Source organism: Delphinapterus leucas, chromosome 1 (assembly GCF_059928025.1).
Source record: "Delphinapterus leucas isolate spDelLeu-1000000601 "Yukka" chromosome 1, BTC_Dleu_Yukka2, whole genome shotgun sequence".
Taxonomy (NCBI): domain Eukaryota; kingdom Metazoa; phylum Chordata; class Mammalia; order Artiodactyla; family Monodontidae; genus Delphinapterus; species Delphinapterus leucas.
Genome location: NC_143129.1, coordinates 17,860,209 through 18,004,387, shown reverse-complemented (window position 1 = coordinate 18,004,387; position 144,179 = coordinate 17,860,209). Strand labels below are relative to the sequence as shown.

Below are 144,179 nucleotides of genomic sequence, written 5' to 3'. Positions count from 1 at the left end.
CAGGTAGAGTTATCTGTGCTATACAGTATGTTCCCATCAGTTGTCTGTTTTATACATAATATCAATAATGTATATGTGTCAATCCCAGTCTCCCAATTCCTCCCACGGGATTTTGACTATCGTGTTCACTTTGTAATCTACACCTGTAATCAGTGCCTGGCATTGCAACAAAGGTAGATTATTTTGAAATTTTCTTTTAAAACTGTTCTTTGGATTAAAAGAGCTGCAAGATTCATCTCAATGAAAGGGTCTATGACGACTTTAAAAGACACATTCATAATAAGATACCCTCTTGGGCGCTTACAGTGATTTTTAATATAAAATTTTTTTTTTAATTCTGTTGGAATAGATCCTTGATTTCTTTCATAGACTACCTAATGACAAATGGAAAATCTCAGTTTGGGAATTGATGAGGTTTTTGGTTTATTTTTTTATTCTTAAAGGACATTACAGCATTAAAAAGTCCTCATAAACTTTACCTACAAAATATATACTTAACTGGGTAAATAGCCAAGAAGTATCTGCTCTAAAACCTAGAGGCATTTTTAGAAATCTTTATATTTTGGGGACTTCCCTGGTGGCAGAGTGGTTGGGAGTCCGCCTGCCAATGCAGGGGACACGGGTTCAAGCCCCAGTCCAGGAAGATCCCACATGCCGCAGAGCAGCTAAGCCTGTGCAGTACAACTACTGAGCCTGCGCTCTAGAGTCCGTGAGCTACAGCTGCTGAGCCTGTGTGCCACAACTACTGAAGCTTGCGTGCCTGGACCCCGTGCTCCATAACAAGGGAAGCCACCGCAATGGGAAGCCCGCACACCGCAACAAAGAGTAGCACCTCTTGCTGCAACTAGAGAAAGCCCTCATGCAGCAACGAAGACCCAATAAAGTCAAAAATAAATAAACAAAATAAAAAGTTAAAAAAAAGAAATCTTTATATTTTGATATAACTTATTTGCAATTCCTTAGGACTATCCAAAAACCTTGAAGAATATTATACACAGGTTTGTAGAATAAGCACTGATTCACAATAAACCTGAAGCATCTAGAGATCCTGCATGAGCCTACACACGGAAAACCACTTGTCATAACCACATCTACTAATCAGTGAGTATTAATATAAATAGTCCATGAAATCTGCTGCTGGTTAATGTACTGACTGAAAGCACCTTGGCAGATAAATCCAGTTAAAACATAATCAAGGAAGCTAGTGTCTTCTCTGGGATGCTAGTGGAAAAGAAATATGAGAATAACCTCAGGAGAAACATGACCCAGGAGAAAAGGGACTCGGCCAGGATTTTGAGTGTTTATTTTATAAAGCGGTCTACAACAGCAATAGCAAAGGAACTTAGGGATGGCACATTGATTGGAAGATAAGCCAGAGAAACTTTCATTGAACCCATTTCTAATGACATTGTATATTATATGTTGCTTTTTACAAGAATAATGGAGATTATGTCAAATGGACTAAGAATGTTCTCTCTGTCTCAGGCTACCTTTGTCACCATTGTTACAATCAGTACAGTGAATTAGATGTTGTGTTAAACACATTACAGCCATAGTACTTAATCTGCATTTTAAATTTGTGGTGTATGCTTTATTATCAAGATTAATAGGAGGTAAACAACTTAGAGTAAGGGATGGTTTTGGGATTCCATCACTAGCTTACCACATTCCTAAGCCCTCTTGATCAACATTACATATTCTTCACCTGAGAGGCCAGGGAAAGCCTGGAAAAGGGGAATAGGGAATCAGAAAAAGACATTTTGGAGGGAAGACCTATCAAAATGGTACTTTAGTATAAATTGCTGCATGATTGTATGTTATGAAATCTCTTCACATCATGAAACTTTCAGCAAAATGTCACATCTCAGTTTTACTTTAAAGCGTTCTTTTGAATATTGAAGAGAAGTATTAAGATTTACTCCAGGGATAAACAGAGATTCCATGGAAATACAATTTATTAAGAAAGACTATTACCTTTTAGTATAAATCAAGTCATTGAAATGAATAAGCATTCTGTCCAGTAAAGAGTTTTTATTGTTCCATATGTTTAAGCCTTTGACTTGTAGAATCTACCACCTAGTATTAATTATAGTGTATGTTTAGTAATAATTCTGGTAATTGTCATTCTGTGTAAATAAAATCTATCTTGTTGCAATATATGTTAGTTTCTTAATGTTTGATCTTCTACAAAGTTAAAATATCATCATATAATGAATAAACTCCCATCAAGCACAGAAAATCTGGTCCAATAGTGATACCTTGACAATAGCCAGTCAGCTATCATCTGAAAAATGCTTCCTACAACAGAGGTGAATTCAAACAAATATTTATTAAGCATACCCTACTTGTCATGGTAGTCACTGGATATAGAATCAGTTATAAGGTAGATAAGACAGTTAATATATAATAGATGAAATAAAATATTGTCCCTGACTTCGAGGGCTATAAAATCCATTGGTAGAGACAGATACCTATCTGCAAACACAGAAGGAAGACTCTAATCCAGCCTTGGGACAGAGAGATTAGGAAATTCTACTTTGGTTCAAAGTATGAGGAGCTATTGGTCTGTTTAAGAATAAAGAGTGAATTACAATAAAAAGAAATGGCATGAAGTGAGGCAAGGAGTTGTAAAATATTATAGAATGCATTGAAACACATTTCTTTGCAAGAAACAGAAGGAAATAGTATGTATGCATGGGGGAGAAACCCAAGGAGAAATATCATCAGATTCAACATGATTTGTGCCACGTGCCAAGAGGCATTACCAGTGCAACAACTTGAGGAGAAATAATTCAATGAAGTGGAAAGTGTGTTCAAATTTGTAAAGATCATGGATAAGGACAAATCATATCAGCATATATTGATTAAACACTCTGATAGGTATCAGGACTTCTCATAAGTATTTGTTTTTCTACTTCCAAGTTCATGATATGATTTCTCTTCCCTGCCCCCATTTGATTAGTTACTCCTCTGTGTGATTTGCTTTATCCTATATAATGTGTTTTGCTACATTTTACCATTAGGTAGAAGTTTGAGAGGTAATATAATTTGCTGCATTTTTAACTCCAGACTGGAGAGAGTGGAAACCTAAGTAAGTACAACTCCTCCATCATCATGGTGACTAAATGGGTATAAAAGTGAATAATATGAATGAGAAATAAACTGGTTTTTTTGGTGTTTGGAATTTTTTCAGCTCATCATAATCTAGTCTGAGTCCCTGAGAGCAGTAAACAAACTTTTAGAAATCTTTTAAGCATGAGATATCATGCTATCACTGAAATCACAAAGAAATTTAAATCCTGACATAGCACTGATTATAATCTGATGGAGAGATCGATATTCAAGAGTTGGGTAGAAATACTTAAGCTTTGCTTTATTTCCCAATTCTTACTGGTTTTATTCTCTTTACCCAGAATATGGAATGGAGGCAAGAAATTATAAAGGAAAGAAAGTGGGGGTGGAGCAGGGAGAGAGAGAGAAATTTAATAATATCATATAAAATATTTGGGATGAGCAAAAGTGAATAAAGAGAGAGATTGTTTTTCATTTACGTTGTTTAGCCAACCTCTATTCTACTCTCTTTCAGCAAAGGATAAGAGACTAATGGTCAATAATTATAGCTTAGAGGCCTCAGTATTCAATAAACAGAAGTTTGAAAGAAAAAATATGTGTCTTATTGAGGTGGTAGATTCTTCTTTTTTTTTTGAACATACTTTATTATACTTATGCATTATAACTATGAGATAAATTCCTGGAAATATAATTGCTAGAGGGGTTGGAATTCAATGGTTTTGATGACAGTGGTGATAATTATGAAACCAGTCACTACCTTTTATTGTTCTTCCTCAATGATGAGAGGTATAGCACAGATGGCTTTCATTCAATTCCTCTGACCATTTTTGTTCTGAGGCTTTCGGCAAGTCACCTAAGTGCAGCAAGCCTCAGGTTCTTCATCTATAAAATGGTAAAATAATTGTTTTCACCTTAAAAGATTTTTATTTGGATTAAATGCACAAGTATTTGTGTCTGTTACATAGAAAACGCTCAGTAATTATGAGCTCTTTTTTATTTTTTAAAGATTTTTATTTATTTTAACTTTTTATTTTATATTGGAGTATAGTTGATTAACAATGGTGTGATAGTTTCAGGTGTACAGCAAAGAGATTCAGTTATACATATACATATATTTATTCTTTTTCAAATTCTTTTCCCATTTAGGTTGTTACATAATATTGAGCAGAGTTCCCTGCGCTATACAGTAGGTCCTTGTTGGTTATACATTTTAAATATAGCAATGTGTACATCTCAAGAGATGGTAGATTATTCTAATCATGGAAGTCTCCATATATTCCCTCAATCTTATTTTTTCTTTTACTATTTTTTTATATTATGCTCCTCTGAGCATACAACTCTACAGAACCATTTAGCTGTTTCACTCCCTAACTTAGTAGCACAATTCTTGGGAGAGATAGCTCTGATTTGGTCTGGACTAAGAAAGATTCCTGCTTAGACAATAAATTATATAGTCATTTAAGACATGATCCAAAGGAAGGTAAGAGTAAGGAGAGAGAAAAATCATGTTTTGGTAAACAATAGTCATCCTTGAAAGATAAATGTTTTATTTCTAGGAAATGTTTTATTCTTAGGAAAAGGAAAACTACAGCCCCAGGCAGGATATAATGGTTAATTTTATGTATCAGCTTGGTTAGTGTGTGGTACCCAGTTGTTTAGTCAAACACCAGCTTAAATGTTGATGTGAAGATATTTTTTAGATGGATTAATATTTACTATCAGTAGACTTTAAAGTACTACCATTCATAATGTGGGTGAATGTCATCCAACCAATTGAAGGCCTTAAGAGCAAAGACTGAAATTTCCAGAAGAAAAAATTCTGCCTGAAAATAGCAACATAAAAACCCTGTCTGAATTTTCTACTTACAGGCTGCCCGGCAGATTTCAGACTGGCCAGCTGTCATAACTGTATAAGCCAATTCATTAAAATCTCTCTCTCTCTCTCTCTCTCTCTCATATATCTCAGATAGAGATATATGACATAGACATAGATATATACAAAGAAGGATATAAATATAGAGAGATATCTTCTGTTTCTCAGGAGAACCCTGACTCATACATAGTGTTAAGATGAGAGGCTCAGGTAACTGAGAGAAGAGCAGAACAATGGAATATGTGGTGGGTGGGGTAGAGACAATTTTGTGAGAAGAAGGTAAAAAAAACAAAAGACGATAGATTGGTTCAAGATGGCAGAGTAGAAGGACATGTGCTCACTCCCTCTTGTGAGAGTTCCGGAATCACAACTAACTGCTGAACAATCATTGATAGAAAGACACGGGAACTCACCTAAAAAGATACCCCACAACGAAGACAAAGGAGAAGCCACAATGAGATGGTAGGAAGGGCTCAAGCACAATAAAATCAAATCCCATAACCACTGGGTGGGTGACTCACAAACTGGAGAACACTTATATCACAGAAGTCCAACTACTGGAGTGAAGGTTCTGAGCCCCATGTCAGGCTTCCCAACCTGGGAATGGGAGGTGGAATTCCAAGGGAATCAGGCTTTGAAGACTAGTGGGATTTGATTGCAGAACTTTGACAGGATTGGGGAAACAGAAACTCCATTCTTGGAGGGCACACACAAAGTACTGTGTGCATTAGGACCCAGGGGTGAAGGAGCAGTGACCCTGCAGGAGACTAAACCAGACTGACCTGCTAGTGTTGGAGGGTCTCCTGCAGAGGAGGGGAGCAGCTGTGGCTCACTGTGGGGACAAGGACACTGGCAGCATAAGTTTTGGAAGTAGTCTTTGGCATAAGCCCTCTGCCATTTGCCACATCAAAGAAACTGTAAGCTCCAGTGCTGGGTCGCCTCAGAACAAACAACCAAAAGGGAGGGAACTCAGACCCACCCATCAACAGACAAGTGAATTAAAGTTTTACTGAGCCCTGCCCACCAGGGCAACATCCAGCTCTAAGCACCACAAGTCCCTCCCATTAGGAAATTGCACACACCTCTTAGATAGCCACATCCACCAGAAGGCAGACAACAGAAGCAAGAAGAACTATAATCCTGCAACCTGTGGAATGAAAACCACATTCATAGAAAGAGAGGCAAAATGAAAATTCAGAGGACTATGTACCAGATGAAGGAACAAGATAAAAACCCAGAAAAACAACTAAATGAGGTGGAGATAGGCACCCTTCCAGAAAAAGAATACAGACTAATGATAGTGAAGATAATCCAGGACTTCAGAAAAAGAATGGAGGCAAAGGTAAAGAAGATGCAAGAAATGTTTAACAAAGACCTAGAAGAATTAAAAAACAAACACCTGGAAAAATTAAAGAACAAAGAGAGATGAACAATACAATAGCTGAAATGAAAACTACACTAGAAGGAATCAATAGCAGAATAACTGAAGCAGAAGAACAGATAATTGATCTGGAAGACAGAATAGTGGAAATCACTGCTGCAGAACAGAATAAACAAAAAAGAATGAAAAGAAATGAAGGCAGCCTAAGACACCTCTGGGACAACATTAAACACACCAATATTCGAATAATAGGAGTCCCAGAAGGAGAAGAGAGAGAGGAAGGACACAAGAAAATAATTGAAGAGATTATTGTCGAAAATTTACCTAACATGGGAAAGGAAATAACTAACCAAGTCCAGGAAGCACAGAGAGTCTCAGGCAGGATAAACCCAAGGAGAAACACCCCAAGACACATAGTAATCAAATTGATGAAAATTACAGACAAAGAAAAATTATTGAAAGCAACAAGGGAAAAATGACAAATAACATGCAAGGGAACTCCCATAAAGTTAACAACCGATTTCTCAGCAGAAACTCTACAAGCCGGAAGGGAGGGGCACAATATATTTAAAGTGATGAAAGGGAAGAACCTACAAAAAAATTACTCTACCCAGCAAGGATCTCATTCAGATTTGACGGAGAAATCAAAAGCTTAGAGATAAGCAAAAGCTAAGAGAAGTTAACACCATCAAACCAGCTCTACAACAAATGCTAAAGGAACTTCTATAAGTGGGAACACAAGAGAAGAAAAGGACCTACAAAAACAAACCCAAAACAACTAAGAAAATAGTAATAGGATCATACATATCAATAATTACCTTAATGTGAATGGATTAAATGCACGAACAAAAAGATACAGGCTCACTGAATGGATACAAAAACAAGACCCATATATATGCTATCTACAACAGACCCACTTCAGACCTAGGGACACATACAGACTGAAAGTGAGGGGATGGAAAAAGATATTCCATGCAAATGGAAATCAAAAGAAAGAAGAGTAGCAATACTCATATCAGAAAAAATAAACTTTAAAATAAAGAGTGTTACAAGAGACAAGGAAGGACACTACATAATGATCAAGGGATCAATCCAAGAAGAACATATAACAATTACAAATATATATACACCTAACATAAGACCATCTCAATGTATAAGGCAAATGCTAACAGCTATAAAAGAGGAAATCAACAGTAACACAATAATAGTGGGGGCCTTTAACACCTCACTTACACTGATGGAAAGATCTTCCAGACAGAAAATTAAAAAGGAAACACAAGTTTTAAATGACACAGTAGACCAGATAGATTTAATTCATTCCATCCAAAGGACATTCCATCCAAAAACAGAAGATTATACTTTCTTCTCAAGTGCACATTGAACATTCTCCAGGATAAATCACATCTTGTGTCACAAATCAAGCCTCAGCAAATTTAAGAAAATTGAAATCATATCAAGCATCTTTTCCCACCACAACACTATGAGATTAGAAATCAATTACAGGGAAAAAGCGTAAAAAACACAAACACATGGAGGCTAAACAATACACTACTAAATAACCAAGAGATCCCTGAAAAAATCAAAAAGGAAATAAAAAAATACCTAGAGACAAATGTCAATGAAAACGTGATGATCCAAAACCTATGGGAGGTAGCAAAACCAGTTCTAAGAGGGAAGTTTGTAGCAATACAATCCTACCTCAAGAAACAAGAAAAATCTCAAATAAATAATCTAAACTTACACCTAAAGGGACTAGAGAAAGAAGAACAAAAAAACCCCAAAGTTAGTAGAAGGAAAGAAATCATAAAGATCAGAGCAGAAATAAATGAACTAGAAACAAAGAAAACAATAGCAAAGATCAATAAAACTAAAAGCTGGTTCTTTGAGAAGATAAAGAAAATTGATAAATCTTTAGCCAGGCTCATCAATAAAAAGAGGGAGAGGACTCAAATCAGCAAAATTAGAAACGAAAAAGGAGAAATCACTGCTAACACTGCAGATATACAAAGGATCATAGGAGACTAATACAAACAACTATATGCCAATAAAATGGACAACCATGAAGAAATGGACAAATTCTTGGAAAGATACACTTTTCCAAGACTGAAACAAAGAAAATTAGAAGATATAAACAGATGAATCACAAGTAATGAAATTGAAACTGTGATTAAAAATCTTCCAACAAACAAAAGTCCAGGACCAGATGGCTTCACAGGTTAATTCAATCAAATATTTACAGACGAGCTAACATCCATCCTTCTCAAACTCTTCCAAAAAGTTGCAGAGGAAGGAACACTCCCAGACTCATTCTACGAGGGCACCATCACCCTGACACCAAACCCAGACAAAGATACTCCAATAAAAGAAAATTACAGACCAATATCACTGATGAATATAGATGCAAAAATCCTCAACACAATACTAACAAACAGAATCCAGCAATACATTAAAAGGATCATACATCATGATGAAGCGGGATTTATCGCAGGGATGCAAGGATTCTTCAATATATGCAAATCAATCAATGTGATAAACCATATTAACAAACTGAAGTATAAAAACCATATGATCATCTCAATAGAGGCAGAAAAAGCTTTTGACCAAATGTGACACCAATTTATGATAAAAAGTCTCCAGTAAGTGGGCACAGATGGAACGTAACTCAACATAATAAAGGCTGTATATGACAAACCCACAGCAAACATCATTCTCAATGGTGAAAAACTGAAAGCATTTCCACTAAGATCAGGAGCAAGACAAGGTTGTCCACTCTTGCCACTATTATTCAACATAGTTTTGGAAGTCCTAGCCACAGCAATCAGAGAAGAAAAAAAATAAAAGGAATACAAATTGGAAAAGAAGTAAAAATGTCACTGTTTGCAAATGACACCATTCTACACATAGATAATCTTAAAGATGCCACCAGAAAACTACTAGAGCTAATAAATGAATTTGGTAATGTTGCAGAATACAATATTAATGCCCAGAAATCTCTTGCATTCCTATGAAAGATCTGATCCAACGAAAGATCAGAAAGAGAAATCAAGGAAACAATACTATTCACCATTGCAACAAAAAAGAATAAAATACCTAGGAATAAACCTACCTAAGGAGGTAAAAGGTAAAAGGCCTGTACTCAGAAAACTACAGAAAACTACAAGACATGGATGAAAGAAATCAAAGATGACTCAAAGAGATGAGAGATATACCATGTTTTTGGATCAGAAGAATCAATATTGTGAAAATTACTATACTACCCAAAGCAATCTACAGATTCAGTGCAATCCCTATCAAATTACCAATGGCATTTTTTACAGAACTAGAACGATATTTCTTATTATATATTTAAAGATTGTAAGTAATGTTCATTCAGTATATTGAAACTATGAAAAGAATATGCAGAATGCTCATTGAACTCAGACAACCAGATTAGAGGCTAATATCCAGAGATGAAAAGTAGGAAAAAGGCCATAGAAAAGAACAATTATATACAATATGATATTATTGAGGACTAGAGTGGAAATAAATGATAAGGACCCTTGATAGCCTGTATACTGAGTTTTAAAAAGACAATAATTAAGAAATAATTTCTTTTCTCAGAGGGAAAAGTATAAAATACAAACTAAGAAACATTTAGCTTTAATATTTTATTTCATGAATGAGTTTGTTAGTACTGGACACTATTTGAGTAAGTGACTGGGGATAGTGAAAAATAGACTGTGCAATAACGACCCATGTTCCCAGGAGGGAAGAATCAAGGGAAATAAATTCTGTGTGCTTTACACACTTGCCTAAGGATTTGATATAACCATAAATAAAACAGTTGGCTTTGCAGTAATATGAACAAAGCCAAATGCTTAAAAAAATGTTAAACTGTATCTGCATTGTGTTAAGTAACCAGTGCAAACTGATTCATAAGCCTAAGGAAGAAAATGGCTAACATCTAACACTGGTGTAAAAAAAAAGAAGTTGTAAACTAGCTAACCAAACTTCAAACTTTTCCAAACTTTTCCATGAAGAGACTGGGTCTCTGTCCCATTTATTTGAAGTGAAAGCAGGTATTGGACTAGGTTTTAAAAGAAAGTTGACTGTTTAAAAATTTACTTTTTAAAAAATGGGATCAATAAACTAAATATTTTCAATTAATGCAAAGTGCAAAAAAAAGAACAAAAAGAACCTTTCTCGAATTCCACTCCACACGAACACTGAATTGTCTCCAGAAATCACCTGTAGACCTCATGAAAATCATTCCTTCATTTAGGAAATCCCCCACCTTGTTAACAGTGTGAGAATGTAAATTTAAAGCACTTTTGACTGGGAAAATTTTATCACCATAAAAAGGTTTAATTTCCCTGAGCATGAAATATTCTCCCTCCAAGGAATGTATCTGTTAATGGCATGCTATGATTAATTAATTGGTTCTGGGAACTATTATACCATATTAGTCACTTTCATATTACTGTTCCCAAGAGTGGCAAATAAATAAGACAGTTATTGCATTTCTACATGTCCACCCATTTCCTGCCAAGACGTTTTGCTGAGATGTGGCTTCTGTGCAGTTTCCCGCAGTGCACTTCTAGGCCGACTTAGGTCAAGCTTTGTTGGTTTAATGCTTAAAAATGACTCATGTTCTAGCAGGAAATCTTTCCCTCTCATTACTTTTCTGTGATATTATAGACAACCCATGTCCCTTGGGGACATGACAATTGATCCCAGCAGGGTTATTTACAGTGACACGGTGACACCATTGCAAACGGGGGTTGCCAAAGGGGAGGCTTCTTCAATGTCAATTTTAACCCAGCAGCGATTTCTGCAGTTATAAATAATTCTATTTCATCTCTAGTCAGGTAACTGCTGTCAAATTAAAGAGATGTTGAGAACTCACAGCACAGTTTTGCTTTTTCATTATTACATCTGCAATTTGATTGGTGTGATATATTTTCTTGCATGAATGAGCATCAATTAAAGGAGATGGACATTTATAGGAAATTTATTCAAAACAGAGAGTCTTTTGATATTTTATATGTCAACGATCTGAATTCATATCACAATGATATTTGGAGAATATAAGAATGTAGTTTAAGTAACAGTATCTGAAATGTAATAAAATTATTTTCTTAAAATATTGAAACATGGCTTTCATTGATATCATATGCCCATTAAAATGTTGAATCATGTAAATATAATGGTACTAAGAATAAACATGTCAACCATTTCACTTAAATTATTTAATTCAAACTTCCTAATAACCTATGAATAAAATATAAATGGATAAAATTTTATATTATATAACAATTTTATATATGAACAAAGTTGTTATATAACTGATTCTCAGAGATAGAAGTAATTTCCCCAAATTCACATATTTATGAAGTCTATTATCTGCATTACCTGACACAAAATGTAACATAGTTTTCTCTATGACATGTTGGCTCTTCATATTCACAAGGTATTGAAGGACGCTGAGTGAAGGCCAATGGTCTTTGTCTGCATTTTAAGAACCAAAGTCGGGCTTCCCTGGTGGCTCAGTCGTTGAGAGTCCACCTGCCGATGCAGAGGACACAGGTTCGTGCCCCTGTCCGGGAAGATCCCACATGCCGCGGAGCGCCTGAGCCCCTGAGCCATGGCCGCTGAGCTTGCGTGTCCGGAGGAAGAACCGAAGTGACTGTCACTTTGTTTTCAGACCTATCCTGAGATCAATTGAAATGCTCTAATCAATTTTCAGCATGACAGATATTCAAATCCATGAAGAAAATCATATGACCTCGACATCTCCTCTTTTCCATTTTTAATAGTTATTGCTGAAGTTAGAGTCAGGGCTGAAATTCTCAGTTCCTGACAGTGTGCTTAATCTACTCCAGCTTCTCAGTTGTCTTCTTCATGGGCAGTTCCCAAATTTTAAAAACATAGATTAGGTGTCACCTGATTATTTCTCAAAAATTACTGATTTTTTTAGTGAGGACTTCTATGATTGGGACGTTCATTATTTACCATTCAGTCTGCATTTTTGACTCATTGATTCAGCCAAACCACACAAACCTTCATCTTTTTGATATTTTATATCTCATAATGCATATCTTTCACGTGCAAAAAATAGCAATAATATCTGTTCATAAACTGTAGGTATATGATGAAATTCAGACCATAATTCTCTAAAAATAAGCTTAAAATTTAGGAGTTTTTTAACTAGCATATTCATATTTTAGTGAATAAGTACAAATACAAAATTTTCAAATGCTGATAAAATGTAAATATTTAACATCAATTTGTTTTTGTTTTTCAGTTTATTATGCAATGTTTGCTAGTTGATAAACTTATTTTTCACTTACTAATAAGAAATGAATTGGATCCTAGAAATTAACATACCCTCACCTTTTTGGACAAGATTCTTTAGGCACATACACCACCAGAAATGTACCTATGTGATCATTTTCCACCTTATATGATTGATCTTGTGTATAAATATATTTATAGTAATAAAGAAACATTTTTCTCCTAATGTGTTTTTATTGATTTACTTACCTTGATTTGAGTTGGAAGATGATATTTACGAGTCATATTTTTAAAAATTAAAAGATAAATAAATTTAGGTTGGAATAAAATGCAAACAGTGGCTGTGTTAGGATCTATTTGATTCTTTAAATTTTGTATTAAACAGGGTTTAGTATTACGGGAAATTAAATTTAACTACGTTACCAGTTTAAATGAAAGATTGAATCAATATCAGTTTGGATCTATTTAGCTTCTTTTCAATCCTGCTAGCTACCATCAGCTAAACAAAAAAGGGTAAAAAATATCTTAAATTATTATAAAAAAGGAATTGTAGCTAAAATGTATAATATCTAACTCTTCCAGAGAATCCCATATGGGAAAATTCCAAAGATAATTGGAATATTAATTTATAGTTAATTGAAATAATAAAACCTAGCTCATATGTAAAGGTGCTTTGATTTGAAAGTACTGCCCCCAGGAGAATGAGCTATTAGTAATTAATAACTTGCTTCTATTCATTGTCAACATGTTGCAAATAAATACTGTTCATAGGCACTTTGGATCTATTAATCCAGGGTAAGACATTGTCCTTGCACTAAAGGACATTTAATACACCTAAATATAGGTAAAGTTAAACTGCAATTAAATGAATAGACCTAACAAAGAATATTCTTATTATACATCACTCCTGACCATTAATGTAGACACTAGAGTCTCATCAATTTTGCTGACTTTAATTGCTAGACTGTTCTTGTAGGTTCTGATCAAAATTTCAAAGAGCAAATATTTCGTCACCAATGAAATGAAATGTGGTTAACATAGATAAAGGGGAAAAAAACCCTCAACACCCTAAACAAAACTAAATGTTGTTGATTAATCCATATATCGTGGATTACAATTGCTATTATTCCTATAGACTAATATATTTACTTCTAACTCTTCCTTCCATGTATGGATACTAACTATCACCTGTGTGTCTATGCATTTTTCCATGCAACAAAAGTTATGATTCATGAATAGTGACAAGTGACATTAGTTTTATTATTTAAGAATCTTCTTACATGATGAAAGAAAAAAATTAGATCTATAAATGATGGGTCATAATCCAAGCACAAATAATAAATTATTAAAGAAGTGTCCTATAAAGAATATTTTAAAACCAAACCCATACATGCCTGTATGGCCACAAAGATCTCATTTAGAGTGGAAATCATTTCTTTCACAATCTTATTCAAACACTTTATTCAAAAATCTTTGAAAGATAAAACATATTGGTTGTCACAATTTCACATGAAAAATCAATGCAAAAATTTAAAAAATAGTGGTATCCAGAATATTGTTTTATATTCAAAACGTGAAAAAGCTATCTTTGAGGTGCTTTTTAATCTGGTGAAATTTCCACAGCCTGCATATGATATTAGTTAGTTGTTTAATGAGTTGATAAATCAATAGCACCAAAAAAACTATTTCTGCTTCAATTAAGAATTGAAGTCAGAATTTCCATGGTGTATAAGCAAAATGGAAAGGAAGTTTAGAGAAGTGCTTCTAAATGAACTTTCTAAATGCCTGAGTCCAAAAGATGGCTAGAGTACATATTGCAAAACTACTACATTTTTTGGACCAATCCAAAATTTTTACTTCTGAATAATCACATATATCAAATAGGGATAATGATACCTCCCACACTTAACTCCAGACATTGTCATATGAATGCCATAAGAATATGCAACTAAGAAGCTTTTAAAAATATAATGTTGAAAGTAAAGGCACAGAATTATTTTAAATACAAGATTTTTCCCCTACTATAAAAGCTAAGGGTCTGTACCAAGAAGGTATTCATTTTCTCAAAGAAAAAGATATTCATGTAAAAATGACCACAAAAAGAGCAACTTTAAAGAAAAGTTTGAAAATGACTTACAAAATTTGATAAGCATACTTAGAAAATTTGGGGCCTTTTATTCCCCTGTCTTTAGCTACCATTTTAGTGATCATTTAAATAGAATTTTACTGAAGTCAATTCATTATACTCTCAGAGTTCAGATTTATGTTTTATTAAAGAAGATAACACATGTAAATTATATAGCCCTCTGCCTACCATATGTTAATAATGCAATACAAATTAGCTGAAAACTGTATTTATAGTAGTCATAGTACTATAACCAATTTCTCACACTGAAATTGCTTCCATTTAGAGGCATGAAACAACCTTTCAAATGATTCATTTTTAAGAGAGTCATTTCAAAACACCTCTTCTAATTATCCTATTTGTTTCTTGAGTCTAATTATATTTCACTTGTTCTTCAAAAGTGATTGGGACATTGAAACATCCTGATAAAAAAGTACCTTTGGCTGCACACAAAATGTTTTCTAAAGTTCTGCCTGATATCTTAACTAGAGTCCAGTGCATACATCATTGCCTTGATGTCTGAAAAAAATTGATCTAAGTAATATTAATTACTTGCTGTTGGCAGGGGAAACATGCATAGGTTGGGGTAATAAAACTTACATTTAAGCATTTGAATTAAACAGAACAACCCAACAGGTTCTTTTGCTGCAAATACTGTGCTGTACCTTCCTGCAATATTTATGGTCAAATACATTACTTGCCAATTTTACTGCCTTGAAAAATATCAAATGGTAAACTGCACTCGCTGTTTTTTAATGTAGTTTAAAAAATCTTGTTTGACTTTATTTTTGTTTTGTTTTGTTTTGTTTTTAACATCTTTATTGGAGTATAATTGTTTTACAATGGTGCGTTACTTTCTGCTGTATATCAAAGTGTATCAGCTATACATATACAAATATCCCCATATCCCCTCCCTCTTGCGTCTCCTTCCCACCCTCCATATCCCACCCCTCTAGGTGGTCACAAAGCGCTGAACTGATCTCCCTGGGCTATGCAGCTGCTTCCCACTAGCTATCTATTTTACGTTTGGTAGTGTATATATGTCCATGCTACACTCTCACTTCGTCCCAGCTTACCATTCCCCCTCCCTGTGTCCTCAAGTCCATTCTCTACATCTGCGTCTTTATTCCTGTCCTGCACCTAGGTTCTTCAGAACCATTTGTTTTTTAGATTCCACATATACATGTTAACATACGGTATTTGTTTTTCCCTTTCTGACTTACTTCACTCTGTATGACAGACTCTAAGTCCACACACTTCACTACAAATAACTCAATTTCGTTTCTTTTTATGGCTGAGTAATATTCCATTGTATGAATGTGCCACTTCTTCTTTATCAATTCATCTGTCAATGGACACTTAGGTTGCTTCTATGTCCTGGCTATTGTAAATAGAGCTGCAGTGAACATTGTGGTACATGACTCTTCTTGAATTATGGTTTTCTCAAGGTATATGCGCAGTAGTGGGATTGCTGGGTCGTATGGTAGTTCTATTTTTAGTGTTTTAAGGAACCTCCATACTGTTCTCCATAGTGGCTGTATCAATTTACATTTCCATCAACAGTGAAAGAGGGTTCCCGTTTCTCCACACCGTCACCAGCAGTTATTGTTTGTAGATTTTTTGATGATGGCCATTCTGACTGGTGTGAGGTGATATCTCATTGTAGGTTTCATTTGCATTTCTCTAATGATAACTGATGTTGAGCATCCTTTCATGTGGTGTTGGCAATGTTGGCAATCTGTATATCTTCTATGGAGAAATGTCTATTTAGGTCTTCTGCCCATTTTTGGATTAGGTTGTCTATTTTTTTAATATTGAGCTGCATGAGTCGCTTGTAAATATTGGAGATTAATCCTTTGTCTGTTGCTTCATTTGCAAACACGTTCTCCCATTCTGAGGGTGGTCTTTTCATCTTGTTTATGTTTTCATTTGCTGTGCAAACGCTTTTTAATTTTATTAGGTCTCATTTATTTATTTTTGTTTTTATTTCCATTACTCTAAGAGGTGGGTCAAAAAGGATCTTGCTGTGATTTATGTCATAGAGTGTTATGCCTAAGTTTTCCTCTGAGTTTTATAGTGTCTGGCCTTACATTTAGGTCTTTAATCTATTTTGAGTTTATTTTTGTGTACGGTATTAGGGAGTGTTCTAACTTCATTCTTTTTCATGTAGATGTCCAGTTTTCACAGCACCACTTATTGAAAAGGTTGTCTTTTCTCGATACTATATTCTTGCCTCCTTTATCAAAAATAAGGTGACAGTATGTGCATGGGTTTATCTCTGGGCTTTCTATCCTGTTCCATTGACCTATATGTCTGTTTTTGAGCCAGTATCATACTGTCTTGATTGCTGTAGCTTTGTAGTCTGAAATCCAGGAGCCTGATTCCTCCAGCTCCATTTTTCTTTCTCAAGATTTCTTTGGCTATTCAGGGTCTTTAATGTTTCCATACAACTTTTGAAATATTTTGTTCCAGTTCTGTGAAAAATGCCATTGGTAGTTTGATCAGGATTGCAGTGAATCTGTAGATTGCTTTGGGTAGTATAGTAATATACACAATGTTGATTCTTCCAATCCAAGAACATGGTATATCTCTCTATGTGTTTGTATCATCTTTAATTTTTTTCATAAGTGTCTTACAGTTTTCTGCATACGGGCCTTTTGTCTCCTTAGGTAGGTTTATACCTAGGTATTTTATTCTTTTTGTTGCAACGGTAAATGGGAGTGTTTCCTTAATTTCTCTTTCAGATTTTTCATCATTAGTGTATAGGAATGCAAGAGATTTCTGTTGCATTAATTTTGTATCCTGCTACTTTGCCGAATTCAATGATTAACCCTAGTAGTTTTCTAATAGCATCTTTAGGATTCTCTATGTATAGTATCATGTCATCTGCAAACAGTGACATCTTTACTTCTTCTTTTTGGCTTTGGATTCCTTTTATTTCTTTTTCTTCTCTGATTGCTGTGGCTAAAACGTCCAAAACTATGTTGAATAATAGTGGTGAGAGTGGGCAACCTTGTCTTGTTTCTGATCTTAGAAGAAATGTTTTCAGTTTTTCACCATTGAGAAAGATGTTGGCTGTGGGTTTGTCCTATATGGCCTTTATTATGTTGAGGTAAGTTCCCTCTATGCCTATTTTCTGAAGGATTTTTATCATACATCAGTACTGAACTTTGTTAAAAGCTTTTACTGCATCTACTGAGATGATCATATGGTTTTTATCCTTCAATTTGTTAATATGGTTTATCACACTGATTTGCTTATATTCAATTATATTTGCATTCCTGGGATAAACCCCACTTGATCATGATGTATTATCCTTTAATGTGCTGTTGGATTCTGCGTGCTAGTATTTTGTTGAGGATTTTTGCATCTATGATATTGGCCTGTAGCTTTCTTTCTTTGTGACATCTTTGTCTGGGTTTGGTATCAGGGTGATGGTGGCCTTGTAGAATGAGTTTGGGAGTGTTCTGCCGTCTGCTATATTTTGGAAGAGTTTGAGAAGTATAGGTGTTAACTCTTCTCTAAATGTTTGACAGAATTTTCCTGTGAAGCCAGCTGGTCCTGGGCTTTTGTTCTTGGAAGATTTTAAATCACAGTTTCACTTTCAGTGCTTGTGATTGGTCTGTTTATATTTTCTCTTTCTTCCTGGGTCAGTGTCAGAAGGTTGTGCTTTTCTAAGAATTTGTCCATTTCTGCCAGGTTGTCCATTTTATTGGCATAGAGTTGCTTGTAGTAATCTCTCATGATCCTTTGTATTTCTGCAGTGTCAGTTGTTACTTCTCCTCTTTCATTTCTAATTTTGTTGATCTGAGTTTTCTCCCTTTTTTCATAATGAGTCTGCCTAACAGTTTATCAGTCTTGCTTATCTTCGGAAAGAATGAACTTTTAGTTTTATTGATCCTTGCTACTGTTTCCTGCATTTCTTTTTCATTTATTTCTGATATGATCTTTATGATTTCTTTCCTTCTGCTAACTTTGGGGAATTTTGTTCTTCTTTCTCTAATTGCTTTAGGTGTAAGGTTTGTTTATTTGAGGTGTTTCTTGTTTCTTGAGGTAGGATTTTATTGCTATAAACTTCCCTCTCATAACTGGTTTTGCTGCATCCCATAGGTTTTGGGTCATTGTGTTTTCATTATCATTTGTTTCTAGGTATTTTTTGATTTCCTCTTTGATTTCTTCAGTGATCTCTTAGTTATTTAGTGGTGTATTGTTTAGCCTCCACGTGCTTGTGTTTTTTACAGATATTTTCCTGTAATTGATATCTAGTCTCATAGCGTTGTGGTCAGAAAAAATACCTGATACGATTTCAATTTTCTTAAATTTACCAAGGCTTGATTTGTGACCCACGATATGAATTATCCTGGAGAATGTTCCATGAGCTCTTTAGAAGAATGTGTATTCTGTTGTTTTTGAATGGAACGTCCTATAAATATCAATTAAGTCCATCTTGTTTAATGTATCATTTAAAGCTTATGTTTCCTTATTTATTTTCATTTTGGATGATCTGTCCACTGGTGAAAATGGGGTGTTAAAGTCTCCTACTGTGATTGTGTTACTGTCGATTTCCCCTTTTATGGCTCTTAGCATTTGCCTTCTGTATTGAGGTGCTTCTATGTTGTGTGCATAAATATTTACAATTGTTATATCTTCCTCTTGGATTGATCCCTTAATCTTTATGTGATGTCCTTCTTTGTCTCTTCTAATAGTCTTTATTTTTACATCTATTTTGTCTGATATGAGAATTGCTACTCCAGCTTTCTTTTGATTTCCATTTGCATGGAATATCATTTTCCATCCCTGTAATTTCAGTCTGTATATGTCCCTAGGTCTGAAGCGGGTCTCTTGTAGACAGCATATGTACGGGTCTTGTTTTTGTATCCATTCAGCCAGTCTATGTCTTTTGATTGGAGCATTTAGTCCAGTTACATTTAAGGTAGTTATCAATATGTATGTTCCTATTACCATTTTCTTAATTGTTTTCGGTTTTTTATTTAGGTCTTTTCCTTCTCTGGTGTTTTCTGCCTAGAGAAGTTCCTAGCATTTGTTGTAAAGCTGGTTTGGTGGTGTGAATTCTCTTAGCTTTTCCTTATTTGTAAAGGTTTTAATTTCTCTGTTGAATCTGAATGAGATCCTTGCTGGGTACAGTAATCTTGGTTGTAGTTTTTTCCCTTTCATCACTTTAAATATGTCCTGCCACGCTCTTCAGGGTTGAAGAGTTTCTGCTGAAAGTTCAGCTGTTAACCTTATGCGGATTCCCTTGTATGTTATTTGTTGTTTTTCCATTGATGCTTTTAACAATTTTTCTTTGTGTTTAATTTTTCATAGTTTGATTAATATGTGTCTTGGCATGTTTCTCCTTGGATTTATCCTGTATGGGACTCTCTGTGCTTCCTGCACTTGAATCACTATTTCCTTTCCCATATTAGGGAAGTTTTCAACTATAATCTCTTCAGATATTTTCTCAGTCCCTTTCTTTTTCTCTTCTTCTTCTGGGATCCCTATTATTCAGATGTTGGTGCATTTAATGTTGTCTGAGAGGTCTCTGAGACTGCGTCAGTTCTTTTCATTCTTTTTTCTTTATTCTGCTCTGCGTAGTTATTTCCACTATTTTGTCTTCCAGGTCACTCGTCTGTTTTTCTGTCTCAGTTATTCTATTGATTCCTTCTAGAGAATTTTTAATTTCATTTATTGTTTTGTTCATCATTGTTTGTTTACTGTTTAATTCTTCTAGGTCCTTGTTAAATGTTTCTTGTATTTTCTCCATTCTGTTTCCAAGATTTTGGATCATCTTTACTATCATTATTCTGAATTCATTTTCAGGTAGACTGCCTCTTTCCTCTTCATTTGTTTGGTCTGGTGGGTTTTTATTTTTCTCCTTCACCTGCTGTGTGTTTCTCTGTCTTCTCATTCTGCTTAACAAATCTGTTTAGGGTCTCTTTTTCACAGGCTGCTGGTTTGTAGTTCCTGTTGTTTTTGGTGTCTTCCCCCAGTGGCTAAGGTTGGTTCAGTGAGTTGTGTAAGCTTCCTGGTGGAGGGGACTGGTGCTGGTGCCTGTGTTCTGGTGGATGAGGATGCATATTGTCTTTCTGGTTGGCAGGACTGTATCCGGTGGTGTGTTTTTGGGTGTCTGTGAACTTATTATGATTTTAGGCAGCCTCTCTGCTAATGGGTGAGGCTGTGTTCTTGTTTTGCTAGTTGTTTGGCATGAGGTGTCCAGCACTGTAGCTTGCTGGTCATTGAGTGGAGCTGGGTCTTAGTGCTGAGATGGAGATCTCTGGGAGCGGTTTCTCTGTTTGATATTATGTGGAGCTGGCAGGTCTCTGGTGGACCAATGTCCTGATCTCAGCTCTCCTACCTCATAGGCACAGGCCTGACACCCAGCCAGAGCAATAAAACCCTGCCAGCTACATGGCTGAGAAGAAAAGGGAGAGAAAAAAAAAGATATAAAAATAATAAAATGAAGTAAAGTTATTAAAATTGAAAAAATATATTATTAAAAATAAAAAATTGAAAAGCTTAAAAAAAAGAAAGAAAAAAGAGAGCAACCAAACCAATAAACAAATCCACCATTGATAGCAAGCACTGAAAACTATACTAAAAAAAAAATAAGGAAAAGAAAACAGACAGACAGAACCCTAGGACAAATGGTAAAAGTACAGCTACACAGACAAAATCACAGAAAGAAGCATACACATACACACTTACAAAAAAGGAAAAAGGAAAATATATATATATCTATATAAAAAAGAAGAGGAAGAGAACAACCAAATCACTCAACAAATCTACCAATGATAATAAACTCTAAATACTAAACTAAAATAAATATAAAACCAGAAACAAATTAGAATCAGAAAGCAAACCCTAAGTCTACAGTTGCTCCCAAAGTCCACTGCCTCAATTTTGGGATGATTCGTTGTCTATTCAGGTATTCCAGTGATGCAGGGTACATCAAGTTGATTGTGCAGATTTAATCTGCTGCTCCTGAGGCTGCTGGGAGGAATTTCCCTTTCTCTTCTTTGTTTGCACAGCTCCTGGGGTTCGGCTTTGGATTTGGCCCTGCCTCTGCATGCAGGTCACCCGAGGGCATCTGTTCCCTGACCAGACAGGACAGGATTAAAGTAGCATCTAATTAGGGGCTCGGGCTCAGTCCGGGTGGAGGGAAGGGTAAGGAATGCAGGGCGAGCCTGTGGTGGCAGAGGCTGGCCTGTCGTTGTATCATCCTGAGGCATGCAGTGTGTTCTCCCTGGGAAGTTGTCCCTGGATCACGGGACCCTGGCAGTGGTGGGCTGCACAGGCTCTCAGGAGGAGGGGCATTGTGGATAGTGGCCTGTGCTTGCCCACAGGCTTCTTGGTGGCTGCAGGAGAGGCCTTAGCATTTCATGCCCATCTCTGATGTCCGCACTAATTTCTGCGACTCATGCCAGTCTCTGGAGCTCCTTTAGGCAGTGCTCTGAATCCCCTTTCCTCGTGCACCCTGGAACAATGGTCTCTTGCCTCTTAGGAAGTTCCAGACTTTTTCCCAGACTCCCTCCTGGCTAGCTGTGGCACACTAGCCCCTTCAGGCTGTGTTCACACAGCCAACCCCAGTCCTCTCCCTGGGATCTGACCTCCGAAGCCCGAGCCTCACCTCCCAGCTCCCACCCTCCCCGGTGGGTGAGCAGACAAGCGTCTTAGGCTGGTGAATGCTGGTCAGCACCAATCCTCTGTGCGGGAATCTCTCCTCTTTGTCCTCTGCACCCCTGTTGCTGTGCTCTCCTCTGTGAGAGGAGCTGAAGCTTTCCCCTGCCACCCCTCTCTCTGCCAGTGAAAGGGCTTCCTAGTGTGTGGAAACTTTCCTCCTTCACATCTCCCTCCCAGAGGAGCAAGTCCTGTCCCTATTCTTTTGTCTCTGTTTTTTCTTTTTTCTTTTGCCCTACCCAAGTAAGTGGGGAGTTTCTTGCCTTTTGGGAAGTCCGAGTTCTTCTGCCAGTGTTCAGTAGTTGTTGTGTAAGAGTTGTTCCACATGTAGATGTATTTCTGTGGTATTTGTGGGGAGGAAGGTGATCTCCATGTCTTACTCCTCTGCCATCTTGAAGGTCTCTCCTCGTTTTTTCCTATTTACAAGGGAGAAGTTGGTATTGATGAAGAGTATACATGGTTAATGATCATGTAGCTGACAGGTGCTAGATTTTGAGTTTAGATCCAGGGCATTCAAAATCTATATTTTACTCTCTTTAAATTACTCCATGCTATATATAATGAACATAAGACCCCTAAGACTGTATTTAACTTCGGATGGTGGCCCTCGTCATATTCATATGCAAAAATGTAGATTAGTCAGAAAGCATAGCCCTCAGATCTATATTATTCTTTCAGTTATGCCTGGTTTGAAAACCATTTACTTTACAGAGATTCTAAATTTCTGCTTCCAAATGTACTTTATGACTAGCCAGGGAAACAAAACAAAACAATAGAGAATAAATTGCACAAATTTTCACAAACATAAGACAAGCAGATATGTTGAAAACATAGAATCTTTTGATAAGAATTATCAGTCAAGTTTGAATCAACCAGGCAGAAGCCCTGGATGATGTGTTACAGATATATAGATATGTCAGATTTTTTACATGGATTTTTTTTTCCCAACAAGGGTATAGGATTGAATACAATTTTTGTGAGGCTATTGTTTTAGTGCAGGGCATGCAGTTCATAAGGAAACGTGGGTATAAGTATGGAAAGTGAGGAAAAATGGTAACCCGTAAGAGTGGAACCCACAAGAAGGGATTAAACAGGAATCAATCTCTCATTGCCTCCAAGCCCGCTACTCCAGTGGAAGTATCCTTCAGGACAACATGGTGCCCTTTCTCATGAAGCTGGACCAAGATTCAAGAAATTGAAGTGGGAGATTCTGGAGGAGGTGGAAGACCTGTGATTGTCCCTGCTGCCTACAACAACCAAGTGGGCCAGCAGATAAATGACAACATCATGTGTTAGTTGCAACAGACCCTCACACGCTGCACACACCTTCCAGTACAAACAGAAGACTGCTGCTTTGCTTGTGCCTTAAAATTCTCATACAACATATCTCCTGTGACCCATCTCCCACAATAACCTGGGATCATGAAAGAAGAGAATTCTAGGGAATTTAGTTTTCTGAACTGACACAAAGCAAATCCACATCAAAAGAGATTTTAAACATTGCATAAGTCAAACATTTAGATGCTTTAAAATAAACACCAGAATACAATAACTTCTTTTTCTTAACTGCAATGTCCTTCATTTCCACTCAGTTCATTTTGTAGTCATGAAATTAACTTATGCTTATCATCATCCCAAATTGCTTCTCCTATGAAATCACAAACCACAATATGCTCCCTTTATTTCTTCCAACTCATATAATACATATATCTCCATTACATCTATTATCACTTTTTATTGAATATCTTTAGTTTTAGTGGAATGTCACTTTGAAATATTCTGTTTGTGTTATCACTCTTTCCAGATTTAAAATATAGTAGTGCAAGTCAGAGCAGGATGACAAATACCTGGGCATAGGTATGCAAATGTGTATGTGTTAGAGGTGATGTGTCATGTGTATGTTTGAGAGTGAGAGAAAATTTCATAATGATGCCTGCTACTGTCAGCCGAGATATTATGTTCATATGGTATATAAGTTACACTATAACATAACTTGTGGGTTGTTGTTTGCCATGATTAGAAAAGACAGAAAGTTATTAAATTTTTAATCAAAACTTTCAATAATTTGTATAACTTCTTGTTGAAGAAATAAAAATATTTTTCTTTACACCTAACCAGACCACCTTGCCTCAAAGAAAAATTAGTTCCCCCAACCCATAAACTGAAGTAGATGGGAATCAAAAGAGAAAGAAGAGTGGAGGGGAGAAAATAGGAAGTAACAGTTACATAGAAAGAATATGGAGATTTAAAAAAAAAATTCTAGAGAAGATTTAATCCACTCAGAGAAATTAAAGCTAATATTCTTTGGGGATTTTTTGGGTTTTTTAAATTAATTTTCATTGGAGTATGGTTGCTTTACAATGTTGTGTCAGCCTTCACTGTACAACAAAGTGAATCAGCCATGCACATACAGATAACCCCTCTCTTTTGGACTCCCCTCCCATTTAGGCTACCACAGTGCATCAGGTAGAGTTCCCTGTGCTATATAGTATATATTTTATATCTATTTTATACATAGTATCAATAATGTATATGTGTCAATCCCAGTCTCCCAATTCCTCCCACCCCACCCCTTTCCACCTTGGTATCCATACATTTGTTCTCTATGTCTGTGTCTCTATTTCTGCTTTGCAAATAAGATCATCTATACCATTTTTCTAGATTCCACATATATATGTTATTATACGATATTTGCTTTTCTCTTTCTGACTTACTTCACTCTGTATGACACTCTCTAGGTCCATCCACATGTTTACAAATGATCCAATTTCATTCCTTTCTATGGCTGAGTAATATTCCATTGTATATATGTACCACATCTTCTTTATCCATTCCTCTGTTGATGGACATTTAGGTTGTTCCCGTATCTTGGCTACTGTAAACAGTGGTGCAATGAACACTGGGATGCATATATTTTTTCGAATTATGCTTTTCTTTGAATATATGCCCAGGAGTTTGATTGCTGGATCATATGGTAGCTCTATTTTTTTAAATTTTTTTTTACTTTTTACAAGTCTTTTTAATTCACTTTTTTTTAATTGGAGTATAATTCCTCTAGAGTGTTGTGTTAGTTTCTGCTGTACAATGAAGTGAATCAGCTATATGTATACATTTATCTCCTCCTTCTTGTACCTCCCTCCTCACCACCAGTAGTTTTTCCACTTTAGAGCAAGTCCTCTTCCAAATTAAATATTATAATGTTACAAAACCAAACTTGAGTCCACTCACCTGCATGCAGTAAAGTCAATCTATTGACACCAGGTTGTAGTGAAGGAAAGTGCAGTGTTTATTGTAAGATGTCATACAAGGATTCTGGGACAGGTAACACTTAAAAGGTTTGAACTCCCTGATCAGTTTCAGCAAAGCATTTTTAAAGGCAAGGTGCAGGAGGGGTGTCCCAGAGTAGGTGATCAGTTCATGCACAATTCTCTGATTGTTGATAGTGAAGTAACAGGGCAGTGTCACAGGTGTTAACATTATCAATCCTTAGGCACTGGTAGGTCTGGGGTTACTCCTCGTGGTCATCAACTAGTTAATTTCTTCCATTTGGTTGGGGTTTTAGCATCCGTAAAACAAGTCAGGAAATGTGCATCAGACACTGTTATCTGGGTACTACAAAGAGGAGCTACAGCAGAGGATATGGAGGAGGGGTCTGTCCCAGGAGGGCACCCGAAGTTCCTGCTCAGTTACAATAACACTAAATGTCAAATAGTGGTAAAGCTGCTGCTATAAATATCCATAAAACACTATGAGTTCAGAAAGACCAGTGGGGTTGATCTTAATATGTAAGTTCCTGGAGAAAAAGGAAAACACACACACAAAAGAAACCCAAGCAACAACTAATAGGAAAGTTAATTTATGTTTGAAACTAACCAGTGCTCTAAAAAATCAAGTTGTTCTCAGATTTCTTTAGAGTCTGCTATATTTACGACTTTTCTCAAAACGGTGTTTATTGTTCTGAAAATAAATGAAAGGTGTTGACATCTGGCACTTCTCTAACCATGCCTGCTGTCAGATCAGAGCAGTTATAGTAAATGACTTGGAAGGGCTTGTCGTTTTATTTAAACTTGCTAGTTTCAACAACATGTCAAATTTTGAGACTGTCACTACCCTTTCACAGATTTGAAATAGAATTATTGAAAATATTTAAGAAGTTAGACTTTTTGTAAGTTATAATACAAAGCTTGCTACATTTAAGCAGAAATAATTCTTCAATTACTTGTGACAAATGATAAGGGAGTACTTAGGAAAAACAAATTGATTCCCAGAGGTTAAGATGACTTTGTTAAGAATGAGACATGTAATGTAACATTTCCTTTCTGGGTAAATTTACTCTCAGACTATCACTTAAGAAAATGTGATAATAATTTAACTAAACTTTTCATGATATTCTTTTTAACAAAGTGAAAAAGTATGGACTGAAGCATTATTAAATGTGGTGTATACAGACCTACATGTGTAATTTACACAAACACTATTGATTATTGTTTCTGCCATCGTGGAGAAAAAGCTTACTAGCATGCAGCAGAACCAAATAATTATTTTGCAAAGTCAATCAATATTTATTCCAATAATTTTGATAAATATGTACAAGGAGGTAATTAAGCTTGGGGATAAATAACACTCAGCAATAAAGCTGATATGCTATTTGAAATAAATAATTTTTATAATGTCCCAAATGGGATGGGTTAAAAGAATAAAGTGAATTATCACAGTGGTTACTGTAAATTCTGCAAAGGGCATTATAAAAGAGATACTGGATTAAGTATAATCTCAATGCCAAAAGTGAAGTAGAAGCAAAGTAGATGGAAGGATGGGGCTAAATATTAGTCTAAAATTACAATAAAGATTTAGTCTGGACATACATACATAGGAATAAAAATCAAGAAACACTGAGATAGCCACAGACAAAACCAACAAGTAGAGCAGATTTGACAGGAAGAATTGAACATGGGTAAAATGCAATCCAATTCATATGAATATGTCCAGTTTCCACAATGTTAAATATTTAATCAGAGTTTATATACTTCATGGCTGCTGGTACAAAGCAATGTATCCCAATGTCTAGAATAAGTATGAGAAATTGAAGGATATAATATTGAAGCTTCCACATTAGACATAAATGATAGTGGCTAACTGAATATGGCTTGATTCCTGAGACTACAACCAATGTTTTCTTTATCAGCCCTTTCACACAGTCACAAATTGCCAAGCTCCTATTGTCATATGCAATTAGTGACTTAAACAGACAGTATGGTGCATGGCTGTGATTCTTCAGTGGAGGTCTGTTTATCTATCAAGCAGCAAAATAGAATGCTAACGGAACACTGACTTCAAGGACAAATATATTGGGTCATTCTCTGCTCAGATATTTACTCAAAGACTATGGAAATAATATGGAATAAAATATTACTCAAAGAATCTGGTAAGAAGTAAGCAAAATAAAATGATATTCTCTTAATCTCAAACAAAAATATTTTGTATATAAAATAAGCATTTCCTGGATATTTAAGATAAAGCACATTTAACTTTAAAAAAAATGACAACAACAAGAGCAAACTTCACAGCTGTGATCCCAGACCAGTTGTAGAAAAGGAAGACATATATAATTAGTCTCCTTTGCCACTTGGGGTACTCCAGCAGAAATATTTTAGAAGTATTTCTTCCTGGCTTTCTATGAAATTTACCCTCTTGTTGTAAAATATAAATATAATTGTTGAGAAGAATCATCTTTGAAATTACCTGCAAAATAAAATTCAAACACACACCTTATATAAAAAAATACTCTTCTAGTGTATTTGTTAAACTACTTGTCAACTTTGAATAACCCTGTTAAATGCAGTCTATGATTTTCAGAGGCTAGAATGTGTTCACCTATCAACTTCGCTGTGTCATATACACATGTATGTGTACTTGTGCATATGTGTCTTAATTACTGGATTGCAATCAACTGCAGTGTCTTTAGTATGTGTGTCTTCCAGGATCTCTCCACAAGCCTCACGCTGGGTCAATGCCATGTATTCAGGCGTAATAACTAATTCGAGAATGAATGAATACAAATTCACACGGAATGTAGATTCAAAGCATAGCTTTGTTCAAACTCTCTTAGCCATACATACTTGCCCTTGTAACTAATCAGTTCTTCCAGACAATATTCATATTTCAATTATTTCCAGGACATAAAAGCCATGATACCAGTCTAGGAGGTGATTTGAATGTGTTTGATTTCCCCCAAGTGATATAAATTGTGCAATATTGGCAGGCTTCAAGAAAGGATTTTTACCCTTACATTTTACTCAGATGGGATAAATAAATTCTATTAATAAAGCATTTTATTAACTCTGTTTACAGTGTATACAGTAGTCATATTTGTTTTGTCAATAAACTGCTCACTTTTATTGGTCATGTCATTTTAAGTAGAGCATAAAATGCAGCTACATAATAACCTAAGGCAGAATGGAAAGACTTTTACTGACAATATAAAAAAAATTGGAGAAGGTGATAATGTGACTACTAAAAAAATATTTGGTCAGCACATCAACACCCTAAAGTCATACAATTTTACTATATAGATCAAATTCTGCCTTATTAATGTGCATCATACTAGTATAAAATTATTTATTTTTTGAGTAATAGCTTGATAAATATTATATTTTGAATTAATCCATAGCTAATAAGTATATATCTGGTGATCATTTTTTTATACGTTACACAATCAAGTAGATAGCATAACTCCACTGGGATGCATTTTAACTACTAATTTATATGAGTTTGGGCAGTGAATTAATTTCTCTAGGTCTCACTTTTTATGTTGTAAAAAATAGTGCATACGATGAAATAATTTTTTTCTTCATCAGTTTTATCACAATCCTGTCTATCATTCTTCTTAAAGACCCAATTTTTGGCTTTGATGATCCTCTTATATCTTTGTATTTATATTTATATTTCATTAATTTCTCCTCTTAGGAATTTTAATCTCTTTCCCTTACTTTAGTATGGGTTCTGTCTCTGATTTATTTTGCAAGTATTTAAGTTTGACATTCAATAATTTTATTTTCTATCTTATTCTTTTCCTAATGTGAGAATTTAATACTAAAACTTTCCCTTTATTTAGCATTGTTAGTGTATCATACAACTTTTTTACATGTATTGGTTCCTTTATCCACTATTCCCAAGTAGTTTTTTATTCCCATTATGATTTTTTCCTTGATCCATCAATTTTTGTATGTGTTTTCAATTTCCAAATATAAGGATTGCAATTTTTTAGTATTAATTTCTCCTTTAATTGAATTAAATAGAGAGAAATAGTTCATATAATTACTATGGAGTGTGCTCTATTAATAATTATGGCAAATGATTTGAATATTTTGGAGTATGCTCTATTTATAATTATGGCAGATTTTTATATAGCACATATTACATGTCTGGAACTGTTCCAAATGGCTTACATATAATGTCATTTAATCATCCACAGAACTATGAGAACATGGTCTCCATGTTTATGTCACATTTTACAGTACAGGTTGCTAAAAGTGAAAGAAATTGTGGAGATGAGTGGTTTTAAAATAACCCTCTAACAGTTCCAAGGCTGAATTGTAATAATGTTCCTCAGCCTTCCTTCTGTTTATAAAAATTAAAACAACTCTGCATTATTTTTGTACAAAGATGGAACAAACATGCAAAAGAGGTAACTCATGCTGAGAAAATATCTATCTTGGCTGTGCTAATTTTCTCCATCACTAAGAATGGGAGAATGTACCATCAATCAAAATCAGCATCTTCTCATGTGGGAGGCCATGTACTCCAGTGAAACTGATGTGCTACTGAAAACTTTCTTATAAAGAAAGCAGATCAAGCAGTAAGAAACCTTAAGAAAAAATTGAATACAAAATAAAAGAAAACAAAATAACTGAATGCAGTACTAATATTTACCTTAATATCCACTTACATTCTCCTCCCACACCCAAATCCTGGCTGCTATTTCCTATTGGCTGAACTGAGCTTGAACCACAAGGCAAGGGGAAGTAGGGCTTCAGTCTATAAGGGTCAGCTTCAGAGGGACCAGAGCAGGGTGAGGATGGAGAGTCCATCTCCAGGGGAACATGGAAGATACAAGCACACATGTAAAGACCAAACTTTTCTTACTTAGTTATCATAGAGGTTGTTTGTAGAACATTAGTGTTTCATGCTAGTGAGTAATGAATTTTTAGCAAATGAGGGTATGGGTAAATTATCAAGCATACTTCACAGTCTGAAAAAAAATTACTGGAAAGGAAATAAGACTAGGTTCTAAGTCCAGTAAGGCAATTTGAACTAGAAGTGTCACATTGGAAAGTTAAATACGATTTCATATTTTTAAATTAAATATTGTTTTCTTAATGCTCATTAAAAATATATATTACATCTGATATACGTCTAAAGGTGCATAAGTGGATTAAAATAAACTCACAGTAATCATAATAATGATGATTTCAAATTTAATTTGAAATATAGTATAAATAGTCTATAAATATTTACTATACTCTACTATATTTACTACACTATATATAGCTAAGTATTTATGAGTTTAATAAGATAATTTAAATCAAAATCACTCTCTTGAATCTAGTTATTGAAACAAATACATCTATCTCTTAAGAAAGTATTATTAATTTAAAGTGTACTCCTCATGAATTTATTCCTTGGAAAATTTTTTGTGTTTATAATTATGAAATATTCTTTTTATATCTAAAATTTGCTAATTTCAATATGGAGTTAATATTTATTGAGACATTTTAAATGAAATAACGGTGTCCTAATTACTACATATGGATATTTTCTAAAACTAACTTTAACCCTATGAGAAATATTAGAATTACCTTTTTTAAAAATAAAGAAACAGAGTTTGGGATATTTCAAATAGTTGTCCAAGGTCTTGTACCTGGAAGATATGAAGTTAAAGATTGACCCTATGTCTCTATGATTTATGACCAATGTTTTTTAATCCCTATGTCACTGTAGTGGAAACCAATAAGAAAAAAAAGTTTTTTGGTAGCTCACAAACCTCTTTATGGTACTTATATGAATCATGATCTATTGAAAATTCCATAAAAATAAATGCAAGTATAGGTACAAAATGGATATCTCATTTGCTTAAATGGTAAATTCTTTGAGGGCAGAAATATTTATGTTGTATTTAGTATCAGTCTTAGTTTAATGAATTTCTATCACTGATGAAATTGGTTTCTTATCACAGAATCTACACCAGATTTCCCTTCAGAATACACTTGTTCTAAGTAAAATTTAAAAGAAAATGCTTATAGAGAAGTGATCTCTGGAAGTGGTTTCTAATGTTTAGTAGATGGTGAGCACAGGGACCAAAGAACATTGGATTATTTTGTTCAATTTGTTATATATTCTATTGCCTCCAGTATAATTTAATTTTAATTTAGTACCAAAATATTGATCCAGGCCCTAACTACAATGGTAACATATAAATCTTTAATATCATTCAGTCCCAATTAACTGAGGATCTTTTGTACATTTTTCTCAATGATAATTTATTTCCAGGTGGTACTAATCAAAATCAAATGTTTTATATTTTATATTATGTTTTATATTGTATTGGCACCTAGCCCCATTCTCTTAAGAGGTTACTCATTAAAATTGATTAATCTTTTCTGAAATCGTATAATATAAATTCCCCTTTTCTCACTTGAATATACAGAGCTGTCATCTAAGCAGCTTATATTTTTAATATATAAAAAGGCTTTTAAAAGTTTAGTGTATTTCATTATTGTGCTAAAAACTGCAGAGATGGTTTAGTATGTTTGCACTCTGTTTCCCTATGGAATTTGTTTTGTAATTTTATGTCAGTAAGTCTACTTGAATGTGAAATTGACCTCAAGTTTCAAAATCATAGATGTGTGACATTTATTGAGAGTTGTTGATTTTTCTTTTTTTGTTTCTTAAGCCTTAGTCCAAATATTTATTTAATAAGGTATATAATTGCTCACCAATATTCATTTTAAATTGGTTAAACATGCAGAAATGAAAAAGTTAATTGTTGAGTACCTGTGCTAAAATGATATCTAAAGAGGACCACTATTTTAGGAGTGTCATCTCCACTTTCATATCCCAACCCCCTACTCTACCTAAGCCATCATCAACTGCCCATTTTCTTGTCCTCCATAATTTTTTGTTAACGTCAATTCTCACCAAGTCTGCAATTTATTTTAATCCTATTTCCTCATGTCCAGACTATTACAATAGCTAAGATTTCACTACATCTAATCTATCCCTCTCCTATCCTTCCTGAACTTAACAACCAATCTCATTTTTTCCTAAAACCATTATTTTCCTTACAGCTCTTCCTCTCAAAATCTTCAGTGGATCCTTAGTGTCAAATAAAATGTTAAATACTTCAGTCTTGAATTCAAGGCACTAGAAGATATCATCTCCCAAGCTTAGCTTCCACTATTCTCCTACATAGAAAATGTATTTCAGTGAAACTATGCTACTTTAGACCTAAGATTTTCATTGCATTTTTCACTACTATTCTTTTTGTTATATCATTTACCCTCTAATGTTAAACTGTTTTTCCCCCCCATGTTTCCCTCTCTAAATTCTACCCTACTCTTCAAGCTCTAGCAAGTTAACCTCTTGCTTATTCCGAAAACCCATTTTAAGCACTCTTGGCAAAAGTGTTATTGTTTCTACTCTAAATGCCCATGTAATTCAACATCTGTCTACACTTTTGAATGTATTATTCACTAGTTCATAGAACTGTGAAAAGCTTTTCATATGTTTAATTTCCTAGATTGATTTTCCTAGATTGAGACCTATTTGAATCACCTTGGCTCTTAGAAGGGTGGCTTCCTGACAGCAAATATATATTTGATGAATGAGGATGCTATTTACCTAACAAGAAAAGAAGGAAATAATAGGGAAATTATTCAAGAGAAGGAGTTAATTCATAGCACTGCTAATACTTAGTTTCCTCTGAGATAGGGTTTTTTCTTTATTTCATGTCCTCCTTCAGCGATATTATGGTTTAACATTTATTGAGCATAGAAAATGTGCTTGGCACTGCATACAACTCAATAGATAGGCATGGTTTCTGTTCAATGAGCTTGAAATATTTATCGTAAAAATAGGGCCAGAAAGGATATGAATGATTCAGACTGAAGTGGCATCTTTATTATCAGCCCCTTCCTTTCCATTCTCTCTATTTTTTTCTCTAGTTTTGATCCTCTTTCTCATGTCTGGACAATTCCCATTGCTTCCAAACTAGTTTCCCTACAAGTACCCTTTTTCTCAATGCTTGTATTTTCCAAATTTCATGTATAAAAATATTATTTTTATTCAGGTTTCTCCTCTATTTAAAAACATCAAATAATTTCCAATAGCTATTACATGAGATCATTGTAGATACTTTCTAAATGCATATGTCACTGTCAGTCTAAATCAATCCCCACTCGTGTTTTTTCTAGTACTTTTGGAAATTTTATTCCTATTCCCACCTAAAACTGGACCCAATATTGTAACCTTCATCAGCTATTACTTCCTTGTGTATTCTACTACATTAAGAATCCCATCAATTTTGCCATACATTCAACTTTCCGCTATTTTCTCATTTTCACTTATGCCTAAAGAGTCTCAAATATATCTTACCTTAAAGAAACAAACCAAACTAACTAAACACGACACCCTAGGACACATGTTCCCTCTAACTTCCCAGAGTAGGTCTGCTTGCCATCATAGCCATATCAAAAAAGAATCTTTGTTCCAGGTGACACAATCCTAAATCAAATAGTTTTAAACAAAAAATGAAATATCTTTCTCATGCACCTTATAAAATGATGTAGGTCCCATTTTTGACTTGGCTGGATAGGGAATTTAAATGCCCTTGCTTCAGTTTTTTCCATAAGCCAGCCTCTCACATGATGATAAATTGTTATAGGAACTATAGATGTCATGTCCTCAATGACCATAACTCTGGGAAGACAATATGCATCTCTACCTTTAAAGTTCCAACAGAGATCGGCCACGTGTATTGGCTCTGATTGGTTACTTGAATCAGTTCCCTGGCTATGGGTGTGGGTTATGCTTACTGACTTACTGGCTGGAGACAAGCCCTAGAACTGGAGTGAGATAAACATTGGTGAGGATGTAAGAGATGTTAAGTTCCATGAAGAGAAAACTTTGTACTTTTGATTAAATGATGGATTATATTTGTTGTGGAGGCAAAGAACAAATACCTACTATGCCAGTTAAACATATCGAATGAGTTGCTACCCTGCTCACTTTTCCCTATTATTAAAACAACAAAAAATGGATACAAGTTTTTAACTTTGTCAATTTATTGAAATTCTCTATCCAAATCCATATTTGACTAACACCCACTTTTTTTTAACCATTCATTTATTCAACAAATGTTGAGAGCAACCTGTGTCCCTGTCACTGCTAACATGCATGTTAGATAGATTCATAAAGATGATTGACAAGTGACTTTGCCCTAACGGAGCTTACATCTGGGAGAAGAAGACAACAATAAACGTTAGGCATTCTAAACTAAGAAATGTCTAAAGGATTTAGGATTGCCAGAGTTGGTCCCACTGAGAAAAAGACATTTGAACAAGGGATTGAAAGACTTGATGTAGTTTACCAAAGGGTGAGAGGAGGTACAGCATTCCAGAGAGGCTGATGTCGTTAGACTTAAGTTGCCTCAATAAAGTGTGGAAAAAATTAGGTCAGAGTTCAGGTCCGGGTATATTCAGAACAGAAGGTCATTATAAGGATTATGGATTTTACTCTGAGGGATACAGATGGGCATTTGAGGATTCTGGACAAATGGGTGGTGTAACCTGATTTATATTTTAAAAGGAATTGCATCCATATGTTGAGAACACTGTATGGAATCAAAAGGGGGATCAGTTAAGAGGTTGATTATCCCAGGGTAAGATTATAGGGGTTCTGAACAGAGTGGAGGCTGTGAAGGTGATGTGAGGGGACAGATTTTGAAGGTTAATTCCTTGCCTATTTTTCAAGATGTGACTTTAAAAGCTACCATGCCTGAAATGTAAGCTCTATTCCCTCAATTATTTATTTACTAAACAAGTAATTTTGAGCATCCCAATATGGCAGTCACTCTCCTAGGTGCTAATTCAATGTAAAATAAGCTTATGCAATACATGCACCCAGGCTCTTATACACATTCATCTCTACATAAACTGTCCTCCTTTGCCCAGCCCCCATTCATTGATATATCTGCTCCTCAGCCTTTACAAATTCATTTTAAAGGACATGGAAATCTCAAATTAATTGAATGTTCAGAAACAGAGATGAAATAGCAGGATGATATAATTTTATGCCAGAAAAGTCAATTAAGAATATAAAATAAAGATATGTATAGAAAGGAAATATAATGAAAATTTATTGAAAACCTTATAACCAAGAAGACACATATTGAGTGGGGCATTTAAGAGAATTATGCATATGCAGAGATTTGAGAATGGCTATAATTTTAGTTTTTGCATCATACGTAATGAATTGACTGAAAATGAAGAAATACAGTAATTCAGAAAACTAACACTGTCTAAGGCAACTAGAGAGGGTCATGGAAACTGCAGCTGTACATCCTAGTCTAAAAATGCAAATTTTATAAAATTCAACTCATATTAGAAAGCACAAAAGAACCCTAAATTAATAGTGCTAATTTTGTCTTCTCTAATCTGATATCTTACCCTTTTAAATTTTTCTCACTCAATATTTTTCAAATATTTTAATTTGTTAATTTATACTTCCATGGCAAATATTATAATCTATAAAGCACATAATATAATAAATGGAAGCCAAAAAATACAGTTTTTTAAAAATCTGTAGCACATTAAGTAAGCAATATCCTCACTATATAAATCATCCTTAAAAATACTGACAGTTTACATTTAATATCTCAATGGAATTGAAAGCAACAGGCAGGAGTTTCATTGACTTCTCGTCTTTCATTTCTGATTTTATTTGTGCCTTTTCTCTTTGCTAGTCTAGCTAATGCCTTGTTGATTTTTTTTACTTTTTGAAGGAACCAGCTCTTTGATTTCATTGATCCCTTCTGTTGTTGTTTTTTCTAGTCTATTTTATTTATTTCTATTCTTTTCTTTATTATTTCCTTTCTCCTAACAACTTAGGGCTTTGTTCTTTTTCTAATTCCTTTAGGTGAAAAGTTAAAATGTTTATTTGGAATTTTTCTTCTTTCTTGAAACAGGCCTATATTGCTATGAACTTCCCTCTCAGAACCACTTTTGCTGCATCCCATTGATTTTGATATGTCATATTTCTGTTCTCATTTGTCCCTAGGTATTTTCTGATTTCTCTGCCAATTTCTTCAATGACCCACTGGTTATTCAGTAGCATGTAGTTTGATATACATATTTTAGGAATTTTTTTTTCATTTTTTTTCTTGTGATTGATTTCTAGCTTCATACAATTGTGGTTAGAGAAGATGCTTGATGTAATTTCAATCTTTTAAAATGTATTGAGACTTGTTTTTGTGACCTAACATATGATCGATCTTGAAGAATGTTCCATGTGCATTTGAGAAGAACACATATTCTTTTGGATGGAATGCTCTAGATATAGCTACTGAGTCCATTTGCAAATTGTGTCATTTAAGTCTACAGTTTCCTTACTGATTTTCTGTATGGCTGATTTATCTGCTGATGTAAGTGGGCTGTTAAAATCTCCTACTATTATTGTATTGCTTTGAAATTCTCCCCTTAGGTCTGTTCCCCACTAGGGAAGCCCATGTTTTGTATATTTTAAAGCAAAATAATGTTATATTATTTTTAATGTACTTAGTAAAAATATTTCTAAAAATTCTTAAATATTCTAATAGGTCTAATTACAGATGCTAAATATTTCTGGGGTTTCATATATGTTTAAATAATTACAGTATATATACACTATTTATATCTAAATACATATATAATCTTAATGCCTTATCAAAATAAAACATACATCCAAAACTATTATCCCAGAGAGTTTTGGGAAGATGGCAGAATAGGAAGCACCAGGAATGTGTTTTCCTACCTAGATAGAAATTGCACTGGCAGAATCTTCCTCATGTATCTATTTGGAACTCTAGAGTCTATTAAAGCCCTGCAACTCCCAAGGGAAAGACTTGAAGGTAAATTATGGTCAACTTCAGTGCTTAACACAGTAGCAACTACCCATCCCCCACCCCCACAACTTGGCAAACAGCTATACATGTATTCTGGGGCAACCTGCACGGAGTTTGCTGGAGTCAGAATGAACAAAGTAATGCTGTCAAATATCAGGGATCTGTGCTCTGAACATTGTCTGTGGCTTCTGATCACAGAAGTATAGGCAAAGAAAAGATAGTCATTACTTTTGCATTTCCTCCATTGTCAAAAGCCCCTCATCCTAGGGCTAAATGTCTTTCAGAGGACTTAAAGGTCCATCCTTTAAGTCCTCCTCTTTTTTTCTCTTTTTCTGCTTTTAGGAGCCAGACATTAAAGATTAGGTCATTCCAAAGCAACTAATGTTCAAGAAAAGTTACCACACATGGCTAGGGAAAGGTACAGGTTCAGAGAAGAGCCAAGAAGACCATAGTTTACACCTTAGGCTGATGCTAGGCACAGAGACAGAATACCACAATCAAAAATTAAATTAAGTTAAATTTAAAAATAGCAAACCCTGGGGAAGGAGGAGAATCTGAATTCCAGAGTTAACACATCATTAGATTTCAATGTCTGGTTTTCAACAAATGATCATAAGACATACAAAGAAGGAGAAAAATATGACCCATTCAAAGGAAAAAAATAAATCAACAAAATGTGCATGAAAAGAACTTGATAGCAGATCTACTACACAAAGACTTTAAAACAATTGTTTTAAAGATGCCCAAAGGACTAAAGGATGATGTACACAAAGTCAAGAAGATGATGTACAGACAAAGCTGAAATATCAATGAAGAGAGAGAAAAACTTTAAAAAAATTCTGGACCTGAAAAGTAAAATAACAGAAATGAAACAAATAATCACTAGAGGGATTCAAAGGCATATTTGACCAAAGAGGCAAGTCTTGAAGCTAACTTGAAGATAAGATAATAGAAATTTATCAGTTCTGAAGAACAGGAAGGAAAAAGAAGAAAAGTAAGTGAAACACTGTGCCTGAGGGACATGAGCAAGTAGACCAACATATACATGTGGGAGTCTCCAAAGAAGAGAGGGAGAAAGGGCAGACATCATTTCTGAAGAAATAATGGATGAAAATGTCCCCAATTTTATGAAAGACATGAATAGAAACATCCAAGAACTGAAAAAAAAAAACCTCCAAGGAGAAAGAATTCAAAGAGTTCCACACTCAGATAATTATAATCAAATTTTCAAAAGTCAGTGACAAAAAGCGTCTTGAAAGCAACAAGAGAGAAGTGACTTGTCACTATGAAATTCAACCATGATTTTTTCCATTAGCTATTTAAAATGCAATAAACCTTCTCTATATCTTGAGTCAAGTCATTAGTTTTTCCTAAGATAGCTTTTCTAGTTTCATAACTCTACAGATATCTTTTTTTTTCATTATGTGTTCAAATATTATCTAATAGTTGCTGAAATATTCCTCCACTATCATCTCCTCCCATTTTATCTGGACCGTATCTTTCTTTTCTCTTTCGTACCTGTCTTGATCATTTTGAACATTATCTTCGATTCATATTTAACAGTGCAGCCCTTTGTCCCATATGGGTGATTAGATCTTTAATATTCTTGTGGCTTACCAATCATTCTTACTTCCCTTTGCACTCACAGTGAGTTAGAGTCTGAAGATTTACTTCCTACTTTTTGCTGTTCTTCCCTGAATAGCCAGTGTTGACAATAGAATTTACTAGATCTCTGGTCAGTCATGCATTCATTTGTCTTCTTTCTGTTTCAACGTATTTCTATTATTAGTTGAGTCATCTATCTGTTGATGGTCTGTCCCTATCTACACTGGTGGTCTGTCCCTATCTGCATAGATTGGCATAGGTTTATAGTTTTCTCATGATAGATACCATGCATGAGTATGTGTAAGTATATATAATCAGTATATGTGTGTGTGTATCAACAGAAGTATTAAAAGATATACATCATATTATTAGCACTCTTTACCCTAGGAAGGTTTTGAAAGAGATTTCGAGTGGGAGGGGAAGGGATTATTAATTATTCCTGCATTTTCTGACTTAATACATCACCTAAATATAATTTGTATATAAAATATATATTAAAAATAAAATGACAAAGCATAGCATATCACAAAATGTTTAAAGTAGCTCTTGGCTACTCTGTTCCCCAAATTAAAATTTTGGTACCACTCGAATCAGAATAAATTGGTATGATGATTTAAAATTCAGATTCCTTTTCCCCACCTCCAAAGTAGCTGAAATCAAATTTTCTGTAGTCTTAAGATATTCTGAAGGTGATTCTTACATAAATTAAAAATTAGAGACCATGTTCTCAGAGGCGAGATGGCTTGCATTATTTTCTAAGGCCGCCTTGATGGCATTTAGGCATTTTTACTTTTACTACTTCTATGTATAAAGTATATATTTATACAAATATTTGTGTTTAATTATATATCAAATTTTACCTCAGGTCACCTTGACAACCAAAAAAGGGACAAACAGTAAAATGACATGTACATTTCTTATGCTGTATATTCATGTTTAGTTCTCATTACTTCACTAAAATTCAGTTTGTCTTTCTCTTTCTGTTTTACTTTAGTTCCACAAGACACACAACAATGCATATTTTAGTAGCGGTTGGTTGATTGTGAAATAGTTCTCATAGATCAGCATTTGATTTCTGGTGTAGGCAATTCAATGAATCATTTATCATACATTGTGCAGGTGTTCATTAGGAAAGCATCATACTCTAGTGGAAAGAACAGCTATTCTCTCAAGATCTTTCAAGTGCAAAATTACATTAGGGGCAATGATAAGAGATTAAGTGGCCATAAGTGCCATCTTTATGTATTATGTTATAAGCAATAACATAAGCAATAGAAATGACCCTTACAGTCTCTATGTTCTAAGCAATAATGTATAGTCCTTTCAAAACTATGCAGAATGCTCAGCATTTCCAGAGAGTATCACATAACTGGGCAGATTCACACTGGCCTCTCAAAATTGTTCCACAATTCTTGTCTTTTTCCTAGTCATCATCATCTTCAGATTTCTAAAATTACTATTTCAAAACTCTTTACATCTCAAATCCCTCAGCTGTAGCTTTGCCCTTAGTATATGACCTAATTTTCTACTTCATATAGAAAACTGAAATCCATGACCAGTAACTACTTTAATTCCCCTAAAATCTATCCATTTGTACTTAGATAGTGATATCTTGTTTATAGAAAAAACAACAAGATTTTCTGATTTAGATACTACCCATTCATTCCTGTCACAGAACAATTTCTTATAAGGTTTGGGGTTTAAATATATCCTTTTCTTTTCCTTATCTCCCACTGGGTACACAATACATTGCAATCAGGGATAGAACTCTACCAATCCAATGAAAGATTTCTTTAAAGTTCCAAATGACTTCTATGATATTAAATTGAATAGGAACAATCAAAACTTCATCTTGCTTGATTCTCATCAATGCTTCATATGTCTGACAACTTCTGCTACCTAAATTATGACCCTTATTTTTACTGTGACACTCAACACTCTTTGTTTATTTCTTATTCACTGCCTCCTCTTTGTTTCTTAAATGCTATTATGACTTATATTTCTGCCCTAGGCTCCCTGCTTTCTTAATATACAAGACTCCTTTAAGAACTCCATCCACTTCATTGGTGTAAATACCACTTAGCCTCTGTTGTGTGTAATAGAAGTAGTAACAGCATAGCACCCTATAACCAAAACAATGATAGTATTGCATAATATCCATATGTACTTTGAAATTGTTAATGGTTGCCTGCAATTAGATCATTGAATCTCAAGATGTGTATCTCTTAGTGCAATGATAAAGTGAAAGAAAAAAAAAGGTCCAAAAGAGTCCTGTGTGATTGAAACCATCAAGAGCATATCACTTAAATATGAGATATGAAGTAGGATAGCAACTTTGTTGTTTGTATGTGTATGTTTATATATACATATGTGTATATATCAAACACATCATTTCTCTTAAAAAGAGCAGTTCTAGGGAAAGACATACACACACACACACATGCACACACATGCCCACATACTAAATTATATAAAACACAATGTGAAATGGGCAATGAGTGCAAGGTAATAGAATTAAAAAGAGAAGATCCTAACCTAGCCTAGGGAAATTGGGAAAGGCTTACTGTGTTCATATTCAATATTTAAATCATTCACATTGATCTCCTTTTAAAAGAATGTATCTTTTCAAATGAAGACAATAGATATTTAATAGATATTAAAAAAAAATTTAGGGAGTATAAGTAGCAACCCTGCTAACTGAATACATTGGGGAACAAAGAAAAGTGAAGCTGACTTCTGGTATTTTTGTTGATGAACCATTGGCCCTTAAAATGTTCTTCATTTCTTTGATACTGTAGACACTGTTCTGTAGTTATATTAGTCTTATAATTTTGGTTATTTCATAGACATTATAATCACAACTTTGTATTCAAATTCTAATATCTTAATTTGTTTCCCTCTACTTTTGTCCCAGTTTCCTTCTACGTATCAGATAGGACTGTTTTCTGATTTAAAGTGCCTAATATTAATAGTGTTCAATCCCAGCAAATAATACTGATGGTTTTGGAAAAGTTTTACCAAGCTGATTTCGGCTGCCTATACTTATCCAGATAATTTGCATAAGCTATCTGCTATAGTTCCTATTCCCCAGGCTTTCACAGGCATCGCTTTCTATACATTAAGACTGTAATCTGCTCATTATGTCTTACTTCACCACTATTTCATCATCTTCTTGGCTACAGTAGAACCCGTTCTCAGACCCAACTACAAACACACTCATACTGCTGATAAACCTAAATTACCTGGTTATTCCTATCAATGCATCACTCTGCTTTTCTTTTTAGATTGCAAAATGTTGCTGCAACTAAACAAGAATATGTGTGTGGATGCATGGCCTCTTCAAATGTTATGTTTTGAGACTCTAATGCAGTATTACTGTTACTTGGAAACATTTTCATTGTTTCTCTTAATTCCTTAGTGAACTCCCTCACAGTAATCTCTCTCAACTATCTCTTGTCTCTTTCCTAGGTTTCTCGGCTTTAAAGACTGTTGAGTACACAATCCTTTCTCTCTCCTCCTAATGCATTAATAACAAAAAAATTAATCCACATAACCAGCTGTGTTTATACGTTTCATGATTTCTTTATATACTCATATTTCTTCCCTTAAAAAGTTTTCATTTAATTTAGAAAAAATTAAGACAAGAGCAAAAAACATGAGAAAATGAGCTTTAGGTCCAGAAACCTATATTATTGAGAGGGTCTGGCAGAGCTTGGAAGTCTAAAAGCTGAGGAGACAGGCGTGACAGGAATCCTTGATCAACAATGTGAAAAGGATCCCAGGGAGACCAAAAGTGGGAAGATAATCCTACATGACATGGTCTTTTATGAATCTGCCCCTATTACTTCTTTGACTTAATCTCCTCCCACACTACCCATTACAGACGATGCACTCACCTCTTCATTGTTCCTTGAACATGCCACACACACTCCCACAGTCTCTTTACTATTTCTCTACCTCTGTTGGAATGTGCTTCCATAAACTGCAGAATTACTAACATTTTTATTTCTTTTAGGTCTTTGCTCAAATATGTCCCCATCAGATGGACAGGACTTTCCGGATCACTGTAGGGTAAACAGCAACCCTCACCACATCCTCCATCTTCTTTATGAATTTATTCTACTTCACAGCACTTAGCACCATATGACATTATATATACATTTTTTTCTTTTTTTCCTTTCTGTTTCCTGTCATTTGGATGAAAACTCCCTAATGAGGAATCTTTTTCTTTATTGTTCACTCTTGAACTTCAGCTCCTGCAATAGAGCAAAATGCATGATACACATTCAATAAATATATTAAATGAGTCAGATAAGCCTGATACCCATGGTAAAGGGGCAGTTTGGGGGGTAAATATAAGCATCAGGAGCGCTGGAGGGAAGTAATCTTCCAAGCAAAGTAGATGGTGAGTGAGATTCTCAATCTGGAAACTGATTCACAGGTAATAGGCTTTGACAATGAGAGATATATTTTTCTGCCTGGTTCCTTATATAAGCAGAGATGGTGGCATTACACTTATACCCCTTAGCTGTGACTGCCTGCAGGTGAGTTTGTGTACTTTCTGGAACAAGGCTGAGAAGATGATGGTGCCCATCCCAGCATCAACATTAGAGCCTGGCATCAAATCCATCATCAATTATGATGAGAAAGTGTAGGAATGCCGCTCTCCTAGTAATGTAATCCCATTCAATTCCTGAAAGAATTGAAATTCCTTGAAAAATTCAAACTGTGGGCTTCCCTGGTGGCGCAGCGGTTTAGAGTCTGCCTGCCGATGGCAGGGGACACGGGTTCGTGCCCTGGTCCTGGAGGACCCCACATGCCGCGGAGCGGCTGGGCCCATGAGCCATGGCCGCTGAGCCTGTGCGTCTGGAGCCTGTGCTCTGCAACGGGAGAGACCACAACAGTGAGAGGCCCGCGTATTGCAAAAAAAAAAAATTTCAAACTGTTTTCTTGATTTCCAAATAGAAAGAATGCTGATATTCAGTACTTTCTCATGATCTATTTATGTGGTCTATTGTCACTTTCCTCTCTCTCCACAAGAAAGCCTCACTCAGAGACATGAACATTTTGTAGATTTTCCCCAAAAAACCATTCGTACAAAACAGATGCGGCTTCTGGTTCCTCTTGGCATGATAACAAACATAACTAGCTAAAAGAAGTTTAACTGATTTTGGAAGTTAAGTTCAATTCAGCTGATTATTCAAGCTGTCAGTCACCTGCTACTTATCACCAAGGTTCTAGAGTTCTCATTTGACAAGATTAAAATGATGAAAGGAAGGCTGATTCTAGAATTAATTGTAAGGAACTAAAAGAAGACAAACATATTTCAAAAAACATACGCACAATATTTTGTAGTTTGCATACATTTGCTCAATTTACTTATGTTTCTACTTTCATATCTTCTCAGTTTCAGTGGAATGTGGGGATATCGTGCCAGATTTAAATCCATCAACTGGAACTTTCCTTCAGTGACAGATACCTTGTGAGAAGGAAACCAATGAGTAGGTATTGAATTTTGAAAGACTTATATTAGAAAAGATTGTGAAAAGAATTGTTAAGAAAACGTGTTCCGTGTTATGTACTAAACGTTAAATTCATAGCATACAGTTCTACGGAAAAAGCTCTAACTAAAACTAAGAGGCAGATGGTGAAGTTGGAAGACAAACACAATATCGCAATGAAGACATCATAACAGCTGATGTAAATGTGGCGTTGCCTTTGTCAGCCTGTGTAGTTAAGCTGTAACTGCCATTTTAAAGTTCTCTTGATGCTTTTCTCTACCAAGCCCTGCCATAATTTCCTGGAAAGATATTTTCCGTACTAAACAAAGAAAGGAGCAAGATGTATGACTTTCTGTGATGTTAGTGCTGAACATTTTAGGACTTTCTACTCAGCATAAGACTGTCTTCAAATTTTAAATGAAGTGACAACTTGGTAACTTCATAAGTGGGGACCCCCCAAAAGGGTAATTTTTAGTGACTCTTAACTGTCTCTTAACTGGTTATGCATTTTAAAATAAGCCAGAGGAGAAATATCAAGTTTCTTGCCTTGTACTACGTGGACAAATCCTTAGGGCAGCTCTCGCTGTGCACTCTTATCCACAGTTTTGTAGATGAGTCTGTGATTACCACAGTTTTTGTAGCTAGAGACAGAGAAGGAACACAATTATGCTTTTAGACATTTGCCCAATACTAATTTTTGTTTGTTTGTTTTGAATTTGCCACAGTAGAATTTGAATAATAGATTACGCACTTTCCCAACCATGTATTAAGTTTGGGAATGTTGCTCTGCTCTGTGAGTTTCTTTTCTTTATTTTTTAAACTTATTTGTTTATAGCTGTGCCACAAGGATTTCTGTTATAGTGCGAAGAGAAGGCATTTTCATCAGCACATTAAAATATATATATAATAATGATTTCACCTCATAGGAAAAAATCTTTGAGCCATTTTTTTCCTAATATCTAATGTTAAACTCCAGATATACTCTATATGTAACTTTCACTGCGTTGCATAATTCAATATTGAATGAGACATGCAATGTACCCACCCCTACTTTCCTCGGGAAATAATTTTAGGGAGGGAAACCTAAAACAGAAATTATCAAGGGCATATGGACATAAAAGGAGAACCAATAAAATTTCCAGGCACAAGTAAGTACTCAATGAGAAAAATTATGTTGATTATTCCCTAATACAACATGATTTTTTTTTCTATGAACAGTTTCTGTTTTAATGAGAAAGGACATTATTTACAGCAGACATTAGACTGTAGTTGAATATGTACTTTAAACATTCTCTGTAGCTTTCTTAATTTTGCATAAACTGTTTTGTGCAACTAAAAGTTTCTTCATTTTTTTCCAATCTCTATATTCTAATATATTTGAATACTTCAATTGTATATTCTGTTACTATTGCTTGTAAAGTTTAGTATTTTTGGAATTGAGATTCCAATATTGTTTCCAAAGAGAGAAAAAGAAAACTAAAATGTTATTAATCATTGAAAGGCCATTTAAAATATCAATGACATTTTCTTTTAATGAACAAAATGTTAGTGACATATTGGCATGAAATAATTTATATATCTTTAGGATTTAGCATCCAGAGTTTCTTTTTTATTGAAGAAAATAGTTCTTCTCTTGTCATGCATTATGTTCATCTGGGTTTCAGAAAAGGACGCTTCCTAATATGAGAAATCCATTTACATTTTTAAATATGCAAAGGCAAATGAAAAGGTGCTAAATTATTTAAATAATAATGTTTAGATGAGTGCATTTCTATCATACTGTCCTTTCTAGTTTGCCACAGAGCTGGGGTATTATAATCTTAGAATATTTCTGTGAGTTAACCCTTGAATTTGATGGAGGAAACAGACTTTTAAGTATGTAAAATTAAACTTTCTAATTACCAAGGTTACAGTCCTATTTTTTCATAGGCATTCAATGTTGTAGGGAATAATGCATTTTCATTTTTTTAAGGTATTGAGTCCTTATTCTTAACAAAAACACCCAAAATATTCTTTAATTTTTAATTCTTAAGTACATTATAATCCCTAGGTATTCTTGCTTCTATTTTAAATGTTGAAACAATTTCATTTAATTAACATGAGGATGTATTATTTGTCCTCATATATTTTAAACACTGTATTTCTCAAATTTAATTATTAATGTATCTTTGCCATTGCTTCTGATGATGCTCATTAATGCAAGTGGCAATTATTTTTCTAGTTCATATACTTCTTTTTCAAATAGATCTTCTCTGTGACTTATGAATATTATTGTTGGCACTCAATGGTTAGTGATCTATACATAATTAGCCTGTGTCTTCATTAATTTCTTTAAGAAATTAAGCTAATTACCCACATATTTATGTTTTCATTCATGTATTATTTCTACAGGAAATAAATACTGCTAACATGGTATTAATAAGATGTCTTTCCACAAAAAGCACTGGCATTTCAATATAGTAAGGTGAGTTTGAATTTGGATCAAGTTGGATTTGGACTTAACTACTTGTGTTGCAATTAAATAACTGTGTGGCATTTAGCAGGTTACTTAAGCCCTTTTTAATTCTACTCACTTCTAAAAATGAAGATAGCTGTAACCATTTCCAAGAACTTTTGTGAGGATTTAATTAAAATCAAAATCATAAAAATCCTGGCACCAGTAGATATACTGCTACCATCCACCAGGATGGAAAACCAAGAATCTACTGAACTCTAGGGAAACCTATCTGAAATTTGTATATCTGATGTGTATTCAAAACTGCTGGGCTAACCTACAAAGCAGGCTGGTAGCAATGATTTATTTCCCATAATGCTGTTATTTATATCACCCTTTATGAACTTCTTTATAAACATTTTATTTTCAGAGAACTCAAGAAATAAAAAGTAGCATACCTTTATTTTTCCTCCACATTTTAAGCCCCTCAACTTGGAAACTATGAATTTTATAGTCAGGATAAGCCATATTAAGCTGAGGCAACAAAATAAAAAGCATGTTCCTTCTTCAGGGACTTTCCTTATTCAATAATACTGTCAGCTATGCCTCCTTTGGCAGGCCACATGCTTGACCTCAATATTTTGAAATAATATCTTGACTTTTTGGGGTTTTTCTGCAGTACGCGGGCCTCTCACTGTTGTGGCCTCTCCTGTTGCGGAGCACAGGCTCCGGACGCGCAGGCTCAGCGGCCATGGCTCACGGGCCCAGCCGCTCCACGGCATGTGGGATCTTCCTGGACCGGGGCACGAACCCGTGTCCCCTGCATCGGCAGGCGGACTCTCAACCACTGCGCTAGCAGGGAAGCCCCGCTTTCTTCTTTATATAATGTATTCTATTTATATGGCATTCTACCAAGTATGTTTTAATTTCATACATTTTAGCTTTTTAATTTATATTGAGAACACATTTTTTATATATTATGTTTGTACACAAGAGTATTTTTTAACTTTATAAAAAAGTTTATGTTTTGGATAATCCTGAGAATTACTTTTTTCATTTAATGTTAAGTTGTTAAGACTTGTGCATATTTTTTCTGTGTTGCTATTATTTATTTATTTTGACTGATACATAATATTCCACTCTGGGACTATGAAAGACTATTCAGTCACTCTTTTGTCAATGAATATTTGCATTTTATTTGCAACTGTGACCGACAGGCACAGTGGATGTACTACAGATATTTTAGTACAAGTCCCCTGTTTTTTTCCCTTGGAAATACACCAAAATATAAAATTCCTGTGTGTTTGATATCTCAATGTATTTAGGAGGATTTGTCAGTTTTTCCAAAGACATTTTATCATCTTACTTGCCCATCAGTTACTGACAAGATATTACATAGAATAATATCCTCTCCAACAATCTCTAGTAACTGTCTTTATGAAGTTTACTAATAAGATGTGTAGTGCTTCTGCAAGTGTTAGATTATCAAAAGATAATGAATGGAATAAGTAGCTAGATAAAAGCAGGGCATGTGAGGGCACATGTTCAGTGTGCCCTGAGCCCAGAAATAAAGTTACTACACTATGTGCCTCTGCTGTCCAATAAGTAATTTCTTGAGAATACAGAGGTTGGGCATTCATTTAAGCACCCACTTCGATAGATTTTTCACCTACTCAATTCTAACAAAATTGCTTTTATCAAAATACAAAAGACACACCATTGTAAAGCAATTATACTCCAATAAAGATGTTAAAAAACAAAATACAAAGGACATCCACATTGTTAACGTATCAATCTAAGGAAAACTTCTCAGCCCTCATCTTAATTTCGGAATCAGCTGCATTTGGTATAGTTGATTCCTCCCTCCTTTTTTGAACTTTCTTTGATAGAATCACAGAACTGGATACTTAACCTGTTTCTCCCCCTCCCCCCAACATTTCTGATAATTACCCCTGGTCCTCTTTGGTGGCTTCTCTTCTTCTTGACTATTTTCTAATGTCAGAGAACCTCAAGGCTCGGGGCTTGACTTCCTCTCTTTTCTTGTCTACACTTACTAACTTTTGTGTTCTTAATTTCCTGGTATTTAACATCACACTTGAGCACTAGGCATTATGCCCAGCACTCTCTGACTTCTCCACTTTGATGTCTATTAAGAATCTCAAAATTAATATATGTAAATTGAGCTATTGATTCTCCCCAGACCTGCTCTTCCATCCAGTTTAAAGATAACTCCCTTTTTCTAGTTGGTTGGCTCATTATTCTTGGTGTCAGCTTTTAATGCTCTCTGCCTCTATTGCTATGTCTCTCTTTGTGTCTCTCTTTCTCTTTTAAACACACCCCACAAATACACACACACACACACACACACACACAAGTTTCGACATCTGGAATGTATGAAAACTCTGTCATCTTCATCTTTAAAATGTAGTAATTCCAAATGGTGTTTTGAAATGCACCTTCCCGCTGTCACTACCCATTAACTATATTACTTCCTTCACAAGTGCAAAGCTCTACTGCAGAAATTTCTTGGGGAAATAACAAGAATTATTATAAAATCTTGTTTCAGGGATCTTCAAAATTACCAAATAGCTCTATTCTCTCCTGGTCCAAGCTTCTGTCATTGCCTTTCTTTCAAATAAGTCTCCACACAGCAACCACAGTATGCAATTAAAAATCTGAGCCATATCACAGCACTTAAAAAAATGATACAACACTTCAGTGACTTTTCACTCAAGTAAACTCAAAGTCTCTGGTTTGACTTACAAGACCCTGTAGGATCTGGATCCCTATTAATTTTTTAATCTTTACAATTCCTGCTATTCTTTCTTACCTTGTTTGCTTCTTTTCTCTCACATTAGACTTAAGCTCCACGAAAATGGACAACTTTGCACTGCCTTTATCTCCAAGAGTTGAATTCATTTGGCAGATTGTAAGTGCTCTGCAAATATTTTCAAATAAATGAATTACTTAAAATATTTTTTCTTTGAATGTATGTATATTAAAGGCTTTTAAAAATCATATATTTTATTCAAGAGAAAAGATTTGTCTAGAGAATACTTTTTGTTTTGATTTTGTTGTATTTAATTAGATTAGCTCTGCTAGTGTAAATGTTAATGTAGGAAACTGTAAGCATTTCCTAAATTTTAAAATAACATGCATGGGGTTCAAACATCTGCTCTTTTAGGAGCAAAAGAAGAACAAATGTATCTTCTATTTTTTAAATATTGTATATATGTGATATGGAATCTAATTTTTTCCCTCAATACCTAAACAACTATCCCTGAATACTTTTTAAAGCCATTCTTCATTCCCTTATGATTTTTTTAATGAGTTCACTTCAATGACAAGACTTGTAACTATATTAGCAATTGCTTTTAGAATACCGTGTGTTCCTCTAAATACCTTGCAAAATAATGCAACATTAGCAGTATAATTTCCTCATAAACAACCACTAATTTGATTTGTTAACTTGATTGATTTCTGACTCTCAACCTATAATTTCATTCAAGCATAATAAATCCTATTCGACTTTTGTGGGGGGTTTATACCATATGTTATGAATTTGATTTGTTGATCTTTGAATCAGGAGTCCGTACCTGTACTTTTGGTTAGATGGGTCTATAGAATCCTTTTACTGGTTTGATTCTGTTGTTGTTTCTTCATTCTTCATTATTTTAGCTCTGCTACTGTACATTTTGATGTTGAAGGCTTCAAAAATTTTGTAAATTTTAAAACAAAATTGATGTAATTTACCTATTCTGTGAAATTTGGAAGAAATGAGAGTATACTTTTTTTAAAGTAGTAACTTAAGGGTATTTTCAATTTCTTCTAAAGTTTTTTTTTTTAATACACGGTTTTTATTGAGATAATTCTTGATAACAAGAGCCCAATATTTAATTTTTCTCTTGAAATAAATGTGGTTAACTTGAAAAGAAAAGTTGTTAATATACGTTTGATCACTTCTAATTTAAAAAAAAAAAATAATGCTTGAAAGAGCAGTGGTCGTAGGCATTTAGTCCAGAGAGCAGAAGTTTACCTTGTTTTACCTGGAAGAGCACAAGTATATGGACCCAGATTATTCCACAGGAATATAGATAAAAAGCATGAAATACATTTTAAAAACTAAAGTTGTTTTTGATGTATTTGTGTGAGAACAAAGGAAGAGCATAAAAAATGTAGTTGTCATGGTCACTTTTGGAAGATATTACATCAGATACAAATAAGCACAAAGAGAGAGAGTGTGAGGAATAAAAGCCTCATCTGGCTCAGAGTGGAGAGGGCCTCACAGTGTGAGGACAACCTCATGCTACATATGCCTGCTATTGTCAGGGCATGGTCCTCTGCATAAAGGATATTATTATTAATGAGACTCCAAGTCTCAATAAGAAAGTAAAATGCTGCTAGCCTCCAAACAGAATAACTGACTTATCAGACAATAAGCTGTGTGCCTTTTATAACACGTGCAATTATATTATCACTCTATAAGTTTTAAAATTTGTTACATTTAAAACTAAAATAATTTCAAATTTTAAATAAAATCAGTATCTTAGAGAAATAAGTTTCAATATACACCACCATACGTGTGTGTGTGTGTATATATATATATATATATATATATATATACAATGATATACATATTTATGTTGTCTAAATGCTTCCCTCAGACAACCTAGCATTCTTCTTGTATTTGTAATTAAATTTTCTCTATATTAGTTTGGGCTTTTCACCTCTGACATTAGATACACAAATAAATAATAAAAGAAAAATATTATAACAGTTTTATTTTAATAAAGTTTATTAAGAACTTTTCAGGTAAAATAAATCACTGAAAAATTTCACCTTCAAAATCAAGGATAAATGGTAAAGATAACTTCCTCATTACCTTAAAAACTCTGCTTTCCATTATTGCAAATAAATTTCATTTCCTACAATATTCTATTGGGAGCATAAACTCCCCAATATATGAGCTTTATTGGCATGTAAATAGTGAAGATTATTGATGTTAATGTCACATGAAGTTATTAAGCAAAGGTACAAAAGCACCGGCAGCCTTCAGGGCCTTCTAAATCTTATAAGATCATGCAAATGATGACACAGAGGTGATAGAGACAGATACTAACATTATTTGGAAAACAGTTTTCATTTATAGTATCATGAACAAACTGTTAAGGTGTTGATGGGCCTAGATATTATTTTCCACTGGGGTCCACATCTTTGCATGTGAAAAAAAAGTGAGTGAGGGTGCTAGAGAGAAATCACTATTATTATTCTTGGATAATTTAGTGAGAGAAATACGAAGTGGACCAGAGAATGATAATAACACACGTCACTCTTCTTTGAGGAAGGAATCCCATAAATTCTGTTGTATACTTTCCCTATAATTATAAATTACTTGATTTAAAGTTAGATGTGATTATTAAATATAGCTTAATATTTGTTATCTTTTAAATTTGTTATCTTTTAAACCTTTTAAATCGTCTCTATTAAGTTTTCTGTTTTGTTTCAACATATTGTTCTTCTCATAGGAATTTGTTTTCTGCAAATCCAGGAATTTCACTATAGAAATTTAAAGGCATTCCAGGTTTAGCTGATCTATCAAACATGCACATAAAATTGGAGGAAAGGAGATGTGCAATCAATGTCAAGCGTCAAGGATACTGATAAGGGTCACATTGACATATTTTATGTTCAGCTTGTGAGCAAAGATGCCAGTAAATTCTGACAGGAAGCAGCAGTACTTTTACTAAATTGCTATAATAAATTGTTAAGCTCTTTTAAAAGCTGGGAAGTATTGTGGGTGGGGGGATGTGTAATCCTGAACTTTATGACTCGTGAAAATTAGCTATAAATTTAGGGAACGAAAGGAACAGCAAGGGCAAGGGGTGTCGTGTTGTTTTTCTTTCTTTTTTTTTTTTTACAAACTACACTTGGAAAATATTTAATCTTCATTTTGTAAGCCCTTTAAAATAACATTTAATTAGTTAGCATACATTCTGATAAGGGACAGCAGTGAAGTCAAAATATTTTTTTATGTGAGATAATATATTTTAATACATATAGTTTAAATTTTTTCTTTTCATTTCGAGCCATCTCTAAATTGTGAAATAAGTAAGTGAATAATATAAATATAAATGTTCTTATAATTAAAGCGTACAATGAATACCACTGTAAAAGGTAGAATATAACCTTGAGTTTGTCTCTCTCTCTATATAGAGACCCTTGTAAAAAAAGATAATATATCCATATGTATTTGAATTTTAGTTTGTAAAGTAGGGTCTACTATGTCTCAACACACATTTTATTAATTATTTGTGTTATGCCATACTGAAGGGATGCATCTGGTTAATTGACTATGTATGAGTCATTAATTTACCACATGTAATTAATAATAGAATTAAAGGATATGGTATTTATAGATAAGTAAACTAAGTACTAAGGAAATTAACTGACTCTCCTAATATCAAATTACATATTCTCAGAGCATAATACCCAGTTTTCAACTCAGAATTTTATTCTCACATTTTAAATGACAATTTTAATAATTTAAATAATATTTTTAAATTGTATACTTTAAAATAATTCTTTAATAATTTAAAAAGTAGTGCTGTAAGCATTTTATATAATTTAATGTTTAAAGGTCTGGGACTAAGAACTAACTAGAAAATGAAACTGTGAGGAAAATCAGTTGATAATGGTATGCTAAAATCAAAGGGGAATGGTGTCTTTGAAAGAGTGTAGGATCAACTGCATTAAATCCTACTGTTACGTCAAGCAAGATGAGAATGGATTCCGTACTTAGTCTATGGATGTCACTGGGATTTTGAAAAATGAAGTTTTGATTGAAGAGTATGGAAAATATTGAAACTGACTAAAGAGGATCGTGGGAAAAGCGGAAGTTGAAACTGAGTCTAGACAATCCTTTGGATGACTTTTTTCTGAAGAGGGATCTAGGCAGAAACAAAATTGGGGTTGAAATGGATGTTTTTTGTATGTAATGGGAGAAATTAAACTGCACACATTTAAAGTACATTTGTTTCAAAATAAGTGTACTCCAGGAAAGCAAAACCATAATCAAGAAAAGGAATATATGCATCACCCCAAGCATATCCACATGACTCAGCGATCCCTTCTTCTTACTTCTCCCAGACTCTCTCTCACATCCCCAGGCAACCACTGTTCTGCTGTCTATTGCTAAAAATGTGTTGGGATTTCCTACAATTTTATATAATGGAATCATACCATATGTATTCTTTTTTTTTTTTTTTGGTCTGGCCTCCTTCATTCAGCTTAATTATTTGGCATTCATCAACGCTGTAGAAATCAATAGTTCATTCCATTGTATTGCTGGGTAGGGATATATGACAGCTTGTTTGTCCTTCTATAAATTGATGTTTGTTTGGGTTCTTTTCAGTTTTTTGACTATTACAAATAAAACTGCTATGGACTTTCTTGTACATGGACTTGTGCTTTCTTTCCTCATGTTTATTAAATGCCTAGAAGTGGAATAACTGGTGAATCATAAGGTAGGTATAAGATTAACTTTTTTAGAAACTGCCAAGATGTTTTCCAAAATGGTTGTACCATTTTACATATTCACAAGCAATGTATTAGAGTTCCAGTTATTCTATATAGTAGCCATCACCTGGTATGATCAGCCTTTTAAATTTCACCCATTATAATATATGGCTAGCAACATCTCATTGTGGTTTTAATTTGAATTTCCCTAAAGACAAATTATATTGTGCATCTTTTCTTTGTTTTTTTTTTTGCGGTACATGGGTCTCTCACTGTTGTGGCCTCTCCCGTTGCAGAGCACAGGCTCCGGACACGCAGGCTCAGCGGCCATGGCTCATGGGCCCAGCCGCTCCGCGGCATGTGGGATCTTTCCGGACCAGGGCACGAACCCATGTCCCCTGCATTGGCAGGCTGACTCTCAGCCACTGCGCCACCAGGGAAACCCTATTGTGTACATCTTTTCATGTGATTATTTGCTTACTGTGGCAGGCAGACTCTGAGATGGCCCCAGTTATCCCCACATCTTGTTATATTTCATGCCTTTGTGTAAAATCTCCCTCCTTTTTCTTTAGCATGGAGGGGATTTTGTGACTTAATTGTAATCAACAGAATACAGAAGCTCATGTGACAAAGAGCTGAGGGTAGCCTCTGGCCAATAACCAGCAAAGAAAGGAGCCCATCAGTTTGACAACTGCAGGAAACTGAATCCTGCTAGCAACCACCTAAATTTGGAAGTAGATCTTTCACCCAGTGAGTCTTACAAGAGACCCCATCCCTGGACAATATCTTGACTGCAGTCTAGTGAGAGACTCTGAAGCAGAGGGCCCAGCTAAGCCATTGCTAATATTCCCAACCCACAGGTACTGTGAGATAATAAAGGTATTTTGTTTAAACTGCTAAGTGTGTCAACATTACTATGCAACAACAGATAATAATGCACAATTGCTGTTATTTTCTTGGGTGAAAAGTTTGTTCATATCTTTTGCCCATTTTTTAATTGAATTGTTTTTTGTGTGTGTTTTGACAGTACATTATTCATTCTTTGTATTTATTTATTTATTTGGTTGTGCTGGGTCTTAGATGTGGCACATGGGCTCCTTAGCTGCGGCATGCGAACTCTTAGCTGCAGCACGCATGTGGGATCTAGTTCCCTGCCTAGGGATCAAACCCGGACCCTCTACGTTGCGAGCGAGGGGTCCTACCCACGGCGCCACCAGGGAAGTCCCCATTATTCATTCTTGATACAAACCCTTTATAGATATTTCCTTTGCATATAATTTCTTCCAGCCTAAGGCTTGTCTTTTCATTATCTTCATAGTGACTTCCAGAAAAAAGATATTTTTTAACTTTTATAATGTCTAATGTGTCCATTTTTTATTTTATGAATCATGCTTTTGTGGCTCTACTGACTGATGATCGACCAAAGATTACACTGTAAGCACTTAGGGATGAATTTCAAGACGCATATTGTCAGAATATACCCTGTACTCACTGAATTCAAATTTAGCAATACAGATCCCTTGTGAGTGTCTGCATTAAAAATAAATGTTTGTAATACCAGAAACCATAAAATTCATAGAAGAAAACATATGTGGTAAGTTCCTTGACATTGTAATCAGCAATGACTTTTTGAATCTAATTCCAAAAGCAAAGGCAACAAAAGCCAAAGTAAACAAGTGGGACCACATCAAATTAAAAAGCTTCTGCACAGGAAAGGAAATCATCAACAAAATGAAGAGGCAATCTATTGACTGGGAAACAGTATTTGCAAATCATATATCTGACAAGGGGTTAAATACAAAATACATTTAAAAAATAAAACCTCATACAATGGAATAGCAGAAAACAAACAACCTGATTAAAAAATTAGCAGGTATCTGAATAGGTATTTTTCCAACGAAGACATACAGACAACTAACAGGCACATGAAAAGATGCTCAACATCACTAACCAGAGAAATGCAAATCAAAACCACAATGAGATCACCTCACACCTGTTAAATGGCTATTATAAAAAAAGGTAAGAGATAAATTTTGTCGAGGCTGTGGAGAAAAGGAAACTCTTGTGCACTGCTGATGGGAATGTAAATTGGTGCAGCTACTGTAGAAAACACTATAGAGGTTCTTAAAAAAATAAAAATAGAATTATCATATGATACAGCAATTCCACTTTGGGGTATTTATGTGAAGAAAATGAAAACACTAATTTGAAAAGCTATGTACACCCCAATGCGCATAGCAACATTATTCGCAATAGCCAAGATATGGACACACATAACTGGAGTGTCCATCGATAGATGAATGGATAAAGAAGATGCAGTATATGTATATGTACACACATGCACACAATGAAATACTAGTTAGCCATAAAAATGAGTGACATCCTGCCATTTGTGATAACATGGATGGACCTTAAGGGCATTATGCTAAGTGAAATAAATCAGACAGAGAAAGACAAATACCATATGAACTCACTTACATGTGCAATCTAAACAAACAAATAAACAAACAACAACAACAAAACAAGCTCATAGATAGAGATAACAGTTTGATAGTTGCTGGGGGTGGAGCTGGAAGTAGGAGGTAGATGGGCAAAATTGGTGAAGGGAGTCAAAATGTACAAACTTCCAGCTATAAAATAAATAAGTCATGGGGATGGCAAGTACAGCATGGGGAATATAGTTAATAATACTCTATTGTGTATTTAAAAGTTACTAAGAAGAATAAATCTTAAAGTCCTCAAAAAAAAAACAAAGAAAAGAAGATTTCTATAACTATACATGGTGACAAATGTTAACTAAACTTGTTGTGAACATGTTGCAATATATACAAATATCAAACCATTATGTTGTACACCTGAAGCTAACACAGTGTTATATGTCAATTTTACCGCAATAAAAATTAATAAATAATAAAATAAAGTGCTTGTTGATTAATTTTTTAACTGTTTGGATAGAAGAAAAGAGACTATGCTAAATGCTTTAACCTTATGTTTTTATATATTTTATTACAATTTTAGCAAAAACGTCCATTGTAGATAACACTGGGTAGGTAAAAACAAATTTAGTTTTTAGTCTTGACTAGAAAATGATTTATGAATTATGCCCTAAAATTTTTATGCAAAATATTTTGAAATATCTGAATGAAATTTTTCTTTGATAAGATCTAGATCACCAAATATCTAACCCACAAGTAATGTGATTTCAGCTTCAGATTTATGTAATTATGAGTAATTTTTAGTATATTATTAATTAAATAATACCATTTACATCATCTTTAAAAATCAAAATGTAAACTATTCTACCTTGATTAATTTTCTAACTGACAGGTAATACAGTGTTTCCCACAAGTAGATATTATTCATGAATCTGACATTATTATTAAACTTTATTCTACAAAAATGCAGTTTTGAAATAGAGAATTATTTTTAAAAATCATAAAATGGAACTGTGTTCAGAAATGTAGTTCCAAATGTACTAGTTAATTCTTTACAAAAGTAATTGGGGTTTTTTTGTGTACTTTCCTTAATATGGTAGATTAAAAATTAAGAAGTGGATTTCATGTCATTACAGGTAAGATCTGACATGTCATTAACACACCCAGAGAAGTTTATGACTAAAAATGTGCATACGTTTTTAGCTATGTAATGAGCAAATTTTCAGATGAGAGTCTAAGCAGACTGCAAATAAACCTGTCATATATTTTTCTGCCAAAAGGAAAAACGTATTTGTACTTGAAAGGTCAAGAGCAATGCTAGCTAACAGTATTGCTCTGGAGATCACTTTATTCTTCAATTGTGTTTTTGTAGCATGTAACCCTGAAGCTCTAACCTTAGCTGGATGAACAATGAGTGGAAATGGCACCAAAGCAGCTGATCTATAGCTAGGAAGTGGCCTAATCATTTTCTTGTAACTACTTGATTATAAAAAGACCCTATAATAGAGAATGACTATTAAAAAAAAATTCATTCGTAAAGGAGTTCAAATCTCAAACAGGGAAGAAAGTAGATGATGCAAGAATGTAGAAGTGAAGAGAAGAAAGTTAGCTGAAACCATGACTCATCAGAGTCCATGAAATAAACAGAAATGTAAGGAGAACTTTGAAGGGCTGTGGGCTGAATCCACTGAATTGTGGGATGCTAGGGGAAGCAACTGCAGTCTTGGTCTGGAGGTTTGCCAAAGATACATCTTTTTTTTTTTTTTTCTCCATGATCTTCAAGCTCCTGAGAAACACCATCATGTTTTATGTCTGGCTAAATAGTGATTCAAACTGTTCAAAGTGAGAAAACTTTCTGTTCATTTACTTTCCTGTATATTCTTTGAAGAACTCTAAAAATTAAAGTCATCTGAGGATGTGTCTTCACTGCAACCCCCTAAATTCCAAGTGACTTAGCCAGCCACCTCATTAATTTTCATTAGAGAGTTCAGAAAAGTTTACTTATTTAGAACATTTGCCATGTTAAATTTAGACAAAAAGCAGGCAACAAAAATGGCTGTGTTGCCAAGCCACTAATCATAATTTCTAGGATCAGTCAACTATACTCCTTACTTTTACTGCCTAAGGGGGACTCAGGACACGCAGATTGCTGAAAAACGTACTGCATGGGTGCCTCAGTGCAGCCAGAAGGCATTCATCCATTTCTGACACCCCATCACCTTTGTGTTCTATAGTTATTTTATTTATTTTTTTCACTGTTTCACTTTTTAAAAATCTTCAGTCTTTTTCAGAGAGATTCCCATCTGCTTTATTTAAAAAATCATCACTAACCGTAGTTGTCTTATAATTAAAGCAAAGTCTATTCAAATTATTTTTGAATTCATATGTTGGGGGATATATCTTTCAACTTGACAATCAGCACTTAAAAAACATCCTCAGAAAAAGAAGTTGTATTTCTCATGTTTTTGTAACAACAGCAGTAGTAACCACACTAACACGGCTGCTCTTTTGAGCTATTACCTTTTGCCAACCTCTCTGCACTCAGTGCCAAGGGCTTTATCAACATTGTCTTACTTAATCTACACAAACATCTTTGAAGCTCAGCATTATTACCGATATTTTACAGATGATGAATCTGAAACTTAGAGCAGGTAAATAGTATGTTCGGTGCAGTACAATTATTAAATGGCAGTGCTATCATTGAGCCCAGACTGGTTTGACCTCCAAGCTCTTGCTCTTAACCACCTCATTATCCTGACTTCATGCTTTGTAAAGCATGATATGTTATCATGTATGCGTTCCTTTGGTTGGCTAATTCAAAATTATATGGAGTAGGTCTTCCTAGTGTTATCAGCGTCTTACAGATAATAAAATCAAGACATAGAGATTACACTAAAAACACAAAATTATTTGTTGAACCATATCAAAGAGTTTAAGAAAAACTTTTGATTACTGTGGTTTGCCATTAGCTTTATGTGATTTTTTTTTTTCCTTTTGGCATAATGTTATCTACTAAGATATATTCTAGGGTAAAAAATGAGGGACAATGAAAAAGTTTCGAGATAAAAAGGCAAATGATCACTTTGACATTGATTAAAAACAATAGGCGTAATTGGGAAACTTCTGTGAATTATTTGATCTATTTAGATATCAATGATTTTTGGTTTAGATTTTTTTTCCTCAGCACTTACACGTGGCCACATGTGGCTATTTATTGTACATTTACATTAATTACAATGAAATAAAATTTTAAATTCAATTATTCAGTCACATCAGTCATATTTCAAGTCCTAAAAAGCCACATGTGGGTAGTGGCTAGCATATTTCAGAACACAAATAAAGAACATTTTCAGCATCAGGAAAATATGTACTGCAAAATATTGGTCTAGACACTTAAGCATACGTAGAAATGCCAAATTGGGTTAAGATGTTATCAAAAGCTAATCCTCAGACTTGGTATTAGACAAATACATAAGTTATCAATGTGCTGCTTACAAAAATATAAACCTAAATTTTTGTATTCGGTGATTTGAGCTTTAGTTTTGACTGAAAATGGAAAAGAGTTGCAGTTCTAATTTGTTTATTAAAGATTTTTAAATGCTAGATTTACATAATTATGTAAGTTCTGTTTGCAGGTAGAAAACTATAGTAGCAATCCTTTAAGAATATTTTTTCCCCAAAAATCATGGTATCAAATAATGTCTATACATCATTTAAGCTTTACAATAAAGTAGTTTTATCCTCAAATGTTAAAAAATAAATAATAAACAATTGAGGCTTAGGAAAATGCCCAGCACCCAGTTGATAACTGGTAGGTCTAGATGCAGGGAATTAGACTCAGATCTTAAATATACTAAATATACTCTGAGCTACAAAAGTACATTTATAGTGGGGCTTCGCTGGTGGCACAGTGGTTGAGAGTCCGCCTGCCGATACAGGGGACACGGGTTCGTGCCCCGGTCCGGGAAGATCCCACATGCCGCGGAGCGTCTGGACCCGTGAGCTATGGCCGCTGAGCCTGCGCGTCCGGAGCCTGTGCTCTGCAACGGGAGAGGCCACAAGAGTGAGAGGCCCGCTTACCGCAAAAAAAAAAAAAAAAAAAAAAAAAAAAATCATTGCTCCAAGGAGCTGGAGTTACTTTGTTGGAAAATGATATTAGAAACCTAGATCTGGGTAAAAAGTATGAGTTTTGCTACCAGAGTATAGTCACTCCTAGGATCTCTCAGTGGACAGAGCAAGGGGGTACATGTGCACATTAACTCATGTATAAACACACACACACACACACACACGTGTATATATATGTAGCCATCTGTATTTATGCAAATCAATTAGGTAAATGGTGAGGGTCAGGATTGCTGGATTGTATGATAAGACTGTATTTAACTTTGCAAGAAGCTTCCAAACTGTCTTCAACGTGGTTATACCATTTTGTATTCCCACCAGGAATGAATGAGAGTTCCTGTAGTTCTGCATTCTCACCAGTAATTGGTAGTGTCGGTTTTTTGGGTATCAGCCCTTTTAATAGGTACATAGTAGTATCTCATTGTAGTAATTAATTTGCATTTCCATGATGACAAATGATGTTGTCATCTTTCCTATGTTTATTTACCATGTGTACACCTTCTTTGGTAAAGTGTCTGTTCATATCTTTCGCCTAATTTTAATTGGGTTAGTTGTTTCCTTCATGTTAGACTTAAAACTTCTTTGTATATTTTGGATCCAAATTCTTTATCAGGTATGTGTTTTGCAAATATTATCTCCCATTCTGTGACTTGTCTTTTTTATTCTCTTAACATGTCTTTTGAGGAGTGGAAGGTTTTCATTTTAGTGAAGTCCAAATTACCTATGGTTTCTTTCATGGATATTGTTCTAAAGTTTTATCTAAAAACTCATCCCTCTGAGGGGATGTGGGGTTCTTGAATCTTAACCATGAAAACTTGGTAAGATTCCTGGAGGCTAACCCCATGAAAGTAAGGTAACTCCCCCAAGACTGCAGCTAAGGAATTTCTAACTTGCAAGCTGGTTCACACAGTCTCCAGGAATTTGTCAGTTACCATTTGTGTTCCTACCACTATGGCGTGAGAAGCTTCTGCTCTAGAAAAGCAGAACTTTCCTGTGACTCTCTAAATTCAACCATCTCTCCAGATTTTATGGTGGTGGTTTCCCTTGCCTCACTTACTTGATAGGTACAGGAAAAGCCATTGATTTTCATTTTGTTGAGATTTTTGCTGTTGTAAGAACCTAAGAGACACCTTCCAAGTTCTTTACATGTCTGCGCTGAAACCAGAAGTCAGTAGAATTTTTTGTATATGTTATATCTCAGCAAATTTTATTTAAAAATAAATTAAGATATTTTAAAATATATTATTACTCATCTGTATAATATATACCATTGCAGAAATATCTTACATGGAAAGCTAATACATATTAAATCATTTATGAATAGGGATTCTGCTTCTAACTCGCCACCAAATCTCCATAATATGCTTGGTCAATTTATAAAATACATCATAAAATGCATGAATGTCATATTTAATTTATTCATTTTGTCAGGGGATTCCTTTTTGATTGATCATCTTAACAATTACCTCAAAATACCAACTGTTGCATAAATATTTAATAAATGAACAAACACACACCAAGTGTAAATTTATTATGAACACAGTTAATCAAATTTTCGGAATTCATCTGTCAGTGGTGTCAACATTGGTAAATAGCACAAAACTCAAAAAAAAAAAAGCTTTTTGTGATGATAGCCCTGAAGGTTGATAGCAAATCTGGCTGAGTTATTAATGTGCAAAGGCAAACTTTCTTCTCCTTTCAGTGAATTCTTTAAGCAATTATGAACTTTTAAACTTCTGCTATAACTCACGGAATATCCAACAAATTTTGTGTGTGTTAGGAAGGAAATATTTTTGAGTCATATGTTGTGTAGATTTTATGATATTTGCTGAGCAAAGGGGTCAAGGATGCATACCAGTAAGATTATACAATGAAGATGAACATAGGTTTTTTGAAGGAAAAACTTAAAGGGGAGAAATGACATGGCTATTGTTTCTTTCACTCATATTTAAATAGCATGGACTGTACATAGCTGTCAGTAGGTACAATAGTCAAGATTCTAGCGGTGATGGGCCTTTCCTGTCTTGCATAACACTAAGAACACTCCAAGAGAAAGTGACCCCCACTCTCAATCTATACAAGAACATTTTCAATTGTTCTATAGGCCCAAGAACCACAGCAGGGAGTTTGCAGAAGAGGGCTAACAAATATAAACTCCTTTGTGATTGATAATTATTTTTGATTGGTGCATAAGGTCCTATTCTTGGACAGATTTTAGCATTTGTCAGAGAGATTTTAAACAGGAAGCGGTAGCTCTAGCCTTGTGCCCAGAGCCATAGTGTAGAGGCATGGAGTTTGGCCTGGGAGTCCTCCTCTATGCCCTGTGGATGATCCTGGGGTGCAGGCTGGTCCAGTGATTTGTTGGCACATTTACAACCACCTGCCTCCTAAGATAAAATCTGTCCCTGGTGAACCTCATTCAGCATCCCAGGCCTGCCTTTGATTCTCTGGAGAAGGCTCTGCATGACGTCCTGCTTGGGAGTCACTAGCTCAAGGCTCATAGTCTCCTAGTGATGCCCACTAAGGACCCAGGGGAGCAGAACAAGCTGCTGTAACGGTGGGGTCAGGGACCAAGTCTAGGGACGTCCAAGGCTGAAGTTCTCAGAAGCCAAGGGCCAGGATAGGAAGAAAAATCTGAGTGAGAAGCTACTAAAGAGGGTACCATATAGTTTTACTTATAAGAATTTACAAACTGAAAGAAACTTTCCTAAACTAAGCTGTCAGTATCAATTTAAGATTTTTAAAAATTCAATCAACCATGCTGTAAAATAAGACTGAACTATCTTTCCATTGTCTCTATAGGAAATTACAAAGTTTCTTTTACGTGAAGAAGCAAAAGAGTATTCATTTAAAAAATAGAGGAAAAAGTATTATAGGGTCATTTCAGTTAATTAAAATAATAATAGTTGAGCAATAATACATTAATATGTGTAAAATAGATAACTAATAAGAACCTGTTCTGTAAAAGTAAATAAATAAAATAAAATTCAAAAAAGAATAGTTGAACAAACTGTAGTTTTATATGCAATTGTATATTTTTTGTTATTGAATACCTCCACAATTCTCCATAAATTTGCAAATTTATAATCTCAAATTCTCTCCAAACCTGGAATTAGCCTTTTAGGTAAAGGATAATTTATAATTGAATTTCTCACTATGTATAATATGTCTTTATCTATAGGATTTACTAATGGCATAATGGAGATCAGTTTTTAGAAAATAGAGTTGAGTTATTATAATAAATATTTTACACACAACATGTAACTAAACTAATAACTTACTTTAAAAGAATATTTGAATATTTACAGCCAGTTATTCTCCAAGAATATTTTGGGAACAGCAGAGGGAAGTATTAAGTATTTGATAGAAAGGGTTTGAAACAAGAGTGAAATGGATCTGTCAGTTGAGGTTTGCAGTCAGCAGAATGAGGAAATGGGCTGCGGAATGGTGTTTATGCTAATGGTTTTACTGATCAATATCTAGAACCTTCAGTTTTAAGACTTTAGGAAGAGCTGTCATTGCCACATTTGGTAATAATAAGGATGATTGCAATCCACCCTCAAATATATGGATAGAAATCATAAAAAGAAGCTGTATCTATACCTGCACAGATTTATCCATTAAAAAAAGTTAAACATAAAAAGCTTTCCAGGTGAAAATTTAGTCATTTAGAAACAAATAAAAATTTCAGTTACTATAGTTAGGGGAATGGCCTGTTTTCTAGCTACCGGAATTCTTGTTCTAGGACCTTTGGATCATCCTCTAGAAGTCTCAAAACATCTTTCTGAAGCATCTACCTCTTGATTTACAGCCCTGGCTAATTTCAAGAAATCATTAGCCTTATCAATTGCTCAAAGTTCACATTAAGAAATAAATCTTTTTCCGTAGATTCTGCAAAAGGCTTTGCTTCATTCCAGTAATTTTGGCAAAATATTGGCTGCCTGGTTTATGTGTTAATGAGAATTTCTCCATGCTGCTGCTCTAACCTAAAAACTCCAATCTACTTACCTGTCTGTGTTCTCTATTCCCGATGCTTTATCTCTGCCTCTAGCTGTGACAGCAAGATTCACTTCCTGATTAGCTTCCAAGTTCAAAATTCATTACTTCTTTTCAGTGCCAAGATATATCGAGAATAACACTTTTAAATGTCACACAGTCACTAGAAGCTCAGAGAATCATTATCAAACATTTTACTATCTGATATCTAATAGAGTTTACGATGTACCTAAAGTACAAAGAAAACATTAAAGGAAAGTGAAAATAAGTGCACACATATTATTTAGAATTGCTAAGTGACTATATAGTGTACTATCAAATTCTTACATGTCAACTCATTTAGCTTTGGCATTCCTAGTGAAAAGTTATTGTCAAGACCATTTAACCAAAGAAGAAATCAAGGCCCAAAATGGATAATCCAGCTTTCTTAATAACACTTTACTTGTATGTGGTAAATTTGGCTTGTAAAACTAGTAGAGCTGCACACTCTAAGCCATGTTCTTAATACATGCCATCACTGCCTTTTAAATCTAACATAGTACAGAGTTTTATATGATTTACTCATTTTTAAATTTACTCCTACTTATTGTACACATTAATTGTGCATCTACTATGTGCTCAATAGTAGGTTGCAATAAGTTTCTAGCTCATAAAAGCATTCACTGGGGCTGCCATTTTGAGAATAGACTGATCTAGACAAGTATAGAAGCAAAGATATCCATTAGCAGATGATTAGAGTCCAGGGAGGAGAAAATGAGGCTGGGTGGTAGGATTAAACTTTGGTGGTGGTGAGATATAATCAAATACTATGTATAAATATGAATATAAATATATATATATATAATGATTTCAGAAGAGGTCCGAGATAGAAATACATATTTGGAAATCATCAGCTTACAAAATAATTCTATATATCATCTTTTGGTGTATCCCATGGTAAGATGAAGATAAATATAAAATAAAATCTCGTACTATAGTACTCTTGTGATATTACAATAATGCATTTGAATTATGACATCAGAAACAATGCATGTAAAATCCATTACAAGTTAATTAAAAAGTCATAATTTTAAAATCTTTGGTGAGTACTATTTTTCAATCAGTTGTCCACTCACTCTAATTGAATTATAGCTTTGTTATTTCATTGCCTATTGTTAAGAGTTACAGTATGTTAAAGTGATCTTTTATATGGCAACCTACATTTTTTTTTTTTTTTTTTGCGGTACGCGGGCTTCTCACTGTTGTAGCCTCTTCAGCTGCGGAGCACAGGCTCCGGACGCGCAGACTCAGCGGCCATGGCTCACGGGCCCAGCCGCTCCGCATGTGGGATCCTCCCAGACCGGGGCACGAACCCGTGTCCCCTGCATCGGCATGCGGACTCTCAACCATTGCGCCACCAGGGAAGCCAGGCAACCTACATTTTAACCATAAAATCTGAAATAGAAAGTGTAAAAAAAAAGAGGCCATTAGTACAACTATTTTTTTAATCTCTTAATGAAAATAGTTTTCATCTACTGAATGTAACCATACACTAATTGGAAAATAAGAACTGAGTTTATCAGTTATAGTTATCAGAAATAGCAAAATTACTACATGGGCTTTTTCTGCTAACACACATGAAAAACTTTATTCTAGCCTTTTCCTTTTTTTAAGCTTTTATTTTAAATTGAGGTATAATTTACAATGTTGTGTTAGTTTCAAGTGTACAGCAAAGTGAGTTAGTTATACATATATATGTATATATATATATGCACATATATATATATTCTTTTTCAGGTTCTTTTCCATTATAGGTTATTACAAGATATTGAATATAGTTCCCTGTGAAATACAGTGGGTCCTTGTTGTTTACCTATTTTATATATAGTATGGTGTATAGGTTAATCCCAAACTTCTAATTTATCTGCCCCTCCCCCATTCCACTATCTCCTTTGGTAACCATAAGTTTGTTTTCTAAGTCTGTGAGTCTATTTCCGTTTTGTAAATAAGTTCATTTGTATCATTTTTTTTAGATTCTACAAATAAGTGAATCATGTGATACTTGTCTTTCTCTGTCTGACTTACTTCACTTAATATGAGAATCTCTAGGTCCATCCATGTTGCTGCAAATGGCAATATTTCATTCTTCTTTATTCTAGCCTTTTTCTAATAAAAAATAGTTACAGGTTTTGTGACAACATGAATTGGAGAGGACTAGAGTTATTTAATCAGTGATTTTGAAATCAAAACTTGTCAAGACCCTGAAAAAGCATTAACAAGTAATGATGCCCTGAGCCATTCCGCAGTCCGACCACATATTATGCTGTGCCATCACCACAGAAAGATGTGATGAAGTAAGAACTGCCTAATTCACTCCTTCAGCCTATCCATTTCCCATAGCTAGGATAAGGTGCCTCAGATTAACCAGTGTCCTGTATGAAATGTATAGAGGATGCCCATCAGGGAAACTGCCTAATATGCCTAAGCAGTCCTAAAACAGGATATTTTTATAGGAAAATCACATTATTTATGAAAAAATTCATCAAACTCTGTTGATTTTACTATCTGCAGCGCTACTGGAGATTATTTACTTCAGAGTATTAACTTGAATAAGAATGTTCCCTATAGTACTTTTTATGTACTAAAAATATTACATATATTGTCATATATTACATTATGTTACATTATATTGTGTTACATTATGTTATGTCATGTTGTATTGTGTCGTTATATGTTATATGCTGTATCATACTATATTATACTGTATTATAATTAGATGCTTAGGATTAATGCTATCATTACTTAAATTATGGGCTTCTTTAGAACATTAAATTTCTATCAATTATATTTATTTACATATACTGTTGAATTCTGTCAATTACATCATAGGCAAGAGCTCCATTTATTAAGTAAACAAATGTATGAGTAAAAGTTAGGTCTTATTGAACAGTTGATTTGACATCAATACAGCTATTAAATATGTAGGGCTCTGATAAGTTCATGTATCCATCTAAATAAAAAGGGTACACCTCCCATTTGAAAGACACCTTGTCAGAGAACAGTACTGGAAATGGCACAGTCAAGTTTTATTTTGGTAACTATTATAGAAAATATAAAGTTTCTATATGCCCAAGCCTGAAACAGAATTACATATTATTTATTTTAGATACATTACTTTCAATAGTGCTCTATGTGATACCTCTTCTGATTTGTATAGCTGAATATTTCTGTTCCAGTGTACTAAATATTGATAATGGAGATTCTCTCAGAAGGCCCAGTTTCTTCCTCCTTTCCTAGACCTTTGATACCTCAATGTTCCAAGTGTCTATCAGCAAAACTGAAAATATAGCTAGCTCTCCTTTTGTGTAATCCTTCTATCATTGGAACACATGGCTATGCAGAAAATCGTTGACCAAAAAAGTGAGTAAACTACCGACTCCTATTTTTATAGTTGTAATTGATTCAGTTTATAGTATAAAAATAATCTGAGTAGTTTATGCTCAATTCATTTGTCTATTAGATTAAGTTCATACCGTACTAGAAATCTAGGTTTGTTACCTTTCAAAGTAAGGCAGAAGCAGTTCAATCACATAATGGAATACCCATATATTCAGGAAGGTGATTTAGAAAATGTGATATGAAAAATCTCTCAACTACGTTACTCTTATTATGGTTATTTTTTTCTTTAAAAATACTTTAGAAATGTTCTATGTAGGGATAGTCTACTTATCCTTACCCAATCTGGTGGAAAAAAAAATACTGTGTAAATTTTAGAAGCGAATGTTTTCTGTAAAATAGCAACTTAAAGAGGTTTCACATTCCTCTTTGAAGCCATTAAAAGGAATATCTGGACTTCTAATGCAAAATTAAACTTATCTTACATGGTACAGTAGCACAAAATTTAATTAAGGAAATAAAGATGTTCATAAAACTTTAAAAATTATTTTTCAATTTCTGTCACTTTTTTTGGAAAAGAAAATTACGTGTAGTGTTTTTTAGTAACTTCATTCACAAAAGTACACTATCTTTATAAGAAAATGCTATGCTTGTGAAAGTCATTTTAAGTTGAAGTATTTACATTGTGTGATAGTGATGGTAAACGCCATTTACTTGGGTTTACACCCTAATTAACCCTAACTGGTAATATTTAAGCAGACTACTTGTTAAATGAAACATTATGATTATGTACTTTCACTAAAATAAATACACCTGTTATTCCAATACTTCTCTTTTGCCTTCAGAATCCTTTCTCTGAGCAATAATATTTTATATGCATATTTTAATGATCTCTTTTCATGGAAATTGATGAAGTGTATATTAAAAAGGACGTATCTTAAAATCAAGCAGTTTAGAGATATTGTGCTTAGAAAGATAAATGAGCAATGATCCTTACTTTTATTTTAATATCAATATGAAAATCTCTAAAATTTTAGTTTAGTTTATATAAGTATACTTAACAGCACATACAAGCAGGGTCATTATTGTAAGGATGCATTTTGAAGCATAACTTTTCAAAAAAATAATGATAGAGAATAGAAATTGTGGCAGGTAGGTTGCACACTGCCTGATACCATAATGCTATTTTTATCAGCCATGTAAATAAAAAATTCAGTCAACATTTGCTTATTTTTTGACATCTTGCCAAAAGCACGTTAGACTGAAATTTTTTGCACTGAATAAATGAAATGTAATATTTTGTGTCACTGTGCTTGCGGAAAGCACAATCTTTGTTATGACTTATGCCTTTCAGATAACCTTTAGACCCCAAGTAGCTTCAAAAAGCCATTTCTTCCCCTGCAGCAAGCAGACAGTATAGATAACCAGGGGCTCCTGTGTGTTTGGGTGACTCAGGTGACAACCTGGCAACTGGCAGAGGAAGGCAAGGTTGGTAGCCAGATAGGCCTCCAGCTACACTCTTGATTCAGTGTCTAACTCCCTCTAGAAGAGCAGATCTTTAAGGAAGAAAGAGGGAATTTGACATGGAATCTGAATGTCACATCAAATGTTTCCAAATTTATTGGGGAAGAAGCATATACCTGGGACTCATTTCTTAAATATTTGAGAATTTAAGCATAAGAACATGATTTGAGAATTTTCCCTTTGGAATAAAACTAAATTTGATATGCTTTGGGTGAGTTTTATCTGTTTTGTTTTTACCAACATGTGTTCCAGGAATGAAATTATTCCTCCTTTGAACTCTGAAAAATAGCATAATTCCTATTACCATGATTATTTGTAAAGTCTAGTGTGTCAGATTCAAGGATTTTGTGCCTGTCTTAATTCAGCCTCCCAACAGAGGAAAACTTTATTCATTCTTTCCCTATCCCCATGTGTGTCTAGGCACCTGTGTGTGTTTGTGTGGGTGGGTAGGAACTTAACAGAGTATTTCCCCATGTCTTGATCACATTTATGAAATCATCTCTAAGACTGGGATTGTCAATGAACAGCAACAAGACGGCCATTCTTGATCTGTTTAGAAAATCATTTTACTTGATATCCAACCAACTGGGTCTGGTCTTTGAAAATAAGTTATTTACCATAGAAGGGAAAATGAGTAAATGTTAAAAGCATTATGTTTTGCTCAAATCATTGCATTCAGCTGCAATGGATCATAAATATCAATTCAGTAAAAACCAAATCATTGCACTCACTTATGCATTCCCTTCTGATTTTCTTCATTCTAATAAATAAATAAGAGCAGATATGGTATGGATACAATCTGATATTGTTTGAAAAAATTTTAGTAGGTTTCATTGGAAAAAGTGGTTAATGAGGAGAAGAAACATGTTTGCCCTGTTCAATACTGAATCTCCAATTCCAATCATTGTGCCTGACATATGGAAAATTTTTTTTGCTTTGTTTGTTTAATTTTTTTTTCTTTTTAAAGTAAATTGTTGGTGATTGAGGGGAAAAAGAAGATAGAGAAATTTTTATGTTACATTATAGACGATACAAAATAGAAATTTTGGAACAGATTTTACATTGCAAGTGCTGCAGATTTTATTTAGAATCTATAGAAAAGGAAAAATGGAAGCAAGTGTTTATTAAATAGAAGAATCTGTTATGAGAACATGGATGGACATCTTTTGAGTGTTTCCTAAAGCAAAATTATTTACTTTTGAGAAACTTTAAATTAGACAGATGAAGATAAACTTGTAATGCACTAAAATTAAATGAGTGCAAGACAAAACCCAATTTGTATAGATACAGAATTAAGAATCTAAATATGTCAATGGACTATAGATATCAACTAATAATAGATGAATACATGCACTTTCACAGGCTCATGGCTTCTGCTTATTAGTTTTAAAGGATGGTAAAAGAAAGAATAATTCATTTGGCAGGTCAATAGTAGAATTTTATTGATTTCATAATGTCATGTCATGGATCTCCAAAACTATCCATGTATGTTCTGTATATGAATCTTGGAAGAATATACATTTACTGTCAATGTGAGTTATCTTAAAAGTAAAATTACATTTAATGCATAATTTTCTTCTTTTTCTTTAACATGCTGTATTAATTTCCTAGGGCTGCCATAAAAAATGACCACAAACCAGGTGGCTTAAGACAATACAAATTTATTCCCTGACAGTTCAAGAGGCCAGAGACCAAAGTCAAAGTGCCAACATGACTGGTTCCCTCTGGAGGCTCTTGGGGAAAAATCTACTTGCTTGCCTCTTTTCTAGCTTCTGGTGGCTTCCAGCCATCTTTGGCATTCCTTGGCTTCAAGTGGCATAACCCCAAACTCTGCCTCTTGGAAAAGCCTTTGAAATACACTTTAGAGATTTAAGATTTTGGGTCAAAACATTATTGTGAATATAGCATTCCTTGTGTAGGGGAGTATATGTTACGTTTAAAAAGATGCAATAAACTGATATGTCTATAAATTGAGAATTTTACTTAATTCAACTTTTTGAATTAAGTAATTTTTTACTTAATTTTTTTGAATTAAGTTAGTTTTTTAATTCAATAATTAACCCATACAAATTTAGGTTTCCTTAATAAAAAACACAGACTTAAGTTGTCTTTGTCATTTCATTTTTTAATATAATTTCATGTTTATAGACAGAAGAATTTGTAGATAATGCAATCTTGTGTTTCATTTCAACTTTATATAAAATATATATTACTCAGCCATAAAAAGGAACAAAATTGGGTCATTTGTAGAGACGTAGATGGATCTAGAGACTGTCATACAGAGTGAAGTAAGTCAGAAAGAGAAAAACAAATATTGTATATTAACGCATATATGTGGAACCTAGAAAAATGGTACAGATGAACCAGTTTGCAGGGCAGAAATAGAGACACAGATGTGGAGAACAAACGTATGGACACCAAGGGGGGAAAGCGGCGGGGGTGGTGGTGGTGTGATGAATTGGGTGATTGGGATTGATGTGTATATACTAATATGTATAAAATGAATAACTAATAAGAACCTGCTGTATAAAAGAAAAATAAAATTCAAAAGAAAATATATATATTAAATCTAAATTTTGCTTCCTTATTTTGGTATTGTAGAAATTCGTAGAGGTTTACATGTACTAATATATATAGGTGACTCTGCCATAAAATCCCAGTTTATAGAAGATGACTATTATTGCATATGCTTTCTGAATAATAAGCATTTAAAAATTGAGAATATAAATGTACCTCCTACCACCTTATTGTAATTCAGTTTTTCAGTCTTTTCTTGTTTTATGCTCTAGCGTCAAATCCTGGAATATGTACTGGTATCTCATTTCCTGATGACAAGGGTGCAGAGTATTATATTGCATTTCCAAGCAAATGTCTGTACCAGAACATAAGATAAATATAGAAATTAAGCAAAACTTTATCTTACTTCACCAAACTGAAAACTTTGTTTGCACTTGGAAAGCAAAATGAAGATTTGATGCACTCATATAGAAAAAAATTTTCTTCATTTCTGAAAGGGGTTTGCTTACAGCACACATTCATTCTTTCTGTCAGATAGCTGGGTAACAAACATGTTTTAGCAGCTCCTGTGAGCCAGGCACCCAAATCAGTGTACTTATGGCATACTGCCCAAGCTTTTCACATCTGTTATGCAGAGTGATACAGATAATTTCATGCACTTTATCTTTTGAATTATATGTTGCATACTATCATTCAGCTTCTCAAATATAATTGTCAACACTGCTCTTAAATAAATACTATCAACTGTATACTTAGTAGGCTTACCATTCAGCTGCCTCTAGATATATTTATTACATATTTTACTAACTTTGCACCTCAGTTTAACAGTTGTTAAGTAATTTGTATGTTTCACATGGTGGTTTTGGTTTGAAATAAAAAGCTCTTATACACCAGAGGCTTTAGGTTTGTTTTGTTTTGTCGCGTTTTTACCGTTAAATGGATAAAGATTCTAGAAAGACAAATGTACATTACCACCCTGGTTAAAAGGTAAATGAGGGGGCTTCCCTGGTGGCGCAGTGGTTGAGAGTCCGCCTGCCTATATAGGGTACACGGGTTCGTGCCCCGGTCCGGGAAGATCCCACATGCCGTGAAGCAGCTGGGCCCGTGAGCCATGGCCGCTGAGCCTGCGCGTCCGGAGCCTGTGCTCGGCAACAGGAGAGGCCACAACAGTGAGAGGGCTGCGTACCGCACACACACACACAAAAAAGGTAAATGAAACTCTAATTGCTAGCTCACAATTTACAAGCTATGGTTATTTAACACATCATCAGGCATGGGTAACTTTTGGAGCATTAAACAGGAAGTTGTGTTTCAAGTCATTCTTAGTCACTGATAGTCTATTTGTGCAGTTTAATAGTGTGTAACCCCATATAAGCAGAGCTGTGATGTTTGGATTGTCTTTTTAAAACAAATTATACACTTTTGCTCTCTGGAGGCCTAAAACTATAGAATGTTTATGACAATAGCTTCAAGAAACAGTGCTTTCTTATAAAAAGAAAATGAAGGAAGAAGTATCTGAAATATACATATGGAAACAAACTGTGTTTGGTTTTTCAAAACCATGCTATGTTGTGGAAACAATGTCACAGAAAAATGGTTAGAGGAAATCTGAATCAGCATGAAATGAGATATTTTGAGGGTTATTGAGCACTATTCATTTTCATGGAAATAGGACAAGTTTATTTAGCACAGGTGTTTCTGTAATTGTGATGCATTAGCAAAATTAGCTGTGTTCGATGGCCCTCGCACTTGATCTGCCACCTGTACGTGAAATGGTTTACTGTTGCTACCAAGAGATTGAACGTGAAGCGTGTACTGTAGAATTAAGTTCAAAACCTATTTGTGGTTATATTGCCTTCTTTTGTCAAATAAAACTGGTTTTCTAACATTGTCTTCTTTTTTATTTCTGAAGGAAATACAAAACAAACTTAGGAAAATGAGCATAATGTGATAAACTCTGAACCGAGCTGGAGAGAGAAAACTTTCAGGAAAAACAAAGCAGTTGTACAGGTCACAGTTAAAGTTGTAGAGTTTTCTAATACTGAAGTGATACCCAACATTTAAAATTGCTTTCATACTGAGAGACTGCTTGTTTATTAATCTCTGAGGATTCTAGACTAAAAATTCAAAGGCCCTGGGCCCAGCCTATTAAATGTGACTCTGATAGTATCCCAGTGACACTGCTTCACATTCAACTTTTCCAACCATTGATCAGATGGCTAAGATGCATGAAAGATACATGGTTTTTTAAGGAAAGATAATGTTATGTAAAATACCAGTGTACAGCGCTTGCATTTTCAGAGAACATAAATATTAGATGATACAGAGAACATTCCTTAATAATCAGAAGAAGTAAATGTATTATTTTATTCTCATTTTGAAAAAATGTAGAAGGTTCCATGAAATCATTAATATTTTACTTAAACTTGTTTCCAAACCACTGAATTCAAAAGAGGACTGCCAAAGTCACTGGAATTTGATGGTTTAGAATTGACAGCCTTGACTGTATTTTTAAAAATCAAATAAATACATAGTATAAACTATTATATTTACTTATTTCATTAGAAATTAAATATATATGCAAACAATATTCTTAGGTCGAATAGTTGATTAGATGACTAAAATATTATTTCCCAACTAATTGCTTTGTCATTGTTAAGATAAATCTTCAAAGAGTTTGACTGCTTTTTAAATTTAAAATATTACTTGTAATTTGCAGGTTATAAAATTGATAGTTATAATTAGATTTTTTACAGAAAAAGTCTAAATGATTGCAGGAAACTGTTTTAATATGTCAAATTAATTCAATGGTACCAGCAATTACATAAATGTTATATTAGTACTTGGGAATATGTGTGTGTGGCCTCCTTTTTAATTATCAAGCCCAAAATTGATCATTGGCAAATAGTCAATTAATTCTGATTCCTTTCATTGGGACCGCAAGTGAATTCATTCCTGTCTCTATTTCTGGACAAATCTAGAAAAACCTCCCATAGTAACTGAGTCTTTTGCCAGCTAATATATTAATATTTTCAGGGAAACAACTGCTCTAATAGGTATTTCTTTTTTTTTTTAAGTCTTTATTGAATTTGTTACAATATTGCTTCTGTTTTATGTTTTGGTTTTTTTGGCCATGAGGCATATGGGATCCTAGCTCCCTGACCAGGGATTGAACCCACACCCCCTGCATTGGAAGATGAAGTCTTAACCACTGGACCACCAGGCAACTCCCATCTAATATGTATTTCCTGTTTGGAGTTATAACTTCATGTCTTGTTATCTCAGCTATTTCACCAACCAGCAGTGTTATGTAAATGTGACTTCATATTTGGTTTTTAATTTGTTCAATTGAAAAAAACAAATAATAAGTATTATTTGCTGTTGACTTAAGAATCCGAGATATTTGACATCTCCGACACAGAGCAAATACTGTGCAAGTCCTTCATAAAAAAGATGATGCTATTCTCCAGACTCCAAGATGTAATTTCGGTTTCCAAGATGTCTTTACCAAATAATGACTATTTTGTGAACAGATTGGGACAATCACAACCTGCTTACTCAGAGCATTGAGCCTCGTACACCCATGAGTTTATCAAATTGTATTTGTCCAGTTCTTTCTGGTTCTTTTACCTTACTGTGGACTCCAGTGTCAAACATTATGGATCATAAGAGTTGACTCTTTGAGCTATTTTGGTCCTTGTTGCTAACTGAAAAGTCTTTATCTCTGCATTATCACTTCATCTGTTATCTATGTATTACAACTGATCACATGTTATTATATGTAATTCAGTCTCCATAGTTCATATCTTGAAATAACCTTTAGGGCATCTCTTGATTTCTTAATATCAGTGAAAGTACTTTGTTATTACAGTTGCCATCATATTCATTATCTTTTTATCTTCATTAAATATCATTTATATCGTCACTTCTATGTCTGGTATAAGGTGGGAACTAAACATGTGTAAAATGAGTAATTGAATAATGAATGAATATGTCAGTCTCTGCACCCAGATTACTTTTTCAAGTACTTTTTTAATAGAATGAGAGTACCCTGCCAGATCTAGACTAATTACTCATTCTCCCTGGGCTTGTATTGATAAGAGAATAACATCACATTCTGAGCTCGGTTTCCAAGATGTCTGAAATAGCCACAAACAATATTTAACAATTCCTGAAGATAACAGAGGTTATACGTATTAAAGCCCCTCTCATTTTTTAACATAACTCTGTGCTTTGATGAAAAAAAAACAAAGCTTCACGTTTATAAATAGAAACAAGTTTTATTTGCAGTATATAATACATTCAAATTAGATGCTGGGATATGCATATAGACAGATATTACAATGTTTATTTTACCACATAGGTACTTACTTAGCACTACTTTGTAATGCTGATTTAAAACACTTTCTAATCCTTTTTGTCTAACAGATAAAAGCTTCAAGAGTAACACAAAGAAACAAAAATTTTCACTTGTTCAAGTGAAATGATATTGTCAGACGTAATCAAACACCTTTTTAAAAGATGCTCTTATGGGTTTGTCAAGAGTTTAGCTACTCTCTGGAATTGCTGCCTTGCCACTCTTTCTGTTTGGCCAAGCAGCCTGGGGTGACTTTTTTTTTTCAATAAACTTATTTATTTATTTATTTTTGGCTGCACTGAGTCTTCGTTGCTGTGTGCGGGCTTTCTCTAGTTGTGGAGAGCGGGGGCTACTCTTCGTTGCGGTGCGCGGGCTTCTCATTGCGGTGGCTTCTCTTGTTGTGGAGCATGGGCTTTAGGAGCATGGACTTCAGTAATTGTGGCGGGCTCAGTAGTTGGGGCTCGCGGGCTCTAGAGCACAGCCTCAGTAGTCACGGTGCACAGGCTTAGCTGCTCCGCGGCATGTGGGATCTTCCTGGACTAGGGCTTGAACCCGTGTGCCCTGCATTGGCAGGCAGATTCTTAACCACTGTGCCACCAGGGAAGCCCTTGGGGTGACTTTAGACTGACACTAGCCCTTCAAACAAGTACACGCCCTAGAGAGAATCCTACAGATTCACAAGGAAATGTAAGTAACTGGTGCGCTTTCTCCAACAGCTCTGTTACCACTGGTTTCTCCTGTTTCCCAGAGTTCGCCCCTTTTGTGCCCTTCAGATAAGGCCCTGTATAACTTACCAAAACCCCACTGTTTTGGTTTGAATCAACCAATTCTGCCTTAACCCAGGAACCCCAAAGCACTTCACCCACTGACCCTAATAAAGGCCTGTTCTCTAGGTCCTGCCTTTCTCTGCCTTGACCTCCTCATGTGGCCCAGAGGCATGCAGGGTACCTCTTGCAGGGTATGTGAGTAATCCATTTCTCGATTTCAGTTTCTTTTGTGGTCTGTTGTTGATCTGCGGCTCACCGTGGGGCACTCTGTGTTCCACTTAAAAAGCATCAATTTGACAATTTCATAACAGAGGTCAAAGGCAAAAGACTTCACAAATGAGATGAAATTTCAAATAGCATTTTTTTTGTGGTGAATAAGGGTAAGTCTTATGTTTCTGATAATGGTAGAGTACATATTTTAGAATAATTCAAACTAGCTTTCACATGGAAGTGAAAAATACAGTCAAAAGTTGGCAGGCTATGATCTAGGAGAGAAAAGGAATTGAGAGGCAAGGACTGCAAATGCCTGGGAGCATTTCTTATTCAGGATGGGGGCTACTAGCTGGTGGTGGTACAGTCTTGCTGGTCCTGAAGGACTAATGAAGCCACATTTGGAGATGAGGACCCACAGTGTGAAGAACTAGTTTGGACCAGGACACTAAAGCTTGCTGGTATACTAAAGTAGTAAAAAGTTATCAGAATTAAACCAATTACCACGTGCAGCCTGACTTCTATCCACTTAAGTAGCCCAGAAAATCTCACACTCAGTTTGTATTAAAGTAACTCAGGATTTCATTGCCCTTATCCTCCTGGGCAAAGCAAATAATAATCATTTGAGGAAGAAAACATCATTTAAGCCTCCAGATACTACTGCCAAAAACAGTTGCTCACGTATCATATTTTGCAAATACATTCAAAGATATATGGATAAATGAAGGGACACTGTAGAGGGAATCAAGAGACATAAAATTTAAAAATTTAAAAAAGACGTCAAAGTAACTATATTTACTATGCTTGAGGAGATGAAGTAAGCTTGGAAATTTCAACAAGAAAGTAATAACTATAAAAAATGACAGATTAGATTAAGTAAAGCCACAGAGAAATTCACAGACAAAAATATAAAGAAAAAAAACCACCTCAATAGATTAGTTTAACAGCAATTAGACATAGCTAAGTAAAGAATCAGAGATTTGGAAGTGATACCATAACAAACTAACCAGAAAGTAACATCCTTATGGGCAGAAACATAGTCTGTTTTGTTTCTGGTTAATACTTGTGCCTGCATCCAAATGTAGTCTAGCACATAGTAAACACTATTTAAATGACTAACTCAATGAATGAAAAAAGGACTTGGGTACTTTCTGAGAAAATTGAGACTCAGATACTTTAAGTAACTTAAAGAAGTATAGCATAAAAGTCAGGAGTTTAAGCTCCTCCGAGAGAAAATGTGGGTTTAAATCTAGGTTTTGCTGCTTCCTACCTATGTAAATTAGGTATATTTCTTAAATACTCAGTACCTCATTTTCCTTACCTTTAAATTGGGATTATAATAGTAACTGTACATGTTTGGATTAAATAATTTTTTATATAATGTGCCTACTATAGTTGTTGAGACATATTAACAATTCAATATATTTAGTTGTTTTATAGTAATCTACAGTTTCACAATTGTAAATACAGGATCATCATTTTTCTGGAAAGAGAGAGACAGAAAGAGAGATCGAGCAAAACAGAGAGATTAAGCTGTTAAAATGTCTAAACAAGGATTGATTTTAATATAAACTTATTAATAGCTTCTTGTTCATAAGACCTGACCTTAAAATCAGATAGACAAAAGAATGGCTTAGGAGGCTGACCAAATAAAGTTCTATAATGAGAGTGGATAACATGTCAATACAGGGATTTCTTTTCTTTGTTTGGATCACAGCATCATAAGTGAAAACACAGACACCAGATAGAGTATACAGATGAACAGACAGGTAGACAGTCAGGCAGATATATATATATCTAGATATCTATCTATCTATATCTACCTATCTATCTATCTATATATATATATTCATGCATGGTTAGATAATTTTTTTAATTCTACTAAGCATAAATAGATTTCTTTGTTATTGTAACAGAGTAACATCATTGTTTTTCCTTTTTAAAGACAGATACACGATTGATTGAGCTTTTATGCTTAAAAATTATTCAAAATTTTAATTTTGTATTTAATTTTTAGAAATTGAGGAAAATAATTATTGTGAAATAGTCAAGTTTCCCAAGCAATTTACCTTTGAAAATAATAATTTGATGGGCCCTTTGAATGTAATTGGTACTTTATTTTGGTTAAATATTTATTCGTATACCCTTGAACCAAGTGGCTTTTATAGTTCTGTATTTTAGAAGGAAATACCAGTAAGTTAATTGAGAGTCCTAGAGAAATGTTATTGGTATGAAAATGTTTGAAACAGAAAAACATTACTGGTGTCCACCATTACACAGGGAAAATAAACATCTTATTTAATTATCTTTTTAATTCAGATTACACTTGTGCCAATTGAAAGCATTCCTAAGTACTAAAATATAGAGTTACAAACAGATTAATTAAAGAATGATTGTATTCAGTGTGAAATAATTCCTAGAGAAAAATGATTCATTTAGTTGAAGTTCTCCATTTATTTATTTATATTTGGCCACAGCTTGCTGGATCTTAGTTCCCTGACCAGGGTTTGAACCTGAGCTATAGCAGTGAAAGTGCCAAATCCTAACCACTGGACCACCAGGGAATTCCCTCTCCTTTTATTTTAAATTGGTTATTTACTAACAAGTAAATCCTAACAAAAGACTAAGATAAAAATACTGAAACATAGCTAAGTGTCAGTTACCTTTGTAAAAATAAATACAACTAAAATTATACCATAAGTTCATGGTAAAAATATACTGGAGATCACAAAAATTAGTATTAACCTGGGGCATCTCTAAACACGAGGGCATAAATATGGATCTGTTTTATTTTTCTAATTTGATCTCCTGATTGTGTTACGTAGACTCTTCTCTTTTTATCACTCACTAGCATGTCTAATAAAAAATGGGCCTTGTTTCATAAGTTTACAGTTAATTTTCATAGAATAGTCTTATTTCATAATCAAAGTTTCAGTTTGATTTGTCTTAAAACATCACTGAAATTCTACTCATAGTTTAGTTCATTTGCTTATATTTCAATAGGCTGGAAGTGGAGGAGGAAAGTTTTTCCGTGCGTTTCAGCTCTGGTGTTGGGGCAGGAAAGAGTTAGAGAAGGTGGATCTCATTTAGGGGTCTGTGGTGACCAATTGTCTTGTCTGAGGGAGCGTTACCGAGGAGCCCTCACCAGCCTCATAGCTGGCTTCTGCAATGGGGTACTGAGTAGGTTCTCCTGAAGTCTGGGGGGCCACCATCTCCTGATGTTCCCTGATACAGTAAATGGAGCTTTATCTAGACTTAATGTTCCTCTTCTCTTTCTTCTCCAGTTCTCACCAAATGAGGTGCACCTCACATACAAAGAGCTATTCTCCACTTGTGAGTGACTCTTCTAGAAGCGACAACAAGGTGGCTCAAGCCCAGCTACCTGCCTCAGTGAGCCGTCACACCATGAGAGACTCAAATTGTGGAAAGTTATGGGGTTTGACTGCAGTAAAGTCTCTCACACCTTTTCCTCTGCACAGGTTGGTGTAGGTGCTGGAGAGCGTGGCCACTGTGCAGACACACATCCACTCAGGGGACTGGCCTTTCCTCTTTTAGAGAGAATCTTCTGGAATCTCTATCGGTTGGCTTTGGGAAGGAGAAGAATCCCTCCTTTACAAAGAGGAGGAAATAACCTGATTTGTGGGTCAATTCCACAAATCAATATACTTTCTTCCCTCTTCTCTGACTGTTGATGAGAAGGGTGGTCATGGTAATTTGGGCAAATGTACAGTTCAGAGTGAAATCTGTAGGGAGGGGGCAGGCCTTGACTGCTAAAAATGGGTATTATAACTTAAAAGGTGGGAAATATAGTGCTTTTTCATTAATTTAGGCTCAGGTCTCAATTTCAGAATTAAAGGAAAATCTCATCTCTCTGTCTCTTTCTGAAATATTTAATTTTAATTATTACTCCATTAAATCATTAGATCTATATCTGTATCTACAACATCTATATTTCTCTTCCTAGCTATTTGAATATATGTGTGTTCATATATATTCATATGTGTGTTCATATACATATATATTCATACATATACACACACAGACACACACACACACACATATATAGCTTTACTAAAAGTCTGCAGACAACTGTGGAATCAATATGCCTAGTATGAATTTTAATGAAAGAAGCAACGTTCTGATCCCCATCTTCAGGAATTCAAAAATAGATATTGACTCTTCTGACTATGGTGGGAGAAGGTGAGAGTGGTATAGTCTATTAGCTCAATGTTTTCTCATGCTTTTGATAATACTCCTGTTTGTTGATGGTTCACAGTGACAAGTCTGTTCCAGCAATGCTTTTTTTAATAGTTGCTATTAGTGAAAGTATCTCTTTATGGGTGCACAGTTTCTCTGGTTATCATTTTTAGATGATTCACAACAAACTCCAAGAGCAGCAGTTTTCAGGATAATGATGATAAGGCTAATTATGCCTGCCAGTGACAATGATATTTCTTTAGAATCTCTTACTATTCTAAACAGTAATTGTAGCTTTCACTTAACATCTTTGAAACCACTGTCCCCTACTTTTAAAAATATGTTTATTTAATTTTAAATATGTTAATATTTAATGTTAAATATCACAGAAAACTAAGAAGTAGGAACTTTTTGACATAGAAAAAATTCACAATTGGCTTAAATTTGTTTTTAATTTTATAAGCTTTCTGGAAATTTGCAGTAAGCTTATTTAAACTTTCAAATGTTTTTGTATTATACATTCAAAATGTGACTTATTCCATATAAACTAATAAAACTCAATATTTTCTGGAATGAAATAACATTTCAGAAATAACTGCTAATGGTAAAAATTAGAATAAATCCTTATGTTATTAATATGTATTCAAATACTTGCATGGAATTTTTTAAGAGTGGGAAATCTATTGAGATAAAATTATGTATGATGTGTGAACCATTTTTTATTTATCCTGATGTTTCCTTTTTTTATTAATTTATGAATTTTATTTTATTTATTTATTTTATACAGCAGGTTCTTATTAGTCATCAGTTTTATACACATCAGTGTATACATGTATATCCAAATCGCCCAATTCATCACACCACCATCCCAACCCCCCCGTGGCTTTTCCCCCTTGGTGTCCATATGTTTGATCTCTACATCTGTGTCTCAACTTCTGCCCTGAAAACTGGTTCATCTGTACCATTTTTCTAGGTTCCACATACATGCATTAATATACGATATTTCTTTTTCTCTTTCTGACTTACTTCACTGTGTATGACAGTCTCTAGCTCCATCCACGTCTCAACAAATGACCCAATTTTGTTCCTTTTTATGGCTGAGTAATATTCCATTGTTTATATGTACCACTTCTTCTTTATCCATTCATCTGTCAGTGGGCAGTGAGGTTGCTTCCATGACCTAGCTATTGTAAATAGTGCTGCAATGAACATTGGGGTACATGTGGCTTTTATATTTTATTTTATTTTTTTGCGGTACACAGGCCTCTCACTGTTGTGGTCTCTCCCATTGTGGAGCACAGGCTCCGGACGTGCAGGCTCAGCAGCCATGGCTTAGGGGCCCAGCCGCTCCACGGCATGTGGGATCTTCCCTGACCTGGGCATGAACCCGTGTCCCTTGCATCGGCAGGCGGACTCTCAACCACTGTGCCACGAGGGAAGCCTGAAGTGGCTTTTTGAATTATGGTTTTCTCGGGTATATGCCCAGTAGTGGGATTGCTGGATCATATGGTAATTCTATTTTTAGTTTTCTAAGGAACCTCCATACTGTTCTCCATAGTTGCTGTATCAATTTACATTCCCACCAACAGTGCAAGAGAGTTCCCTTTTCTCCACACCCTCTCCAGCATTTGTTGTTTGTAGATTGTCTGATCATGCCCATTCCAACAGGTGTGAGGTGATACCTCATTGTAGTTTTGGTTTGCATTTTTCTAATAATTAATGATGCTGAGCAGCTTTTTTTTTTTTTTTTTTTTGTGGTACGCGGGCCTCTCACTGTTGTGGCCTCTCCCATTGCGGAGCACAGGCTCTGGACGCGCAGGCTCAGCGGCCATGGCTCACGGGCCCAGCCGCTCCGAGGCACGTGGGATCTTCCCGGACCGGGGCACGAACCCGTGTCCCCTGCATCGGCAGGCGGACTCTCAACCACTGTGCCACAAGGGAAGCCCTGAGCAGCTTTTCATGTGCTTCTTGGCCATCTGTATGTCTTTGGAGAAATGTCTATTTAGGTCTTCCACCCATTTTTGGATTGGGTTTTTTGTTTCTTTAATATTGAGCTGCATGAGCTGTTTGTATATTTTGGAGATTAATCCTTTGTCCGTTGATTCTTTTGCAAATATTTTCTCCCATTCTGTGGGTTGTCTTTTTGTCTTGTTTATGGTTTCCTTTGCTGTGCAAAAGCTTTGAAGTTTCATTAGGTCCCATTGGTTTATTTTTATTTTTACTTCCATTATTCTAGGATGTGGATCAAGAAAGATCTTGCTGTGATTTATGTCAAAGAGTGTTCTTCCTATGTTTTCCTCTAAGAGTTTTATAGTGTCCGGACTTACATTTAGGTCTTGAATCCATTTTGAGTTTATTTTTGTGTATGGTCTTAGGGAGTGTTCTAATTTCATTCTTTTACATGTAGCTGTCCAGTTTTCCCAGCACCACTTATTGAAGAGACTGTCTTTTCTCCATTGTATATCCTTGCCTCCTTTGTCATAGATTAGTTGACCGTAGGTATGTGGGTTTATCTCTGGGCTTTCTATCTTGTTCCATTGATCTATGTTTGTTTTTGTGCCAGTACCATATTGTCTTGATTACAGAAGCTTTGTAGTATAGTCTGAAGGCAGGGAGTCTGATTCCTCCAGCTCTGTTTTTTTCCCTCAAGACTGCTTTGGTTATTCGGGGTCTTTTGTGTCTCCATACAAATTTTAAGATTTTTTGTTCTAGTTCTGTAAAAAATGCCATTGGTAATTTGATAGGGATTGCATTGAATCTGTAGGTTGCTTTGGGTAGTATATTCATTTTGACAATATTGATTCTTCCAATCCAAGAACATGGTATATCTCTCTATCTGTTTGTATCATCTTTAATTTCTTTCATCAGTGTCTTATAGTTTTCTGCATACAGTTTTTTTTGTCTCCCTTGGTAGGTTTATTCCTAGGTATTTTATTTTTGTTGCAATTGTAAATGAGGTGTTAAAGTTCCCCACTATTATTGTGTTACTGTCAATTTCCTCTTTTATAGCTGTTAGCAATTGCCTTCTGTGTTGAGGTGCTCCTATGTTGGGTGCAATATATTAATAATTTTTATATCTTCTTCTTGGATTGATCCCTTGATCATTATGTAGTGTCCTTCCTTGTCTCTTGTAGCATTCTTTATTTTAAAGTCTATTTTACCTGATATGAGTATTGCTACTCCAGCGTATTTTTGATTTCCATTTGCATGGAATATGTTTTTCCATCCCCTCACTTTCAGTCTGTATGTGTCCCTAGGTCTGAAGTGGGTCTCCTGTAGACAGCATATATATGGGTCTTGTTTTTGTATCCATTCAGCAAGCCTTTGTCGGTTGGCTGGAGCATTTAATCCATTCACGTTTAAGGTAGTTATCAATATGTATGTTCCTATGACCATTTTCTTAATTGTTTTGGGTTTGTTTTTGTAGGTCCTTTTCTTCTCTTGTGTTTCCCACTGAGAGAATTTCCGTTAGCATTTGTTGTAGAGCTGGTTTGGTGGTGCTGAATTCTCTTAGCTTTTGCTTGTCTATAAAGCTTTTGATTTCTCCATCGAAGCTGAATGAGATCCTTTCCGGGTAGAGTAATCTTGGTCTTATGTTCTTCCCTGTCATCTCTTTAAGTATATCATGCCACTCCCTTCTGGCTTGTAGAGTTTCTGCTGAGAGATCAGCTGTTAACCTTATGGGAGTTCCCTTGTATGTTATTTATCGCTTTTCCCTTGCTGCTTTCAATACTTTTTATTTGTCTTTAATTTTTAACAATTTGATTACTATGTGTCTCGGCGTGCTTCTCCTTGGTATTATTCTGTATTGTACTCACTATGCTTCCTGGACTTGGATAGCTATTTCCTTTCCCATGTTAGGGAAGTTTTCGACTATAATCTCTTCAAATATTTTCTCGGGTCCTTTCCCTCTCTCTTCTCCTTCTGGGACTCCTATAGTGCGAATGTTGTTGTGTTTAATGTTGTCCCAGAGGTCTCTTAGGCTGTCTTCATTTCTTTTCATTCTTTTTTCTTCATTCTGTTCCACAGCAGTGAATTCCACCATTCTGTCTTCCAGGTCACTTATCCGTTCTTCTGCCTCAGTTATTCTGCTGTCGATTCTTTCTAGTGTAGTTTTCATTTCAGTTATTGTATTGTTCATCTCTGTTTGTTTGTTCTTTTTTTTTTTTTTCCAGTACGCGGGCCTCCCACTGCTGTGGCCTCTCCTGTTGTGGAGCACAGGCTCCAGACGCACAGGTTCAGCGGCCATGGCTCACGGGCCTAGCCGCTCCGCAGCATGTGGGGTCTTCCTGGACCAGAGCACGAACCCATGTCCCCTGAATCGGCAGACGGACTCTCAACCACTGCGCCGCCAGGGAAGCCCTGTTTGTTTGTTCTTTAATTCTTCTACGTCTTGGTTAATCATTTCTCGCATCTTCTCGATCTTTGCCTCCATTCTTTTCCCGAGGTCCTTGATCATCTTTACTATCGTTATTCTGAATTCTTTTTCTGGAAAGTTGCCTATCTCCACTTCATTTAGTTGTTTTTCTGGGGTTTTATCTTGTTCCTTCATCTGGTACGTAGCCCTCTACCTTTTCATCTTGTCTATCTTTCTGTGAATGTGGTTTTTGTTCTACAGGCTGCAGGATTGTAGTTCTTGCTTCTACTGTCTGCCCTCTGGTGGATGAGGCTATCTAAGAGGCCTCTGAACCACTTCTTGAACTGCACACTTTAAACTTCAAAACGGAAAGGGCAGTATGTCCATTCATTTTTTATTTCATCTCTATCCATTAATTATTAGTAATAATATTAATATTTCATAAATATCACACAAATAGTAAATAAGAGCCAAGGACTAATCTATGATTCAAAGAATAAGGCAATTACATTTGATATATAGAAAGACCATGCCTGGGAAGGTTGTAATTGTTTATAAAAAATAACCTAATGATCTTTCTGAGAATGAAGAAGCTTCAAAAAGCAAAACCACGAAGCAACTAGAAAAATCCAGATAATCACTTTGATTACTAGAGTGGATTTGATTAATTGGATATTCAATTGCATATATTGAATGGATATTTGATTACTTAAATGGATATGAAATAAAAGTGTGTAGAAATGGAAAAAGTACAGATTTTCAGAAAATAGTTTCATGACATACTTTATGATCTGATACCTACTTTGTAGCAGCTACAGTCTCAAGGCACTTGGTTTTGCCATGTAATTTGCAATACTGTCTTATTTGCTGATATTAATCTCTATACAGCAAGGATGAGATGAAAGTTTAGGGGATAGAGCTTGGTGACTTTTTCAATGAATGTCAATTGGAGGAACACCTGTGATCAGGAGCTTTGGGCCCGTCCCCTGGGGGAATGGGAGATAAATCACTACAATTCAACACAGGCTACTATTTTGTTTTGCACATTACATCTAAGTCTTACAGTTTCAAAGGAGTTTTTTATATGTTCAATACAACCTCAGACTTCTAAGGTACTAGGTTTATCTGTATGTCCCTTCTAAAATTTTTGCTATAATTTTAAATATGAAGCACGCTATACTAAACTTTATAAGAGAATGCATCACATACAAACACGCACTACAAAACATATTAAAGGAAGTTCTTCTGAATGAAGGGAAGTTTAACCAGATTTAACTTAGATCCACAGGAAAATATAAAAAATGTGGATAAGTGTGAAAACTAGTATCACATAACAGCAACTGACTGTAGGATAATTTATACTATTGTATCAAGGGGAAATGCTAGGTATAAATGTAAAATATATAATAAAAATAGCGAAAGAATAAGAACTAAAGGAATTATACTGTGGCTATGTATTTAATTCTCTCACATTTCATTTTTCTGAAAAAATATTCATTTCATCCTCATTATTTCAAGATTATTTCAAGAATAATTACACTTTTTATAGAATTTGAGTTGGACAGTTGTGTGCATGTGTGTGTGTGTGTATGTTTTCTCCCAGCACTTTATAGATGTCATTCCATTGTTTTCCCCCCCTTCTATTGCTTTCCTGGGGAGTCAGTCAATATTCATATAACTGTTTATCTACATATATTGCATCTTTTTCCATGTCTGCTTTCAAGATTTTCTTTTTAACCTTGTATTTTCCACTTAACACTGATGTGTCTTGGTGTGATCCTCTTTGGTTTTATCCAGCTTAGTGTTGAATGAATTTTTTAGATTTCCTGGTTGAGGTATTTTTATTTTAAATTAGGAATGTTCCAGTCGTTATTTCTTCAACTATTTGCGTTACCCCACTTTCACTTTACCCTGTTTCTGGTACTATAATTGTTACCAAAAGTGCAGTCTGGCTGCTTAAAAATATACAAAAATGTATATAAGGGCTCCCCTGGTGGCGCAGTGGTTGGGAGTCCGCCTGCCAATGCAGGGGACACGGGTTTTTGCCCCGGTCCAGGAGGATCCCACATGCCATGGAGCGGCTGGGCCCGTGAGCCATGGCTGCTGAGCCTGTGTGTCCTGAGCCTGTGCTCCACAGCAGGAGAGGCCGCAGCAGTGAGAGGCCCACGTACCACAAAAAAAAAAAAAAAAAAAGTATATAAATATATATATACTTTGAAAATTCCAGATCCAAAATCATGTATAATTTGCAAAAAAGCAGAAAGAAAACTTATTTATCTTATAATTCCTTATAAATTGCCATGAAAGAAGATATGCTAAATGTAAGTCTGAATAACCAAAATAATTCAGAAAAAGTTATATAGTATATTGTGGGGAAAATTCTGAATATACAAGTTTTAGAAATATGAAATATATGGAAAGTATACTTGATATTAACATTTTTGAATATGAAACATTCAAATAAATATTCTACATGAAAAAGTTAGTGATTGTGACATTATTGTAGTTTAAATACAACTTAAAACACTGTTATGCAGCACATAACCATTAGGAAGGAAGAAAGCAGCATTTCCTTCAATTATCACAATTAATATACTAATTGGATTACTCAATGCAGAATTTATATTGAGATTTTTTTAAATTCCTGGTATCTTAATATGATATTGTATGCTAAAATAAGTTAATCTCTTTTTACTGTCTGGTTTTCATAATAATAAAAAAAATAAACGCAAGATGGTTCTTAGTATATGATCTATATAATACAAGAATTCATTTTATAGTACTTCCATATTTCTACCATAATTCTTTAATGTAGCATTACATATATTTTACTAAGCAAAGAAGGAATAATAAATCCAAAATTTACAAAGTCAGTTAATTCCTTACAATTAAGGCAGAAACTTAACTGAACAACTGAATTTTTCTCAGGACTAAAACTTCAAGAGATATTTGCTATATTCATGCTAGAAAGAAAACATTACACTTAGCGTTTTAGTTTAAGACATCATCATGACATAATTTTAAAATGTAAATTTTCAATGATCATAATATCTGTAATTATTAGTCACAACTCAGATATTTAATCACATTTAAGTGGCCATTTCATTTTCTTATCATTTCTGAAAATTTCATAATGCTTTGAAGATGCCTGTGCATATCTGTTTAAGCAAATAGCCCTAATTATGAGAAATACTTTAAAATTCTTAAGAAACTCAGCACATTAACTTGCTGTACCAGGAAAATGTAACAGGAAACTCATTAGCTAGAATTTAAGTAGTAAAAGGGGAAAAAAAGACTCTTATAGAGATATTTTATGACAATAAAGTGGCTGTTTATGATATAAGTGAAATTCGAAGGAGTTCTAGAAAATTAACATTCATAAGATTAAGTATAATGATATAAATTTTCTCTCAATGCTTTTTCCTTTGGAAAAAAAATGCTGTAACAAGATTAAAAAAGAAAAGAATTGTGTTAGAATAAGCCTTGGTTTTGTATTTTTTATTTTAAAGGCAGATGCTTTTCTCATGGAAGGAATAGATCATTGACTTATTAAGACACACTAAGGAATAACTGTCAAATATGCCATCCAAAATTAATTTAAATACTTGACTCATTAATTTTATAACTTGTGGTTTTTAGTCACCATGAAACTCATCCAATATTCTTAATTGATGAGTCATATCAAGCCACTCCAAGGATAACTTGGACTCAACAAATCTACCCTACAAGACTGAGAATTAAATATAATCCAATAAGAAATTTCTTACTTTTAAGTATACTTTATCCTGTGCAATAATCAAAATCAATACTATGAGTAATTTTTCTAAAGGTGATATTTTAGGCCCTATATGTATATAAGGTAGATGAAAGCAAGCTCTGAGCTATTCTTAGATGTTAAATTTATCATTAGAATTGATCACTGCAAAGTAATTAGCAATCCTAGGACCCATATTGATAATTAAGAGTGCCAAATTTAATATTTCTGACATGATGCTTTAAAATCTACATATAAAATATTTCTCTTATTCTAGGCATCTTCTTTCCAATGAATTTTGGTATTTTAGATGAAACTTTTATTCTCCAAAATACTAACCATTGTCATAGAATTTCTACTGAGAGAAATGAAAACTCCTGAATGTTTTCACGTTCAAACAGTAGAATTTTCAAATTATTAGAAACTCCTATTATTAAAAATCGTTATGTATATTAAATATTTTAATTTCAATTACATTCATTAATTCATGCATTAATAAATATTTATTGAATATCTATTGTATATTGATAATTGAGTGCCAAAATTAATATGTCCACTATCTTTAAGAAACACATTTGGCTTCTCTGGTGGTGCAGTGGTTAAGAATCCGTCTGCCAATGCAAGGGACATGGGTTTGAGCCCTGGTCCGGGAAGATCCCACATGCCACGGAGCAACTAAGCCCCTGTGCACAACTTCTGAGCTTGCGCTCTAGAGTCCACGAGCCACAACTACTGAAGCCCTCAAGCCACAACTACTGAAGCCTGCATGCCTAGAGCCCGTGCTTTTTAACAAGAGAAGCCACTGCAATGAGAAGCTCATGCACCACAATGAAGAGTAGCTCCCACTCACTGCAACTAAAGAAAGCCTGCGTGCAGCAACGAAGATCCAACGCAGCCAAATTTAAATAAATATATAAATAAATAAATTTATAAAATAAACAAATAAAACACATTTGAAATACTTCTCTTATTCCCATCATCTCCCAAAAATAACTTGGTATGTGACACTTAATGCTGGCTAACAATGCTATATAGAGCCCCTACAGCCTGATGGTTCCAGTGTAGAAGGATTTCTTATGTGGAGGTTGTGTCTGAAAGTGTCCAAAACATCCAAGTGTCCAAATATGGTCCAAAGAATGTTTGACTGTCAGAAGACCCATGCAGAAATAGTTTGATTTTTTCTGACTTAGCATTGTAAGTCACACAGCACCACTTCTGCCATATGCAATTGGTCAAAGTAGTCCCAAGCCAACACAGATAAAGAAATAAAAGAGGAACTAGATACCACTTTTATTTGGGGAGTGGTAAGTTCATAGTGTAGAAGATTATGGAGGGTGGGGAATATTGTTGAAAGCCTCTTTGGAAATACAACTAGCCACATGAATACAACAAATTTGAAACCAGTATAGAAGAAGAGTTGTTTGAGAAAATCTGTAGCATACTTCTTATCAATTAATTAGACAGAGAATGGGAGAGATTGGGGATAGGCAAGAGCTTATCAGGTGAGATAATTTTTCACTAAAACAAGAGATGTTAGAACTTGAATGATCAGCATCAGTTTGTAGATTAACTCTCATGGCTGTTCATGGTGAATGGTTGAGCTTTATATGAACTTGACAAGTTTGCAAAGAATGACTTCAATGTAACTATTGTTTCAAGTTTTTAAGATTTAAGTAACTGGGGAATTTTGATGGACATGAAATACTTTAAAATCATATTAGAAAAGCATAAAAAGGGGGATAAATTAGACAGCGTGCAGGGATATATCAATTACACCCTTTTGTTTTGAAGAAAGACATTAATATTGTATCCATCACCACAGACAGCAATTGTCTTTGAAACCAGAGATCATGGGGATAGTAATGGTGAAATTCTAGTTTTAAGCAAAAAGGCTTGTAATATGCACACCTCACCAACAAAAAAACAAAAAAAAGAGAGAGAGAGAAAGAAAAAATATTGATTTTGAAGAATAATTTGGCAGCAACAAAAATGTCTAATAAATATTAGATGAATGTTTAACTCAAATATTTAAAAAACTATTAACTTTTTTCAAAAGGCAGTATTTTAATATTAACCTATTGATGGCATGCATTAATAATGCTTGAATATGTGGAATCTAGAAAAATGGTACAGATGAACCAGTTTGCAAGGCAGAAATAGAGACACAGATGTAGAGAACAAACATATGGACACCAAATGGGGAAAGCGGGAGGGGTAATGAAGATATGGACCCTTCTGATTTCAATCAACTGAAGCTCAGACTCTGTTAATCTTTGACCCAATTCTATGCTGAATTCTCCTCTGTTGAAGCCCCTTCATGAATATGCATGTACTCTTAGATTAAAATTTCTTCAGTTTTGCTGTTCAGGAGACACTGCTTTGGGAGAGATCCACAGTGCTCTGCTTACCTGCTGCAAGTAATAATAATTCCTTCCTTCTACCTATCTTTGGCTTGGCTGTTTCTATTGGCTTGACACCTACCAAGAGGTAAACCCAGTTTTCAGATAACAATAACACTTTATTCATCTTCATCAAAATTATCTTGGCACTTTACGTTTTTCTTTTCTTTATACATTTTAGGACCAACTATTGATGTTATCTGAAAAGGTATTTTGGAGTTGTAACTGCAATTGCATTGATTTATTTGCACAGATTGGCTTCTCTCTCTCTATTAGCCTTTTATCAAAGAACACATTGAACCACTTAATGAATTGAAGAATTCAAAATAGAATATTCCTTCAAACAATTCAATAGCATTTTATTCATTATTATGAAGATGGTTTTTCTTTACTATATTCAAGTATATATTCTCTTACAAATGCTTTGCTATATTCATTTACTAGTCTACTATTGAAAATGTTTCTGAATATAAAATTTTTCATGAAAATATTCTCTGTAAGCATAAGGATGAACTAGTGAATTTTGCTTTTTCCTTCTAAAACTTAACATTCTCCTTTGTCTGCTTGTCTCTGCCCTCAATTGTCTTCCTCTCTGAACCTGCTGCCCAGTTGTGCACAATAAATTCTCCTTTTCCTTCCTTCTTTCTGCCTCAGCACCTTTCAGCTGTAGCAGCAGGGACCTAGGGAAGAAACATTTTGAATAGTCATCAGCATGAACTGCTAGAAGAAATGTCAACAGTTACAATGAATCTAAAACTTAAGAGAAAAAAAGTAAATTAGTTTAATTTACCTCTCAAGAAAACTTGCCATTAAAAAAGTCTATAGCAAATATGTTGAAATGTAAAAATTTAATAAGTCTAGATGGTGAATTCATGTGTCTCTTATACGCTCTAATTTTTTTGTGTATTTTAAACACTGTATCATAAAATTGGTTAGTGTTATAGGGACACTGCTTAAGAGCTTAAATTGAAATATTGATGCCACTGTTTAACATGGTGTGACACTTGCCTTATTATTTAACCATTCTGTGATTCAAGTTCCACATTTACAAGTTCCACCAGTAAAGTAGCATAACAAGGAAAATCTTTTAAGAGGTTGTGTTGAAAAGTAAATGGGTTGGGCTTCCCTGGTGGCGCAGTGGTTGGGAGTCCACCTGCCGATGCAGGGGACACGGGTTCGTGCCCCGGTCCGGGAAGATCCCACATGCCGCGGAGCGGCTGGGCCCGTGAGCCATGTCCGCGGAGCCTGCGCGTCCGGAGCCTGTACTCCGCAACGGGAGAGGCCACAACAGTGAGAGGCCCGCGTACCGCAAAAAAAAAAAAAAAAAAAAAGTAAATGGGTTAATCATTGTACTTAAACAGCAAAAGATGACAATGATGACTGTTTTAATAGGATGCCCAAGGGGCAGCACAGGTAGAGGGAAATTAGTAAAAGAGAGGTCAGATTATCAAGGCAAACTTTTGGCTACCTAAGTGATAAACAATTCATAAAGGAGAGGTTATGTTGTACTTGCCATGAAGGAAATGCCCTATCTGATCTTCCATCTTAAAAACAGGCACAGAGAGAAGGCATTAGATAAGGAACTCCAAATCTCCCTTAACCTCACCACCTTTGTCAATATTTTATTAAATAATGTTACATACTTTATTTTCTAGATGATCATATTTCTTTGCCTTTACTAGACATAATTATTCATTTAGTTTTTAATTTTCAAAATTTAATAACAATAGATAATAGCTTCATGAGGTAACATGTATACAAAAGTGTATTTGTGTGTGTGTAATAAAATGTGTATTGTTGATGAAAAATTAAGCAGTAAATCTAAAGAAAGAAATGGAAAATTTTACTCAGGCCAAACCAAGGATTATAACCCAGTAATAGCCTCTGAGAAAGCTTTAAAAACTGTTCTGCCCATTAAAGGTCAAAGCACGGTTGTGTAAGTTTTTGAGACAAAGGGCTGTACATTAAATGATGTATTATTGATAGTTTACACAATCCAGATCTACAGGTACAAAGCAAGTAGTGGGTCATGGGTCATCAGGGTCCCTTACAAGATTAAGAAGGAAGGTTATCTCCTAAGGAGTTGTGACCCTTGATGAGATTAAGGACAAATATTATCTCCTAAGGAGGTCTGGTAAAGGCAGATGCACAGCATACACTAAAGGGAAGGGCATAGACCCAAACGGGAAAAGAAAAATTGTTTGAATTTTTCTTGTCTTGCCATAAAATATGAATTTTATTTCACAGTATACATACATGTGAACCTTATGGTGAAAAAAATCTTCACCCCATTTCTTCACCCTGCTATTTCCTGTTCCCTCCCACACAGGTAACCATGAAACCCAGCAGGGCCATGCTGTGCCCTCCCAGACACAAAAGCCTTTCTGTGGTCCCCATTTCTTGTTTGTAGAAAAAAGGATTTAGCTCCCCAGACTTTCTCTGAATTCCAAAGGGCAGATGTAAGCAGTGACTAATTATGGAAGTGAGGGAATGCAGAAGAAAAGGAAAAGCAGTCAATAGTGCAGTGAAAAAACAGAGTCCTAGTTCCTCCTCAAGGGCTACACATAACAATCTGATACACACCTTTGAGTCGCTCTGCAGGAACAAAGAACCCCACCCAGGTGGAGAATGGTAACTACATGCTGAGACCCCAGACTGGTTGGAACCAGAAGGTGATGATTGATATTCCTGGACCACTACCTTGTCACCTCACCACCAATCAATCAGAAGAAAGTCACACACCCTGCAGCCATTACCCTAAATGTTGCCTTTTAAAACTCTTCACTGAAAACCATCAGGGAGTTTGGTTCTTTTGAGCATGAACTGCCCATTCTCCTTGCTTGGCCCTGAAACTGAGCACAATCCTGTGGGGGTTTTGAGCATGGAAGCATTTCTGTGTTTCCCATTTCTTGTTTGTACGGTGCAGACTCCAGCCTCCATGACCTTCCCTGAGTTACAAAGGGCGGGTTCAGGAACAGTTGCTAATCAGGGAAGGGAGGGGATGCAGGGACAAGGGAGTAGAAGCCAAGAAACCATAGTTCAGCCTTTGGGCAGCATCCTGATTCTACCTCAAGGGATACCCATAATAATATCTTTGAGCTCTTCTGCAAAATTAAAACCACCAACAAATGGAAGACAAACTACTTGATGAAGCAATCATTCCAGAGAGAAGCTCACAGTTTGATAAGCTCAAGAACCAGAGAAGCTCATCAGACCACCTGAGGCCAGATTAGAGGAGTACAGGTCCTGCACATACCCTGATCCTTATTGGTAACTCCACCCTTGAACAATTGTTATAAAACTCCTCAACAAATCCTCTGGGTTGGGACACACAGTTTTGAGGGGCACAAGCCCACTCTGTCCCCCTTTGCGTGGCAAAGCAATAAAGCCATTCTTTCCTACTTCACCCAAAGCTCTGTCTCTGAGACTCAATTTAGCACCAGTGCACAGAGGCCAAGCTTTCAGCATCAGCCCCGCAATAAGCCCTTCTAAGATTCAAAGTCTTTCTAGCAAAACACAACATTAAGTCTTTTGCATATAAACAAATGTATCTTTTTTATTCTCTACCAAAGATCATGGCTATTTTCTTCTAAGTCTAAAATTAAGCTAGAGAAATTGTCTCTGACTAAACAGCTATTCATACTCTGTGGCTTTTGGAATGTTGTTCTTTTAGTACAAAGTCAAGAGCACTAGTATTTTCTTTAGTTTTCTTACTAACTGCATGTCTATGTTATTTTTTGAGAAAAATCTCTACATTTTCATATTCCTTTAACATGTTAAAGATTTGCTTTTTATTTTATTTTTTTACTCAATATAATTGGAAATTTTGTATTTTTTATACCATATGGCCTTGGTTGAATATCTATAGCTTTATGCTTGATCTCATAGTTACTTGTAAATTCAATGGACAGTTTAAAATTAAAGTTATAATGTTCTCTTCATTGTTTTTAATAAAGAATAATATATAAAACACATAACTAGTAGGTAGTGTATATATCACCTGTTTCTTCTGGAGCATGAACTCTTGCAATTTGATGAAGAAAGGATAGTCACCCCAAAGGTAATGATGCTAATGTATGAAATCTACAGAAGCTCTTTGCTTATTTTGTGCTATCTGATTTTAAAGTTCCAAATACTAATTTACAAATGAATGGGATTATAATTTGAAGTTGAAAGAGTTTACTTTTGTTTTGGTTTAGATCTTGAATAAAGCAATAAATTAACTAATTGCATTGTCTTACATATGAGCAAATAAGACAATAAATAACATTTATTGACTTCTTTCAATAATGTTAAGCATTTGTCTAAGTGCTTTACATATACCAATTTATCTAAGTTTCATATCGAGCCTTTAAGTTTAATCCTGTAATAATCTCTTCTACAGATATGGAAATTGAAGCACTTATACGTTAAGTACTTGTCCAAAGCCAGTGAATTAAGAGAGCTGAAATGTAAGACACTATAATCTGTCCCTCTGGAATTGGTGAATAAAATACATTCCATGACCCTACAAGTTAGAATTGGTTGGATATTGATTGTGGATTTGCATTATGGATGCCATAAACTCACCTTGAAGTGGGTTTTCAACAGTCTTTCCCCTGTTTGTGACATAATTTTTACCTTTATATGCTATTCTAATTATCTGACAATATTGTTCTTGACTTAAAGCAAAACTTGCATTTCAATGCACTTTCCTAAGATTGGGAATTAATTTTTACTGATCTTACATTTTAGGTCATTGATTTTTGGTGACCAATATTATAACTTGGTAATGGGATTTAATGCCATGTTTAGGATAACATTGCTTGCCAAAATTCCATCTTCCATATGAAAAAACTGACAAAAACTTTTTAAAAATCTGATGTTTATACATTGAATAGAAGAATATGTATTAGAGGTTGTTAGAAACAAGATTTAATGAGAGCTCTAATCTTTACAGATATGGTGGTGTAGGCTCCAAAGTGCAGGTTTGCTGAAACTGCTTCTGACTGTCTTGATACAAAGTACTTAACATAATAAGTTTTACTCTACTACATGGAAAATGATAGAATGTAAATTTTACAGTTATTTTTTATTTGATGCTTACAGAACGCTTTAGCATTGACATGTTGAAGTTTATTTCAAATAAAATTGGAATTAGAGCTGATTTACTAGAGCTGTATAATGCGAATTACATAGGCAATATATCTCAAGATTTAGATATATATTGCCATTGCAGTATAGAAACAGATTGCTTATTTTACCATGGCAGGATTATTTTGCTTTAGGGAATGAATATTAAATTCCATGAATATTTGTTGAGCCTGTTTCTCTGCATTGAAGAACATGCTTGTCCCAAGTGTTTCAAAATGAAATGATATAAAATCTGGTATTTCCTTGCATGAGTTATTACTGCTACATCAGAATCTGTTCTGAGTCCTGTCTCCACACTCTGCACTTCAGATGAAGTAACTTAGCTGCCGACTCATCACATGACTCCTGTGTTTACTCATATATGGAGGGGCCAGGAGTTGTGGCATAAAAAGAGATTATTCCTCAAAATGACACAGGGGTTCTCTGAAATTGTCACTGGGTCATATTAGTTGAGGCACTTCTTGCTTTCTCAGTTCCTGATCTATAAATTTCCCAATGCATCTTTGACTACATTAATTCACTTAATTCTGTAAACAACCTAATGAGATAAATATTATTTCTCTTCATTTTACAAATGAGAAAGCTGGGGACAATTTGTGGGTTAGCAGAGTTAGTTAATGTCCATAACCTCTACCTTCTTCATGTTTTCATGACAGTTTGCTTGAGAATAGTTGTAGCAAACATTTATTCTCATCCATTTTGTTCAAGTAAATAATGTAGCAATGAAAAATACATGTGGAAATTCTCACTTCTCTCAAAATGATTGGCAATCAATTTACTACTCATTTTGGCAGAAAATGTTATGAGCAAAAATCAAGCAGTTATTTTTTTAAAGCATAAATATTTATATATGTATATATATTTTTTAAATGGTGTAAATAACCACTGATGTATTGGAGTTTGGCTTATGCTGGCTCATGAGAGTCCATTGCTAAATTTTCAGAGGTTTCACAAGTTTGTTTTAAAATACAGTCATTATTTAAAATTAAATTATATAAATACACAATTATATATTATCAAAAGCAGAGGTGGTAAATATTCAAAACACCAGTTTATTATATGTTTTCTATGTTAATCATGATCTATGCTTTTGAAATTATGTTTATTGTATCTGTATGGTGAAATACTAAATAATACAGTAAGTCCCAACACACGAATGAGTTCCATTCCAAGAGTGCGTTCATAAGTCCAATTTGTTTGTGAGTCTGACAAAGTTAGCCTAGGTACCCGAGTAACAGAATTGACTCTATGATACTGTACTGTAATAGGTTTATAATACTTTACACACAAATAATACATAAAAAAACACAAAAAATAAAGAAAAAAATTTTTAATCTTACAGTACAGTACCTTGAAAAGTACAGCAGTGCAGTACAAGAGCTGACGTCCAGGGGCTGGCATCGAGTGAACAAGCAAGAAGAGTTACTGTAGTGGAAGGGGGAGAGGAGGTGGGAGATGTTAGAGCTGAAGGATCGTTAGCAATAGGAGATGGAAGGCAAGCTGCACAACCACTTGTAGAGGATGCACACACGTCACAATGTATGCCAGACACGTGAACTAACTTACATGATTGTACATGTGAACACTCGTTCGCATCTTTGAAAGTTCACAACTTGAAGGTTGGTATGTAGGAGACTTACTGTAGTATTACTGCACTTCTTTCCAACTCTCTATTAAGTGACATCATGTTGGTAGATTGATATCAGCCATGATGGTAATATTTAAACCATCATTTACACTTGATTCACTGTTTTGTTGATTGCCTAGACTTAAGAAAGTGATGGGAAAATATTAATAATGCAGATTAAACTTAAAAAGCTGCTATGTCTGTAGTCATGATGTGGTGAGCACACACAAACACAAAAGAGAAAATATTTTTCTAATAACGAAACACTATCATCTGATTCAGTGAAGAACCCTTTTATATCATTGACTAATGAGGGAATTTCCAAAATATGTTTTTATTATTTAACTCTCATCCTTTTGGCTAAATAGGCAAAATTATTAAATAATATTCATGCCAAAGCACACTCATTTATCAATGATATGTGTGACTTCCTTGCATTTATTTGTAGTCTAATTTTTTCAAATCATAGTTAAATTGCAAACACAAGTTTGCTACAGATACAAGAGGTTGGGAAAAATCAATAAAAGCATTCTGTGAAAATCAATTGGCTATGTGGAATTACAATAAGGTATTATATTTTTATTATTTGTAAATTGTGTTCTATATATCTCTTATATCAGTACCAAAAAATAATAAGCTCATACATTATTTTCAGAGAGCTGGTTGTTAAGCATTTACCAGCACACACACTACTGGTAGCGTTGAAAAGTAGTATTGCACAGAAACAATATAGCTTAGGAAATTTTCTTAAAAATATTGACAGGGTATAAGTATAGAAACAATGAAAGTTCCTGTCATGAAGTAGTAATAGTTAATGAAAGAAAAAATAGACTGGCAAAATAAAGACATGTAAATTACTGTCAAGAACAGATTTTTGGAGTGGGAGTTCTATGTTGTGATGGGCAGTTTTCTAAGTCGGCTTCCAATGAGCCCTGCTTCCCGACACACAGGCCCTTGCGTAATCAACCACCTTCCGTTGAATGTGGCTTGGACCTAGACACTTACTTCTAACAAGTAGAATACTGTGAAGGTGATGGGATGTCACCTCTGAGATTAGACGATAGAAGACTGACTTCCATCTTGCTTGTACTCGGTATCTCTGGCTCTTCTCATGTTCTTGCTCTGATAAAGCAAGTTGCCATGTAGTAAAAGTTGCTCTGCAGAGAGGCCATCACAGTAAGGAACCGAGGGCAGCCAGTAGCCAAGACCTGGGGAGGAAGTAAAGTCCTCAGTCCAAAGACACTCTGTAAATTGAATCCTGCCAACAGTGATGTGAGTGAGCTTGGAAGCACATTATTTCCCAAGTAAGTCTTCAGATGAGGTCCCAACGCGGGTCTACACCTTAATTTCAGCCTCTGAGAAATCCTGAAGGGAGTACCCAGAAAAGTCTTACCCAGATTCCTGATGTACAGAAACTTTGAAATAATCAATTTTGCTGTTTTAAGTCACTAGATTTTGCAGTACTTCATTAAGCAGTAATAGATATCTGGTACAATCATAAAAATAAAATTAAAATTAAATGTCCATTAAAATTATGCAATTGCAATTCAATACAAAATAAGCAATATTCTTACCAGTAAGTAGCCTTAAAAATTTAGAGTATCTTGGTTCTTTTGAAATGTATTTAAAATTTTTTTTTTTTTTGCTGTACTCGGGCCTCTCACTGCTGTGGCCTCTCTCGTTGCGGGGCACAGGCTCCGGACGCGCAGGCTCCGGAAGCACAGGCTCAGCGGCCATGGCTCACGGGCCCAGCCACTCCGCGGCATGTGGGATCTTCCCGGACCCGGGCACGAATTCGTGTCCCCTGCATCGGCAGGCGGACTCTCAACCACTGCGCCACCAGGGAAGCCCTGTAGTTTGAATTTTTAAACCTTAGTATTAAAGTCTTTCCTTTGTGTCTAAGATATCTCTAGTGACATTTCCACAATGACATTGAGGTATTGTAAAATATTAGTTCTTATATCCCTTTTTTACATGATAGAGCAAAAGGAATAAAATCATTATAATGGTACATACCTTGGCAATTACTTCTAACTAGTTTATAATCCCACCATCCCTTAGGCACTGGATTTATGACTTCTGTTTAACATGTGTAATAATGGCAGTTCAAATTCCATATTATCTTAAGGGCAAACAGTCAAAATAATATTTATCTCACTAGTTGTTTTTGAAACACCAGTAAGTTACCTATTTCTTCCATGTTAATTACAAATATCTTGGATGAGGGTATAACATTAATCATTATCATAAATATATTAATGATATGTTTCCTGAAAGAATACTTTTCTCAGAAGTTTAAGACCATAAAATAACCAGAAACTACAGTCTTGGTTTTAACTGAATATACTCTTCACATTTTCCATTTTTTTCTTAAACCTATGTGTTCCCATTTGTATAGTTCTTCCTAGTAGTCATAGAGGCATATGTCAAATTCTACTCAACACTTTCCCTTTAATATGGTTGTCCACTCTCTGTATTATTTCTAATTTAAAAATTATTTCACTACAAATATTTTAAAAGAGAAGCAAGGAACAAATGTGTTCTATACTCTATATACATTTGACAGCTCTGAAATCAATAAGAAATTTAGAAAGATCTTTCAAGATTATAATCTGTGACAGTTCCTCTACATATTTAGACATTTCCTACACTGTTTACTTAAATGTGTCTCTGTCTTTATAAAAGCTATTTGGCTACTTTTTATTTCCTGTAACTATTTGTAATGTACCTTCCCACGATCTTTTCTACTGGCTTATTCTGGCATTGATTTTCTGCTTAATAATTGTTACAATTTTCCACTTCCATTTGGAAAAAATAATGGTTTAAAGAGAACTCAAATGTTACTCTGTTGTGTTTATATTCTTATTTGCAATGAGATAATATGTTAATAAGTTTAACTGACTAGCAAGAGAGGTAGTGATAATGTTATTGATGAAGGATGGATATTCTACAATAAACATACAGTGCTTATTAACAAAATTGATGATCTAATGAACTCAACCAGCTTGATTAAGTATAAAGTAAGAAAACTTCTAATACAATTAGTTATTTTTGTATGTCAAACATATATGTTTTGTTAGAACAGATTTTCCAGTAAGACTTTGTCTTAGTTGTCCATTGTAATAGCTAAATGCTTTTATAATATTTAAATATATCTAAATGATGTTTTGTAATGTATAAAATTCATTACTCTGAAAACAATGTGATTATGGTCATAAACATTTCTAGAAAGCCTTGTATTTGAAGAATAATGACTTTGTCTAAATTTATTTCTAACACTGTTATACCTCCAATGTAATGTAAATGAAAGCTAAAATGAGTTGATCTTTAACAAGCTTTCCATTCTAGCAACTTTTATTATTTGCATTTATTCATGTGACAGAGGCGGTTTTCAAAAAAAATTCTTTATAAATTCAAAGGCATATTTTAGGAGAACACTTCCATCCACCAAAGACCACAAGTAGAATATAATAAATAGAAACAATTTTAAGTGTTGTAATGAAAAATAAGAAATGAGTTTTAGTAACATTTCAGCATAGGGAATTAAGAAAGTATGTATACATTAGGGAAAATGTAATCAGGAGAATTTTCTGATCAATAATAATAAACAGGTATAAACTAGCATTTGCATCTACATAATTCCTCATGAACTTTGGGGAAAACCTGGATATAACGATATATATTCAAGGGCTGTTTAGCACTAGTTTTAGATTCAAATATTAAGCCACAATTATTTTGACATTCTTCTTTTAAATAGTGACAATTAAAATAAACTGTCTAAAGAAATGTTTTGCCATTTCTGAAAATTGCTCTGCTTGAGGTTCAATATTGTGTTTGCAGTGCATCTGTATGAATTTGCCTTACCAATGGTGATTTTTTTCCATTTATTAGTAAATTAGCAAAGACTAAACTTAATCAATGTTAATCAAAATCAATTATCAATGACAGTTTTTTGGGGGTTTTTTTGCGGTACGTGGGCCTCCCACTGCTGTGGCCTCTCCCGTTGCAGAGCACAGGCTCCGGACGCGCAGGCTCAGTGGCCATGGTTTACGGGCCCAGCCGCTCCGCGGCATGTGGGATCTTCCCGGACCGGGGCACGAACCCATGTCCCCTGCATCGGCAGGCGGACTCTCAACCACTGCACCACCAGGGAAGCCCTATGGCAGTTATATTAATCCCAGTGATTATTCTTTCTCAGCCAACATTTGTTGATAATATTCTTCGTTTCGCATATAAAATTAAAATATAAATGACATAAATTACATTAAAATTTAACTATTTATGACAAATACATGAGCGTCTTTATTTTATGATTCACAAAAAAGGTAAATGCTAGTTTATTAACAATCGTTGTTCTCTTAGGAAATATTTAGGTCTCACTGATTACCTCTCAGGCTCATATCTAAATTTCTGCAGAGCTTTGTGGTTATAGTATAAAAATCAATAGCAGAAAGCAAGCTAGATTCTGGTTTTTGGGATACTTTAGTTCACTGCTTTCATATTTATATATTTCTCCAAGTATAATTTTTCTAATTAACTGCAAGTGATTGAAATTCACATCTGAAGCTTAGTTTTTTAAACAAATTCATCTACTTTCTTCTATGCATTTATTCATTTCAAAAAACACAATTCTAATAATTATTATGGTAATTAAACCATACTTAGTTTGATAATAGCAGCATGCTGATAGTAGATCACAGTTATAATAAAATGTTTAGCCATGTTACTTTAAATCTGCAGAGCTAAATAATGAAGGCTAATAATAATAGTTAATATTTTTGAGTGTGTATTTTCCCATGCATGTTTTTTGTTTGTTTGTTTTTTGTTTTTTGCAGTACGCGGGCCTCTCACTGTTGTGGCCTCTCCCATTGCGGAGCACAGGCTCCGGACGCGCAGATCCGGTGGCCATGGCCCACGGGTCCAGCCGCTCCGCGGCATGTGGGATCCTCCCGGACGGGGGCACAAACCCGCGTCCTCTGCATCGGCAGGCAGACTCCCAACCACTGCGCCACCAGGGAAGCCCCCATGCATGTTTTTAAGTGCTTTACAAACATGAACTCATTTAAATCTCAAAATGGCACTGTGAAGTGGTATCATTTTTATCCATTTTATATATGCAGAAAGTAAAGAATAGAGAAGCCATATAATTTTCCCAAAACAAATAAATATTAAACATTGAAAACAGAAGTCAGATTCAGCTCCCAAACCCAAGCTCCTAACCACCTGGACCTAGAAGGTATTAATTATACTTAGTGAAATGTCAGACAGAGAAAGACAAATACTGTATGTATTCACTTATATATAGAACCTAAAAAAACAAACAAACAAAAAAAAGAATGAATATAACCAAACAGAAACATACAGATATGGAGAGCAAACTAGTGGGGAGATAGAAAGGAGAAAGGGTCAAAAGGGGTTGGTAATTAAGAGGTACAAACTACTATGTTTAAAATAAATGATCTACAAGGATATATTGTACAGCACAGGGAAAAAAGCCTATATATATATATATATATATATATATATGTGTTTTGTTTTTTTTTTTTTGCAGTACGCGGGCCTCTCACTGTTGTGGCCTCTCCCGTTGTGGAGCACAGGCTCCGGACGTGCAGGCTCAGCGGCCATGGCTCACGGGCCCAGCCGCTCCATGGCATGTGGGATCTTCCCAGACCGGGGCACCAACCCGTGTCCCCTGCATCGGCAGGCGGACTCTCAACCACTGCGCCACCAGGGAGGCCCTAGCCAATATTTTTAATAACTTTAAATGGAGGGTAATCTACAAAAGTATTGAATCACTATGCTGTACACCTGAAACTAATATTATTGTTAATCAAGTATACTTCCATAAAAAAATAAAATAAAAAATAAGTTATTATTGATATTTTCAGGTAACTCACATGAATTACATAGAAATATATTCTAAAAATTAGCTGATAATACTGAAATACTGAAATAACAATAACAACATTTAAAACACCTGTATGTATACAATGTTGTAGCACTTTGGTTTATTAAGAGTATAGTTAAAGGAATGTACTTCGAATTCATACAGACTTGGCCTCCAATCCTGGTGCTGTGACTTTGAGCAAGTTACTTTTCTTCTCTGAGCCTGAATATTTTCATCTGTAAAATGGGGACAATAATGCCTACTGATAGATATGATGTGTATAAAAAGCTAGCACACTGTCTACCAGTTAGGAAGTACTCATAACTTTTAGTTATTGGAATTATTTCTATTTTAACTATAAGTTGTTAATTCCTAATAATAAAAACCAACCTGGTATTTCTTATTGTTTTGGCAATAATTTTTTAAAACAAAGGCTAATGCTGTTTTTAAAATGATACGTTATATTATGTTTTTATTACTCAACTAATTCATTTACAGTTTTAAACATTTGAGAGTCTGCATGGGAAAGAGAAATTTGGTTCTGAAAGCAGGAGGTAAACTGACAAGACATTGTGACTGAAGAACTTTGCAGTATTTCATTTCTCCATATAAACTCTGATTCTAATTTGACATTTTTAAGGCCCCATTCACACTGCATATTCACTGCATTAGTAAATCATATCATATTAATAAAAATTACAATTGTGCTCTAAATTCAACTTTCAAGTTCACTAAAGGAAAAAAAAGAATGAGATGGTTTTAATACCGCACCATAAAATTACAGGTCTGCTTATTAAGAAAAGAACTTTATTTCAAATTTAAATATGAGGAAACAATAGGAAGGCTACTATCAAGGGGATGAGTTACTTTATTTACATACTATTTCTGCTAGTCTGTTGTTTACTAATTTAGCAATGATTTGTGTCCATTTAAGACCATGAGTCAGAAAGCCAAATTTAATTTTACATTACTTTAGCAACATACTTTTCATCTCCATGACTGCTTTCTTTTTCTCCAAATGTTCCCTGTAAATAAAAGAGTATCAGGTTCTTAACTTATGGAGGAAAATTCTCTTAAAATTTATGAAATTTTAAATTAAAATTTTATTTTCTTAATATCATTTTTTATTTCCCTAAAGCCATAGTGTGTGCATGTGTATCTGTGTGTGCTTTATCTTCTTCATGTAACTTGTCTTTTTCATATGCCTTTGACTCTTGTTCACCAAACAGTATTATCAATATAATAGAAGCATGGCAATATAGTAGCTGCTTCTATGAGTAAGTCTGTTTCAAGGCTAGACCTGTTCTTGGGCAAGGATTTTGTGTAATGATATAAGCAGGACTTTTGAAAGGCCTAATATTAGGCTGTTTCCCCCATGTAATGGAAAGAAAAATTTTAAAGTTTATGAGCTGAATTCTAACCTAGGCACTAGACTCTGTCCCTCTACAAAAAAGATTTGTTTATTGGTTTAGGAAAGAGTTCACAAAAACAAGCCTATTCACATTCATTGGCCATTGGCTCTTCTACATAAAGGACAAAAAATGTCACCAGACAGAAAATGAAATCTTCTAATGAATAACAACATGGATCTGACAGCAGTGTCCTTATCTGTAAAACAGAAACTAGAACACAATGAAATAATATTCTCAAAGTGTTAAGAAAAAAATAACTGCGGGCTTCCCTGGTGGCGCAGTGGTTGAGAGTCCGCCTGCCGATGCCGGGGGCACGGGTTCGTGCCCCGGTCCAGGAGGATCCCACGTGCCACGGAGCGGCTGGGCCGGTGAGCCATGGCCGCTGGGCCTGCGCGTCCAGAGCCTGTGCTCCGCAACGGGAGAGGCTGCAGCGGTGAGAGGCCCGCGTACTGCAAAAAAAAAAAAAAAACTGCAAAATTAGAATTCAAGCCTCAGTATATATGTCTATTGTTAAAAACAAGACTAAAATGGAGTTGCTTATGGCTAAGATCCACTTCACCAAACCAAGACTTAATCATAGTTTTGCTCTTCCAGAAATGAAGGCTTAAACCAACCAATCAGGAATTACCTGATCAGCACTACTTACATAACCTGCTGATAAACCCCTGCCATCCCCTATTAAGAAAGCAACCTTGCAAAAACCAATCTGCTATTTTGCCTGGTATAACTTCCTTGCTCTTGCTTCATTCTGCCTATAAGTGTCTTTCATTGTGCACAGCTCTTTGGGGCTTTTTTTATATGCTGTCCGATTCATGAATAATTAAATAAAGCCAGTAAGATCTTTTAAGTTTAGTTAGTTGATTGTTTTTAAAATAGATAATAGACATAAAGTTCTTCGATTGGGCAGTGTGTTGTTTGGGTTTTTAATTTTATTATTATTTTGTATTGTAGTGTAATGTCTTGTGATATATATGTACATATTCTTTTGTATGCATCAAATATATTTTAATAATACTTATAGCAATTCATATATATAACACACAAAAGAACTAGAAAAACGTTAAATATTCATCTAACATCTATGCTGTAAAGGACATTCTAAACATAATGTAAACTATAATAGGATGGGATTCCCTGGTGGTCCAGTGGTTAAAACTGTGTGTTCTCACTGTCAAGGGTTCGGGTTCGATCCCTGGTCGGGGAACTAAGATCCCACGTGCCACATGACCATGGCCAATAAATAAATAAATAATAAATTTAAAAAAAAAGAAAAAGAGTTTTGTTAAAAAAAAAACTATAATGGGAAATAAAGTTTATGTATGACAAAAAATAAGTTTGTAACAAAAATATAAACTGTAAAAATACTTGCACCCTGTAGACACAGAGTTAATACTCTTAAATAAAATTATAAAATAAAGCATACATATATTTGTGAAAAAAGTAAACAGTACCAATAAAAATATGATAGACCATAGTGAAATATTTTATGAAATAACTTTATAATCATACCAAAAATATGTACATTATTTACATGTCCTTGTGATCAAACAACTGCAGGTTTACATGGTAATTAATTATTGTATTTTTTTAAATTAAATTGAAGTTGAGATTTCTAATTATAAAACCTACACTAATATGAATAGTAGGAAATGACCATTAATATACACAGCAGTTAGTTGTATAAACATACACGACTTTTTCAGAAGCTCATGCAATTGAAGATTAAAAATTATAAAAATTATCTGACATAGTAGTTCCCTTTCTATTGAGTTTTCTACATTTTTATACATTTTATCAGAAAGGTATATTAATATATACATTCTAGGTTCTGGCTGGTTGCTCCACATATTTCATAATATTTCTAATATTACTTAAAAATTGAAACCAGCCCAAATGCCTAAGGGAATGAATTATTTAAGTATATTAAAATCCATCCATATATTAGAATAAAATCCATCTAATAAATATAATTTTAAATAAAATGCATATGATGTGAGGGTTATTGACAAAAATTAGGTTACAATACAGACTACTTTAACTATATTTAAATTTGAAAACAAAAAACTAAAAGAGAAGAACGATAGCCACTAGAGGACAGTATGATGAGATTTCAGATGATTTAAAATTATTCTAGCTTATACTTTTGTTTCTTCAACCCTTCATGGTTGATATATTACAGTTTTATATTGTGAAATGATACCTTTTGTTTTGTTACCTTGAACCAATGACAATTTTTCCTCCATGGCCCATGCACACACAGTCCACACAAATGATTCAATCACAATATGGCAGCATTCCAGGGTTCTGGGCCTCCTAAATGATACGCATGGTACAGGAAATTGATTAAAAATTTTGGAGACTTCAAAGTTTGGAGGACCGCACTGATGTCAAGAGAGAAAAGGCATATTCAAGGGTATCTAAGAGGAATCTGAATTTGAGGATGGAGGGCATATTGTGGATCTGATCATCAGAGGCAGGACCAAAGACATCCCCCCAGTACAAATGACATCATGCAGGCAGGCCAGCTGTTTAACAACAGATGTTTAAAAAGGCAAAGGAAAGTACAAGGGCCTTTCCCAAGTTAGGTTGATACATAAGACCCATGGGAGATTATATATCACTCTGAAATCAAAGGAGAAAGAAAAATGGGAAGGTGGGTGTCTGTATTGATTATGATGTAATATAGAATTGACCAACTTTAATAGCCAGCATGATTGAGCTACCTAGATTTGACAATGTAAATTTTCAGAATAAAAGGAGGCATCTAATATGCTAAGCTCAGTTAAATGAAAGAAACACACACATGTATTTTCACCTAAACATTTTATACTGACCACACCCTTTCCTTTATTTAGCAAATGCATATCTGTTCAAGTCTACTGTTTGCTTTCTGTGTATCTAAAGTGCTTCCTTTGAACTGGGGTTTGCCCTTTCTTTTGTTAGGAACCTTACTGCTATTTGCTGAAAAGTTCTTACTGTATACGATTCTTTAATATCTATCATAGGTATCGAACATATATCCCTTTCTGAAGGTGAAAAAGACTGTTTACTTCTCATATAATTTGAAAAATTCTGGATGTCTGTTTCATTTGTTTTCCAAAGTTATCTGTGGCTCAGGCTGTATGCCTGCTTTTAATTAATTAATTTATTTATTTATTATTTTTGGCTGCGTTGGGTCTTCACTGCTGTGCGCGGGCTTTCTCTAGTTGTGGCGAGCTGGGGCTACTCTTCATTGCAGTGTGCGGACTTCTCATTGCAGTGGCTTCTCTTGTTGCAGAGCGTGGGCTCTAAGCGTGTGGGCTTCATTAGTTTCAGCATGCGGGCTCAGTAGTTGTGGCTTACGGCTCTAGAGCACAGGCTCAGTAGTTGTGGTACATGGGCTTACTTGCTCTGCAGCATGTGGGATCTTCCTGGACCAGGGATCGAACCTGTGCCCTCTGCATTGGCAGGTGTATTCTTAACCACTGCACCACCAGGGAAGCCTGTATGCCTGCTTTTTATCCTGGGTATTTTGGTATCTGTGTTATAAAAGTTATGTTGTTTTACTTTTTTAAATGTGATAAAGAGAAGGCTATTTTAAAATAATTTTGTTGAGAAAAACAATTTCCTGGTTGGAATCCTATCAAGAACAAAATTCCTCTTTGTACAGACACAAGACTGCAACTGCACATCCTTAAAAAGGCACGACCACTTTTTAATGGCTTATCCAGTCGTTTTCAATTATAGACTATAAAATACATTGATTGATTCATTTATTTATTCTTTATTAACAACTTTATTGATGCTGGCTCAATGCTGTCTCTATAATTATCATCTAAGCAAGGCTTTATGTGGATTAAAGCATGATTTTACGTGCATTTAGAGATTGATATGTCACTGGGTATTGGACTTTATAATTTTGTTATCCAAACATATATTGATTCTTATTTATGCTAATGTAATCATAATTTTTCATAAAGGGATATAAATTATAAGAGTTTCTTTCTCCTAATGTTGTAGGATTTCAAGATTGAGGCTACATTGAAATTGAATTTATGTCACTGGTGACTGTTCTCTATATTTCCAATACCATTTTTGTGTCTTTTTTTTTTTTTTTTGGCTGCACTGTGCGGCTTGTGGGATCTTAGTTCCCCCATCAGGGTTAGAAACCGGGACCCAGAAGTGAAGGAATGGAGTCCCAACCACTGGACCTCCAGGGAATCCCCCCATTTTGTGTCATTTTATTTGTATGTGGTCTGAAGAAACGCCCAGAGAAATAACTAAAATTGTATCAAGGTGGTAGACTAAGAGGCAATTATTGCAAGACAGAAAGACTCTAATCTTACCTAAAAGGCAAAGTCCTAGATAGAAGAAGAATCTGGCATGATGAGCTAGTCTCAGTCACAAAATTTGGGGACCAGAGGGTTGTTGTGCTTAAAATGCATTATGGCTATTGCTACTCAGATCCATTCCAGACTAGTTATGTTCACATAATGTGGCTCCATTTAAGTTGGGAATGGGAAGTATGGCTGTCAGTGAGGGAAAGAACAGTAATGTATAAGTAAACCTAAAACATCTATTACTCCAGCTATGTGTCATTTCCAATGTTCCCCACAAACAGGGGATACATTTCTCTTCCTGTTTGGTGTTGGAGGGAAAAGCAGAAGCAGTGGGTGGAACAATAGTGACAATGATATCAAAACTGTGAGGCCCTAACATTACCAGTCTGTGAGCTACAGTCCATTTTAGTGGAAGAGTATGGGTTTTCTTAGTGGATTGAGTGAAGTCTTATCAGAATACAAGTCTAGCTGAGCGGCTGAAAGCTACATAGTAATAATTCACCCAAGATCAGGTCAGAGGGGATGAGAGACAAAAGAGACACTCCCATGATAAAACAAGTTACTGTTATCTGTGCAAGAAGCAGAAAAGATTATTTTGTTAACACTGTGTGATAACCTTGAGAAACTTCACATTGCAGAGGAAGCACAGATTTAAAAATTATGGGGTTAAGGAATTGCGATTCTGTACAAGGGGCCTGTAAGAGAAAGAATATTGGGCATACTTATTGAGTTTTTTTCCATATAGTGTACAGAGTTTGGTGATGTTCAGCATTTGTTTAAACTGAAGAATTAAATAGTGGGTATAATAACATCATTTATGGTGTGCTAAGCGGGACAGGCTGTTCCTATGAAGCAAGACCAAAAACTTCTCAAAATAGGTCATAGTAACAGAAGACCACCAAGGGAATAAAATCAATGAAAATCAAAGAGATTTTAGGAGGAAGTAATCTGTATGGGCAAGTTTGGGATTAGGGGTTACTTTCCTTGAGTCTTCTTCTCCAGGAGGAGTGACAATTAGAGCTGACAAAGAAGCAATAATTTAAAATTATCATTGACCTATGAAAACAGTTTGTTTAACAGTAATATTGACTAATTGAGGCTTCCCAATATTTGCACAGATTCAACTTGTAGTAATGTCCTGCTAAAACTGACTGACTAACTAAGGGGCTCTGCCCTAGAAAAATCATGTACTTCGAGTAGCCATACACTCTGACTTGGGGAACGTTAATGCTTCTAGTCAAATAAATGTCCTTAATTTGAGAAGAAGAATGTCATTTTGAGAAAAAAATAGATAAATGACACAGTTCTCTGCTTGTAGTGGAGGTTCTAATTTAAATTAAATTAAATTTAATTTTAAAAAATCAAAATTCCATTACCTAAAATTGAATCACATTGTCTGTCTAATGCCATAATCACTTCTCACTGGGTAGAAATGAGAAAAAAATTATATTATCTTTTAATAAGTATTTTTGAAATAAAAGTATTAAATGAAATTAAGTTGACTAAAAACACATTTTTAAAATGTGTGTAGTATATACCTTAAAAATGTTTACATTTCAAGGTAAAATATTTGAATTCTGTAGCAGGGCTTTAAAATAATAGCTGATCATTATTAATTTCCTCTGGTGTTTATTGTCACAATATTAATCATGATGAACTCATTTGGTATTAATGTGCATGTCATAACTAGTTCTTTGGGATTTTGACAATGATTTCAACAATGATTAATTGCATTAATTATTTTAAAGGGTTACCGATTTTCTTAATGCCTCCTACTTGACAAAAAAGTTTAAGCTGTATTTTTTCAGGTATAGAGTATAACAGGTACATTTGCCTTCTATCCATGGAGTCAACATTAATCCGTGTGTTTAAATCTCATGTGGCTACTTCAGCTCATTTCTTGCTATTTTCATTCATAATCTCAATATGTCAACCTGATTAAAATACCACCTTTTAAAGATTAATCACCTGTGACCAGTGACTATATTTTAATATGAGTGGGAGTTGAGAAGTGAGGAACTAGATCATTAAAGAAAAGGCAACCAAAAAATTAGTTCTCAACTAAAATGTGGGAGCGAGCTGAAAAACTGTGAGATGGTAGCTGAACAAAAGCAGGAAGAGAAACATCCTTTCGGAATTCACAGGATCTTAATAAGGTCTTTCGATCGCAAGAAGTCATGAAGTGGATTCTATGAGACAAGATATTACAAGGACATAGAGGATATGAATGACAGGTTTACTGATGGAACTTCAGTACCACAAGAAGTGTAAAATATTTAAATTATATGGGACACAAATATATCCAAATTATTACTTTAAAGTAACATAAACCTATTTTCTTACAGATTATGTCATTATGTTTTTCTGTTTACTGCTTTTCTACTAGTATTTTTTTCTCGAAAACATCAAAAACTATTTCAGTAAGTTCTAATTCCAAAGGAAAATAACAGGGTGTATGTAAATGCACTCCATATCTCTTCTTTATGCTTTTTTCTTTCTTCTGCTGACCCTAACCCAAGCAATTACACACTTGAAGAAACAACCTATTACACACTTGAGGACACTGTTTCTCCATATTTAAGTATCATTCCTCCAATCTTGGTTATCTAATTTCCAAACTTAACAATACATTCCAATTCTTCAAGGATGATAGCTCCTGTATTTAAAAAATGTGAATTTTTATTTGCTTAAATTCTGTTAGATGAAATTTTAATCTACCATCATATAAGTTAGGGAATGTCAGATGATTTGGGGTCAGTGCATAATCATTATTGTATCAGTAGATCATTTCAGAAGAGCATTTCAATCTGGTATAGAGTAGCAGTATACAAATATTACCTTTCTGTTAATATTTCCATATTTTACTTACTTTAAAACTAACTTTCAAAACTATACTTAAAATATGTAGCATTAAGATAAATATACTTTAAATTTCTTACATTTAAAATTAAAGATTTGGGAGGCAATGTAGTAGAAAAAGCATGGGAAGGAGAGAAAAGAGAGAACTTTATAAAGATTAAATCAGAATAATATATAATGAGCCTTCTTGCATTGTAATCACATAAAAATAGCAAAATCATCTATAACAACAACCACATCAAAACACAGAGTTTAAGAAAATATATTCAAGCTTTAAGGGAAAAAAAGAAATCTTTAAGAGCTGGAAACACCAAGAAATCTCTGTGAAGTAAGTGCCAGTTTTTGGAATAATTAGCAACTCTAGTTAAAGTAGTAGAATAACCTGAAAGATATAATAAAAAATCAGTTATTAAAATAATTACATAGAGAAAAAGAGATAAAAATAAAAGTAAATGAACAGGATAATATGAAAATCCACTAGAAAAGTTTGCCAAAGAATTTATTAGAACCATGAAAAACAATAGGTGGTGAAATAGAAAAGTCAAATGATGGTAGAGATCTGAAGATAGAAATCATGACAGATGGAGGAGCTTCAAGTTGGCAGAGATGTAAGACATGAAGATCACCTTCCTCCCCACAAATAAATGAAAAATACATCTACATGTGGAACAACTCCTACAGAACACCTCCTGAACACTGGCAGAAGACCTCAGACTTCCCAAAAGGCAAGAAAACCCCCAACTACTTGCCATGTGACTGACAGGGTCTTGGTATTCTGGCCGGATGTCAGGCCTGAACCTCTGAGGTGGGAGACCGAGTTCAGGACATTGGACCACAAGAGACCTCCCAGCCCCAAGTAATATCAGTTGGCGAGAGCTCTCCAGAAAACCTCTGTCTCAAAGCTAAGACCCAGCTCCACTCAACAACCAGAAAACTCCAGTGCTGGACACCACATGCCAAACTAGCAAGACAGGAATACAACCCCACCCATTAGTAGAGAGGCTGCCTACTAAAATCATAATAAGTTCACAGACATCCCAAAACACACCCCAGGACACGGTCCTGCCCACCACAAAGACAAGATCCAGCCTCATCCACCAGAACACAGGCACCAGTCTCTTCTACCAGGAAGCCTACACAGCCCACTGAACCAAACTTACCCACTGGGGGCAGACACCAAAACCCATAGGAACTACAAACATGCAGCTTGTGAAAAGGAGACCCCAAACACAGTAAGTTAAGCAAAATGAGAAGACAGAGAAATATGCAGCAGATGAAGGAGCAAGGTAAAAACCCACCAGACCAAACAAATGAAGAGGAAATAAGCAGTCTGCCTGAAGAAGAATTCAGAGTAATTGATAGTAAAGATGATCCAAAATCTTGGAAATAGAATGGAGAAAATATAAGAAACATTTCATAAGGACCTAGAAGTACTAAAGGGTAAACAAGCAATGATGAAGAACACAGTAAATGAAATTTAAAATTCTCTAGAAGTAATCAAGAGCAGAATAATGGAGGCAGAAAAAGACAAGTGACCTGGAAGATAAAATAGTGGAAATAACTACTGCAGAGCAGAAAAAAGAAAAAAGAATGAAAAGAATTGAGGACAGTCTCAGAGATCTCTGCGACAACATTAAATGCACCAACATTCGAATAATAGGGGTCCCAAAGGACGAAGAGAAAAAGAAAGGGACTGAGAATATATTTGAAGAGATTATAGTTGACAACTTCCCTAATATGGGAAAGGAAATAAGTCCAGGAAGTGCAGACAGGTCTATACAGGATAAATCCAAGGAGAAACATGCCAAGACACATATTAATCAAATTGTCAGAAATTATATACAAACAAAAAATATTAAAAGCAGCAAGGGAAAAGCAACAAATAACATAAAAGGGAATCCCTACAAGGTTAACAACTGATCTTTCAGCAGAAATTCTGCAAGCCAGAAGGGAGTGGCAGGATATATTTTAAATGATGAAAGGGAAAAACCTACAACCAAGATTACTCTACCCAGGAGAGTAATCCAGCAAGGATCTCATTCAGATTCGACAGAGAAATTATAATCTTTACAGACAAGCAATAGCTAAGAGAATTCAGCACCACCAAACCAGCTTTACAACAAATGCTAAAGTAACTTCTCTAGGCAGAAACACAAGAGAAGGAGAAGACCTACAATAACAAACCCAAAACAATTAATAAAATGGTAATCGGAACCTACATACTGATAATTACCTTAAATGTAAAAGGATTAAATGCTCCAACCAAAAGACATAGAGTGGCTGAATGGATACAAAAACAAGACCTGAATATATGCTGTCTAGAGGAGACCCTCTTGAGACCTAGAGACACATACAGACTGAAAGTGAGTATATGGAAAAAGATATTCCATGCAAATGGAAATCAAAATAAAGCCGGAGTAGCAATTCTCATATCAGACAATATAGACTTCAAAAAAAAAAGGCTTCTACAAGAGACAAGGAAGGACACTACATAATGATCAAGGGATCAATCCAAGAAGAAGATATAACAATTGTAAATATTTATGCACCCAACATAGGAGCACCTCAATACATAAGGCAAATGCTAACAGCCATAAAATGGGAAATCAAAAATAACACAATAATACTAGGGGAATTTAACTTTCACCAATGGACAGATCATCCAAAATGAAAATAAATAAGGAAACACAAGCTTTAAATGACACATTAAACAAGATGGACTTAATTGATATTTATAGGACATTCCATCCAAAAACAACAGAATACACATTCTCCTCAAGTGCTCATGGAACATTCTCCAGGATAGATCATACCTTGGATCACAAATCAAGCCTTGGTAAAGTTAAGAAAATTGAAATAGTATCAAGTATCTTTTCTGACCACAATGCTATGAGACTAGACATAAATTACAAGAAAAACTCTGTAAAAAATACAAACACATGAAAGCTAAACAATGCACTTCTAAATAACCAAGAGATCACTGAAGAAATCAAAAAGGAAATAAAAAAATACATAGAAAGAAATGACAATGAAAACACGATGACCCAAAACCTATGGGATGCAGCAAAAGCAGGTCTAAGATGGAAGTTTATAGCAATACAATCCTACCTGAAGAAACAAGAAGCATCTCAAATAAACAACCTAATGTTACACCTAAAGAAATTAGGGAAAGAAGAACAAAAAATCACCACAAAGTTAGCAAAAGGAAAGAAATCATAAACATCAGAACAGAACTAATTGAAAAAGAATTGAAAGAAGGGCACAATAGCAAAGATCAATAAAATAAAAAGCTGGTTCTTTGAGAAGATAAACAATATCAATAAACCAATAGCCAGACACATCAAGAAAAAAAAGGGAAAAGACTCAAAACAACAGAATTAGAAATGAAAAAAGAGAAGTAACAACTGACATTGCAGAATTACAAAGGATCATGAGAGATTACCACAAGCAACTATCTGCCAATAAAATGGACAACCTGGAAGAAATAGACAAATTCTTAGAAAAGCACAACCTTCCAAGACTGAACCAGGAAGAAATAGAAAATATAAACAGGGCACTCACAAGCACTGAAATTGAAACTGTGATTAAAAATCTTCCAACAAACAAAACTCAGGACAAGATGGCTTCACAGGAAAATTCTACCAAACATTTAGAGAAGAGCTAACCCCTATCCTTCTCAAACTCTCCCAAAATATAGCAGAGAGAGGAACACTCCCAAACTCATTCTACGAGGCCACCGTCACCCTGATACCAAAACCAGACAAAGATGTCACAAAAAAAGAAAACTACAGGCCAATATCACTGATGAACATAGATGCAAAAATCTTCAACAAAATACTAGCAAACAGAATCCAACAGCACATTAAAAGGATCATACACCATGATCAAGTGAGGTTTATCCCAGGAATGCAAGGATTCTTCAATATACACGAATAAATCAATGTGATACACAATATTAACAAATTGAAGGATAAAAACCATATGATCATCTTAGTAGATGCAGTAAAAGCTTTTTACAAAGTTCAGCACTGATGTATGATAAAAATCCTTCAGAAAGTAGGCATAGAGGGAACTTACCTCAACATAATAAAGGCCATATAGGACAAATGCACAGCCAACATCGTTCTCAATGGTGAAAAACTGAAACCATTTCCTCTAAGATCAGGAAAAAGAAAAGGTTGCCCATTCTCACCACTATTATTCAACCTAGTTTTGGAAGTTTTAGCCACAGCAATCAGAGAAGAAAAAAATAAATAAAAGGAATCCAAACTGGAAAAGAAGAAGTAAAATTGTCACTGTTTGCAGATGACATGATACTATAGTATCATAGAGAATCCTAAAGATGCCACAACAAAACTACTAGAGCTAATTAATGAATTTGGTAAAGTTGCAGGATACAAAATTAATGCACAGAAATCTCTTGCATTCCTCTACACTAATGATGAAAAATCTGAAAGAGAAATTAAGGAAACACTCCCATTTACCACTGCAACAAAAAGAAGAAAACACCTAAGAATAAACCTGCCTAAGGAGTCAAAACACCTGTATGTAGAAAGCTATAAGACACTAATGAAAGAAATTAAAGATGATACAAACAGATGGAGAGATATACCATGTTCTTGGATTGGAAGAATCAGCATTGTGATAATGACTATACTAGCCAAAACAATCTACAGATTCAATGTAATGCCTATCAAATTACCACTGGCATTTTTCACAGAACTTGAACAAAAAATTTCACAATTTGTATGGAAACCCAAAAGACCCGGAATAGCCAAAGTAATCTTGAGGAAGAAAAACGGAGCTGGAGGAATCAGGCTCCTGGAGTTCAGACTATACTACAAAGCTACAGTAATCAAGACAGTATGAAACTGGCACAAAAACAGAAATATAGATCAATGGAACAAGATAGAAAGCCCAGAGATAAACCCATGCACATATGGTCACCTTATATTTGATTAAAGTGACAAGAGTATGCAATGGAGAAAAGACAGCCTCTTCAATAAGTGGTGCTGGGAAAACTGGACAGCTACAGGGAAAAGAATGAAATTAGAACACTCCCTAACACCATACACAAAAATAAACTCAAAATGGATTAAAGACCTAAATGTAAGGCCAGACGCTATAAAACTCTTAGAGGAACACATAGGTAGAGAAAAACACTCCATGACATAAATCACAGCAAGATCCTTTTAGACCCACCTCCTAGAGAAATGGAAATAGAAATAAAAGTAAAACAATGGGACCTAATGAAACTTAAAAACTTTTGCACAGCAAAGGAAATCATAAACAAGATGAAAAGACAACTTTCAGAATGGGAGAAAATATTTGCAAATGAAGCAACGGACAAAGGATTAATTTCCAAAGAGACAAGCAGCACATGCAGCTCAATATCAAAAAAACAAACAACCCAATCCAAAAATGGGTAGAAGACCTAAATAGACATTTCTCCAGCGAATATATACAGATTGCCAACAAACACATGAAAGGATGCTCAACATCACTGATCATTAGAGAAATGCAAATCAAAACTACAATGAAGTATCACCTCATACTGGTCAGAATGGCCATCATCAAAAAAATCTAGAAACAATAAATGCTGGAGAGGGTGTGGAGAAAAGGAAACCCTCTTGCACTGTTGGTGGGAATGTAAATTGATACAGCCACTATGGAGAACAGTATGTAGGTTCCTTAAAAAACTAAAAATAGAACTACCATATGACCCAGCAATCCCACTACTGGGCATATACCCTGAGAAAACCATAATTCAAAAATAGTCATGTACCACAATGTTCATTGCAGCTCTATTTAAAATAGCCAGGACATGGAAGCAACCTAAGTGTCCATCGATAGATGAATGGATAAAGAAGAGGTGGCACATATATACAATGGAATATTACTTAGCCATAAAACAAAGCAAATTTGAGTTATTTATAGTGAGGTGGATGGACTTAGAGTCTGTCATACAGAGTGAAGTAAGTCAGAAAGATAAAATCAAATACTGTATGCTAACACACATATATGGAATCTAAAAAAAAAAACGGTTCTGAAGAACCTAGGGGCAGGACAGGAATAAAGACGTAGACGTAGAGAATGGACTTGAGGACATGGGGAGGGGGAAGGGTAAGCTGGGACGAAGTGAGAGATTGGCATGGACATATATACATGTAAAATAGATAGCTAGTGAGAAGCAGCTGCATAGCACAGGGAGATCAGCTCTGCGCTTTGTGACCATTTAGAGGGGTGGGATATGGAGGGTCGGAGGGAGACGCAAGAGGGAGGGGATATGGGGATAAACGTATATGTAGAGCTGATTCACTTTGTTATACAGCAGAAACTAACACAACATTGTAAAGTAATTATAGTCCAATAAAGATGTTAAAAAAAATCATGATGTATGCTAAAGCATATACCCATGCCAAAATTTTAAGAGCACTCCCCAAAACTTAGAAAGAGAATTTGTAATGATCAAAAAAATAAGGGAAGTAGAATTCAGCAAAGGAGCAAATAAAAGTCAGGGCAAATAAAACTAAATATCAAAATATCAATGCAATATTTCAATAACTATAATACTTATAGACTATACAGACCTCATTAAAAGAGATTCTCAGATTGACTAAAACTTTAATACCCAGGTGCATCTGTTTATGAGGCACCCCCAAAAAATTATACTCTTTCACTTCTGAATAAAGTGGAGTAACAGTAAGGAGATTTACTTTATACCTTTAAAACTAAAATATTGGGAAAGTTATATGAAAATGGTTACTATAGACACTATAAAACAGGACTGTGTGGAACTGTGATTTCTGGGATAAGGGAAATTAGAAAGTTGAGTGTGATAATATTACCGACTTACCCCCTGGAAACAGTTTCCAGGCCATGGAGCAGGAAATGGCAACCCAAGTGCAGACCAGCAGTGGAACTGGGAACTTGTGTTTAGGGAAGACAAGGAAGCTAGACTTGCCCAAAAGAAGAAAGTAATTGAACATTTCAATAGCAATGAATACTACTTCTGATTAATGTTAGAAGCTATGAAAGCATTACTTGATTAACCTAATTTCAAAGAATGTCTAGACCAAGAACCTTCCCAGTTTGATTTGCAAAACTAATAAACAATTTGCTTCTGTATACTGAGTTTCAGTCCTAGTTTTGTTTGAGAATATATATATATATATATATATATACACTTTTTTTTAAAAAAGATGTAATTTGAAAATACATATATGTAATTTGAAAATATATATATGAAATATACATATGGAATTCAGAAAATTAGCTTTTCATGCACAATCAGTTATTTTTACAAGTTCATCCATATCTCTCCTGCAGTTGAATCTCTCTTGTAAGCTCCTCTCTGTACTCCAATGTGAATGTTTTATGTTATTCTTGAATAAGTAAAGAATGATATGCGTAACCTTAGGCTTCCTTTTTTAAGCTTCTTGAAAAAAAGTGGAATAGTTTCAAGTTCCATTAGCAAAATTGTTAGCCCAAATCTGCTTTACACAGTTGTTCATTTAAAACCATGCATTATTCTGTAAAGAGAATTGAAGATACACATGTCTACGTATTATGAATGTTTATATATTTCCAGTCAATATCCAGAGATATATACAGTAGGCATCCGTATATTCGATCTCAGAAATGCATTTATTCTTAGGACAAATTCTCAGAATTTGAATCTGTAGAGAGCCAAGATCATATGTAAAAATAATAAATATTTTAAGATTATATAAAAATAATATTGAGGCCTTCCCTGGTGGCACAGTGGTTGAGAGTCCTCCTGCCGATGCAGGGGACATGGGTTCGTGCCCCGGTCCGGGAAGATCCCACATGCCGTGGAGCGGCTGGGCCCGTGAGCCATGGCCGCTGAGCCTGCGCGTCCGGAGCCCGTGCTCCGGAACGGGAGAGGCTACAATAGTGAGAGGCCCGCGTACCGCAAAATAAATAAATAATATTGAAAAGAAAGTAAATCAGGCAATTTGAGAGTGGGTAAGAAGGTAGCAAACAATCTTTATTAACAAAATAGTCGTATTTCTTAAAGTTTAATACATGTGTGGCAACATTCTCCATGTATTACGTTTATTGGCTCATATATAACAAAAAACTAATGAGATATTAATATTTTTCCCATTTTAGAGATGAGTAAATGGACACAGAAATATTAGAGAACCTGTCCAAATTCACACAATGAGTGACCCTTGGCATTCAGCAACAAACCCAGTTAGTGACCCTCCAGAGGCTATGGTGAGAAATAGGCCTGTTATAAAAGAAAGGACTAAATACCAGATGTGTGTTTCCACCAATGGGGATCCTTTAAATTGTTATTACCACTTTAGAATCTCTGTCACTAGGAGAATAATCTGACATATCTCTATAATATATTTTAAAGGTGAATATTTTGTTTGGAGTGATTATTAATGAAGTTGAGAAATGGACATTAAGCACAGAATTGGCAGAAAACAAAATGAGCTACCTTATCTCGAGATGCATTGATGCACTGAAATGTAATCTGCACAAAGAAAAATATTTCATTTTGAGTAGACAAGCTTATCTGTGTTCTAAGTGTAAAGCCAATTGAAACTTGGCAGGGTTTCTGCTTTGCTTTGTCTTGCATTATTTTCAATTGAATGGAAAAATGTTAATGCAACTGAGTTGGCTAAAATTATTAGGGGAAGAATGTCGCTTTTCAATTTTTTTTTAAATAGATCTTTATTGGAGTATAATTGCTTCACAATACTGCATTAAATTCTGTTGCACAACAAAGCGAATCAGCCATGTGCATACACATGCCCCCTTATCCCCTCCTTCTTGAGCCTGCCTTCCACTCTCCCTATCCCACCCCTCTAGGTCATCGCAAAGCACCGAGCCCATCTCTCTGTGCTATGTGGCTGCTTCCCACTAGCTATCTATTTTACATTTGGTAGTGTATATATGTCAATGCTACTCTCTCACTTCGCCCCAGCTTCGCCCTCCCACCCCATGTCCTCAAGTCCATTCTCTTTGTCTACCTCTTCATTCCTGCCCTGCAACTAGGTTCATCAGTACCTTTTTTTTTTTTTTTAGATTCCATATATATGCGTTAGCTAAAGCAAAAGTTATTTTTTATTTTATCTGATTGAGATAGTTAATCAAAATAATATTAAATTCCACAGCCTCAAATGTACTCTTTTATATTTAATTATTCTCTATGAAAATGTTTATTTTAAAATTATTAAAATTAAACAATAAATTTATTCAATATATACATTTCAGTTTTATTTCTTAAGTATTCTTCTCTTCATAGTGCAAAATTTAAAAATCACACCAACCACTTAATATTACTTCCTGTGTATGCATTTTGAATAAGTAGACATATAGTGGAAAAATGTAGCAGACATACTATGCTTTAACAAATCTTCTGAATGTATTGTTTACTTATGATTTTGTTTCTTGACAATCAGGTAAGGAGCACATTAAATTGTTTTTCATTCATTTATGCAAAAACTATAACTAAAATTCCCTTATGTAGAATTTGTGAATTACCATCAAATTTATTCACTGGAATGTTTTTCTTGTATTATCGCCTAGTTAACAAACACCATAATTGTATTGCCAAATACAGCCATTAAGTCATTTTCCTTAAGGTATTAAAAATTCTGTGCTATCATTGAAGAAAATATATTTTAGAAATTTGGTATAACATCTTATTGGGATATTCAATTTCATTTGTGTATTATTCTATTTAATTGACATGCAACTATATATCAATTATATTGATGCTCTGTATCAAAGATTGGCTTTTTCTGTAAAAAGCTGGATAGTAAATATTTTGTGCATTTCAGTCATAGGATGTCTGTCTCCACTGCTCAGCAGGGTTCTTATGTCATGAAAGCACTGATAGAGAACTCATGACAAATAGATGTGGCTATATTCCAATTTTTTTTTTAAAACCAAACCAAGGGCTAGTTATATTTGCATATGATCTACCTCACTGCCTATCACTCTCATCCTCACTTGGTTATCTGTCTCCAATCAACATTCTGTTCTTGGACATACTTATTTCATTCCTGGATTAGAACTGCTGTATTTTTTGTGCCCTCTGATTGTAAATATCTGCCCATGTGTTCAAAAGCTGGCTTCTTATCAAATGTAACCTGCTCATAGAGGTCTTATCTAACTAGTTTTCTCTTACAGCTAAACACACACACACACACACACACACACACACACACACACACGCCACTCCATATGTATTAATTAGAGGATCAGATGTCCTAGTTCACAATGAAAAGTCATGGTTTGCCTTGAATAGAGCTGGTTTATTTCTGCTAAATATATGTCCCATCCAGTATAGACTTCCTCCCAGATATTACATTATTTAACCAAATATTATTAGTTGCAATACATAAACTGGACTGGGTTGACAGAAGTGGTTTTTACATACCTTACTTTTGCCTTAGCAGATTCTAACAGTACATAAGATGTATGTTCAATGAACAGAGTTCTCCCTTGAACACATCATTACAGGTAAAAGGTAAACATTGATAACCTGCCTCTCTTTCCCCAACCCTTTCTAGAGTCAGTGTAATAAACCTTACTTTCATGGACGTAATGCCGCATATCATGTGATAGAACAAATTACACTTGAACATAAATGGCTAGGGGCAAATATTTCCAGCTCAGACATGCTAGAAGTTTTAGAGGCAGCTTCCCATGGTAACCTCTTGATATGCCCATGTCATGAAGGAAGAAGTTCACAAAAGGACCAAGGGTTCAGATTGCAGGGTGACACATACATTAAATGTGGCTTAGAAATAGGGGTGCAGAAAAATATCCTTCCCACGGGTTGAGTTAGTCAAAAGTGTAATTACTGAATTTCAACATTAAATTTTGTACACAAATTTTAATGTAAATAATGCTGCTATGAACATGCATGTACAAATACTTCTTTGAGGCCCTGACTTTAACACTTTGGGGTGTATACAGACAAGTGGAATTGCTGAATCATATGTTAATTCTGTTTTTATTTTTTGAAGAACTGCCATGCTATTTTCTATAGCACATATTTTCCAAACAGTACACAAGGGTTCTAATTTCTCCACACCCTGGTCAACATTTATTTATTTATTTATTTATAGTAGCCATGGTTACTATTTATTTTAATCCCGTAATCATTTTTGGAATGTTTTTCTTCAGTATCTTGGGTTTTCAGTAATATAAATTATATTTTCCTGCTGTTATTTTCCTATATAATTTTATATAATTATTTCATCAAATTTTTACAATGATTTTACCATTACTGTTTTTACTTCAGTACCTTACAGTAAATATCCTTGAAAACATGTCAATGATGTATTTCATTTAGACTCCTTTGTGAATGGCTGTAACTCAGAATTATTTTTCCTGCCATGTGCAAGTCTCTCCATAATGTTCAAATCAGCCTGTGATGTTACTATGTAAAACTTTTCTAGTTGTGCTTTCCCTCATGTATCTAACCCTATTTGCAGCAAGATAGTATCATTTTTTTCGTTAAAATGACTTTGGTTTGAGTTTGGCCATGCATCCACTTTCCCTGGCACTTTCCTGAAATATTTGTTTTGTTGTGGTTTGTTCAATTCAAATAAACATACTTTATTTCAGTATTCTGCTGCATTCCAGCCATCATGTGAGCTATATAAGGGATCAAAGCATAACACTATTCCTTTTCTGGGGAAATGCCTAATATTTCATTCAAGCCTTAAGCAAAACGTGATATATTATTCATTTGTCTGTTAACTTAGGTAAATCATTGCTTATCACCTTTCTCAAATGTGTAGTGTTTGTTCTACTTAGCATTTTACTTTTATATCATTTTGATGATCATTTTTTACATTTTGATTTCTACATTATATTCTGTCCTACTGAGAACATATTTTTAATTTTTATTTTATTTCCTATACATTGACATTTCTACCTGGCAGGTTTCTATATTATTTACTACTGTACAAGTAATTATTTCTTCCCCATTTATATTTTACCGTCTGTGACATCTTCATAATTAGTTGATAATTTCTGTCATTCATGATCAATATAAAAACTAGTTAATATAATCGTTTTACTGCTTTGATTTTTCTCTTGACTGCTTTATTTTTCTTTTAACTTCATGTATTTTATTTATATTCTTATTTTTATTTTTTAAGCTTCAACAATAACTTTATACAACCCTTTATTATAGTGGCATAACTATTCTTTAAATGTTATATAAGCTTTACACAAACTTTGTATTTTCTGGATAATAATATTTTATTTAAAGCTTGAGAAAATATACAAGGTGTTTTTTTTTTTTTGCGGTACGCGGGCCTCTCACTGTTGTGGCTTCTCCCGTTGTGGAGCATAGGCTCTGGACGCGCAGGCTCAGCGGCCATGGCTCACGGGCCTAGTTGCTCCGCGGCATGTGGGATCTTCCTGGACCGGGGCACAAACCCGTGTCGCCTGCATCGGCGGGCGGACTCTCAACCACTGCACCACCAGGGAAGCCCTACAAGGTGTTTTTTATCTTTCTTAGATATTTGAAAAAAATAAGCAAAGTTAACGTAATCAGAGATTAGTAGATAAAATGCTTTCCCACCCATGAATAATGGTGCATCTTTTACATTGCCGCAAAAAGCATAGCTTGTATAAAGCATGGTATTTTTTTCCATCCTATCTACATATGATGATAATTTCACAACCTTTATGTCAAGCTTTATGTCAAATTCTGACTGGGCCACGATGGCCAGGTATTTGGTCAGACATCATCCTAGATAGTCCTGCGAAGCTGTTATTTTGATGAGATTAACATGTAAATTGGCAGACTTTGGGACTTACCTGGTGGCACAGTGGATAGGGATCCACCTGCCAATGGAGGAGACATGGGTTTGAGCCCCGGTCTGGGAAGATCCCACATGTCACGGAGCAACTAAGCCTGTGCACCACAACTACTGAGCCCATGTGCCACAACTACTGAAGCCCGCATGTCTAGAGCCTGTGCTCTGCAACAAAAGAAGCCACTGCAATGAAGAGTGGCCCCTTGCTGCAGCTAGAGAAAGCCCGCGTGCAGAAATGAAGACCCAATGCAGCCAAAAATAAATAAATAAATAAATAAATAAATAAATTTTAAATAAATAGGCAGGCTTTGAGTAAAGCAGGTTACTCTCCTTAATGCTGGTGGGCCTCACCCAATCAGTTGAAAGTCTTAATATAACAAAGGCTGACCACCCCCACCCCTGCCCCCCAACAAACACACACACACACACACACACACACACACACACACACACACACACAATAAGAAGGAATTCTGGCAGCAGACTGCCTTTGGGTTCAAACTGCAATACAAACCACATCCCTTTGGTTCTATTTCTCTAGAGAATTCTAACATATAAAGGTCCTTGAAGGCAATTCTTTACCAAGCATCTATTTTTGCTAAGCAAATAGGATTTCACTAATACATGCATTTCTTTTCTTGAAATTATATTAATTTAAAAAATTTATATCCATTAGTTACTCTCTATCTGTAGTGTATTATTCATGGTGAAGATGAAAAAAGTACAGTCAGCCCTTTATTTCTATAGTTTCAGCATCTGCAGGTTTAAATAATCATGGATCAAAAATATTTGGGGGACTTCCCTGGTGTTTCAGTGGTTAAGACTTTGCCTTCCAATGCAGGGGATGTGGTTTCGATCCCTGGTTGGGGAGCTAAGATCCCACATGCCTCATGGCCAAAAAGCCAAAACATAAAACAGAAACAATATTGTAACAAAATTCAGTAAAGACTTTAAAAATGGTCCACATCAAAAAAATCTTTAAAAATATTTGGAAAAAAATTTTAGGAAGTTCCAAATAGCAAAACCTGAATTTTCTGCATGCTGGCCACTATTTACATAGCATTTATTTTGTACTTACAACTATTTACATTGTATTAAATATTATAAGTAATCTAGAGATAATTTGAAGTACATGGGAGCATATGCATAGGTTATATGCAAATACTATGACATTTTATATAAGGGACTTGAGCATCCTTGGATTTTAGTATCAGTCGTGGGGTCCTGAAACCAATCACCCTGGTGTATACTAATAAGCACTGAGACATAGTGGTGATCTAAATGTAAGAGGATGTGAGAAAGAAGAGCTGTGTGATGCTACGTCATTAATATATGATGGCACTGTGTTCCTTTGACCTTTACCCTTAGAAACTTTTTTTCTGTACTGCAATTGCTTAATCAATAAGCTTCGTTCTGACTTAGGTCCCATAATTTATCCCAGAAGCCTTCTGCCCTCAAATAGCAATGACTAGATTGCCAAAGGAATGAGTTACCTTGTTCAAAGAATCAAATGATTCTATGAAGTCACATAAGGACCACCTTTTCTTTATTTGGTTAACCTGAATTGCCGATTAATAAAATTTTCCTTATCCGACGTAGTTATTCGTCTAACTTTCTCCTGTATTTCCTGTACTGGAGACATATAGCATGGTGTTATGTGAAAATGAGTTCCATAAAAGAAATAAATTAACTGTATTAGACAGTAAATTCTATTTTACTTTCTCTTTTCCAACTGAGCATGCATAGATACATTATTAATTTGATTTTTGAAATATGACTCTACTAAATCTGTTTTAAGCTACTGTAAGCTCTCATTATTATACGTGCATTACTATACTGCTTTATTTTTAAGTAGCTCTGGGTCATTATACACCTCAAAGTGTGATTATCAGATTAAAATGGAGAAAAGTATTATAAGACATATAAAAGACAAATTCTGCTCATAATTAAGGATGCAACATGGGAAAACTTAATTTAGAAATAGTTGAGCACGCTACATTAGGGAAATTTGGAAAAGGTCATACAAAGGCTGATTATTAAAACACACTCTTCCACAATTCCTATGCTGCTTGACCAGGATACTTCGGTGATCAAAGATTTAGGAAGAACTAAGAGAAAATAGTATACACAGTTTTTTTCCTTATAATAACTTTAATGTCATATGTATAATTGGCACAAATATTGTTTTTAATGTTTGCTTGAAATGGTATATTGAAAACAGGGTCAATAAATTAAAATGTCCGAATGATCACATAATTATTTTACGTTGATAAACATGAGAACCATGGCAGTGACAAATACTACATTAAGGAATGATAACCACACCCTGGGAACACAGCAAAATGTAACATAATTTCCTAATAGTTACGTGGGTGGAATGTAGTTAGTGGATGTTTATTAAAGTTTATTTTAAAATGACCTGTTATTGAACTCATTATTTCAGGAGCTCAGTTAATGTACTGAGCTAGTAAGCCAAAGCCAGATGACTTAAAACAGTGACTTGATGCTGTATCCCCACAATGCTGTTCAAGAACCAATTGATCTTCTCCACTGAGCATTAAGTGTTCTTGGTTACGCTAAAAGGAGACTGCTTGCTCACCTGGTGTGCCTTGAAGATCCCGACTGTGTATGTGTCACATGCCTTTTAAACCTCTAACTTGAATCCCCATTCTAATTCAATCTCATGTTCCACTTCATAACTTGTTTTCTGGCTTGAATTACTATCATCAGTATCAGATTCATTCTCACCATCTCCATCGCAATAACAGCTAAAATATAAGATGCTTATTATGTTCCAAGCATTGTATAGATAACTTCCACGCATCATTTCATCATTTCATTGAATCCTCACAGCACGCTCACAGAGTATCCACTGGGGTGAACAGGGATTGCCAAGAAGCGATGGATTCCAGAGTCTGCACGGTTGGCCACTACCCTCACCGGATGTCTTACACACAGTCTCAACAGTGTGAAGACAAAACTCCTGGCTGCTACACTAAATTTACTACTCTTCCTCGTTTCCCTGTGTCATCAAACAGCAATGCTAATGTCTTCCTTATGTTCTCATTTCTCACCCGTAATAATCTCATCAGATTTTTATAGTCACCTTTGAACTGCTGTTCCTCTTCAATCTATCTGCCACACGCTGCTAGATTTAACATTCTAAAATGCAAATATGATCTTGCCCTGTCACTTCTTGAAATCTGTCAGTGTTTTAGAAATACATTTCAGGTCCTTAGCATGACATCCAAATACTCTTCAATGCGTGGCCAATAGTAACTGTCCAGTGTCGTCTCTCATATCTTTGCTGGCAATCATTAACAGTATGTGCACAGCACATCAAACTACTTGTCTGCTGAATGTGCTGGGGAAATAAAATCACACAAAAGGGACAAAACAAAACAAACAAACAAAAAAATTCCACCACCACCAATCACAAAATGTGCTGCGAGAGGTTATGAGATCCAGGAACACACCAGCTGCAGAAGAGCCAACTCCAATGATCTCAGCTGCCTATAGCCTTAAAACCAGTGATTGCCAGGTCTTTACCCAGGGAGCCTTCAAACCTCACAGATGATATTTACTCACAATAGTGCAAGCAAGTGTGGGAGAGAAATAATGACTGATAGCTTCTTTTTTTCTGCCTTTCAAATCTTTTAAGAATGTATATATTGGCAAAATTTTGTCTCTTGCAACCTGACTGACAACAGAATCCTGACATTGTAGTTACATGGGCTTTAGCTGTGCTCCAGATAAAGTGTTAGGTTATGGATGGTGATGAGTATTGACATATCCTACGTTCAAAATAAGCTTCTCACAATTTCCTGATACCTGTACTTCCTTGGTCCAAGCCAGCATAATCTTTGACTATATTACAGCAGTTGCCTTTAACCGACCACAATATGTTTTCTTTTGCCTCCTCCTAATGCCTCAGGCCAGCAGCCAGAATGTTCCTTTAAAACTGTACATCAAATCACACCACTCCTCTGAGCAAGACCTTCCAATAGATATTAATCTCATTCAAAATAAAAGTCAGGGTCCTTTAAAGGCCTACAAAGTCCACTATGATTTAGTTCCCAGTTACCTTTCTGACCTTTTTCCTCCTATTACTTTTCCTCTTCACTCACTAGACTCAAGTTTTACTGGCCTCCTTGAGGTTTCTTTAGCAGCCCAGGCATCCTTCAACTGTAGGAATGTTGTATTCATCCTTCCTCACCAATTACAGTCTGTCTCAGGTGTTCCTATGACTCACTCCCTCACATCACTTACATCTTTGTCTTTTCTCAAATGTTAATTTCACAGTGAAGTCTTCACTCAATATCGCATTTCTAATTGCACCGAGTTCCCTAGCCCAGATGGAACTTCTTATCTCCCTTCCTTCTGTTTTCTCCCATTACACTTATCACCTTCTAATAAATTTTACAACTTATTTTACTTTCTCTCTCTATTGATCCCTTTTTATTGTCTTATTTTGTCTTTTTGTATTGTGTCTTCCCCACCAACTAAATTCCACAAGGACCAAGATTTTTGGCTGATTTTTTCTCACCTCCATAATTTCAGAAACAAGAACAGAGCTTCATACAGAGCAGAAGCACAATAAATGTAACTACGCTGAATGAAACGAATTGAGGGACCATGCATGCCACAGAAAATGCAAGGGCAGACTTGCAGAAACCCACAATCACTGATGGACTATAGAGGTAGGGGTACAGAAATAGAAGATGTGTGGCATTATTCATTTATGGAAACCCATAAAACTATACAACACAAAGAGTGAACCCTAATGTAAACTGTGGACTTAATAATAATATATCAATATTGGTTTATCCGATGAAACAAATATACCACACTAAGGCAAGAAGTTAATCACAGCAGAAACTGTGTGTATGTGTGTTGCGGGACAGGGGAGTGGGAACTGTGTATGTGCTGTGCAATTTCTCTATAAACTTAAAACTGCTCTAAAAAATAGTCTGTTGAAAAAGATTTAAAAAGGTCTTTCCGTTATTTCCCTAGAAGTTCACATGCCTGTCAGCTCCCAATTACCTTTTCAATTTTAGATTACTTACTCATTTATGGTTTTAAACTCCGTCTCCTTAGGTCAGCGGTCAAATTCATGACTTTAGCTTTCTTTCTCTGCCCTTAAGAGTAATTAAATTAAGTTCAATATTAAGGAAAATTTCTATATCATTCAGGTCTGATTTAGGAGGCATTCTAGTTGATGATGCCACTTTGTCTTCTCCTGGTTCTCACTGTGAAGAACTTTGCTTCCTCTGGGCCTCTATGTTTATGCTGGCACCCACTTCTGATGTTGGTTGTCTTGCCATATATTCCAATCAGCAGATCTTTCCTCCATATAAACTCCTTGTCTAGATCTAGCACACTGCAAATTTACCGCCTTTCCCTGCATTGATGTGTCTCCTTGTGACTCAGGTGTTCTTGGCTCTCTTCAGACCAGGCGTCAAAGCCCTCAGACCATCTATAGTTCTGGGCCATTCTGGGTACCGGCTTTTCTAAGAGATTTGAAATCCATACAGACTATATCCAGGAAAGAGAATCTCAAATCTCCTCTGATTTGGGGGTCTGTTTAAAATTGTTTGGTGTTCTATTATACAACCTCACCATATGCTTTCAGGTTTTGACCCTAAGAGAGAAAAGATATACGACTCTTAAAAACAAACATCACCTCTTTGGAAGACAGTTTGGCTGTTTCTGACAACACTAAACTCTTACCACATGATACAGCAATTAAAAACAAAGGAGTCTGTACTTAACCAAAGGAGGTGAACACTTATGTCTACAAAAAAACCTTCATACGGAAGCTTATAACTGCTTTATTCATAATTGCCAAAACCTGGAAGCAACCAAAATGTTCTTCAGTGAGTGAATGGATAAATAAACTGTGGTACATCAGACAATGGAATATTATACAATGGTTAAAATAAATGAGCTGTCAAGCCATGAAAAGACAGGGAGGAGTTTTAAATGCATATTACTAAGTAAAAGAAACCAATTTGAAAAGGCTATGATTTCAACTATATGACATTCTGGAAAAGACAAAACTATGGAGACAGTAAAAAGATCAGTGGAGTCTGAGGTTAGAGGGAGAGGTAAGAGGCATGAATAGGTGGAGCACAGAGGAGAAAATACTCTGTATGATACCATACTGATGGATGCATGTCATTATTTATTCGTCCAAACCCATAGAATGTACAAGAGTGAGCTTTAATGTAAACTATTGACTTCGGGTGATCATGCTGTGTCAGTGTGGGTTCATCAGTTGTGACAAATGTGTCACTCTGGGGAGTTGTAGATAATGAGAGAGGTTATGCATGTGGGAGGGGGATGGGCAGGGACATGTGGCAAATCTCTGTATCATCCTCTTAATTTTGCTGTAAACCTCAAATTGTTCTAAAAAAGTAAAATCTTAAAACATCAGTTTCTTCTATCTCTTCTTGCCTAGATATGAATCTTCTTTTTCCATCCCCAAAATGCTTTTTATCTTGTACGAAAACAGTAACTTCATGTTTTTCTTTAATCTCATGTTTATGGATTTATGACTATCTCTTTCAGACTTTTGTTTTGATATTATAAGTCAAGGTTTCTAGAGTACAAAACCCTTTTCCCTCTAAGTGTTTTGCTCTTGAAAAAGAAAACCAAGGCTTTCAAATCTGTCTGTCTCCAAAAGGCATAAAAGGATAAAAAATGAGAACCACAACATTGTGTGTGTGTGTGTGTGTGTGTGTGTGTGTGTGTGTGTGTGTGTTGGGTGAGGCTGATGAAAGTGAAAGATGAGTGTTCACTTTTACCTTATGGTGCCTAAGTATACATAACTAGAAAACCACATTAGGACAAAGAAAAGACAGACTAAATTAAAGTTTCAAAATACATTTTGTTCATTTGAGTGAAGGATATTAAAAATAAAATTACTCTTTTTCTGTGAGTTTATAATTAAAATTTATTTGAACATGCACTCAGAGCTGACCGAAATGACTCTGCATTTTATATTTTCATCGCAATGCATTCAAATCTTTAAAATTTCATCTGTTCATATATAAATAGAAGACTTGGATTCTGGCGCTGTGCAGAAAGAAACTCTTGTACAGGCTTAGTGCACAAAAAGGATGGAATTTAGTCTGTCCTTGTTCCACCGGCACACAATAATTAGGTATCAGCAGAGAAGTTGTGAAGTGTAGCCATGTTTTCAAACAAGAGTTTCATGAATTCCCCTTTCTTCCTATATTTAATGTGACTTCAAACTTAAAGTAATTATATTTGGACAAGGTTCTTTGGCTAAAAGTGAGGTTGATTATAGGAAACCCAGACACTTAGGCACTTGAAAGCAGTAAACAATTATAGCCCATCAATTTATGTGTCCTTTTTCTTCAGAAAGTCATAATGACCTACACTTAATTATACATATCTTGCTACATTAATAAGAGATCCATAAGCTCTTCATTGTGAGATCCTCAAGATCTTATAGGATTATTTTTCAAGAAATAAAAAATAATTATTTTCATCTAATTCATATTGCAATTGACAATGCTCTTTGCACAATTAAAAATCTCACTTTCGTTATGAAATATAAAACACATTTCCTTTTTGAAATGTGTTATTATATAAGAGGAAGTGTGTGGAATATAAATAAATTGCTTATTTTGTATGTTAATGGGCTTGTGAGTAGGCCAAGAAACAGACAGGACCAGTACGTGAGCAATGTTGGCTTATTCTCATGAAGAGCCCTTGTGTGCTTGCTGGCTGCTGTATACAATGGGCTGAAACCACGTTGAAATAGACTGATGTTGAGTCCTAGTACTTCATCAGAGGCAAGCATTTAGGGATGTGGAGCTGACAAAATTAAGGACTTGGTCAGGGCTCAGCAAGAACAGATTGGGGAAGCTAGATGTCTGCCAGGCAGCTTATTGTAACCTCTGGGATAATGTGCCCTGCTTGTCTTTCTTAATAGATTGAGTCCTGTGGCTCTGCAGAGGGAATACAACAAAGACACAGACCACTTTAAATCACTTCCCTTCACTCCAGTGGGCAACATGAGAGCCAAACTTTCGTCCCACCCATGATAATCACCTTTATCAATGAGGTTCTTAGGTACCTTGAGACCCTCCACCATCTGCATGTACAATTTGGGAGCTAAGTAGCACTGAATTACAAATTTAAATAAACAAATTTTAATTGAACACTCAATGCCAGGCTCTGTGGTGAAGGAAAAGCTGAAATATAATGAATTTAGAAAGGCCGCTAGTGACAACGTACAAAATTATTTGTACACATATATATGCAATAATCAATTATAATTTTACGTATCACAAACAAATAGAAATAAGTGTTTTAAAATAATACAATTAGCAATAACATCAAAAAACAACCATCTAGGACTAAATCTAAGAAAAAATAAGAGACCTCTGCATTGAAAACAATAAAATGGTATTGACATAAGTAAAATTAGACTGATATAAATGGAGAGATGTATCATAAGTATGGATTAAGATATTCAATAGTATAAAATTGTTAATAATCTTATGAGGTTCATTTTTCCAGAATTTGTTAAGCTGATTCTAGAATACATGTGGAAATACAAAGGACCAAGAATAGTCAAAACAAAATGAAGAGCAAACCTGGAGGAATTACACTATTAAGTAATTATATACATATTTATTATATAATGCACTATTAACTATTTTATATATATAGTTATATTTCATTAATTGAAGTACAAAACTGGCAAAACAAATCAATGTTGTTAGAATTTAGGACAATGGTAAAAATTCCTGAAGTAAACTGCCATTTACCAATTTTACCAAATGCAGGATTTCCAGAACAAAAGAAAATGAAGAAAATGACACACATGCAATTTTCTTTTTTTTTTTTTTTGGCAGGGCTGTGCGGCATGCAGGATCTTAGTTCCCCGATCAGAGATGGAACCTGTGCTCCCTGCATTAGGAGTGCATAGTCTTAACCACTAGACCGCCAGGGGAGTCCCCATTACATGTAATTTTAACAGCTATTTATTAGTATAATTTTATATTTCCTTGTTATTATTGGCACAGCCTTGTAGAAAGCAAATTGGCTTTCGAAGAGGAATCATGTTGTTTTGAATTTTTTCTACAGAAAACCCCCATACGTTAAAGTGTTTTCATAAAGATATTCACTGGAAGATGCATTTTTTATAGCAACAACGTGAAAGCAACTGCTGGGTCTTGAGGCTGTGGTGTATAGAGAGACTCAAACTGGCTTTAGGCTGTGGACAGCATCTCTTCACCAAATTCACTTTCAGTGACATCAAGCTGGCAGTTCTGTTCTTTGAAGGGCTGGTTGTATAACATTTACCAGCATTGCACTGGGTGAGAACAAATCTATTTTTGAACAAATACATGTTTGCAATATTAAATGGCAATTAAAATTAAGACCCTTATACTATTCTGCTGGAAAATGCTACATTACGGTAGATTTCTTTTTATATTGCCATTCCATTTGACATAGAGATGATGAGTTAGTTAAAATGATACATGAGGAAAAAAAAAAGAAAAAAATACAGGGAAATGTCATATGTTAATCTCAGAGAATATGATTTTATTATTCTTATGTGTTCCTGTGTTTTTAAATATTTTAAAAATTACTTTATTATAAAATTTTTTATTTTATTCATAAAGGTTAGCAAAATTGAGAATCTTAGTTGAATTCTTATTTATTATGAAAAGTATAAGATCCAATAACTCCAAAGTTTATATCAGCTGATGCTTGCTGCTTGGTTTAAAATACTATAAGTCAATATCAATCTTCTTCATTCCAAATGTCCTAATTTATTGCATTATTTGCAATAATGATAAGATACAGATTTCATTTGGAACACTTAACAGTTTATCTTAAAATAGAGACAATAAACGGAGGATTAGCATCTTGCTATATCGTTATAAAATTCAAGAGATATGGGTAAAACAGTAAACTCTATTAAAGATGATTAAATCCATTAATTACAAAAGCCTGCGAACATTTCTGTAGAGACCCAGTATGTGTGGCATTACCTTTTAAGATTTACATTTCACATGTAAATTAAAAACTATCAAACCAAAAAATTTATTAGCACAGAAACCTAGAAGAGTCATAACACAACAGCCAAGAAACCAATCAATGGTTATACTGTCTCATCTGTGGCCAAGACTGTATTCATTGCAATACCACTTCAGTTTTGAATTTTCTAGTATATAAGACAATGTATGCTGTAAAGTCTGGGTCACTACAGAGTTAATTAGGTAAAGTATGGTATTTGTTTATGTATCTTTTGCTTAAAAAATAAACTTTCAGCTTATTTGGTGTCACACCATATAAATTTTAGTTTTAATATACTATGTAATAAATTTTAGTAAGTTTCTGATTTGGAAGAGGAAGAGCTCTTTCTGCATAGGAGATTTATCAGTTGATCCAGTGAAAATGAAATTATTTTAATATATTCCTTCTCACAGCCATGTGGAGAGTTGTGAACTATTTATGTTTCTGTTGGTGAAAAAAATCCAATATATTATAAAACTCATAGGGATAGGATAGTACACAATGCCAGTCTAATGGGTTGTGATCCTTTCAAACTTTCAACATGTCAGAGTTTCCACAAGAATATCATTTAACAATATGTTGCCAAAATAGGTAATTCTAAGGGTGCTTTCACCTCTTTATCTCTTTAAAGCACCCTTTAACCGCCTTCTTAGCCTTTCTAGCACCTTCAGTCTACTTCATGGTCCACCTGAAATTGTAAGTCATGGTTTTCTGTTGACGTCAAGAATGGAGGCTACAGTATCTGACGTGTGGTTTCCAGATCATATCCTCAAGAATCAATTGAGCAGTTTCCTCACACAGTAGATATATCTTCAAAGCAAAGCTAATGAAAAGCTGCAGTGAGATTTTCATTCTCCCTTTTATTCTAATTATTTGGGAAAAAAGTTCAAACTTTTATATCCAGCATTATGATAGAGCAGATATATATTTTTTTAAACCCTTGTGATACAAACCAGTTAGAGATTATGGTTAAATATAAAATAGCTTTTTGTATAAATAGCTGAGTTCAGGAGACAGTAGAAGTCACCAGAGCCAACACAGAGAGGGGAAAAAACAAACAAGAGGGATAAGCAAACAGGGAGGTTTTTATGGATCTTAACGATAAAATTTCAGCATTTAAAACAGCAGAGGGAAGAACAGACAAAACTGAAATGAGTAACTCAGGGTAGGTTCAACACACGGAGACTCCCTCCATCCCCCCATTGTTTGGAGACCACAAAGAACTTCATGATCACAGGCTGGGTTCACAGAGGAAGGAAAACAAATCCCTGGAGAATTTGTATCAACAAGCTTGTCTTCACATCAAATTTCTGCTACCTGCCTGGTTTCTGAAAAGCTAAACAAAAAATTTAAGTGGTTTTGGGTTTATATCAAAGTATGAGTATTGTACAAACTTTTCTGACACTAAAAAAAAATGAGTTAGAATTCAACCAGCAAAAGATAACTAGGAAAAACAAAATATAAAATATATTTGGAAAGTAACAACACACTACAAAAAAAATCTTGCAGATAAATGATGAAATCATTATGGAAATCAGGACTTTACTTAGAACTAAAAAAATGAAATCATTGTACACAGACAGCAACTTGTCATCTGCACTTAAATTTTTATTATTAGTTACTTATAATAATTATAATTTTAGTATTAGGTACTTACTGAAGAAAATTATGAATTAAAAAACCACTTAACAAATTTGAAACTGAAAAACAGAGTCAGTCAAAAAGAAATTAGGGGGAAAGCGAGAACAAAGAAAAGGCTAGAAAATAATGGACTATAAAACAAAGGTATTATTGAATGTCCAAAAACCTAATAGCTTTGTATAAAGAATAATAAAACAGGAAAACTTCTGGTAAGAGTGAGCAACATTTGTGAAAGATGCACAGATAAAAATGATTACTTCATAAGAATAGAAATACATCAAAAATTTTATATAAAACTATTTCAAACACACTTACATGTGTTTACATAATGTGAACAATTTCCTTGCAAAATGCACATTCCCAAAACTGACACAAAAAGAAATACTGTAATGAACAGACTTTTAAAACCATTTTAGATGTTAACTCAGTGATTAAAAATCAAAAAAAGCATACACACAAACATAAAATTATCAAAGAATGTTATATATGAATTAATAGCAAAATAAAACATTCCTGAACTTATTTTGTGGAACTAGAATATAATAGCTTTAGCAAGAAAGAAAAATCTAAGAAAAGCAAATTGAATCCAAAAGCCATTTATTTTGTCACAACAGTAGTTTTTTTAATGGTGTACTTTCTAGGAATTTCCCACACATTCTATTTTGTTTGTATTATTTGAGTCCAGTATTCACTAACTTAATCAAAGACTACCTATATTTATACCTATCTATTATCTATCTATCTATCCATCCATCTATCTACCTCTTCGTTCTTGTTTCTTGCTATATTGTCCTCCAGTGTAAACTAGCCTGCAGGAAAGTCAGGGGGTTCCTGATTCTCCTTTCTGAATTTCTGGTGCCTTATCTGTGTATCTTTTCCTCCTTGTCATCTTTGTTGTCTCCTGTCAATTATCAGACTCATATCAACTATTGACCATTTGACTCTGTCAGCTTGACTGAGTCCAAGGGGACATCCCTTACATAGTACCAAATCAATCATCATTCTTACATTTTTTTTCCTTTTGTAAATAAATATTCGTGACAATTGGGAATACAAGCAATAGGAATAAACCATACAGGTAATACTAACATAAAAATAGTATAAACCATATTACAGCATATGTTAATGATACAAAAGCATGTGGACGATCCAAATTAGTTTACCCTACCATTGAAAATAGGAGAAAAAAAAATCAGTAAGGACAAATAAAAGTCTCTTAAACATACTTAGATGTGTTTTCTCTAAGATTTATTTATTTGTAATTTTGTTAAACAACATTTTTCTTCTTGCATAGAATAATAAGCTAATATTAAATATGGATTTGTATAAGGTGAAGACCTTGCAATTATTTTTTACTGGGGTTAAAAAACATAATTATTTGAAACTAATTCTTTGAGATGTTTTCTCAGATCACAGGACTGAGAAGAAACGGGATGAGAAGGAGTTACAAAAGAAGATAAATATTGTACTCTTTAATGTCACATATTTATATGAATATAAATAGTATTGCAATAAGAATGTGATGTAGCCTCAAGTACATTACTATTTGTCTGACATCCAGATATGATATAATTATTCTTTTGTTGTTGAACAATTGAAAATAGATCATTGAGTGGTTCCCTTGCTGATATAGTTGGAAATCAAGAGTCAGAAGGAAGTTAGGAGATTTTGAAATGCCTCCTCACATAAATGTTAATAATTCTTGCTATTATGTTTGCTTTATTTTGAATGATTCTAGAACAGCCAAGCAGAATATCAGATGTGATGGATGGTATTTATGGCTGTGAATATGCTGAAGTATGTAAGCTGGTGATCACTAAATTGTGATTCTTCTTTTACATAATAAAAATGAGGACATCCTAAACCACTAGTGGAAGGAGATGCATTGTGGGGTGACTCATCCATCATCCACATGTCACAGGTATAAATGACTGCTTTCTTAGCTGTGACTTACCTATCATAGGTAAATTGAAACTCTTTAAAATGTCCTTGAAACACCCCAATCTTTACCACCATGGGACACTGACAGGGGGTTGTGGTTCAATTCTTAATAATTAGTGTGTTGCTACCTATATTTCAGGAATGCTGGCTTCAATAGTTAGGCAAGGAGAGTTATTCCCAGGTGAAATTGTTCTTACTAAAGTCTGTGTCAGCATCAGCGCACCATTGAATATTGCTGTCTCAGTTAAATAGAGCACAGCATACGTGGGATGTGGTGCAGTTATCTCAGTCATATATTTCTTAGCAATGGTGAGAAGATGAAAAGTGATGACAGTGAGAAGAAGGCTAATAAGTATAAGTAATGGAGGAGATTTAAATACGAGGTGCATTGTAAATCAAATATTAATCACAAGCTGCCAGGGATAAATATTCTTTATATGTTATTATCTCTTTTTCTAAATGAAGCTACTTGTGTTCAATGGGACTGTTCACATTTTCCTTCTTTGATCATACACACATGTCTTAACAATCAGGTTAGGAAGATCCTGAGGCTTTGCTTCCAATTAGTCTGAAATCTTTACCTTAGTAGGAAGCTTATTGACATCATTCCACGGGGGACTTGTTTATCCAATCTTAAATTAGAAACATCTTACTCTTGCTTTTAAAAATTCTATTTATAAAGTTAAGTTATTCACATGGTTTCCTATTGAAATGTATTTTATCTTTACATAATGGGAACAAGGAAGATTTAATAAAACCAATTACCTACTTTCTATCACATCCATAATCCAGATTAGGTAAAGCCAAATCAATTTAAAAAAATATGGCCTGCATTAATTGTCCTCAAAAATTAGTACTTGAATAATCATCTCTAGATTTCTCCTTCATCACTTTTCTTAGATCTCATATGATATACCAGAATAGCTTGTTTTCCCAAGTCTTTCATAGTTTCCTATGGGCAATACATTACAATTACCAAAAGCACCTCTGGGTATATCACTTCTTATTTTAGAGCTTAGCGATCATCGGCTGTAATAGGTAAGTCTTCTTCAGGCCAGGGGGAAAAGGGAAAAAAAAATAAACATAGGCAAGCAACAATCTCGGAATAGCTTAATTTGCCCTGGGCCTAAGCCTGACAAAGAACAGTCCGCAGAACATTCCCCGGGCATCCTCAGAGTGTAGGACCGTCACAGGGATTCAGTTAACCAGGTTCCTTACAGGGAGTTTTGTTTTCAAGGCTCAGGGTCACATTCTCCTTTTCTTTGCCACGTGTTCTTCATACTAACCCTATGCTGTCCCTTGCAGGACTTCCTATCAGTTTAGCTCCTTTTAAATTGTTCATGATCTATTAGGCATTTTTACATTTCTCCATGCTTGACTTTGGATATGTTCTTGAGTGGAAATCACTATTGTTTCTCTGCTCATAATGGTTTTGTCAACTTTGCCTAATTCTTGATCACCTACACCAAGAGAGCTGCTGATCAATTGATATACACTGCTCTGACCAATTCCTGGTCATTTATTAGTTATTGTATTATGCTCTTTCATGAGAACTTTAATTTCTATTTACACATTTATGGCTAAAAATCCTTATGTAAAACTTAATTATTCAAGACACTCTGAAGCTGGAAAGGGCTTTACTGAAGCCTCATTGGGTGGTAAGCTGGGCAGAGAATGTTAGTCTCATATACCACCCACTGGATATGATCTTCCGATAAGGATTTGCTCTATAAGTATTAGCTTCACCCCCGAGCCCTGTACTTCTATGAGAGAGACTTCCTGGCTATAGCAGTAACTTACCCAGCTTCTCTGTGGCACAAATCTCTGCCAGCATCGGCACTATAGAAAAGGTCAGCAAAGGATTCAAAAGGTCTTTAAGTAGAAGAGTCCTGACCAGTTTGACTTGGAGAGTTATTACTAAGCACAAGAGTAGGGAAAGGGTCAATCTGTTCTGGATTAATTTCTACCTCTGGGGCAAGATATGTTGAAACTCATGGTCACTGAATGAGAAAGGGACTTTACTGCAGTATCTACATTTCAAATATCATCCAAATATCATCTGCTCTAGAGGAGGAAAGTACTTCTCTGCTACATGTATCACACCAATATAGGATGGAGCTGGTCTCTCCAACTGTTTAAGAAACCTGGCAGTACTTTGAGGTTCCCAGCATGAAGGGTAAAAAGTTGGGGACATAGTAGTAAATAAATAGGAATGGGGGACTGTTTATACTTACGCAGGTGGAGTCTTCACCATAAGATTCTGGAAACTGTCAGGGGTATGTGATTTGTACCCCCAATTATGACATAGAATATGTCAATGACATTAATATTGTGAGCACGCCATAGTTTGTTTTTGTTTTTTCTTTTTATTTGTTTGTTTGCTTTATATGCTTGATATTTTATCAGGCACTTTTTTTTTCTTTTCTTTGGTAAATTTTATTTTAAAAATAATTTCAAATATACAGAAGTTGCAAGAATAGTTGACAGCACTTTCATGTTATTAAACAGAGCATTACTAAAGGACAAAAGTATTAAAAATAACTATAGCTACAATAATTTGTTAATGGATAAACAATATATATAGATATAAATTGTGTCAAATTAAAAAAATACGCACAACATGAAAGTTGTGAGTTAAGTTTTATTTGGGGCAAAATGAGGACTATAGCCTGGGAGACAGCATCCCAGATAGCTCTGAGAAACTGCTCCAAAGAGGTAGGCAGGTAGGTCAGTATATATGTGATTTTGGTGAAGGGGGAGTACATGCAATCGAGCACATATTTTTTGCAGAAGGTCTCTGCTAATCACGAGGAGCAGACGTCACCATGAAGGATTTTAGTGCTTTTCTAGATATGAGGAGCTGCAAGAATTGGGCTCATAAAATCTTCTCCTGAAAATATCTATCTGAAGACCTGTTCTGCCCGTTTTTCCCAGAGCACGGAGTGCCTCATTGCTGCTCTCCACCTGAGCTCCTTTCAGGGGGTGTGGAAAGTCAGCAGTTGCAGCAGCACGTGATCTAATCCCTGTAGGGATAGATGGCGAGTGCCCATGGGAAATGCCAATTTGTAGTTGATGATTGTAATATCAGTAGCATATAAAATGGGTGGGGGAAAGGCAAAAGTGCAGAGTTTTTATATGCAAGTGAATTTAAGCTTTACTTTTCATGGTATTTGTATGACTTTACCTTACAAACTCAATTTATTATTGTTACTATTACTTTATTTTACCAAACATTTTTTTTTTGCTCTAAGGGCTATTTCTTCTTTTATTTTCCTTCTCTTTGAATTTGCCATACCTTTTCCACTTTTTGAATATGACATTTAATAACTTTTGTTGGAAATATATTTTTGAACGGCCTCCTTGAATCTCTCTTTCATCTTAAGTGATTTGCTCTTTCTTTTTATTCTGTATTATTTATACTGATAAATAAAAATATATTTCTAGAAAATATTCATATTAATATATACTGATTATTTATAAACTATAACTTTAAAAAATGAGAATATGAAGACCTTTTTTTTATGGACATGATTCTTTTTAGAGTGAGCATTCAGAGGTTACTTGTTATTCAGGTAAGGTCAAAGTGGAATGGTGAGGGTTTTCTTCTGGAATGCCTCGACCCACTAAACTTCTCCAACACTCCTAGTATTCCTTTTTCCATTTCCTTCTGCAAAAGCATTGATTTGTTCCCTCTGGGGATAAACTCTAAGTTGCCTGCACTATGCATGGAAGCTGAAGGGTCCACTGTGTATTAAAACAAAGCAACTTTCTAGGAATTCATTCATTTTCAGCTCTAACATTCTCTTCTTTCACTCTCCCTCCTTGGCTTCCACCACTGTTTCTCAGAT

The 144,179-nt window shown here is 34.8% G+C and overlaps 1 non-coding gene across 1 annotated transcript; it reads right to left on the bottom strand.

The window, feature by feature from the left end:
- Positions 1-59,301: 59,301 nt before the first annotated feature.
- LOC115802817 (small nucleolar RNA SNORD79) lies at positions 59,302-59,383 on the bottom strand. Its single transcript, XR_004023362.1, has one exon. It is a non-coding gene; the product is annotated as a small nucleolar RNA SNORD79 (small nucleolar RNA).
- Between the last annotated feature and the right edge of the window lie 84,796 nt (positions 59,384-144,179).